Source organism: Watersipora subatra, chromosome 3 (assembly GCF_963576615.1).
Source record: "Watersipora subatra chromosome 3, tzWatSuba1.1, whole genome shotgun sequence".
Classification (NCBI taxonomy): Eukaryota; Metazoa; Bryozoa; class Gymnolaemata; order Cheilostomatida; family Watersiporidae; genus Watersipora; species Watersipora subatra.
In genome coordinates, this window is record NC_088710.1 from 61,448,206 (window position 1) to 61,592,384 (window position 144,179).

The window sequence follows — 144,179 nt, forward strand, 5'->3', positions numbered from 1 at the left end:
TTTAAAATGTCATAATTCTGCACTGCAACAAATACAAAGCCTAATATTTCTTCAACACAATTTTTACAATCACGTTTGATACTGTTTCAGCTACTATTCTACATACATTCTGTGTGTAGAATGGGATTGTATACTAATTGTAGCATGGTTATATTAAATACGAGCCCTGTGCAGGCTCTTTAGTTTTACCTTCAGTGAAAAACTCATTTTAGTTCAACCTGCAAGCATACCTACTTCTATTTACAATGTTGGCACCCCAAATTCAATGTCTACTCTACAACCCAAATACAGGTCTACTCTTCACCAGGAATCTGTTTCTACTTTTGCATGAAGAGCTGAAAAGTATCCATCATCTTCTGGTGGAAAGTGTATTTTGTCTACACCATTCGTAAATTCCATGTTCAGGATGGATGTATCAGGCGTATCTGCTGGTTTTCCTGCAAAAATGAATCGTATCACACAATCAATAAAATTTTGGTCTCTGTGTCTACGTAGAACTATTCTGACTGTGAAAATAACTGCGCTGACCTTGAGCGGATAGTTATCTAGGTTTACTAGGTAATATAAACAATAAAGGATTTGCTTTGCGTAAAAAACCAATTATGTTAAACTGTAGAAGAAAGTTTGATAGCAGAGAGATATCTAAAAATTAAAAATTTAGCTTCAACCTTTTAAGAAATCCAAGCAAATATTTGATAATTATCTTCAAACATGAATTTAACTAATTAATTAGTTTAAAAATTGAACATCTGGTCAGTTATTTATTTGGCTTTATGTGGTATAATAATTTTGAGAGTCTAACTCACCCTCGGTATTTATATAGAAAAGCTATAAATGTTAGGAATAAGTGCATTTTTGGCTTTCCATATTCACCCTCAAAAACGTCTCAGAAATGGTGTCGCTCAAAATCAATAAATATAAAAGTGTTGACATTTTCTGTCATGAATAGAAACTAAATATTTATACAAGGATGTGTTGAAACTATAAATATTAAGTATAATTCTTATTTCTTATACCTTGATGTTTGTTGGTACAATATGACATAAATTAGCAATAAGATTGAGTGCATCACATGTTGACTTCAAAATAGATTAACCCCGCAGTGGATTTTGGGTACCTAACAAATGAAACATATCGGTAGTATATGAAAAAGTTATACAACCATTGAGTGTATTGAATCCAATAGTTTTAGTAAAACAAGGTAAATTAATATACCTTGAGGTAGGAGAACAGACACTGCTCTAAACACAAATGAAGATGGTAACAAACAACATGGTATTGTTTGTAACTTACACATGATTCGACATACAGTTTTTTTTTAAATAGATAATTTATATTATAATGAATTTAGCCAAAAGTTTGAGTGAACACGAGTTCTATAAATGAATTGACAATAACTAAATCAGGAGTAACGCTGTCTAAAAAATATAATGGAAGCACGTTTTGGTCTTGTATGGAAGATACGCTTTGTATCGACAAATCTATTTTGATAAACAAAACCATATTTTGCCATTATAAAATAATTTTTAGTTCCTTCTGGTTTGTCAATAATAACACTTCTAACAATCCCATAGTTTTTTAGGATTATTAACTAAGTTAAAATCGTTTAATGGCAACTTCAAAGTAGTTATTATTTTCATCAACTCGAAGTGTGTTACCAACTTGCTGCATATTACGTGCTACAACACCATTGGTATTGCTATCATAACATTTGCAACTTAGCAACCACAAATATTTTATCATCTTATTTTTCAGCCCTTCGAGTTGTTAACATAACAGATTGGATCAATACTAAAGAACTTGGCAGCCCCGTGAGAGATTGTAGTGCGTCATCAATGTATGCATAATTTATTTGTGAAGCAGCAACAAATTAATTATTCATACAATCATGAAAATACTACATTTTCCACGTATTCTTAATGTCGTCAATGCCGAGTTCTATATGCTATCATTAGAAGTTATAACACGATAGAAGTTTGTAGCCTCGGCCTCAAATGGTTGAGTAGAAAAGTCTTACGGTAGTTGGCCATTATTTTTTAGATTATACCCAATAGTACTTTCAGCAAACAGCCCATGTGCAAGCATGAAAATATTATCAGCCACTTTTGGTATTGTTTATTCGAATATTACAAATCAGTGACTTGGAAAAAGTTGGCAAACCAGTATTTTTATTTCAAATGGTCAAAAAAATTGATTACACTGAGGAGGGATGCGTTAAAATATTACGGTGGGCTGTTTTGTGTTTTTGCCTTTTTTGTACTTTATATGAAATTGCTAGAAGCTATAGTCTATTAGCCTTCTTGTAGTTTCTCCGTATGTGTGTTTTAAGAAGAAATATATGGCAGATGAAGCTGATCTAGAAAATGGGAGGCAGTATGTTATGTATCTAATCAACCTCATCACATGCTCTTACCCCTTGCTACATCGTTGTCAGTATAAATTACATGTGTTTCTGACGTGCTGATGATCTTACAACCAAAGGGTTCCTTGTGTATAAAACTCTGGCAATGAAATTCAGTTTGTCATTCTGTGGCGCAATTAATTGATGGTCGTCAGAGGGCTGGTGTTTTTACCAGGAGCCTGTTTTTCAAAATGGTTGTTCTTTGATGCTTTACTTCACATGCAAAACTAATCAGAGCCATGCAGCAACACATGAACACTAAACAACCTACAATGTCTACTGCAATAGGACACACTATTATGCTATAATGCAAAATGATATCATGAAGGAAAATATTCTGCAATAAAATATAATGCAATGTATTATAATGCAATAGTGTAAAATAATGTGTACAATGTTAGAATTGATAATATATACAAATACTAGCTGTGCTTCCCGGTATTGCCCAAGAATTAAAACTTGGCTTATAAACAAAGAAAAGAAATGATTATTGCCTGCCACTTGCCAGTAGTCTAGCGCATTGCCAATGGAAAATTTAATATGCTTACAAATGGGAGCTATTCCCATCAGTGAGATCATGCAATAACACTGTGTATTGCGCAAAGTCATTGGGTATTTGCTGCCATATAGATACATTTATCGGCTAGAAAATTTGGGTAAAAAAATTAATTGAGAGCCCAAATTAATTGGTCTCTCAATTTGGGCTATATAGATTTTTAGCATGAGCTATTGTCTGATGATTGTACTCTGTACATGAAACTATTAGTAATAAAAACTCATTTGTAGTCTTCTCTTACTTCTTTTATATATATATATACATATATATATGTATGTATATATATATATATATATATATATATACATATATATGTATATATATACATATATATGTATATATATACATATATATGTATATATACATGTACATATATATCTCTCTTATACCAAAGTATGACTGTTAAAAGAATTTCAGCTGTCGTTTGCTTATCGCCATACTGTGTGAAGTCCTGTGACTGCATATAGTTAGTGTGGAGGTCTTTGTCTCCCTGTATTCAAACATCATTTTCAACAAAGCCTTATTCATTTAAGTTGAGCAGCTGGATAAATTCAAAAAATTTGAAATTTAGTAGCAATTAGTAAATCATAGCAACTAGAAATAAGAAACAAGTTGATTATTCATATTTGCTAATATGTACAAATTGGTTTAGCTTGTAAACTTTGAAAATCATGTAGTCCTGAAAATATGCACCTATGAAGGCTTAATTCTCAATTGTATGCACATCAGTACAAAAAATTGATATGTTCATTGTTTAGAATCTATATATAAACATCTTAGCAAAAATCACGGCGTTACATGGATATTGAAAAACAGCTTACGAACATTGGCAGGTAATGTGTGTAGTTGCCTGCAACTTGCCACTATCTTGGCATGCTGCCATAGACTAATTTAAGTAGGCTACTATCCAAATTACCAAACCTACTAATATGAGCAGAGAAAGCAAGCTTTAGTCTTTGCTTTCTAATTCAATAGAAAGCTCATAATGCCTCGGATTTCAAAGTGTCTCTGTGATTTAATCGGTATGCAATTTGCCTGGTGAACATTCCATTCCAAGGTCAAATCCAGCATAAAGCCGATATTTAATTCCAACATTTTAATAGCTACAGTTGAAAGCGCCAAAGAACAAACAAACCCCTAATTTTTTAAGATTTGTATGTATATAATAAGAGTAAGCTGCGCTTTACTCGTTTCTATAGTTTTTAGTTAGATATCCTGCAGCATGGATTTAAATTTTTGATACAGCTAAAGTTTCCATGACAACATTTTCATGAACGTGTTCACAGTGTTAAGCATGTTGAACGTTGTAATCGGAATGTAGCTGATTATAATCTTGAACATTCTGCCAGCTAGATCACCTCAAGGATTAAAAACAAATAGAAATTCTAATAAACTACTGTAACATTCTGACAGAGTCTACAAAAATTTTATGTAACTTCATATTAACGAATATAAAAAACACTAACCATTAAACCGACTATGGCAGTCTTCTACAAATCTGTAATTTATATTGTTGTTCTCAAGATCAACAGGGCCAAAAAGTGGCTGACATATAATAGTGCTTATTTCATCTGCCAATAAATCTCTCACAACGATCACTTGTGGTATTGGTCAACAAACTTTAATAAAGTCCTTTAAATAATATATATTTATATATAAATATATATAACTTCTTTATACCACCTGAATAATATCAAAGTAATATTGAAACAGAAAAAAATGAAAGGAAACTGTCAAATGATAGTTGTAGTCTGAAACACTAGTAGCCTTGTATGTAAACCTGATAATACAAACAAACACTAGTAAACAAACAAGTATTCAGTGATCTGGACTGAATCTATAAATGACCTACAGAATGAGTTCATGTGATGTAGACGTTTTAAATTTATTTACATAGTTCTGATATCTGTAGTAGGCCTATCAGTTTTTAGACATCAGGCGTATCTATACAATAGATATCACTGTTTAAATTGACAGCAACAAGGTTTGACACAATATGAGCATATTGTGTCAGAGAATATTCAACTTAATTTTTCTAAATAATATTATATTTTTATAAAACTTAAAGTTTGTTTTTAAACATTTGGTGATAGCACAGTTTTATGCACACCAGCCAGAAATATGTAATGCAGCATTTCAATTGCTGGTTTATTTTATCACATTTAAAAATATATATTAATTTGGTTACTAAAAGTACATGTACAACACCTATTTTTAAATTTTTGTAACATCTTTTTTCACAATGGACTCACCACAAATTAAACAAAACAAGTTTAAAAAGGAGTACTAGGTGACCTGCTGTTGAACTTATGGTTAGTGGAATGACATACAGTGTCATCTAAAGAATCCTGGAAAAATTGCTGTGTTTGTTTGCAAGTTTCATTATATATACTTAAGAGAGTTTACTTTCATGAAACCTCAAGCAAACGTTCACAACATGTGAACGTTAAGTAACGCAACACTTTTCTTGTTAAACTAATTTAATGCAACAAGTTCTTTGAGTGTTGCAAGTACTACACATAGTTGAAGATGTTGATAACCATATTAGTTAGTGATGTCATTGCATAGTTTTTACAAAGTAGTGTACACTTCAACCTCATAAAAGTTCATCATATTTGTTATCATGAATTGAATTTGAACGATCTGACCATTAATTGGTGACATGCATTTAATCACGGTGTAATATCGATCTAGTTGCCCATTTTGGCGGCCGCAGAAGTTTGCTGCATTTTCTGAAGTGTAGAATACATTTGTGGTATCATCAGCAACCGTGACTGTAGCATTCGCTAAGCGGGCATACGCTTTGAAGCCTGAAATAACAAAAGAAAGCAGAAGTTGAGCAGAATGTTAAAGTTAGTTCGTTTTTGTGCTGCCTCCCAAGTCACATACGGTAAATGAGTGCATATTTTTATAAAACTGTCAGATTTACTTAAAGGTTGACTTGCAACACAATTCAAATTACAGTTATTTGGTATCAAAAGATTCATTATGTTTTACTTTGCTGCATTGTAGGTGCAAGATAAGTGTAGATGTGATTACAAGCTTTGAAAAGCTAAAAAACTAACAGATAATCACAGCCACACAAAACTGCCTTAGTTTGGAATCTCGTTCCAAATCGACTCGAATGGGATGCCGTTGTAAAAAGCGGCTTTTGTTTACCTTTTCACACAACCTCATTCGTTGAAATATTTTCACAAATATACTTCATGCATTCAATAAAACCATGTCTATTGTTCTTACACGTTTATTTTATTGCCCTTGTAATGCTGTCACTTTGAGCACTGATATCCTATAACCTATGGGAAAAATTTGTTTAAATTTTCAACCTTAGCTCAAAGGTGTACTTATCATTGTCTAATAAACATGATGAGCCTGTAGGTCACCTGTGATAATGGAAAAATGCTGCAGAAATTATTCGTGAAGTATGGGTCACACAATCAGATTTCGACTAGACAAATTGACCAAGCCAAAACAAAACTGTAAAGTAGCAAGCATCTATATTCGATACGGGGTCTTTGGTAAAACCGGAAGTGTTGGTCATAAACCAGCGCTATGAGAAGTTTTATATTGAGCCTTTTATTGGCCTTTCAATTCACATGAGAACATAACATGTGGAAAACAATAACCAAATGTAATGACTACGTCAGAGACATAAACCGATTCCAATCTAAGGCGGCTTTTTGGTTTTTGAGTTTTAAGTGCTTGAAATCAGATTTTCACACATTTTGCACTTACAACACAGCAGAGTAAGACATGGTGACTTTTTGGATACCAAATAACTGAAACGTGAATTTTGTTGCAAGCCAACCTTTTGAGGTTTGGTTGAAAGTTTGCCAATAAGAAGCCTTAGTATGTTTAGTTTCATGAATTGTTGTTGTAAAACTAGTGTAGTAATTGTGTTGAAAGTCTATGCAAATGCTGCTGAATATCTGATAGAAATTTTAAAAGATTATCTACATTGTCACGCCAAATGCAAGGGTTATATGCATTTCTCTGATACTTATCAATTATTAGTAAATAATCAACAGTTGATATGACATAGAACTTCTAAAATGCTACTACTTATCAGCTTAGTGTAAATGGTACATGGCTCAAAGGTGAAATTATTTAAACCACAAGTTTTTTGCTACAAAAACCACCTAAAAATGTCAGTCTTGAACTTCAACAAATCTATAGCCTAATCTTTCTTCAACACTATTTTTGCAGTCTTATTGATTACTGTGTCAGCTACTATTCTACATTCTATTTGTAGAACACTATTGTTACATATAAAATTGTATAATATTTGTAAGACCGTTCAATGTGGCACGAGCCCTGAGTAGGGTTTCTTAAGTTTAGGTTCAGTTAACAGTCATTGTAGTTCAGCCTGCAAGCTTACTTCTATTAAGAATGTTGACACCCCAAATGCAGTATTTCTCCAGCAAATCTACTCGCCACCAGGGATTTGTTTCTGTACTTGTAAAAACAAATGAAAGAAACTCATCATTTTCTGGTGGGAAGTATATTCCATCTACAGCATTCTCAGCTCCCAAGTTCTTGCTGCTTGTGCTAATCATTTCTGCTGGTTTTCCTGCAAAAACGATTTTCTCACACAAATCTTATTTCTTAAACATTTTGTTTGTGCTGGCACAATATAGCATAAATTATCTATACAATTGATGGTAGTATACAATTTGGTGAGTATAAAATGAATCATCTTGCTGTGGATGTACATGCATGCTACCTAAATTACATATCTTGTGCTTAAGAATTGAAACATATTAGTAGTATATGAAAAAGTTATATAACTATTCATTATTTTAAATCCAATAATGCTAGGAAAATAAAGTAATATATCTCACAATGGGAAAAAATCTGTTGTTCTAAACATAAACAAAGATGGTACCAAACACAACAGTATTATTCATAAATTCACACAAATCGTGATGCAGTTTTCGTACAATATATAACTTATGTATACATGAATTTAGACCAAATTCATGTATACATAAGTTCTCCCAATGAACTGACAAGAAGAAATTGGGAGTAAATTGGCATTCAGTAAAAATAAAATGGTTCAGTGGTAAAGATTGTGGATGGAGAACCTTTGAACGCATTATCCTTGAATTCAAATTCATCAGAACTCAGAGTTTTACTTTCAAAATTTTAATAGCTATAGCTGGACATTCCGAAAAACAGACAGACTACAGACAATAATCTTTGAGAAATATATATATAAAATGGTAATAAACAAATTGTGAGTAAAACTGTCTAAAAAGTATAATAGAAGAACCGAATGAAGGTTTATTGTTTAGCTTAATATGAAAGATACACTTTGTACCCACGAACTTAAATAGGTAAACAAAACTGTTTTCCGCTGTCACACGAAAAGTGCTAGTCACTTTTTTTTGCAAATGATAACTTTTCTACCAAGAAAGAGCTTTTTTTGAATTCTAAACTTGGTAACAATATTTTAATAACAATCTTGAAGTAGTGGTTTTTTCATCAACTCAAAGTGTGTTACCGCTTTGCTATACATTTCACATTACAGCACTAACTGTATTGCTATTGCGACATTTAATATTTGGGAACCGCAAATATTTTATCATCTTATTTCACAACCTGTCAAATTAATAAAATAAATTTTTTGATCAATACTAGTAGAAATGGCAGCCCCATGAGAGATTTTAATGAGTAATTGCTAGATGCATATGAAAATTAAGTATTAAAATAATTATGAAAATATGACGTTGCATCATATTCCTTGGGGTTATTAGCACTGAGTTCTATCTGCTGCCATTTTTAAAGCGATCAACACAATATAATGTACCCTTGACTATAACTGCTACAGTCATTATTATAAATGTGAGTAAGGGAAGACAACTCAATGAGCCCAAGAAAGGTGTCAAAAATAATGTTGCGTATGCATCTATGACTAGACAGATGAGCTTAGTATATGAAACTTCAAAAGTCTTACTATGTTGGTGTAATTCATGTCAAAATCGCTAGGAAATTCCAATGACATGCTTTCACAGGTGTCTGTGTAACAACTAATGGGTCAAATATTATTGGAACATCATAAAAATGTTCATTAGTTTTTAGTTATCTTTTTTCTGAATACTTCAGTACCAACTTCACCTTCTTCTGTACGTAGGCTCATTTTATGCCAAATGGCTTGGCTGATGAATTAGCCAATGAGGTTATAGCATTTTTATCCTAACCATTGACACGGTTAGGCCGAGACTTTTCACTGCTATCAAAAACAATTTATTTCTTTACAGGCAAAACACTTTACCACAATCAGCTTATACATAGGCATCAAAAGAGTTTTAGCTACTTTTAGTATCAATTGTTTAAAAATAACAAGCTAGTTCGTTGCTAATGAAGTTGACAAGTAAATATTTACATTTTGCTTCATCACTGACTTTTATCAGATCAAAAAAGAACGTGTTAAAATTATCCATAGTATTGTTTTGTGATTTTGGCACTTATTTGTACTTAATATGAAATGGATAATAATTTTAGTCTGTAAAGTTTCATATTGTTTCTTCCAATGAATGTAATAATAAAGCAAATATGGCAAATGAAACTAATTCAAGAAAAGGAAAGGTGGCATGCTTTTTAAACAACGACATGATCTTACCTCGTGCTACACTGTTGTCAAGATAAATCACATATGCTTTAGTTGATTCGATGCCTTCCGCTTCTGCCAAAAATCCTCTCTCTGACGCACTGATAAAGTGACAACCCAAAGAATCCTTGTGTACAAAACCCTGGCAATGCGAAACGGCTTGACACTCATTAGCGCAATCAATTGATCGTCTAATAGCTGGTATCTCTTCCATCGTAGTATTTTTCAAGATGGCTGTTTTTTGGTATCTCACTTCACATGCTGAACTAATCAATGTGACGCAACAACACATCAACACTAAATGCCCTACAAATGATGCTTTAATATGACATACTGAAAGTATAATACATGTAAGGCAATATAATATCACACATGATAATATTCTGCAATTTATTATAATGCAATGCTTTATTATGCAACTCTATAAAACATGTATAAATTAATACATTTTATTATATACAAATATACCTAATTTAGTCTTGAACACAAATCTGTCATTAATTGAGATTATGTTGCGTGCATGGTGAATAGGTCTTCCTGGCTTATCTCACAATATAAGATATGGTTAAGAGCACAATAAACTAATGTATATTGCAATAAAATACAATATATATAATATAATAAAACAATATATAAAATAAAACATCAAATTATAATAAGATAAAATATGTCTATGGAATGAAATAATAGCAAGGAATCTTAAGCTAAAGAGGTGCCATGCACCAATCTTTCTTTGTTTTTTGGAGTTTGCTTTTCATGATTTGCTTGTTCTAGTGCCTTCGAATACCGACACACTTTTAAACCATTAATGATGCAATGTTTTAAGATGATGTGTTCATTTTCTAAGGTTTAGTTAGTAAATTGTTTTCTCAGACTTGTAAGTGCAGTTGCATTGCACTGGCAAACTATTGTGAATGTACTGAATGACTCATTTATACATATCGTGTGGTCCGTGCATCCAGCTAGAATAAACTGTCATGTAGTTTGGTATATCTACTATAAAGTTCTTAGCTTTCTTACCAAACATGGGCATATAAAACTATTGATTCTATACCATCAAAGTTGAACCGAATTGAAATATAAAGTAAGTACATAGACTCATTACTATATCTTGTTTGTTTAGCTAAGGAACAATACAATATTCAATTAGTACATAAAAGTTTATTTTATAGCATTTTTAACTAATTATTAGCAGCAAAGAATCATATGCAAAACAGAAGTAGAGATCCTATCACATTTACTCAAACTAATAATTCGTTGCTATAATCCACTTTTGCAAACAAGTAAATAGACTTTTAAAAGTTCTATTGAAAAGTGAGACTACACTTGCTGATGTGATATTGGTACACTGATGCAAGTTGCTTACACCGATTTAGTTGGATTTTGTATGCCAAGTGTAGATGTTATAAAGAGTGAATAGTTTACAAATCTTTTAATTGTAAACTCACCTCATCGAAGGCAAACATTCATCAGTGACATCTTTGTATAAAAAAGCTTTATGTCAAACTCACAGCATGCAGTTTTAGATTGTTTTATCTTTTGCGTTGAATCATAAATGCTTTTGACCAATATTTCCAGTTCTCATTGTATAGGGGATTTACAATATTTAGGCTGCTGATTTTAATAAAAGTTTAATTGAAATTTGTTTTAAATCATGTTCATCTTTCCAAAAAATATTCCAATTTGCCAATTTAAATCATCATAAAATTATGTTTAGGCAGTATGTAAAGTTTCACTTTTTTCTATGTTATTTCATGCACTTTCTTTAAAAAAGTACACACATTTAAACTTATATCACCATTAAAAAACAAGCATTGTCAAATCTACAAACAAATGTGCAAAATAAACATCTTCTTTAACTTATCAGATCATTTGACACTACAATAATGTTAATATGTTGTAAGCTGATGAGTTTACTGGCAATAAAAACATTAGAGGTTGTTAGGCGGGTAACCAATAAACAACATTGATATGCGTGTTTTATTGTGAGCTAGCCCAAATAAAAAGGTTATATAGAATGAATGACAATTCACAAAAGCAAGTTTAAAGGCAGAGCTAAAGAGCTATAAGTTAAAAGATATTAAAATCACCTTGTAAAACAGCTGTTGTAGGCTGAAGCAGCATTTTCCATGCATAAACTTGAAGCGATATACCATTTAAAATAGTCAGTCTCTATTATTACTTGTTCAACTGATTGAACTCGGCTGTAATCTCCAACTGATTAAATTGAAAGCAATTATTCCTACACTGAAGGTTGTTTGTGTTGCTAGGATTTTATTAATGAATTGCACTCCAAAGGACGTACAGTCATACATTAACAAATGAGCCTAATGCGTTCTGGGGCTGAGCTCGTATGTCAAGGTGCTCGTATCCTATATATATATATATATATATATATATATATATATATATATATATATATATATATATATATATATATATATATATATATATATATACATATATATACATATATATATATAGTATATGTGGTTTACACTGTAAAGTAAAGTGCTCAATAATCGAGTCAATTAGAGCTGTGTACGAAGTTTATTAAAAACTACAGGTTAAAATCGTTACTACTATTAGTTTCATGCAATCACGTTAAAAATCTTCAGGTAGAATGACTAAAATGTATAATGTACAAGCTATAAAATTACTTTATAAAGCTGAGGGCTCAATACTATGGTGTGATATATATAGCATACAGCAAATATGTAGTCAAATTATGTTATTGAGCTAATTAGGTGTTTTCTAGCATGACGGCATGTGGATATCAGCTCACTTCTAGTGTTAAGGCTGGCTAACGTCGGTTCGAATATGATGAAGTACTTTTCCCATAGACACAACTGGCAAGATTTTGTTGATGTGTTGTATAGCCGTGCTCTTTTGATGATCTTCCAGGTTATGTTATAGCAAATTTTCTTGTCTTTTAAGTCCCATATGTATTTACTCAATTCTGTTTGTAGCCTTTTAGTAGGATATTTAAAAATGTTTTGTGGTTGGCTAATATTGTTTTGAAAGTTGTTTCAGTGAGGCCTACATACGTTTGTGTCTCTTGCGCATCGCGCTCTCCAGACTGGACGGTTGCCTGATATACTATGCAGCTCGAAAGGCATTCTCCATTTAGAGGGCAATTTTCCCAATTTTGGCAGTTGCACTTCCTGTCGATGTTGGGTGGTTGCAATAGTGCTAATTGCTAAATTGCTCATTATGTGGTTGATGTTTGAAGTACAGCTATAACTTAGTTTTGCGGAGTTTTTGTTGAAGATTTTGCGTAATTTGTGTTCTGGTGGAAATTCACTCTCCAGGATCTTGAAAAATTGTTTACCGATCTTGGTGTTAACAGCTTTGTTGTATGGGGGGGTTGTACCATATTGTTTGGCATCCCCTGTTTCTGTGTTGATTGGTTTCTTTCTTGGGGTTGTTGTTCTGGTATTTAAAAGAGAAGTTGTATATACTGTTAGAAAGTGCATTTTGAAATGGGGCTTTTGTTTCCTCAAAGAGTTGCTTGTTTGATAAAATGTTGGTGAGTCTTTTGTTGATGGATTCAGGTATGTTTCTTATAATTGATGGTGGATGATTTGAGTCTTTGTGTACATATGTGGTTGTGTTGTTGGATTTACTATACGGTTTGAAGCTGTTGTTGTTGAGGTTCAAAGTTACGCCTAAGAAGTTTACTACTTTCTTATTTGCTTCGATGGTGGTACGTAAGCTGTGTTTACGGAAGATTTAACATAGTTCTTTCTTAGTGCGCTCAATGTTTTGTGCAGTATCTTTCAGTAGTCCTAGGCCATCGTCCCGGTATAAGCTAAAGGTTTTGCCAAGCTTCTCAGTGATAAGGTGTAGCATGAAAATTCCGACAAGTTGGCAGCTTACTGCTCCGTCATAAGAGCCAATTGTTACGTCATACAAGTTTGCAGTTGATCTCTTACCCCATGGTTCATTATCGCTGTAGAATATAAGTTTTTCTGCGTGGTGTATTATACACTTGTCCAAGTCAGATATATTTATGTTAAGTTATTCTTTGTTAAGTAGATCTTCCGTTATCGAGGGATAAAATTCAACAGCATCAAATACAATGAAAGAGTGCTGGGATTTGTTAGTGATGTTTTTAAACCATGTTAGTACCGATGTTGTGTTTTTCCACATATTTAAGTTCAGCTGGTTGAGTATTTCCCGGTTGATGCGATCCGTGATTTGTTTACTGATTATGCCTATCTCCGATTTGCTAACCATATATATATATATATATATATATATATATATATATATATATATATATATATATATATATACATATATATAAATTAAATAAATACCTACGCACTGCCAGTAATAAGATATCCAACAGGCATAATAAAGTGTACTGAGGAAGCCATCAAGGAAACAGATATAGCAACGCGTAAACTGCTGACCATGCATGGAGCACTCCACTCCAAATCTGATACTACTAGGTTGTATCTCGATAGGAAAGATGGCGGTAGGGGACTCAAAAGTGTACAGCAGTCAGTGAAAGCGGAAGGGCAAAGCATCAAAGCCTATGCAGCTTCCATGACCACTTCAGATAAGTTGCTATCTGAATTTCAATCGGCTGCTCTTACAATGGACCTTCGCCCTGATGATGAGGAAATTGACTGGCATACGAAACCTCTTCATGGTGCTTACCACCGACAAATATCTAAGGTTGGCGATCTTCACCAGACATATATGTGGCTGAACAAAGGAAGCCTAAAGGCCAATACAGAGTCGCTAATCATGGCAGCCCAGGAGCAAGTGCTCCCAACAAGGCAACTCCAGACAAAAATCTATCACACTAGAGATGATCCTAGATGCAGACTGTGCAAAAATGCACCTGAGGCCATCCAACACATCATCAGTGGATGCAAGCAGCTAGCGGGAAGCGCATACACTGAGCGGCATAATCATGTCGCAGGTGCTGTGTATAGAAGTCTATGTGATGAGTATGGCCCTAATAAACCGCCACACTGGTGGGAAGCTCCTGGTAAGGTCAGTGAAAATGACCACGCTAAGATTCTCTGGGATTTCTACATCCAAACTGACAAGCATGTCCTAGCAAACCGACCAGATATAGTGGTGGTGGACAAAGAGAACAAGAGAGCTACTATAATAGATATAGCAGTACCCAATGACTACAATATAGCCCGCAAAAAAAAAGAAAAGGTAGAGAAATATCTCCCTCTTGGAGAAGAGATTGAAAAATGCTGGGATGTAAGAACAACTGTTATCCCAGTAGTCATTGGTGCACTGGGTGCAATAACACCGGCACAGAAAATGTCGCTTGCCCAAATACCAACAGCAATCAACTCAGGTGAGTTGCAGAAAAATGTGCTATTGGGAACAGCTAAGATCTTGAGGCGAGTGCTCAAACTTCCAGGTCTCTGGTAGGAGGCCCGAGTTAGAGCAGAAACTACCACCCCTACGGATTAACCGGGTTGAGGAAACAATTTATATATAGATATATATACCGAAACGGAAGTTTAAAACATAGAGAATAGAGAAAGCATAATATTATTATGCTTTATTAGTTATCTCGAGGTGTTGACTGATGTTTTAAAAAAAGAATGAAATAGATTGACCCACTAGAAGCTGAGATATAGCCGGCCAAACACAGGTCTACCTAATAAAGAATCAGAGGAAACCCCTTCGAAAATCCCGAAAACTGTGACGTATAAAATCGACTTAATGTTCATGTGCCGGAGATGTGCACCCTTACCGCCGTTACGTATAATGATTGTTTTGGCTACAAGATGTGAAACGCTTCTCGCGCTAGTAAATAATTTACAGACTAGCTCTGGTTTCTCAGGAAAATCAAGCAAACATTGTGTGGTAAAGGCATTTGCCCACAACCCCTCGCCATGATTTTTCAAAACAGAAGAGCAGATTTTGACTATTGTCCTTTAAATTTTAACTCGATCTCCACGGATATGCTCCGAAGATCCACTGTTCAACGACCGGCGCGTGTATAGTCTATATGCGACATCCGCGATTGCAGTTCGTTTAGAATAAGAAATGAGAATTTTTGTTCATTCATCATTTTTCTATTGTGTGTCTACTGCAACATTTAGTTGATTTTCATGATTATCGTCACTATTAACAGACTGTAAGTTCACTACAGCCATAATCTTAAAAAGAATAACTTGACCGTGCTGCTCTTGCTGTAAGAAAAGAAAACGATAACTTTTGATTTTATTTTTCTATTGATCTATTATCTTATCTATGATTATTTTTATGATTAATATAATAATCATAATGCATATTACACAAAATAATAATATAACTGCGTATAGAATAAATGATGTGAATAATATAATTTGTAGAAAGTGATTGCAGAATGTTGCGAAATAATAGATGCATGTAATTATTTTATTTTAAAACTAATCTACACGTCAGAGGGACTGGTTCGGAATTCTCAGAGCAATGATTGTTAGGCCTAATTTGATCGTTCTATACTTCCAGGGATTAAACCAATTAAAACGCCGTGATTGTTATAGGAGAGCGCATTAGTTGGCTTAATTGACCAATGGCACACAAGTCGATTTCATACGTCATATATTGATGACTACCAAAACACTTATGTTTTTTGGTAGACCTGTGTTTGGCTGGCTATATCTCAGCTTCTGGTTGGTCAATCTCCTTGATTCTTTTTTTAGAACATCAGTCAACACCTCAAGATAAATAATAAAACATAAAAATATTATGCTTTCTCTATTCTTTAAAGCACCTTTTTTACTAATAGTTTCATGTTCTGAAGATTCAACCATCTGATAGAATATGTCAATCAACTACAGGTGTTAATATAATAGAGGTGAAGTAGCTAACAGATTGAATTTTTTAGCAACATAGAGTCCACGGTCTCACTACAGCTTATGTCTTGAGGTTGCATAACAAGAATTTGTCTACATGCCTGCATGTAGATGACAGTTCATTTTGCCTGTTTAATGTAGCCAACTCAGGCATTCAAATTATGTAAAACTTTTCCCAAAAGCACAAATTACATGTCTTAGTTGAACAGTTAAAGGATGTTGCCTTTCTAACAATTCTCCATCTTATAATTACATCAATGTTGTTCTCCTTCAAGCTTCATACGTATTTACTCAATTCAGTGCTAGATCGCCTTTGCACATGTCGAAATGTTGGCTTGTGGTTTGTGCAGCATGTGTTAAAAGTATTATCAGTAAGTCCAACATAGTGCTGGTCCGGCTACATGCAGACATGTAGACAAATTCTTGTTATGCAACAACAAGATATAAGCTGTAGTAAGACCATGGACTCTATGTAGTTAAGAGTTTCAATCTGTTAGCTACTTCACTTCTGTTATATAAACACCTGCCGTCGATTGACATATTTTGTCAGATGATTGCTCCTTCAGAGCATGAAACTATTAGTAATGAAAGTGTTTTAACCAGCAGTTTTAAACTTCCGCTTCTGTATAACAGGCTCTATTTTATAATATCGATCACTCTGTGTGGAAATTTTAATCGAAGTTATATATATATATATATATATATATATATATATATATAACTATATATATATATATATAACTATATATATAGTTATATATATATAACTATATATATATATATATATAATTTTATATATACTGATATATATATATACTGATATATATATATATATATTTTTACGGCTTGCGGTACCTGCCTCGGCCATGTTTGCAAACTCACAAAATGCAATGTGACGGTGTGGTATGGTCGTCAATTTGATATACTGTGGTTATGTAGATATTTTTCATATTTTTTGATAATAAGAAATTGTGATCACCTTTTAACTAGCTTTACCCGCAGCAATCATGGTTTCATGCATTGTATAACTGCATCTATAAATCTGTAACTCTTGGTAACTAGTTATTCCAGCAGAATACCTGGCCTACTTGTTTAACATTCTGCTTGCATAACTAGTTTAATGAGATTATTGAGGATTACTCATCACTCTGATCATTCTAAACAGATATGAACATTCTTTGTCTTGTAATACATGTAAAACATGTCTGATGAGAATATTAGCTCAGTCGATTGAAAACTCTGGAGCAGCTAGCAAAGATACTAAAATTTGGTACAGTAACTAGTTTTACCAGCAGAGGGCAGTATTATTAATATTCAAGCATGCACACTTTCCTTTTTGTCCAAACTACACTGAAATCACATGCAGACCCTACAGGGTGAATTTATTCGCAGAGTCAAGTTTCGCGCAAATTGCCTTTTCTATGCATAATCGCGGACTAGTTTATTTGCGGGTGATCACAATCACTATTTAATAAGAGTTACCTCTATTGTGGCTAGCAATAGAGCTAACAATTATAGACCATAATGTCTAGAACAGGAGCAATATCATCATCTCCTTTGGCATTAGAAATTGATGGAGTTAATTTCAATTTAAAAAGACTGTAGGAGCGATTTTTGCGATGACAACGCCATACCGAATAACTTGCGAAAACCTTGAATAATTTTGTAAAGGAGTGTGATGCATTGACAATGGGGTTAATTCGAAGCTCCAGCGATGATTTTAAAAAAGTTGTGTAACTCGGTTACATTTAGTATTTCTGCCTACAGGCTAGTTTTTAATTTGAGGCAGCAGTTATTATCCCTTGCGTCTAAAAATAGAACTAATTATTTGCTGAATTTAATAATTCGCGGAATTGACTGTTCACGAAATCGCGAATTTCTATATTCATTGACTATTTTCATTCTGTAGGGTAAAAACACTAACATCGATTGCCACTTTAACATTAACATTTAAGTCCACATCCACAATTACGCTTAAGTTCAATTCAACATCAATGTGGACATCCACTTCTGCATTTAAATCAACATCTATATGCACACCCACATCTATTTCCGTATTCATTTTTTTTCTACATATAATATATGTACATATAAATACATAAATATAAATAAATATAAATATATATATGTATGTATATATACATACACAAATTATGTGTATGTGTATATTTGCATTTACATTTACATTCATGTCTTTATTCATAACTGCTTTCATGTCCAAGATGTGACGTATAGTTAGTTGTTAGTAATTTTATTATCAAATTTTTTTGTTATCAGTGGGATTTTATTACAGCAAAATTCCCGAATACTAACATAATAAGAAATCGTGAATAACAACAATAACACACACTAACATGAGATGAATTTGTATCAAAGCAGTTTGCTGTAAACTGGAGCGTCGCCTTGCAACAATTCACTTTTGTTAATTGCTCAGTAAAGATTCTACGGATAAGTTTGAAAAAGAAAACTACAATTTAAAATGTAATAAAGTGATCTAGCTTTATGTATTTTTAGTCAATAAAAATATTGTGTTCTGTTGTGATGATTTCATGTCAAAACTCAGCAGCAGCGGCCAACTGCAATGTGCATGCAAGTTTTCTCTCTGAAATGATACAGTAGTTGTGAGAAAAGAAGCACATATATTTACAGTAATCTCCCTGCAACTTGATAAATTCATCTTTTGTGGTTTCAGTACTTTACGGACGGACAAAAAATTAAAAAAAAAACTTTATTAATAATAAAAACAAAATACATAAAATATATATGATTCTTTCTCATATCCTGGCCCATTCAATCCTTCCACAAACACCATTGTGATTGTAGTTGCCCTGGTATACTGTGTTTTGTTGTGCTGTGTAAAATGAAAAAGTTCAGCATGCTTCTGACACCCTTCAAAATACGTCTTAAACGCCATCCGCTCCCAAAATTGTCTAATTTACCTAAAGATAAGAGGTGAACAATTACAATTATCAAAGATGTGACTTTATTGGATATGGGTTCCTTAATTTTAATTTCACAAATTTTCACATAGAGCGAGGGTGCTAGTCCTTCAGTCCTTTAGAGTGAAGATAAACTGTAAAGGGATTACTGTAGATATTCACTGAGCTGTATATGTTGACCTAGTTGACCACTAAATCAACTCTGTAGTATAATAGCAGTGCATGTTTGTAGTAAACCTTTCAATTTGTATTTTGTTGTTACTGTCGTTTCTGCTGGTCTAAAATTAGGGGTACTGTACATTTTTTAGTTCATAAATATTTAGGCTATAGCTTATAAGCACAAACTGCTTGAATATACTCTGACATTAGGAATGAGTGCTTTTGTTTGTAAGCTATGCTATCATTACCTGGCTACGATGAAATGAATTAATAATTCATAAATGTCATGGAAACTTGAAATTATTTTTTGCTAAATGTTTTATAGAGCTCTAACTTTTTCAAGTATATTTTTTAATTTTCAGGCTAGGTCAATTGAATGTAAAATAATGGCTTTTGTAGGTGTGTATAATGAAAATGTGCAATGATAGCATTTTTAATAGGTTTAACCTTTAGTTGAAAACATGAAATTGAAATATGATGTAATCAGTTTTAGGATAAAATGACAAAATAATAAAAGGTTTTGCTTCATTTTAGCAATTTTTTAATGTAATATATTACGATACAGTATGATGAATTATAATAGATTTCAATGCAATATTTCATGAATAATAATAAATAATGATGACGATAAATACAAAATAATAATGTAATATAGCATTACAAAACAGAATTAAAATATATTATATCATACTATAGTATAAAGTACCATAATTTAACATAACATAACATTCTGTAATACTATGACACTAACTTGGGTCAAATAAGCTGTAAAGCTTAAGGAAGATTGGTTAAAACATAAAATTGCATTATTCAAGCTTCCTAAAAAACCTTCTTTTCATAATGTACATGTGTTACTCAACCATAGAGCTTGACCTCATTTAGCTGTAGTGTTAGGTTCAAACTTTACTACAGATAAAACAATTATATGACTAGCAAAATAATTATCATGTTGATGTGAACCATCGATTGTTGAAATCTACTGCAGTAGCTTTGGAATCAATATGAAGTTAAGGATGTTACATTAATTTTCTAGTTTACCTTTTCAATTTTTCAATCATATAATTTGCAATTTGTGTACTGTTTGATCATTGTGGATGGTTAGAGCCTGTAGTTGTCTAATGCAACTCTAGTCTGTTGAATGGAGATGAATAAAAGCAGAAGCACCTCTTATTACATTGTTTATATATGTGGTCTTCACCACTTCATTGAAAATAACATTAGGATTTGTCTACCCTGGTTCTATTACTTACCCTGTTGTTTACTGTATATCAATAGTACCAGGTTGTGCCATAGTACCGGTGAGAAAAAATTTATAATTATAATTTTCTACTTTTTTGTTAGTTGTATCAAATGTTTTTGTTGCCATCAGGCATATCAAACTGACCATTTAAAGCTTTTATAGAGCAGTTTGAGTGTTTATGATTTTACCAATCTTTACAGTAATAATCTTAGTATTTGGGCATATGCTCGAAGCCGTATACCTGAAGTCAGGGTTGGAGGTTGAAAGAAGATATCGCATCAGTAAATGTAGATTTAAATTTGTGACAGTCAGCTAAGCAGCCTACCACGCTATCATCTGCGCTACAACTACGCTATTGGCTGCACTACCAGCCTGCTGTTGCCCGCGCTACCACTATGCTATCCCCTGTGTCATTGCATTGCAGTAACCAGTCTATGAGCTAACTATGTTGTATAGCTCTCGGAACCAAGGAACTTAAGTAACATGCTGGTGTCTGTATATTTGTCAGCTGGCACAGGAAAAGAAATATTGGTCTATACGATGCTTTATAATATTTCAGACATCTGCTAAATTTAAGCAGAAACTGTGAAAATGCTGCAGATAAAACCTGATGATATCGAGAGAAAAGATTCACTATCCACACCATCAAATTGATGGTGATAATATGGTGATAGTCATCATGATCAGAGTGTGTAAATATACATATGCCACTATATACACTGCAAATATGTATATAAATATGCAACTCTCATAATCAGGAAGTACACTCCAAATATTTATATTCAGAGTTGCTCAATTTTGGTTAGAGGCTGAAATAAATGATTACACCACACAGAATATGAACTCACGAAATTTAGCTTTGCAGTCAAACAGGCTAATACTAGTCATCCATTATCAAACCTTTTAAAATATTTCTAAAAAAATCATTCATGAGAAAAATTTTAACAACAGTAAGAGCTTCTTGTGTTCCTTTGTCCAGAGCCTCAGTTAAAAGTTGGGATGAAAGGTTATACTTCATACAGCGTATATTCATGACACTCTAGCAGTCTAGCACCTGCACCAATCATAATTTCTAGTAACACTTCCCTCCACATAACATTGACCAAAAAAATATATTTATTGTGAACAAGTTTAGCCATAACACACCGAATTTGTATTTCATGTTGTTAGCCTGAGAGTCATTATATCACTTATAGACTAGTGTGTATCTGTTGACCATGTATTTTACAACTGCTAGATAGTCATTTAGTAATATAGAACCTAACTTTTATAAAAAAAAAAGGTTTAGCTTCACTTTCTACCTAAACTGCAGAAATAATAAAATCAGTACTAATGTTGAACTAACCATACTATTGTTGAAGTAGGAACATCTGCTCACAAGCTATATGGTTTGGATACTCGCTGTGATAAAGCTCTTTTGGTTTGCTTTACATCCTGTTACAAATTCATTCTCTTTTTCAAAAGAGATTCATCATCTTTGGTGCGGAGTCTAACCAGCTTTTTACCTTTCCATATATCTTCTTCTGGAGTGACAAATTATCTTTGGCTACTTTTACCGGCAGCTCCGCTCTCTTCAAACTCAGCATTTTCTTATCCTTCACTGGCTGTTTACGGGCAGTGATTTCAAGTTTACTTTTCTTCATTACGTTAATGATACATAGACTCATGTCTATGACTGCCCTGGATATAAAGTTTTGGTTGATCAGTATCACAACTGTACCCATAATTAATTTCTGTTGCTTAAGGCACACTTGATGATCTCTCACATTAAACCAGATCACCACTTATACATAATATTTAAAAGCCTTCTCACTGAATTCCAGGTGACCATCTCTACCAGACTAAAAGCGAACATCCAGGAAAGCAAGATTGGTAAATATCAATGCTGAATGATTGTGAGCTCTCACATTAAATACCGGTGTATTATGTGAATTCATTACAGTAACTACTGTATAATTTTCCTATGTTAGTGAAGACTCTGAAGGAACAACCAGTATTGTCACAAGATAACCAAAATTAAAAAAATTAATTTTAAGTTTGCAATTTTATGGAAAGTAGGTTATAAACAAATTTCATTATACTCATTCTAAAATCAATAGTACCATTTGTTATAAGTCCAATTTTGGTATTTCAGCAATTTTCTGCGTACTCAAGCCAATTCATCAGTTTTAGTCTGTAAAACAAAACCTGCTTTTTGATTTTGCTTAAATTTAAAAACAAATTCAAGTTTCAATTCAAAGTAAAACAATTATGTTTTAGTAGTGCAATATTTATGTAATTTAAAAAAAAATGAAACAAAAAACAATAGTTAAAGTTATAAGTATAAGAGCCTGTAAGCAGTAGAAAGATATAGTCATCAACTAATGTAAAAGTTAAGTCTAACACCTTTGTGACGTTTAGCTCTGGAGGAAAGTACATCTTCCTAGACTTATATGTACATGTAATTTAGTGAAAAGTGTGACTTGCAGCCTTTAAATGAGCTGATTTGTTTTACTACTGTGTCAAGTGACTGCACACTTAACTTTCAAAGATGGTTGGTAAGTTTGCCTTTTTTATGTGTGGAGCCTAAATACAAAAGTCAGCACTGCACAATTAAACAACAATCATTTGCTGTGCAGCTAACTTTGACTAAGAACAAAGTGTTTGTTATTATTTGTTTAATTAAACAATACTTTGGGATATGAATGTATATAATACATTAAAAAAATACCATACAATTAACCTATAGAAACCATCAAAAAGAAAAACCCAGACAAGGTCAGGTTAGGTCATTTTGATGATTGAAACATTTTAATTTAACAGTATAGTGATACCTTTGAGTACAAAGATTTTAAATCTTGATATCTCTGACATGTCACGAGTGTGAGCTTATAATCACAACATACCACTTTTGAACCATTATAGTAATAGTTTTAGACTGACAGTTGTAAAAAAATTTTTTTAACAATTCACAAGTTTTTTACATACCTGTATTTAAGATTGCAGCTCTAATGATCTCAAACTTCTGTTTTGTGATATTAAATAATGTAATATAGCGTTACAATACATTTTAATGTGATATAATATAACACTAAAGCATAATGCAAGATAAACTAACATAAAATACTATGATATAATATGCTGTAGGAGTATAATATAAATACATTTTAATACATAGTATAAATATTTTACTATCATGTAATGGAATATAACTGATAATGGTCAAATAATCTTTAAAATAAAAAAATTGTTTAAAAGAAGAAATGTATCAATAAAGCTTTATGAGAAAACCTACTTTGCGTTATGTTCTTAACTCTTTCGCTGCCAACTTCATATCTAGCTCAGCTCAAATTTGTTTTTTAATTCCGCAAATATCGACAAGACAACACGAATATTGTTATATCTTGAGAAATAATTCAGATATCCACTTAATTTAAAAAGCAAGTTGTTTTGAAAATGAGAAATGTACTTTATCACAAAATAAATGAAAAAATTAAATTACCTTTAAAAAACGACAAAGAGTTTACAAATTTTATCAACAAAGTTTTGTCAGCAATTGTGATCGACATATTTTGACTGTCGCCATAACATTCGGTTACTATTACAGTTTGTCACAGGAAATACATGCACTAAAAAGTCAGAAACACTCGATATAGAGTAACTGGATTCCTAATGGCTAAAAATGTTAAAAGCGTTTACAGCTGTACACGTTTGCGGTATTCCTTTTTTGTCCGTGCTTTTTCCGCTGTAAACGTTCTGTTCGATAAGCGGTGAGCTGCTAGTAAAAAGCCTGATAATCAATTTATATCGTTAGAAACAGGCTTTTTTTCATAGAGACCAAGTAATATTAGTTTATTTGAAGCCAAAGCTGAGTAATTATAAATCACTTATTGTGCTAACTAAAAGCCGATGTATCAGCTTCAGACTAAAATGAGAAAGTAACCCGAGCCAATACATCGGATTGCGGTAGTGAAAGAGTTATGTAATCTAGCCAATCATGAAGTTTGACTTGATTCAACTAGGGTGTTCTGTTCAAGCTTTACTACAGAAAAAAATGCAAAGACAGAAATGTTTTACAAATGATTTTTGTTTTTTACAAAAATTCTTTTAAAATTTTTCTTTAAATTCATTCATGTTCATTCTTGTAACCCTATTACAATAGATTTGGGACCAGTATAAGGTTAATAACAGTATGATATCAATGTGGTTTGCTTTTTTTGATTCGCTGATTATTTGATTTGCACTTTTCATACTGTTCAACCAAAAGGATTACCTTGGCATGTACATGTAGATGTCTAATGCAAATCTAGTGTGATAATCTAGGATATAGGCTGGAGTAGTAACACTTCTTATTTCATTCTTTACGTTTGTGGTGTTCACTACGTCACTGAAAACAAGAATAGAATTTTTTCCCCTACTTCTATTACTTACGATGGTGTTTACTATATAATAATGGTACTACATAGATGGTGCGATGTTGTCACTCATCGATATAAATGTTTTGTCTTAAAATATGATTTGATAGTTACATCATCCGTTGTTGTATACGTTGTCACACTTATATAGGCTGACTGTGCAAAGCTTATATCAATGAGATTTAAGAAGTTGCATCTGTCAGTACATACAAAACCTCTAGTTGACGCCACCTTTATTTGACCATCACATTTAATGGACTGCCACTTTGACGTTTTTTGACCGTTTCAAACCCATAGAGAAAAGTTATCAAGAGAAAAGTGTATGCAAAATGGTCCTAACAATGACTCGGTTGTGTCATTACAGTTAATTATTTTGTTGTTTCAGTTTGCACCAAAATCCATTTTCCTACTCTAAATCTTTATAGTTTTTTCATTAAAACTTTGAAAGTAACACCATTGAGATAGAAAAAAACTATATCAAGCTGATAGTAGTTTCTTGTTTAACACAGTTTTGATATTTCGTAGAAATAAAAACCAGTATACTTATACGATGGTGCATGAATGACTGACTAGTTTAGATAAAAGTTTTGGTTAAAGTGCATGCAGCTACAGGTTTATATTTGTTAGGGCAAAATACAAGGTATACCAATTTGGCGTGTCTAAAAAGATATTTGAATTCTAATATCAACTAGTTCAGCAGTGCAGAAAGGAGTTGAGGGAGAAAACATTGTTGAAGGCATTGAACTGTAAACAAAGATGTTAGTTTTATCAAAAGCAACAATCCAATCAAAATGCAACTGGCCTAGCAAACGATGCAAATATTTTTGTTTCAAATTCTCAATTCATGTTTCTACATGTATTATAAGTATAATACACCTGCTTGGTTTATTCTCAAACATATATTTGTAGATTAGCATATTTGATAGCTTATTTTTATTATGATTATATCACCTATAAAATTTTTAACATATTATCTGATAGCATATTTACGCTTATCTTAACTTGGCTTACAATGGATCAATCTGCATAACTCCTCTTGTAATGCATATAAAAGCCAGTTTTTGATGCAAACTGGAACAAACATATTAATTTATGAAACTTTTTATATTTTAGTTATGACAAGGAAAATTTGTTATATGTATTCGTTTTTTCTTCTGTTTGTAATTATATGAAATGATATATTTGATTAGTTAGTTTTGTAATAATAATATTAATATAAAATGTTAAAATGTATGTTTTTTGTGTTTCCTATGAGTAAAATACTACAATGGTTCTATAGTTCTACTCATAATGGCTAGCCTCTGACCCTTGAGTTAAAGTTCTCCCAAGACAAATTTCGATCATACACAAAGTGGCACACTTGCCCCATCAAAGTCAGACAGGTGTTATAAAGCAAAATTTAGCCAACAAATCAATCAATTGAGATGGACACTACTATAAATTTTCTTGATATTGTTTTGACAGTATCGCACTGTTGTCAATAATGAGTCCACGTATCAATGTTCACAACAAGTATCGTTAGACTTTGTGAGGTCTACATCTGTCTGCAGGTAATTATTTTATAATGGAAAACGACGTGTCAGTTGTTTATTTCCAAGTGTCTGTGAACTGTAATTTCTTCAAATGGCCAAAATAACAATTGTTCTGTCAAGACTCACTAGCTCAAGCAGAAATAACAATACGTTTGGATATTTATCCCTATTTGTTATGTTTCTTTTATAGATTTAATGAGTATGTGTCTGCTAGGTGAGTAGTAGCAGCCCTTTCTGTTAGAAGGGATGGGGTGAATAAACTCTCTTATTTTAGGGCTTTATGGATTTCTGGTTTGCCACCTCTTTGGGTGAATCATGTTTGCTGCGTATATCATTCTAGATTGGTGATCCTTGGCTATCTTTAGATTCTGTTAGTTTTCTCCTGTCTTGACTTTTGTTTTTGTGCCTCCCTCTGCACTTGTTTTGCTGTCTCGCTACCAGTTCCTTCCTGCATTCCCGTTGATTTTGCCCCTCATTTATACTTGTCCTGGAGTCATTGTCAAATCTCATTGGTTGGTTGTGTTTTACTTTTAGTTTTTACATCATTGTTTGCGTAATATATATTTCACAACTACTGTGGTGAGCTAACATTTCTTACTGATGTTGGAATCCTATGACGGCAAGCGAAAAACTTTGCAAATCCAGTAAAAAATGTAAAAAAAACTGGCCATAACTCAAAAACTAATAGTAGTAATATTATGAAATAGATTTTGCAGTAATTCTCATCATAAGACCCTACTAGCTAGCTAATTTATATGAAGTAAGAAAAAATATTCGCACTTTATGCCATTCTTTTTGCTTACAATACAATATCCTAGCTCATGAATAATTGTGCTATATTTTTCTACTGCTATACAATACAACATTGGCTAGAATAAAATGATGTTATAAACTATATCTATATATACTAAACAAAGTGTTGCAAGTATTTGTCTCACTGATGACTGGTTGCTAATCTGATGTATGCTGCTTGCTACAATGTTTTAACAAGTCATAGATCTGGCTGGCTCCTGTAATATGACGATATACATCTACTTGTGCCTGGCACTCTGTAAAGTTCTTTGCTTCACTGAATATTCATTAATAATTGTTTTAGCCAGTAAGTCTCTTTTATATTAAGTGATGTTGATTAAGAATAATCAAGCTTTAGTTACATTGTTATCTTCATTTTCATTCCTAAACTTTTTATTATAACGATTAGACAACTCCTAATTTAACTAATGTCCCATATATTCACATCGCAGCAGCTGTGATGGTTGGACATCGACCATGCTTGATATTTCCAGCAGCATAGCATTAGCCCTAGATTGTTCAAGTTTGCTTGTTGATGCATCGCGATGCTTGCTGCAATGTTGCAGCAATTGAGGTATTATGTAATCCCACAATTTAATATTTTCTTTGCTTATTGGTCATCTATCGGTTCAAACCTTGATAATTATAAAATAAAATACGCTTTCAAATTCAGAATAAAATGAAAGATATAACTTCTAACAACTTTTGCAGCAGATATTGTATCATCGTAGGTTGATTGCAAGCAATATATACTGATCGATAGATATATTTTTCGAAGTATCAATGCAAATTTATTTGGAAATTCACAACAAGTTAGAGTTAAGTTAGCAGATTTAATGCATCCAAAAAGTCATTGTAGAAAACACATTGTAAACTATGACTATTGCTTATCACAAGAAATATTGCTCATACCGTATATGTACATGTATGTACATCCAAAAAAATTAATGTAACTCAGCCTGAAGGAGACTGTAAAATATAGGCAACATTCGCCTCACTCGTAAAAGGGTTAAATTTATTTTCTTAAAACTCTGACAAGATGTTTAAACTATTTTACTAAGCTTCAAATTTGTTATCACTAAAATTCTATTCCCCATCAGTTGGCGGTTTTGCTTTCACTCTAATTTTAGCCGACTTCATTAAAGCTTTTTCTAACCTTTTTGACTATTTAATGAATATCTAATAAAAAATGAAGTTTTAATACTGTACCTTTGGAGTGACGTGACTTGAGCTGGTACATGTAAATAATAGAGCGGAGAAGAAGCAAAAACGTATCAAGGCTAATTATGTTACTGTACACTTGAAAATAAGTTTGATATGTAATGAAGCGAATTTGTGTTTGCAGGCTAAGACAATTGTTTGATTCCCGACCCTCTGTTGAAAGGAATTGCAACTCCAAATTTGCTACTGGTTTTAAAGGGAATATAATTATTGTTCCTTTTGACTCAAGGAATGCTGAGCTAAGAAAAATCAATCATACATATTTGATGTTTTCAGTTCCAACATTATTTTATTAGTGAGACTATTCATTGGTTTTTTTAGTTAGACTAGTTTTTTCTGTTCTTTTTTGTACAATGCTTTTTAATTAGTTTACTTGCTGTGGTACCTTGTGAAAAACATAGTTCAAATCATGAGTATTGATTACCACAATAAAAATTGTTCATATATAATCATTGTATCCCTTTCAGATGTTCTGAGAGGCTGTTCGGCAAACAGTATATTGGCATTTTTGTTATTTCGGTAGGGTGATAAGCACATCAACTGCCAATTTTGAATTCAAAGCAAATGTTTTTGTTGATTTTATATGGCAAAATATAACTTGTATGACAAGGACCCAAATCATTGTGTTTGAGTTAGTATGGTTTAAGGTGTACCTCAACCCCAGCTTCATCTGAATTGTGATCATGTCTAACTCCTTATTTTAAAATGATATGGGAGCTAGAGCGCAAGTTTGTGAACTTGCCAAAAATGCATGTAGTATTTCTGTTCAGTAAATATATTTATGAAGCCAAACGTGTCAGTTGCTCTACAGTTTTCATCTATATATAAAAATCTCAAAGTTTGTCGTCTGTCTGTTCAGATGTCTGTCTGTCCAGTTATAACCAATAAAATCTTGAAATGAAAAACTGGATGCCCTCGATTTGAACTCACGGTGATTGCAACCACAAGTTTTAACCATGCATCTAACAACTGAGCTGCACAGTCCTTAAAATCTTTTTCACCTACTGTGTATGCTTTTGTCGATTGCGCATGCTTGATGATGAATTAATTGACCAATTGCGCCCACCGGTTACAATACATGTTATAAAATATTTTTGCCTAAATCCGTGAAACACGAAGCTTTTTTGTTAATTTTTTCGCTATGGCAAATTTGTTTTTCTTCACCCAATGTCAACAAAAATTTCGTTTGAAGTTACAACTGAACAGTCGGTGTAATGATTATTGACAAAATTGTCGATGTTCTACTCGCTGAAATCTCTCTTAAAATGCATGAAAATATATTCAGCGTTAAGAGGTGTAAGTTATAGTGAAATCGAATACGAAAACGTATACATGTGGTTGATAAAACTTTAGTGAATGAAAAACTTTTAGTTTACTTTAATAAAATACATACTTCTACAATCATTAGATACAAGCAAAGTATGTAACTTTTTTTTATTTACGGCTTTCACACTATTTATTTCAACTGAAATTAAATATTTAATCAGAACTATTTGAAACATATTTGTTTGTATAAATATTGCGTATTTTAATTTTATGTTATTTTTAATATGAAGATAGGATATCGCCATACGTAATTTCCTTCTCTCAATAGACTAATATAAAATTTGTTACACATGAGTTTAACAAAATTTCATTACAGTGGTCGCTTTGCGTATCAGCCTACACATCTTTCGTTGGAGTTTAACGACTTTCTGAGTCGTAATTGATTTCACATTTCAGAACAAACATGGATATGCTACTGTTTTACTATATTATTGTGTAAAGTTATAATTATCAGTTATTCCTCTCTTTCTATTATTTAATAACTTATTATTATATCTATAAAGTTTTTTTTAATTTATAAGTGTACATTGTTGCATATATTTATTTACATTTATAAAGTTTGTTTTAATATATAAGATGATAATAGATTTGTGTATTAGCTTACACATTTTTATTCCAACTCAACAAATTAGTAATTCGTCATTGGTTTCACATTTTACAACAAACATAGTTACATTATTACTTTATCGTACTACCATGTTTGATTATAAGAATCAGCTATTTCTCACTTCTCATATTCAATAAATAATTATTACATTTATAAAGTTTTTATACTATTACAAGTTTACAAACTAATTTTATAAAGTTTGTTTTATTATTGTTATTTAAAAATTGCGTTTTTTAAACGTAAACTGAATACAATTTTTTAAGTTTAACTCATTTGCTATCCAATTTATTTCTAGCTCTGACCGAATTATTTTTCCTATTCACACAAATGTTGACATAACGTAATTAATTTTGTGATAATTTAACAAAAATGAAGATGTCCACTTAATTGGAAAAACAAAAAGACAAGAAGATACTTCATTAGAAAATTGATAAAAATCTTAAAGATTGACTTGCAACAAAATTCAAATTACAGTTATTTAGTATCATAAGATTCAACATGTCTTACTCTGTTGTGTTGTAGATGCAAAATATATGGGAATGTGATTACAAGCTCTAAAAAGCTAAAAACGAACAGTTAATTGCAGCCACACGGGACCACCGTAGTTTGGATTCGCTTTCCAAAACGGCTCAAATGGGGCGTAGTTGTTACAGGATGGTTACTGTTTACACTTTCATGCAATCTCATTCGTCGAAATATTTTCACAAATATACTTCACGCATTCAATAAAACCATGTCTATTGTTCTTACCCGTCTATTTTATCGTCATTGTAATGCTGTCACTTTTAGCACTGATATCTTTTAACTTACCGAAAAATTCGTTAAACTTTCTAACCTTAGCTCGAAGGAGTACATATTATTGTCTGATAATTATGACGAGCCTGTTGGTTAACTGTGATAATCTAAAAGTGCTGCAAAAATTATTTTCGAAGTATTGGGTCACATGATCAGATTACAACTTGGCAATTAGTCCAAGCCGAAACAAAACCGTAAAGTAGAGAGCACCTATATTTGATACGGGGTTTTCGGTAAAACCCGAAGTGTTTGTCATAAACTAGTGCTACGATAAGTTTATAATGAGCTTTTTATTGGCCTTTCAATTTACGTGAAAACATCACGTGACAAGACGATAACAAACTTTAATGAATACGTCAGATAAATAAAGAGATTCCAATCTACGGCAGCAGTTCGTTTTTGAGCTTTTAAGAGCTTGTAATCAATTTGGCACCTACAACACAACAGAGTAAGACATGGTGAATTTTTTGATACCAAATAACTGTAATGTGAATTTTTTTGCAAGTCAACTTTTAAATTAACTTCATTAAAAAGAACAAACATTTTACAAACTTCATTAACAAAATTTTGCTAGCGATTTTGATAGTCATATTCTGACTGTCGCCATAATATTCAGTTACTATTACAGTTTTTCACATGAAATACGTGCACTGGAAAATCCAGAACCACTGATATAGAGTTACTAGGGGCTCAATGGCTAAAGATGTTAAACGCATTTACAGCAGTAAACTGCATTTACTGCTGTAAACAATCGCAATATTCTTTTTGTCCACTCATATCTGTGGTGAGCTTTCTGTTTAATAATCAGTTGGCGGCTAGTGAGAGGCCTGCTGATTAGTTTATATTGTTAGCAACCAGCTTTTATTCATGAAAACCAGCTCTTACTGGTCTTTGTGAAATGAAAGCTGAGGAATTATAAATAAGCCAACGCACTGTTTCAAATTCGATGTAACAGCTTCCGGCTACAATGAGAAGATAACCCGAACCGGTACTGTTGTGGAATGTGATCCACTGAGACCTGAGCCTGGGGCTGAGCTAAACCGAGCTGGGCTGTGCTCAGTCAGGCAGAATGACGAGTTCAGAGTTTAGCCAAGCCATGCCAAAGCCAAGCCAAGCCAAGCCAAGCCAAGCCAAGCCAAGCCAAGCCAAGCCAGAGCCGTGCCGAGTCAAGAACGAGCTGAGCCGGGCCGAGCCGGGTCCAGCCAAGTAGAACGGAGGAGGAGCTTACTAGCTATATAAGCTCGAACATTTGTGTAGAAGAGTAGAGCTGTTCTGGGCCTGTTCATTGCCTGTTACTTGATCATTATTGTACAACTTATGAACTAAGCAGAACATATATGTATAAACTCATGCACTGAGTCTTATACTAGCGGAGGAAAGTGAAGGTTGCTCAAAACCTTTACAGTACATCGGCTTGTGGTAGTGAAAGAGTTTGGTACTGCTAATTTTCCTATCATTTTTATTCCCATTTGGTTGGTTTCCAATCTTCCTTTATTAATAATATTAATTCATCATCTAACCATTTTTTTCAGACAAGTTCTAATAAAATTTTATTACAAAATACTTCCGTAATCAGTTATAGATTTTATTTTAAATTTATCTGCTAAATATAGGTATTCTAAAAAGTTACACCTAATCTATTGCTTCTAAATGGTACCAGTTATTATTCCCTTTTTGGGTAGTTTGATAATGTCCAAATATACAAATATACAAATATTTAGATCTATAACTAAACAGCTTCATATAAAAGCAAAGACACTTAATGTTGAATATGTTAAATAAAATTAATTTTCTGTTCAAAAGCTTGTCTGTTAAGTGGGCAACGACGGGCATTTAGCTAATTCCATACTAATGCAGAGTTGCAGTACACATGCAGTTTCAAGTTGTAAAAATGTAAAGTTATGAGTTTGCCTGAATTTCTGCGCTTCAGGTAATGCAACATGTAAGTAAAACCGATGTTGTAGTTGTTGTAGTAGAAAAGGTCTATTTCCCCTTATGAAGATGTAATGCTTTGTAAAAGTATTGCGTACTGAACTGGAATAATAGTGCAGTTTTAATGCATCACAACTTTAAGGCATTTGCACGAAACACAGTCTGATAGTGTTACATTTGCCTGCAAGATTTAACTTTAAAATCTTGGTCAAAGTGGTTTAGTCTTATACACTGTAAAAAAAATCTATGCAGTATTCAATCACCTCAGATGGTCATTTTTCAATGCACCTGAAAAACTACACACTCGAAAATTATGCAATGTCCATGCGCTATTCATTCAATAAAAACACACTTCTATTCATCGTTTTATGCGATGTGCAACTAAAAATTAACGCACTGCTGATGGTCATTTTTCAAGGCAATTTCTATTCACACTGTGCATTAATCATAAAACCAAAATATGTACGCACTTAGCGTTTAAAAATTGCAGTTTTTAAACATTGACTGAGTTTTCTATACGAAGACGATTTTCACACGCTGAGTGCATTTAGCATTGCAACCTGGTTTTACACGCTTGGCGCATTATATTTTAGGGTCAAATTTGAACGCAGCAAGTGTTTACAAGTTTAATCACTTTACAAACAGCTCTGCGTTTTTTTCAGCCAAGGATATTTTTAAACAGCGAGTATATATAATTTATTATTAACATTTAATAAAAGCACTAAATAACTCGAAAAACACACACAGCATTTAATAAAAGCACTAAATAACTCGAAAAACACACAGCATCTGTTTGATCAAGATCGATTTAGAATAATAATTAAAAAAAACTATCTACAATAATATAAAAGAGAGCACGATTCCATAAAATCCATTGAGTAAGCCCAAACCCCAAATCACGTAAATAATTCGCTCTAAAAGTGGTGTCACTTTGGCATACTGGATTGGAAAGGTTACTATTTCGTGTGAATTGTGTTCTATGAATTTTGTTGTTATGTTTTAGACTTATAGCGTTCCAGGCTTTGCCGGCACTTGCTTTTCTTCGCCTACTCATCGTCGGCTCGGCTTTCCTGCAAAAGAGAAAAAAAATGTTTCTATGATTTATGATAATTCCAACATGAAAAATAAACGTTAAAAATAAGACTAGGAAGACGGCAAAAAGCTCGACCAATGAGTTTAGGATATGAGTGTTCTCGGAAATTTTAGTTTCAATGATTTTACAACTGGTTGAAATCGTTTTTTGCGCCAAAAGTTACATTTTGGAGTTCTCTTCTCATGAATTATATGATAAATTGCTACCATAGAAATTCATTCGAATCCTACTTAGTTTTTCGACAGATATAAAACTAGCATAGCTGAGTCATTAGGTACTCACCCGCTTCATTTTTTCCATAAATTTGTCGACAGACAAATACTTGCTTCCCTTTCTCACGGTGCTGGAGCCCAAGAAGGTAAACTCCAGCAGCTGGCCAAACTTCTTGGCGTCGCCAAACTCGATGTCCCCAATGTAAAATACTGCCAGAAGTTTTAGCAGGACGAGAGGGTCCTCACTAACGCTTAACTTTTCCCCATCCACACAGAGTTTCCCAAATTTGAGGTGGGGAAGAGAATGGCTTACCTAAAACAGTAAAAAGTAAGTCAGATTGGAGCCGAAACCAGTCCAGCCAATTTATGACGTCAACAACATGCCTATAGAAACATCCTAATAACCTCTAACACGCTGAGTTGGAGTTGCGAACCCATAGCCGGGCTAATGTATGACGTCAACAACATTCCTATAGAAACATCCTAATAACCTCTAACACGCTGAGTTGGAGTTGCGAACCCATAGACGGGCTAATGTATGACGTTAACAACATTCCTATAGAAACATCCTAATAACCTCTAACACGCTAAGTTGGAGTTGCGAACCAATAGACGGGCTAATGTATGACGTTAACAACATTCCTATAGAAACATCCTAATAACCTCTAACACGCTAAGTTGGAGTTGCGAACCAATAGACGGGCTAATGTATGACGTTAACAACATTCCTATAGAAACATCCTAATAACCTCTAACACGCTGAGTTGGAGTTGCGAACCAATAGTCAGCCTAATTTATGACGTTAACAACATTCCTGTATAAACATCCTAATAACCTCTAACACGCTGAGTTGGAGTTGCGAACCAATAGTCAGCCTAATTTATGACGTTAACAACATTCCTGTATAAACATCCTAATAACCTCTAACACGCTAAGTTGGAGTTGCGAACCAATAGTCAGCCTAATGTATGACGTTAATAAGTTACCGAACTAAGAAATCCACTCACTTTGTGTTCGGGTGTTTCGGCCAGCATCTTTTTGTCTCCAAGGCGCTTTCCAATCACGATCACCAGTTTCTCAAATCCATAATCATTCGCTGCAAACAAAGTATTTTTGTTATATTTAAACTTTTTTTGACTACACACTACCAGGTAAGACCTCCAACAATAGAGACTAGTTCTTGTTTAAGCTGCTGCACATGTAAAGCATTGGAATGGAAAATAGGGTGAGACAAACTCCGTAGATTACTATTATCGTGAGGTAAAAAGCCAGTAATACTGACTAAAATCATGGGCACCCGACTCCGACTTATATCATTTTGGCGGTTGATATTATTTTGATAATTGAGCCGTTGCTAGCGCATAAAGTAACATATTGTTCTGCAAAGAAAGTACGTAAATTTGAAGATAATAAATACACTTACGATTAGTCTCTTTTGGACATGCAGCCATGAACAAATCCTCTGCTCGCTTTCCCAACGCGTCCAAATCCAAGTCCCGATTCAGAAGGAGCTCAAGCTCAGGTATAAGCTAACAAGCAATAAAAAAATAAGCAACTTCAAAATATCGACGCTAATTTGAAAGAAGAAGACATTTTAGCAAGCGAGAAATAAAGTACAAACATTTATCTTCAATATTCTTCCTGTAGCAAATCTATAGAATTCAAGAAATATCGACATTCAGTCGACTTGCCCGTAAATAAAAACTAGTTATGACCCTCAATGAACCACTTTACTGCTCTTACATGAAGTAATTCTAAGCCCTCAACGATATAGACCTTTAACAAACTTAATACGAGTTGACAATATTATTTATATAATCAAAAAACTTGAACCAAAGAAGTGGAACCCTAAAAGCCGTGACACTGACACTCCATGCCTCATTATAATATTATTCGAAACGCGACTGTCAGTGAATGCTGCCATTAGAAATATAAGCAAATCTTTAATTTAGAAGCGATTTTGGCGGCGACAAAGTGGAGCCCGATCATTAGCAACAATGATGTATAACAAGAATGGTAATACCACAACAAAAATTACTTGAAACATTTAGCGGATGAAACAAAAGGCGCTCGAAAGGCTGTTGCATAATCAAGACTCCCTCATATATTTTAAAAACACAATAAAGCAAGCTGCACACACCTAAGAGATCTACTGAAAGCAACACAAGATGTTGGTTATAAATTAGTACCACTAGCCTAGATCAAATTTGTGATCCTCATTGTCTGCGTTGGAGTTGCACCCACTATAAGCGGCTACTTCGATCTTATTTTATAGTGGGGGTAACTCCAACGCAGACAATGAGGATCACAAATTTTTATCTACCGCTAGCCCCTGATACTCTTATTGAGTAAACTATGCTACCTTACCTGTGGAATTGTGTCAAGATTTTGAACCCGCAAATTCCTCTTTTCCTTGCTCGGAGAAACCACTAGTGCCTCTGCCCTCACCACTATATCCCTGTAAGAAATTAAAAGATGAAAATTATGGCTACAGAAGACAAAGTGTTTGTCGCATTTTTATGAGTTATATGAGTAGAAATCTTATGAAACATTGAGATGTCTATTTGTCCTTGCAAAGGGAGGGGGATGTGCGGATAATAGATTACAATGATTCACTTCAAACAAAGATCAAAAGCATAACATACATAAAAAACATATTATAATGCTTATAACATACATAAACATACAATATTATAATGCTTATCATCAAAACCTAAGACGTCAATATAAATTGCGATTCTGATTGACTATTCATCTCAAACGGTAAATTTTAAATTATTTTTATGACGTCAACAATAAAGAGGAGAATTAACAAGTAAAATACGAACCCGGTGACCGAAGCAGCAGGTTCTTGATCGAGTTTTTGTTTTTTCGCATAGTAGCTTCTTTTGTTTCTTACGCTGCAAGATAACTGTCTTTTGAAAACCTTCTACAAGCAAAGAATGTAGATCCTGATAAACTATAGATGCGCAAAAAAATAGTATGATTACAAAACTAAAAAGGGAGTATAAAAATATCATATGTGTATAGATTAGCTAGCATGAAAACCAGAGAGAGTTGCTCAGTTCTAGTCCATCAGACAGAATATTTTCCAATCATCTTGAAACAAATTTAAAGTTTACCCAGCTTTGGACTCTTGCAATGGTGGTTATGCAAATCAACGCTAGATTACACTGGCTCATAGCGTTTACTATGATAGTAAAAAAATAAAGCTAACCCTTCATTCCTAATATAAAGCTGAAATGAAGCTATGCCTCCCCAAACAACAATTAGAAGCTCAATCATTTCAGTTTCAGTTGCATAAATATCAACGGAAGGGCTTACATTTTCTGGATCACTTATTACACTTCTCATAATAAATATGAAAATATCACTCAATAGCCCATATTAACATTCATAGTGAATGCATGAAAATAAATGACAGAGTAGACAACTCCGACAGGTATTTAACAAGCATTAGGTATCTCTCTCCCTCCCTGAGAGGGTCAAATGCTTAGAAAATTTCTACATACACGAAATAACCCTTGATGGATAACGGATATGATGTAAGTTTCTGTATAATAAATTGTGGAAAGCTGCACGCCAATGCCAAGTATTGCTAAATGAATCTGCAGGACAGTAGGCTACATGCCCGGTAGTAAGTAGACCTATTCACGATTATAAAAAAAACTCACGTAGCAATCCTTATCTTCGGTATAGCTAGCGTCTTTGAAGATGTCACTCTTATCTGGAAATTGCCTCAGGACTTTTAGTACCACACTATCGTAGTTGGGTCTGCTGTGACTATGGGACCAATTAGCTTCCCCAATCGCCTGTACAACCATTTTCCTGGTCTCTCGTCCAGTAAATTGAGGTACATTGAGCTCCTATAAAACAATAAAACTGAGTTCTTACTTACTATAGGGAAAAGCCATAGTGTATATTAACTTTTAAGGCAAATTACTTAATTAATTGCCTAAGGCGGAGTTTTTCTCATAGACAGAAAATACTGCAGTGTAAAATGCATAGTGTCTGCTCGAACGATAAAGTGTGACTACCAAGAGTTGCCCATTACAAGCGCTTTCAATCAAGGCTAACCTACTAAGATTCAACAATTCAAACAGCACCATACTTAGCAGGTCTAATGTACGTAAAAATTTACATTACAAATTTAAGTTGTGCAATCAATTCAACATTATCGACAGCCAAAGAACAGCCAACGAATTTAGACAGGTCGACAGGATTTATTTTCTCTAGCTAACCTCAATAAATATTAACAACAGCAACAACAACAACATAATTTACAGTATATTGCTGTTACTCACTCGCATAAACAATGGAGAGCTAGAGGGTGTTGAAACAGTCGCCTCAGCAGTGGCAGAAGCTGAAGCAATAGGTTCGGCGGCAGGTGATCCTGAAATAGCGGAAACAGCAGAGGAAGGTGTTGAAACCGCAGGTCTAGGTGTGGTAACCACAGGTCTAGGTGTGGTAACCACAGGTCTAGGTGTGGCCGGCATGGAAGCAGGTGGTGATGCGACCGCAGCGCCGAGTGTTGAAGCAGTTTCATTAGGTGTTGGTAGTGTAAGCGCAACAGAGGGGGCAGCACTTGGTAAGTTATTCTGAAAATGCAAAGACCAATAATAGAGGCGCCTCCGATATAAATGATATGCATAAAACTATTATACTCAACAATAATCAAGCTAAATTTTGCTAAAAGAAGAACGTAAAATTTACCTTTTGAACACTTTTGACAAGCTCTTTGAGTCTTCGTAGGTATTTCATACATTTCCCCAGAGAGCTATAAGGAAAGTTCACATACTTAACATAATGCCATAGTAATACTTACTAGTAAAGTTTACAGCATAGGTAAATGTAAATCCAAAACTGGCCATTTCAGAATGTCTTTTTGGATCCACATAAAAACGTAACGCAATGCAATCATAAGCAATTCTTAGCCAATTCTTAATTCTTCCTGTCATACAAGTTAAAATGGCGAACAAAAATGATTGACATTGCTAAAGCCTAAAACAAATTGCAAACCCTAGCTATCAACTAATCCATTTGGGGAGGTAATGTAGTTGATCTTTGTTCTTCGCCTAGACAGTATTTTTGTACTCCTTGGCAATAAGAACTCCTTGGCAAAAAGAAGCTGAGTTGCAAGTAGGCCTAATTTCTATTTGAACCACAGGCCGGCCAAGGTGTTTGGTAGCGCTCGGACGGTGGTGCTCGCCCGAGCACCACCGCCCGAGCGCTACCGAACACGTTGGCCGGCCTGTGATTTGAACAACCAACTGGCGGAGGTTATAACATAGACATGAATACCATGATCGCGTAGTCTATCAGACCAAACAAAGACAACTCACCCAACACCAAGCTGCTGAAGCTGCTCTGGTTGCAAGTCAGGTATCACTTCTTCATCAAGGATATCATTATCTAAAATGAATTCATAAAAAAATCAAACCATACCAGTCTTGTTGGAGGAAAATAATTCCTAGTGAGTTAACTTATATCCTTAATTAGAGAGAGCAGTAGCAGCAGCCCCCACAGACTCACAGAGTTAGAGTTGAATTCAAAGTTACAAAAAAATAGTGACAACCTAATCATTCCAACTTAATTCTAAATCATTGATTTGGGCACCAATGTTGAAGAACCTTTGAATACTCATTGTGGCTTCAATTAGCTCGTTAGAATATTCTTAGCCAATAGCGTATCTGGTAACAAATCTATGCTCATACAGTGAGTCAAGTATTTCATTTATTTGTATAACTTGACAACCATACAACCATACAACCATAAAGTGACACTAATGAGTAACTGAAGGTGCAACTTTTTTGTGATTACAGCTGTCAGAATTTAGTTGCCTTAGTTGGAGTAAAAGTTAAAAGTTAATGAAAGAAAATATTGAAATATAATTCCGACTTAGCAGCCTAGTACTACTAGGCTACTAAGTCTTAATTATATTTCAATCTTTTCTAGGCTAGTAGTAGTACCACAGCCACCCAGGCACAAATGGATGGTGGGGTGGGTGGCTGTGGCTGTGGCTAGTACTAGTAGTCAACAAGATAGTGTAAAAATTAATTATTCAAATGCTGGCTGGCTGCACCAAGGAGTTGGCTACACAAATGTATTTAAGGGTAAGAACACAAGATTTGAAACGAATGATGTTGGAAGTGTGGTGATTGTAAAGATTACTTCTTTCTTTGGCCTTCTTTCTATTCTCTGTTTAGTAGGCTTACATAGGCATTGTGTTTTATACCTTTGAAATTTTAACTACTCTATGGCCTAAACAAGAAATTTTAATTACTCTATAACCCAGGCTTGAATTGTGTCGGCAGTAATCTTTTCTCAATTGAAAACCTCTGAATGTTCTTACAAACAAAATTTCCTTCATGACTTCTATCAAAGACTAAAGAGTTGTATGTGGGATACATACAACTCCTTGCTCCTATCAATATGTCTGTTGCGTTGCATAGGCCTGCATCAAGAACTCCCTGCATGCATATAGCTATCTATTTAATTATGATAAATAATATTCATTCATTGCATATAAATAGGTACGCTTTAGATCTTCTACTGTTCGGGTGACTGCTCTCAAACATACTACTTTATGTAGCGATTAGGCCTCTCTCACAAAAGTAAAAAATATTATTGTTTCATGTTTTCTATAAAAAGGGATTGTAAATTAAAAGAAAGTTGAAACTTGACTTAATAAAGCGAAGAGCCTTTTAATTTAGGTTGATTTCAAGGTCTTGATTTCAATTCAGAAACTTAGGCCTACACCTTTCATTTGTCTAATCCTAGATAGTTGTGATTTTGATTCTGATGATGATTACCCGTTGGGTATGAAACTACTAGTAATAAAATGTTTTAAACGAATTCTATTTTAATATATTTTACGCTTTGTTCAACATTGGGCACTTTAGTAGATGCCTACTTCCAAAGTATATAAAATAAAAATTATCTCGTTGAATTTTAGTGATCAAGTCAAACTATAAATGTAGCGTATACTCACCAAGTAATATTTCGTATGCCGCTGTATCGCCTATCTCTTCAAAAAGGGTTTTGAATTGTTCCATTATTGCAGAAAGTTTGTAATGGCTATTGCTAAAAATCTTAGCCCAACGGATTCAAACGCCAAAGTACTGTAGGTTCAACGGTTACGATACAGTATTCTGACTTGAAATGAACCAACTACACCAAAATTATAGTATTCTCTCTTCATAGCCAAGCCTACTATATTTTATTGGACAAGCTTTCAGCCTAAACAATGACTGCATTGCTATTGGTCTATTGCAACCAATCACATTGTTATTGTCTTGCCTATGATAACCCTTGATAATAAGTTTTATCTGAGTTTATAGATTAGTCCATAAAAAATGGTAGATTGCTTTTGCAATTTTAAAACTTGTTTTAGGACATGTTGTTGACGATACTGCTGTTGAATATATTTCTGCGAACCCGAATCCTGGATCTTGTGGAGGCCCAGTGGACTTTCACTTCAAACTGCCCTATCTTGTACCGAATTCCGACTTAGGCAAGAAATTGTATAGGATATATGTTGGATTTTTGTAATAAGTGTTCTAATATGCCAATTTTCTTTCTGAACAGATCAGACTATAGGGATATTTTGATATTATTTTGTTATTTCAACAAAGTGTCCTCTGAAATGTTAGTAACACTTGCTCTCATTGAGCCATTGGTATTTTGAATAATTGTTAATATTCCAATTTTAGGAAATGCTTTATAGCTGTTCCATATGTGGATTTTCTCACAATTCAAATAAAGTCTTCACTCTCCATGTCATCCGAGTTCATAAACATGATCCAAGGTTTCGGATAACATGTTTCTGCGGCATGAGTTACGGAAGGTATGATATGAAGTTGGCCCTAAAGTCCTATTTGGTATTTTTAAATCTGGCTAATAAATGTCATGTCATATGATAAGGGTTCTGTTTTGAAATTGAGCTAACCATAATGTAAAAGCCCCATTGGAATCAATTTGCCTGATAGGTTGTCAATTTAAAATACACTGAATGGTAGTTGCTTGTTTTACAGCTATCTCAGTTATAGAAGGCACGTTCGTAGGAAACACAAGGACACTGAAACTCATATTGAATCAATGCCTTTAGAACCAGTTGTAGAGCCAGTTTTAGACCCAGATCCGCAATCTCCTCATCATCGTAACAGTAAGTATAAACTCATTATCAGGAAATTCAGACACTATTGGCACATTCTTCCTAAAATTATATTTTTCTCAAAATGGACATGCCAGTCAACAATAAAACGCAATCTTATTCTTGTTAATTGTTTCAGATGAGCAAACTGTTAGACCTCCTTCACTGGAGAAGAACTGTGCCAAATTTATGCTAAGTCTTGCAACAAGTAATATTCCCAATGTACACATTGAAAAGATTGGTTCCACTGTCACTGAGCTGTTGAATGAACAGAAACGATTGTTAACGGATACAGTGCAAAAAGAACATGGAATAGATGTTGGCGGTTTATTCCCCTGTCATGGATTCACGCGTCTAGCCACTCAACACACTAGAATGCGATACTTTAAAGAGAAGTTCAACCTAATTGTGAGTTCTTAATGTGTTTGTACTAAAAAAAGTCAAATTTTAGTTGACACACTGAATCAAAAAAATTATCTAGCTGTTTGCTGCCTATAATCTAAGAATACAAAGCAAATTCGGAAAAGATGCTGATCAAATCCTTAATATTTTTAAACTAAAGAGTATAATATAGGCCTATAATTCTTCTTGCGTTAACTCTTGGGAGTTTTTAAAAGATTACGATCACTCAGTGTTTCATTTTAGTTAACCCTTTCAGCCCTAATTATTTTCCAGTTGAGTGCCCCCCTGGCCTAATTAATTTTTCACACTCAATATTTAATAAAGTGAGGTGTGTTAGATTGAGCATAAATAAAGCTGCGTTCAAGATAAATGAAAATAGTTTTTTGTAACTTGTTGGTAACATTCTTAGCTACATTTTGATACTAACATATACACATTAGGTTAATCTATATAGGATGTTATTGATAAGATTCAAATCAATACATTTTTTGGAAATCGAAAAGTCTAAGTTTGGCTGCTACTACAAGTCAGCTTTTTGGTTGATAACACTTCAGTAACATATTAGGATAACAAGAAAAGGTGTTATCATCAAGTTGCAAAAAAAAATTTGGAGTTCTAACCAATAGAACTGAAATTATGAGCCTATACGCAATATTATGGCATAATGTAGTTTCCGTTCCATTGTTCAATCAATTGGTATATAAGGTCTATATATCATATTTACATTCTATAAGGACAACATTTATTGCAGTTATGATAATAAACACGAGATGCAAACAACTGGAGTACAAAACTAATATAATGTATCGTTTTTATCAACTAAAATTGTGAAAAGATTTGTCAAATAAAATTTTTTTATTCGAAAAATTTAAAAGTTATAACTATTTAGTAATTTTGATGTTGTGCAATTGAAACCCACTTTGTGCTACTAATAAACGGTCATAGTGTTGTTGTAGATCACTGTCACTGCTAAATTCTTCACCTGAACTAATTATTACGTTAGATTGTAAGATTTAGCCGTTGTCTTTCGGCAAACGCATTCAATATGGCGACCTCCAGAGTTGAAGTTTGAAATCTATCACAGGATTTGCCTAGTAAAATGCTTTTATCCAACCACATTTCTGGTATCAAAACAATCCTCAGACTGTTATCTTTCGAAATAAAGCTATAAAAAAACGATAAACACAAAAGGAGTATCAATAAAGTTACTCAGAAAGTGTCCCGAAAGTGTTGGCTTCAGGCCCAAGTGTGAACAACTTCTCCCGAAATAGTTGGCATCAGGGGTGAGAGGGTTAATGCTTTAGTGTCACAGAGTCCATGGACGTATATTAGCATCCATGAGTTACGAGTTTTCGTGTTGAAATCTCTAGTGTGATAATTGTAATGTAAACAAAAGAACAATGCTGTGACTGTGAATCATAATCATAGTAATAAAGGGTTATCTATGCAGTGAATTTAAAAATTAGCATGATATTTATGCCATAATATATATTAATTATGGCAAAATAGTGAGAATAAGGGCTCATTCTTGATCAATCTTTTCAAACTAGTGTGTTGAAAATTGCTGAATATAGCCCCTGTCACGGAGTGATAGCAAATATGTAATATAAAAAGTCAATGCAGTCCTGGGGCATATTAAAAAATATATTTGACCCACTAGTTATCCTGAATGATTGAGGCCGCGCAGCGGCTGAGGGAGCGCGCTGGCGGAGAGGGTCCGGGAGGGGCGCCCGAGCGCCCTTCCAGTGGGGGGTCCGGGGGTCACACCCGGAAAATTTTTTTCTAAAATGGTGAACATTTACAGCATTTCAGAGCGTTTTGCAAGATTCTACTGAGTCCACAAATAACCAAAATTCGAACATAATATATAATATAAAACAGTCAAAAGTTAAAAGCGAGTACGTATAAAACTACAAATGTATTTCGTATGGTCAAAAACTAGATTTTATATCAAGTTTTTAACCATACAAAACAGATTTGTAGTTGTATATGTACTCGCTTTTAACTTTTGACGATTTTATATTATTTTAGCTCCCAATACCTATATACTATATATCTATATGTCAGTGTATTATGATGGCGCTAGAGATTTAAACAAAACTAACTAATGTCGATTGGCTCAATGACAGCAACATGTTATCTCATAATCTCCTTTGTGATCTTTACTAGATTTAATCATGTTAAGGCAATACAAAGAGGTACTGTTATGTTATGCAATAATACATGATCTCACTAATGAGTTTTGGTTATTTGACCCACTAGTGAAATTTTCACTCACGAAAACTCGTAACTCGTGCCCTGTCAAATACGCCCCTGAATTGCAGTCAATTGACAATATTCACATTAGATCACTTGCCTTGGAACCATTGGGGTGTTTAGAGAAATAAAGATATGATAAAAGCCTGTTTGGAAATAAGCCTCTTTCGTTTGAATTTTCCTTAAAGTGTACACCAACCAATTAATTGTATCCTAACCTAAATGTCGTGTTGTGGCTTGTAGGAATCGACTCCAATTCGCTACAACAACACCGCTAGAAGACCATTTTACTATGTATCCGTACTATCAACTCTCCAGGTAAATACTTGTGCGCTTAATAACTGCAAACATGCAAGATAACTTCTGAGAGAAAATATATGAAAAAGGTTGTCAAATGTGCTGCGCTTGTCATAGTTCTGCGATTTCAATAAGAATTGATTCCTGCTAATTACCGTTAGTGAACTGGCTATGGACAAGTAATTTTTTCAGGATTAGCTCTTTAAATTTTTTTCAGTGACACAGCTAAGTTAGTGTAACAAGTTAGGTTCCCTAGGTTGATAGTTGGTCTACAGTTAGTGAGTTTATTTATAGTGACTTATTTTGCTAATTGGCTTGGCCATGTTCCCATTGTACTGAACATATCTTTATTTCAGACCATTTGTAAACCTAATTTGCTAATGATTATGTAAACAAAGAGCGCCTTAGCTGTTCCCATCAACAATATAGCAATGAACAATAAAGCACTTGTCACCCTGAAGAGTTGCTCTAATTTATCAGACAAATATAAACATCACACAATAGGGTTCCATGAGGAAATTGAGTCATCTTTGACTAGAAACACAACAATGTCGACCAACTATCATCACCTCATGGAACCTAACTAAATGCTAAAAGTACAACCAACATTTTGCTTTCAAAATTATGCAAAAAAGCTTTAGTCTATGTTCTCATGTATTCATTCATCTGTTTGCAGATAATGTTAGATAGTCCAGAAATCCGGAATGTAGTACAGTTTCCAATATTCTCTCCAGATGGGGCAATCAAAGACTGCATAGATGCTGATTATGCACAGAATTCTGACTTTTTTGCTGACGGGCAAAAGATAATGGTAGCAGCCTATTATGATGATATTGAAGTGGTATGTCAGCTCAAATAAAAGTGTGTTGATTTAAGGATCATAAAGCCCTTCAACTATGCTACACAACTACATCCCCTACTACATAGTGAAGTGAGTTCTCAGGCAAAAACTCTATAATTTTATCAGGCCAGTATAAATATATATAGCATGATTCATGTCATTCCAATTTAATGGCAAGCGGTCCGCTGGCTGCGGTATGTCGGTTGGTTCAGCATCCCACTTTACAGTGATGTTTTTTTTAAAAGTATGTCTCAATCTCAAGCATTATTTTACTATGTAATTATCAGTTGTCACATAAAAACTTTAAACTTCATGTAACTTTATGTAACTGTTTACCAGATTTGGTCTTCCAAGAGGAACCTGGTGCTTAAGGATGGAGGCTAAACATGCGTTCTTCAAATCATTACGCATGAGAAACTTTAAGAATGTGCCGCTAAGTCTAAGTAACAGACACCAACTCGAGTTTTGCCATGATTGGGCAGATGCCAATGTGCATGGCGTATTGCATCACAACAATGCCAAAACCAAGGGCGCACGTAAGTATTGCAGTGGCTGATATCTCAATAGTGTTCGAGTAACGGAGTTGGTGCGTGCATGGAAATATGTTAGTTTACTGAACATTTCTAGAAATTGGGGTACTCTTTTGAGGTATTGTCTGAAGACTTTGGAGTCATTTTGTTATCAGAGTACTCCTCTATCGGAGTACTGGCTTTTCGGTCACCATGTGCAGTGGTCATAGGCTTTCCTGATAGTTCTCATGCATCGAGTTTTGAAATCGCTGCTTTACAGTAACGTGTTCTGAGGAATCATCCACTTGGTTTTTGTCACCTGAGACAGATAGCTGTTGTTAAATGCTATGGCTAATTTCTGCTCTAACTTATCGAACAGGCTTTGAGTAAGATAATTTTTTCTTGATAGGCACCGCTGAAGACAGTCCTGAACCACCTGAGCACATCCAGGAGAGTTTGGGAGATTGCACACAATGCTGCAACACCATCACAATATCTGGTAAGTAATGGGATACGCTGTAAGTAAGCTCTATTGAACTGTTATTGTTATTCAATCACTTATTTATAAACAAATCTTCAAAACACAAAGATTATTCTACACTGTCTTGCTTTGTAGGTTTTAGATATAGCATTGGGGACGCCTTTCGTCTAGCTAGCGATACCTATGGAGTAATTCTGCAAATAGTGGCTAACAATGACTATATTACAGCCTTTCTACTAGAAGAATATAAAGCAGAATGGTTTGAAGCTCGGCTCTTCGCTCACAAATTGCAATGTACCGGAAATTTTGTTTGGCGGCTGGTATCTAGTCTACCCCACCACCATCCATTATATGTATATAAACTGCCGCCATTTCAACCCGCTTGTTATATTCAGCCAAGGTATTTTTCTGATCCTGAATTTGTTGATACCGTATGATCCGGTTTTGAGCGCCCCTTTTCCTGTAGAGACGGATAATACTTTGAGCTGTGGTAAATTGTCTTGTTGAATGCTTTTAAGTTTTTATACATTTTGATTAGTGTTATAAAAATCTTTTGTAATTAATTTCCGTCGATTCTGGTAGGGAGGCCTACTGTTTTAAAGCCAGATGTCGTAGCTTTATATTTTTATTTTACCTAGTGGGCATGAGAGTATTGTCTAGGTTTTGGTTCAGCTTGAAATATATTATATTGACCTTGTCATTCACTTTACTTCCCAGAGATTTTCATGTTTCTATGTTGAAAGGTTCAGTTCAACGTACGGAAAACTTGTATGCCTACCCCATTCTGATACTTATTGTCAAAGAAAGACGCTCTCACCATGCTTGAGGAAACATGTTGAAGCGAAAAATACTGACCACAAAAGATCTAACAAAAGACCAGCTCAAACACTACATATTTTCAGACCCTGTTTTAACAATCTTGAGGCATCTTTAAAAGTAACTATCTAGGGTACATGATTGGGCAGTGCAAGTAGGCTGAATGTAGTGTGTGCACCTCATAACAGGACAGGGTATTTGAATTTCTAACAATGAACACAATAAGTTCCAAAATTCCCATTGTGGGAGAACAAAGGAACCCTCTTTGTTTAGTAGGCAAGGCAAGGGCAAGGCATATTTCTCCCTTAGGTCTTAGCCAATGTTGCCTAATGCCCTCTAAAATACATTTTGCCCTTTACTTTTCAGCTTGCTATTGAGTTCACAAAACTTTTGGCGCTCTTTTTTTCTAAACATCCTGAATCAAATTCGGTACACTTACTCTGCTGTAGCGGGCCGCAGTTGTTTTATATTAGCAGAGGATTGAAGATTTTAAGAAAGGTTCTTTAAATTGGGCTGTGGTGTGGCTAAAATTTGCATGGTCATTTCGTAGATAATGGGTAAGACCCCTTTCTGTGGGATACCCATGTCACAAGTATTTATGCCGACTTAGTGAACATTCTGGCCCATTGTGAAATCACACACTCTCACTTCACAACCAAGCGATTCGAAATGAGTCATTTTTATTTTTCTCCCCCCCCCCCACCCACCCCTTCTGTGCAACTTATTGTATTCACTGTCAACAAATCAAGTTTGCTTCATACTATAGCCTATCCTACTAACACCCTAGCTGTGTGACTTTTCCATCATCCGTACTGCTGTGCTAATAACAACCCATCATATAGAGTAGTCGATTACGACCTGATGGTTGATTCACAGCACAGCCTGCTTTAGATTCCTATTTTCATGGGCGACTTCTTGTCCATATTTGAATGATACTTTTTGTATTATGACCCATGGCCTAAAAGGTATCTAAGAAATAGCCGATGGTCTAGCTATATTGCGATTGTGTCAAAGCTATGTAGAAAATGTCCGCAATGGAAAATGTCAGCAGCGGCTGCTGTGAGTGAAGGAAATTCTATGACCAAGATTGAACTGTTTTGGTTTAACATAATTTTATGGTCTTTTATATATACCTTTAGAAAGGGTTATGACTGAGTGGTTAATAGTTTAATCAGCAGGGTTAGGCATGAGGCAATACACAGCAATACACAGCAACATCAATACCCCGAGATATTTTCAAAGGAGATAAACTCGGCATAGGTGCATTCCCTGGCCCTGATTTGTAATCAGTTATTTGTGTTGTTCCTTTTTGTTGCTATTAGATCTTTCACAAAACATTTTACGACAAAGAGATCTGGATCATACAGTGATGTTTTCTATCTATTTTTATTGATATACATGTACAGTTCATTATTTTGCTGAAAAATTCTTGTAAAAATTGTAATTTGAGCTTTTTTGTACGCGTGTCGAAGTGGATTTTCCCACAGTGTTGGACGTGTACCCCTCCGCCTCGCAGTGTTTCCCCAAAAAAGTAAATCTGTTTCTAACACTGGTTATAATTATATTTATCACTGATGTATTCCAATCTTGATTATTTAAATTTAAGTCGTTTTTGGATGACATTCATCAACTACTATTTGGTTGAAAATATCTTTTCCAGCAAAGCAATGCCTTACAGACTAGCGGCTTTTTAGCTAACTCAAAATCCTATTCAATATGTTTCCCAGTCATTGTTAGCCTGGGTAGGCTCTTCAACAGAAGAGCCTACCCAGGCTAAGTCATTGTAGTTTAACTTTAAGTGACATAAGCTGTTGGCACTTGGTGGTAGTGGCATTCCATTATCAACCACCCACCCAATGGAATGCCACTACAGCCAACTGCCAACAGTTTATGTCACTTAAACTACAGCCATTGGAGAGTTTATAATTTCTCTCAACTGTTATTATTATATCTATTGTTAACCTAGCTAGGCCATAAACAAATTATTAGTTGGTTAATACAGGCTAAGTGTTTTGTGGACCATTTATTCAGCAAAACCGTGCCGAAATACTTTCCATGTCTCTCGCCTTTAAGAAAGCTTCGTCAATAACTCCAACCTTGGCTTCAAATAAAGTTATGTCTCAGAAGTTCTCGAATACCCGACAACGCGAATAACTCATAAATAACTCACTTTAAATGTGGTGCCAGGTTAGCCATAATGATAATCCTATTACTCACTCTAAATTTTGTTGCCACTCAATATGGCTAGTATAATAGAAGAGATGGAGGTATAGAGCTCTACCTTAGCTTAGGACAATTAAAATAATCCTTTGAATGAAGACTTATGAATAGGATTTTTAATTGAATAAAATAACTTTGAAAGTTGTGACATCAGTTGTGCATGCCAATGCTGCACCGTTTTGTTTGAGAGGCTAACCCAGCACCTTGAAGTTCGAGCAAAGGTTTAAATTTCACAGGTTACACAAAAACTAAGTAGCCTATTTATGCTTTACTTGAATTTTATTTTTAATAGGTCTGATTACGCATGTAATTATAGTCAATTTACCAATTGGTAGACACATTTTACTGATAACCACAAATGGCTCTCCGAAAGCTCAAAGTCTAATAGACCTACTCCAGTCTCAGTGCTTTTATGAAGGCTACCGTGAAAAATACAAAAATATTTCCCAATAATCAAGTGGGGCATTATGTAAACAGCTTTTTGCTATTAATAATTGTTTCGACAAAATATTACTTTAGAATTTTCCTCAAAGTGGATGGTGAGGAATGAAAAGCGAAAAATGAAATTTGTCGCACCCATCACTTTGCTCGTTTCCTCAACGAATCTCCGTAGACTCATCAAGGAAGCTGCTCTACAATCTTGCATCGAAGAGAATATGAGGCTCATTATGAGGCGGGATTAAACCACTAATTAATAGTCCTAATCATGCATCTAATTCTAAATTATGCCAATTGGTAATCCACATAGCAGCTTTTTTATATTACGGGAAAAGTGTTGGGAGCAGTTTTAATGATTATAATCTATCCCAACTTTGGTTACTCAGTTTTGGACTTTGGTTGGCGCCATAGCTGCCAAGTCTCCCTTTTTGAGAAGGATATTTCTGATATTTTGGGTAAATTTTCCTCTCCACACGCGATTAGCTATTTTTTTATTCAATAATATTAACAGAGTGTCATACACTATCAGAAAGAGGGCATGAGAGAAGTCCTTAGACACACATTCAAAGTTTTACAGGGTGTAGGGTATGAACCTCAGTCGTTTAAATCCAAAAAAGCTAAAAACCTCACTTTTTCAAATCACGGTTACTTGGCACCTATGGTTGGCGCTCATTCCTATTTTGTTGACAATATCTTTACTGACACTGTAAGGTCATTCATTCAATGTGCGTTTCCCACAGTTTCCCAGCCATTTGTGAGTTTATGATTTCCCTCAACTGTTATTATATCTATTGTTACCCTAGCTTGGCCATAAAAGGATTATGAGTTGGTTAATATAAGCCTTGGTGGGATCTATGAGTTGAAATCTCCTCAGACCACTGTTATTCAGCAAAACGGCACCAAACCATTTCATTATATAAAATCCATTAAGAAAGCTTCGTTCATAAAGCCAACCTTGGCGTCAAATAAAGTTAAATCTCAGAAGTTCTCGAATACCCGACGACGCGAATAACTCACTTTGAAAGTGGTTGATTGTCAAAGAAGCATTAAAATTTTCATCGGTAAAAGCCAGTTTGATGTCAGAAGGAGTGTTCTTTAAACATCGTCATTCCAAAGAGAAAATTAAAAATCAGACTTGGCGACCATTAAAACCCTCCACTTTTGGCTAATCGTGTCTCACTAAAATTTATTTTATTATACCAAAACACCTTATTTTTTCTTTTTATTTAATGGCCTTCAATAATCTCTGCAACTGCTGTATATAACCGAAATTCAAATGACATTTTTCTAAAAAGTAATACTCCAAAATCCAAATATTAAGTAATTTTAAAAATCTAATCTGAACTGCTTTCCCCTGCGGCTGTAATAAAGGCTAAATAATCTTGAGACATCAAAAATACAGGTTTTATAACTTTTTCAGTGAACCATCAGAGAGCAAATTTATGATCAATGGGCAAATAACACCTGTCTATGACATCGTAAGCCTACAGAGTTTTACAAGAACCCTAAAGAGTCAATGGAGCCGAAGAGCGAAAGGGTCTATTTGTAACGGTATGACTTGTCCCTTCTTAACAAACGTATTAGCTTGTTTTACACCAATAGTCAGGGCCAGTAAGATTATAGGTGTCTGTACTATTGAATAAGCAACACAGTGTAGGCTAGGAGGTATGATGGATCCAAAAAACTTTGACAAACCTTTTGTGTTAGCCTACACGCCCGTTGCAGTTAACCGGTTATTCTTCATGGGATAGCAATTCTGTTATTAATTATTTATATTATAAACCATATTATATCCCTCTAAACAGAGTTACCTAGCTATTTTTGGAGCAAGCAGTTAGGAGTACCTCCTAAATTTACCACTCGATATTTTTGTCCAGGCTAATTAATTCCAAATGACTTGCATTACCAACAGTGTTGCAGTTTGGGTAGGTAAGCCGACAGCTGATTGCCATTGAGAATATGGGAATGTTGCGGTGCTGACAGTATCAGAAAAAATATCGCATGCCAACATCAGAGATATAAGGCTGCAATATGTAATGTGTTTTCACCAGACTGACTTGCCACCGTCAGTTTTGGCTCCATTTGGATCTTACAAGCTAGAAAGTAATGTGGTTGTGCTGACAACTCCTTGATACTTTCAGTATTATACAAATTTCTATGCAGGTTGATTTCACTAAGGATAAAGCTATATACCATTGCGTCTCTTAGTTTGTGAACAGCACCGCTTTATTATTATAATTTTATGATTTTTATAATTTAAATATTTTGTTGAGAAAGCTATGCAATAAATTTAGCCTTAGTGGCAAAAAGCTGTCAACATCCAATCCAACGCCAAACTGCACAAATATAATAACCCTCTCTAAGATGCTCTGCGACAACCGTTTAGAATTATTTGCTGTTTCCAAACGAATAATGACTAAAAATTTTCTATCTTTCTGAAGAACATGAAAAAACACAGTGTTCACTTGAAGTTCCGATGAGATTAACCCTGTACTATATGTATACTAGTTAAAGCCACATTGTATGAGACGTGATATTTTTTCAGATTTCGCCAGGAAATGTGTGGCAGATAAGCTAAGTGGAGGATCAAGGATACCAACAGAAAACCTGTGATGCCGACAGTAAGCGCTTAGATAATCCTATTTTTTTTAACTCAAGAACATAGATTTATTATCTTTAGGCCTACATTGATATTTTTATGTAACTGAAACGACTTGAGCTTCTAACTGTGGTTTGGGAAGACATAGCTTTATTTTAGCTTTATATTAGGATTTGACTTTGAGGCTTATCAATCGTTATTGTAATATCATAGTACTCAATGACGCTCACGATTCAATGAGAGTTGCATGAAAACTCTGAGCTATCTTTACTCACATCAAATATATATTTTTAAATTAAAAAAAAACATTTCCACAGCAGTCAATGTTCTTCAATCCAATCATGAGCATGGGTCATTATTGTTGGTAATTCTTATACATTTACTTTGCTAGTGATAAATGCAATAAATGGCATACCGGTATGAATTTTCATGACATATTTTAAAATTAAAAATAACAATATTTTTGGTTAGGCAGACCACTCCCATTGCAATATCCTAGTTGTGATTAAAAACTTTAAAAAAAACTTAATTTTTATTAGATATTCTTGTATCTTACCCCTTTTTACAAGGGTAGATAATATTGAACCTCCAATTCTGTGCAAGGAGGCCGCATTTTCGTTGCCCGTAAATATATCAATTGACGCCAGTTATGGAAATTTTGTTCATGATATGACAGGTCACCGCTTGGATTCCCAACCCCGTGTGTTCGGATCAGCATGGTAATCATAACAAGGAAATAGAGATATACCAGAAGTTATCTTGGCATGTCGGTAGCGGTAGCAGGGCAGTATTTATAATATAATATCTACATCTACTCTGCACTTTGAATTAACCCACTTTATAGAATGTATCCGGCAGTTTGATGGTTAATAAGACTTGTGTGGTGAAAGTGTAGCATAGGCTAAATAAGTCAATTAAATCAACATATTATTTGTATTTTCAGACAGTAGACGCGTTCTCGGTTGTGTCAAGTTGATGTCAGAAATAGACTACAAGAAGAACTCCTCATACGCCAAAAAAATTTCACTCTCAGGTGAGCACAACTATAAAACTTAGTTCTGTAGATGGCAAACCTTTGGAGCAAGCCATCCTTTTTGCAGAATACGTAGGTCCACTAATGATCGCCACTAATCGAGAGATAATTGCACTTTCACATTAGTTCTACTAGTAGATAGGCTCAAAAATCTTAGGACATCTTAATGCAGAGCAGTATGCCTGTTGTTCACATTGTTTCAAAAGAATTGAAGCGGGTTTACGATGCTTCAAAGAAAAAAAGATACATGGGCTGGTGAAGTCACAATGGTCCTGGTCTGCACTGCACTGCCGACTTGTCGATTATCACAATTGCATATTTTCCGAGCCATTGTCGATAAAATGAAAAATGAGATTTTAATTGTGAAATTAAGTTAAAATGAACGATCCACACTAGCTAAATTAGTAGCAATAGCGAGAGAGGACAATTCCACCAATTATCAATAGCTGCACTCTATGTTAGTGGTGTGAAATTTCCAACTCTAAAATGCTATAACACTTATTACCAGCTGGTTTACTGTTTTGCGGTCTATTGAAAACTATGAGTATGTAATTTTCTTGCAATTCACATTATTGAATAGAAGAAGATAATTTTTTGCGAGAAAGTTGAAGTTAGGGTAAAATGCACTATTCTCTGCGAAGTGGGAATAGTTTGGGTATACGCAGGGTGTTAATGGTAATAATAATATACTAACAGATGGTGATGGGCAAGCTAAGCTGCTTGGGAGTTGGCCAACTTTGTTTGCAGTGGCCAATGATATTAAACATGCTGTCGCTAAACTAGTATCAAAAGCGAGAGAGGACAATTCCGCCAAAGCAGGAGAACAATATTTTTGTTCAATTATCAATAGTTGCATACTATATTTAGGTTGCAGAAAATTTGCGGCTCTAAAATAATAATAGCAGTGACAATTTATAATTACCAACTGTTTAACGTAGCAGACATAAAACACTTGTGAGGGGCGTGTGAGTCGGGGCATTTATTTATAGTAGTTCGCTCACAGCTCACATCTTTGAATTAAATAAAAGTTTTTCAAGAATGGTGGAGCTATGGTGAAAATACCAAATTGATTTTCATAGTGAAGAAGTATACACAGGGTAATGGTAGTAATACTAGTAGGTGGTGATAACAGAGCTCACCTGCCAAAGGGTTAACAACTCCCGATGGAGGAAGTTAAACTCGAAAGGCGAGAGGGGGCAACTCCCCCAAAACATTACATGATCGGTTTTATTATTCAACCAATCGGTTCGCTTTATGAGTTAGGGAAATGAAAAACTTTGTCGCCTTAAAAAACTAATAATAGTTGGAGGAATTACTAACCCGTTTTATTAACTTCCAATTCAATTGGAATATTCCAATTATGTCTACCGCTCTCCACATCCCTATCAACCGTATCACTTTTCTGTAGAAATTGTCAAGTCTTATTTTGTAAAGTTGAATATACCTTGGTTTTTTTTTTGGGAAATAGTTAATTTTCTTTTGCGGAAAAAATTTCAAGGGTTTGGTTTGTCGCAAACGGAATCACATATGCAGAGTTCACCTCAAATATTGGTGTTGTTTTCCATGTCTCAAACTACTCCATGTTGGATGTAATTCAGCTGGAAATGTTGCCTGCCCTTGACCATCTCGCAAAATGACCAACTCTTAAAGCCATTGAGATTATACACACGAGATATAATCACTTACTATAATAACACAGACCTGTAGATCAGAGGATGGCCATATTAAAAGTTTAACCACTTGGTGTCTGCTTGTCAAGGTCTTCCTTTGACATGTTGAAAACCGGTAATTATGAAAACAAAGTTTGGTAATCCTTTAGATGTAGACCTATGCTCATCAGATATTACCAGCAAACAGCAATTGAAAAAAGGTAGGATTCCGCAATAGAATTGTCCCCACTCGAAATGGTCACGTGACCATTTCAAATTGGGACAACTCCAATTCAGATAAAGTGATTAGGGCCTGAGCTAGTGCAGACCTAATGAATTGATCGCATTGTAAATTAAGATGAGCTATTACATTGACAGGTCAGAATTTGAACATCTGGTAATCTGTTGAGGTTTAGTGTAAATAATACATTCAGCTCATAGGCTTTCAAAACAAACGACGCTGACTACCTTGATATATACTTAAACTAGTCAATGCATTAATATTCTCAACTATACACGCCTATTGAGTTCAAGTACAAAATCACACAACCATTGCATAAATGTGGAAATTTAATGCGCTGACTGTTTACTGTATCTTATTTATTTGTCAACTATTAAGCATGTAGTGAGTTTTTTTTGTAAACAATTCAACCAGTGCATAAATTTTTGCTAATAATGCAATGGCTGTGTTGCAAGTTTAATGCAGCTGACGCATTACTGTTCAAAATTTTAATCGCTTATCAAGTTTTTATTTAGTTAACACAAGCAGTGCATAAATGCCTGAAGCCTACACCCTCACCGCATAAAAATTATAAACAGTTAATGCATAATTATCAATGCTCTCTATGCACTCATTGTGTTTATCTTAATTTAATTCACTCGGCGCTGTTAAGCGGATCACAAACGCATCATACGCATTAGCTTTATATACAAAGTGCAATGTTTAAGCATTAAGCGCATTGTAATATACTGATAGGTAATGGCAAAATACACACTGAATGCGATTTCATTGCATTGCCTGAGAATTTAATTCAATATTTAGTTCATCACAGTGCGTTTTAAAGAAGGGGATATTTTAACAAAGTGCATTGTTTTTCGGACTGCAGAAAAATATTCATCCAATGCCTAATATTATGCATTATTCAAGCAGTCACTGCACTGAATCACTCACTTTTCACACGCACTAAGTCTGACAGTTTTTACAGTGTATCTAAGAGTATGAGTATACACCACAACTATAACGTTCTGCATTTAATCAAAATTTATTAAAACTAATTGATGCAGATTGATAACATAAATAATAAGCAACATTTCATTTGTTAGAATTTCTTTGAACTGTTCGTACCATATGAGAGGATCAGAGGATCCATATGATTTTAGCAAAACGAGATTATCCAGGCAATTATATGAATTCAACTAGTTTCTTTAAACTTTCACATTAGTAGTGATATTGCTAATTGTGGTTTTCTATCATTTTAAAATATTATAAAAATAATGTAGCCCAGTTGTGCACTTAGAAGACAAACTAGAAAACTTTTTTTTAAATCAAATCTATGAGACCGGTAAAGTTCAGGAACATAATAATTGTTTGAGAGCATTGTTTGTAGCGAAGCTATTGCTATCGCTAAAGTTTGTCAACTTGATGCACTCTGTGGTGTTTCATACTCTTCTACCTCAGTCAGCTATATATTTTCCAAGAGCTCTAAGAATAGAAATTGTGCCAACAAAAGATAGAGTACTCGTGAAACAAAATGACATCATATTGCAGAAAGCAACTGGACAACAAATGATTTTTCTCTTATATATGTTGAACAACAAGGAGTGTGCTCTCGCATACGGGAAGCGGATTAATTTGTCATTAGGTTAACACAAAAATCTTGCATACTTGGAAAACAATAATGCTATATAGTACTTAATTTTTTGTAGCAGAGTCGCGTGTATGGCATGGGTTATTTGTATTTATTGAAGTATTTTTTATAAACAGATTGAAACGAAGATCATCTAAAAAGTTATGCAACTGATATTTACTGTTTCGTTATTAGGATGCACACCTAATATCAGTGTTTTATTTGGCAAAGATTTTCATGTAAATTTCTTCCAGCAAACCTTTTTAAAAGATCTATAGTAAATCAATTATAAATAATTTTGAAATATTTGATCAGAAAGTATAAATAATTTTTTAACTGATAAAGTTTTGTTGGTTGTTTCAAGTGGTTGTTATAGTCATTGCATGTTGTAATCAAGGCGAAGAACTTTATTTTATATATTTTCATTACCAACAGTGCTAAAGTCATTATCGTGTATAGTTATAGTCTATGATCTTGTCATCTACTATATAAACAACAAGCTGGGTGTGTAGATGTTTGTCCACCCTATAGAGCAGTCTTTCCTTTTTTTCGTTGTGCGATTTTCAGTCGTACGAAGCGAACTGAATTAATATGATCACCGTATTTTTCGGACTATTAGCCGCTACTTTTTTCTGATGGTTTGAGCCATGCAGCTTATATAAGGGTGCGACTATTCTGGGGTTTTTGTTTTACCGCTAGGGCGCATTAACCGGAATCTCTGGTTAGTGCACCTCTATACATTACCTATTCATCGTTTTCCCATTTTCACACAAAAATGACGTAATAATTACAATGAATTTTTCAGTTCTATGACATGCGATGCTTTTTTGTTCTCGCCGTATTAGAGCTAATTGGTTTTTGGCAAACGATATCGACAATAGACTCTTTCAATATTAGTATTTGGCAATTAAATTATATTAACTCTATGAAAGACGATGCCTTTTTTGCTTTTTTGTGAACTTCTACATATATTTCCGGCTTTTCTTAAAAATCAATTGCTAAATCGCCGTAAAGGTTAATACTTCTCATGCAGATAATTGTATTATCTTGAGTAGAAATAGCCTCTAGAATCTAGATTCTCTCTTTTTCGATCAAAGACACTGTAATATCTAATTTTGACATATCGTCGTCCAAGTATCATCGTATTCAGAGTTTGATAGATAGCTGCTAGTGGCACAGTAACTTTTATACATACACTTCTATGCAAGAATTGTTATTATTAATTTAACATATTCAGAATATTTATTTTGTTTTCTCAGTTTGTGTTAATTGTAACATTACCGAATCATCTCTTATTGTAATCGTAGTAAAAGAAACTCAATTTAGCTATTACTTGCCAATTATTTCACTTTCACATCTAAACCCTTTTATAGTTATATTATTTTATTATTTTATTTGACATTCACAAAACATTTTTCTCATGATATAAAGTTTAAAATTTGTTTGACAAAAATTGAAAACCGTTACAGTTGTAGTGATGTAAAATGGCAAATGTTGTTATATGTTTAATACTAACCAATTTTCTGTCCACAGACTCTTTTATTACCCAAGCAACGCCGGGTACTACAGGTAGGTGTATTAGCTCACACATCTTCTCTTGTAAACCTAACCAATTAGTTTTTTCATAATCAATTTCACATTTTACGACAAACATTTGTAAGATTACTGTAAGATTTATTGTGTAAGATTACAAGTATCAGTGATTCCTCACTCTCTTATATTTACACACATTTACATACTTTGAGAAATATACATGTATATATATATACAAATTTACATTCTCTTATTACATTTATAAGCTTCCTATAACTTTTGAAGTTTATTATACAATTCTTTTTTAAGTTTGCTCATTGTCGTTACTATTTCACCTTGCACTCTTTTAAACGAAATCTGAGTATAGTGTTTAAAGTTTAAACATTATTCATTTTCCTATCAATGTTATTATTACTTGATTAGTTTCGAATGTTTAGTATTATTATTATTTTTTATTCAACAATTTTTGGCAGACAATGTTCTAATAAAATTTTACCTACAAAATACTATCATATTCTGTTTTATTTTTTGGTACCATCTTAGTCAAAGAATTGATTTATAGCTTCCGGTAGAACAGTAACCTTTTTATACCCACACACTTTTATGCAAGTGTTGCTATTATCAATTCAACATTTTGAGGAGTTTCATTTTGTTTTCTCAGTTTGTATTAATTGTATCATTACCGAATCATCTTTTATTGTAATCATAGCAAAATTGACTTAATTTAGCTCTTACTTGCTAATTATTTCACATTTACATCTAATCCCTTTTACAACTGTTTTATTTTTTTTAATCTATTTGATGGCATAAATAGATTTTCTGTGTAAACACTTTTTTATTAGCTGGGTACAAGTACAGCTTATGGTGTAAAATGTTGAAAAAATACTTTACCAAAGTTGTGTTCTTGCCTTGAAGCGGATTAAAATTTACATTATTTTATTTCAATGGGAAAAATTGTTTCAGATCTCAAACTTCTGGAACTTATTATGTTTGAGAACTAAGGTTCCACTATACGTTATCAAAAAATAGGTCGCTGAAAGTTATGAAATTTTAAATTTACATTGGTTTGAAAACCTTTACAGTTGTTTTATTTATTTTTAAATCAGTTGCCCTGCACAAAACCTTTTCCTCATGATATCAAGTTTGAAAGTTACAGTTGTTTAACAAAGTTTAAAAACCTTTACGGTTTTTTTATTTTCTCTCTTAAGTTATTTCAACTACACAAAACACTTCTCTCATGATATGTAGTTTGAAAGTTAGAATGGAAAATGTTGTTATATGTTAGTTATAAATCAATTTTCTGTCCAAAGACAGCACAGTTTGAGTCCAAAGTTGCACAGCTAGTTATCTTATATAGCTAAAACTATCTAGTGTCAAGCTGTGGTTTAATCAGTCAAACGTATACAAGTACTCATCCTGAACTCTCTCCTTTATCGTATACAAGCATAAAGCTGTTTGATTGGTTGGCTTGTTGAAAGCTTGTTATCACATTTTACATTACCACTTAAACATATTATGTTTATTCATTTAAACATAACATTCAAACACAGACTTTTATTTAAAGACAGATATTTACTGCACAACATTGGTTTTTGCAATTTATTGATGCCCTAAACAATTCTGCTGTGCCAAAACTACATGTACATGTAGGAAGCAATAACTCAACAAAACTTAAAATGTAACAACGCTCATTATGTGTATATTATATATATTGACTAGCTCTACTACCCAGCGTTGCCCAGGTAGTAAAAAAGTCTATGGACAGAAAATTGATTTGTATTTAACATATAACATCATTTGCCATTTTAACTTGCTAACTACATATCATGAAAGAAGTGTTTTGTGTAGTTGAAATAAATTAAGAGAGAAAATAAAACAACTGTAAAGGTTTTCAAACAACAATAGCTTTCAAACTTCATATCGTGAAGTTTATCCTTCATATCATATAAGGTTTTGTGCAGGCCAACTGATTTAAAGATAAATAAAACAGCTGTAAAGTTTTTCAAACCAATGTAAATTAAAAGTTTTATAGCTTTCAGTGACCTATATATTTTAATAACGTTTAGTGGAACCTCGGTTCTCGAACATACAGAAGGTTGTTCGAAAACCGAGTTGTTCGAAATCCGAAACAATTTTTTGCAATAAAATTATGTAAATTTTAATCCACTTCAAGGTGAGAAAACATCTTTGGTAAAGTACTTTCAACATTTTACACCATAAGCTGGACTTGTACAGCTTATGGTGTACAGCTAATTGTGAGTGTCAGTAGGAAATACGTATGTTTTGGAGCTGCTATGTATTGCAAGTAGTATGAGAAGCAGAGTACACAAATGAACTTGCCTAACTTTTTACCATATACTTGAGCTACTAATTAGAGCTAGTAATTAGTGTTTGTTACGCAAATATTCAATAGAGTAACGTGATGATTGAGTTAAATTAGTGATTGTGATATTAGTGTATTGTTACTTTGATGGAATGTCACAAGTGTCATGTGTCATGTGTCAAAGTGTTACATGTCTATTTTTGTGAAGATCTAATAAAGAATAGTTTTTGCCCCTTCAGGCAAATTTAATTAGGCCAGTTATTGAAATTAGGATAGCTGATGAATTGATAACAGAACTGGGGTGTTTTGCGCTTAAACGCCTAATTAAATTCAGTTTTACACATTTTATGTTTTAAAATATTTTGGATTTGAAATATTATTTAGGAAAATTAAATTGTGAAAATTTTGAAGTCTCATGATGGTCTTTACCAACTTTCTAACAAGCATCTCATCTTAATGCAGTAGTTAGAAACCATGGGCAATTATTAGGTGCATCCTGTTCACATTAGTAAATTTTTCTAGTCATTAAATATACATGCACACTATTGATATATAAATTTGCATATATGCATAAATATATTGTGGCCAATAACTATGACAATTTTTTATTGCAGTTGCAGTGGGTTTTGACAGAGACATAAGCTTTCATCATGGAATAAAAAGTGTTGGTAGCAAATTGTTTTTTGGGATTGGTGTGGTAACAAATTTTTTTGAATCATAGTTGCTAGTTTACTAACCATGTATTTTGTGACATAATAACATAAGTTTAGCACAATAATCAAGGGAAATATGCAGGATAGAAATAATAGGATAAAAATTTTCTAAAACTGTGTAATATGTTTGTTCTTATAATAATGATATTCTCTTGACATCTCTTGTTGAGCCCTTGTAACGATAGGATAATTCAGCACTTAAGTGAAGCTCGTTGTTGACTGAATCACAAAGTTGTTTAACTGCGAATGATATGACCATGGCTAGTTTGACAAATTTTGAACTTTTGAAACATTGCGGTTTATATATGCACATATAACAGAGCTGACTGGTAATATAGGCAAGCCTTTCCTGTGTTTGTAAGTCAATCATAATATATCTCGTGGTTGGACTTCGTCCTGAGGTTTTAACGTTTTTCTCCATTTTAAAAATACTGTTATCCTTGTCATCTATCACGTTTCCTTTGTGAAAGTATCCAAGCAACTTGTCTTCATGTGTATAAACCGCGAGAATGTCTTCACCTGGTAGAACAACACCTTTGAATATGGTTCTTTCATATGAGTCTTTAGCATGGAACTGAGCAAAACCTTGAAATCCATGAATCGGAGTACACTCTAAGATTAGCAAGGTTGGACTTGAATCTTTAGAAAATATATGTAAGTTGACATATAAAAGGTTCTTAACACTACTGTGGCCCGCAACAGACAACGCTAACTGGTCTATTGTATTAATACGATCAATACTCATAATCAATTGATGCCTTGAGTCAGCTTGTTGAGGCTGCTGACAAGTTGAGCAATTACAACTTAAGGTAAAGTGTGGTTTGCTCTCCCTGTATCAGTACACCTATACACTGTTGGTACACATGTATACATGTGGCTGGAGGCTCCAGTACATGTGTATACACATGCTATACAGGGGAATACATCTTGGTACATGTGGATACACAGGTTTAGTACACACATGTATACACAATAGGTGTATACAGTGGCCAGCCACTGTCATGCCAGTGTATGATGAGTATACATGTGTAGCATAAGGCTGAGCAATGGACTCATTCATATGTACCAGTACAGGTTTCGGACACGTGTCCAAAAAGTGTCAGGACAGTGTACCAGATGTGTATGGGTTCAGAGTGGGTAATACCTGCTTTTGCCTGGGTCGCTTCAGCCCTGCATAAGTACACATACTCACAGATCTATACATGGCCGTTTTTTTATTATAATCACAATCAAATTGTACCTCTGCCAGGTAAACCCGCTGTTCAGATGTTCCTTTCATCTCTAATTGTAGTCCAAACTTAAGAATCATTGTGTGGTCTGAGCGTTGCATAGGTACACACATTCAAGATTACATTAAACATGTTATTGAAATCAAATCCAACCTCCGGGCCGGGTAAACCTACAGATCGTTATGTCAGAAGAGGTTGCTTCCACCTGTTTGGCATAAATTTGCTTACAGCAAGTACCTCTACTATCAAGTTTAAAAAACAATCATATTGATCTTCACAATGAGTAAAGTCATACTATAGGCAAGTTTGGCTGGTAGGGGAGATTGACATGTTCCTGTTTGATGAGAGCAATAAGGGTAATCAATTAAAGTATTTTTGATCTTTATTTCACAATTATACATTGACAGCAAATACTACTATATACTATACACTATATCAAACTTTGTAAATCTTAGAAATGTCATATATTATTCGTAATGAGCTTCCTCCTGGGTAAGGTCTCCCCAACCAAAGGTTCCACATGTAAACATGTAGCTGTTCCTGAAGTTTTACCTCATCAAATGCACCATTAGGGCATCTTAACTTCACAAACTTCTTGGCATGGCGCCACTGAGTTTCAATCCCATTAGTGTGTGCACCTGCAAAAATGATAATAATTACATGTATATAATCACTATTTCTACCAACCACACGTTACAAATCATCTAGATTCAATTCTCATTGAGCGCTACTTTGTATTTACATAACATCGCACAGTGTCTATGATGTGTCTAGTTTTTTTAACATTATTTTCATCTAGCATCACTGGGCTTTAGGATTTCACAAACCTATCAAATGAATCAAGACCAATGGCTGTGTTTCACATTTTTCGAATAGTGCAACTACCTGTCACTGGATCCACAAAGTTGATGCTGTGGTTCACGCGGTGATGAATATAGATCAAGTTCAGTCCATTGTATGCCCGCCATCCATCAGTGGTCACTGTGGAGCCCGGGGAGACATGATTCATTATAACTGCTCTCAATGTCCTATGGGTTCTGTCAGGTACTACTTGGAATATTGCTCTGTTAGTATACTCATCTAGGATTCCTACCACCCATCTTTCTTTGATAAGCCTGCCAATTCCTGCCTAAAAATTTACCATTTTCAACAAAGGCTTTCATAATAGGTATGGAATGCAATGAATTAATGAATTTGGTACACATGACTGATAGAAGTCAGCTCTCATTATATTCATATCAATATGTGTTATACATGTACTTGTATATGTGGTTATAATAGCGCAGGTCAAGGACCCTCTACAGACTAAATGTAGCTTACCTTTCTTTTCACAAACAAGCTCTCATCAACTTGAAAGCGGAAGTTTATGCCTCCAAGAATGCCAGGTGAATTTCTGTGGAATGAATCAATGGCAATGCTATCAAGCTCTTTCCCTAACCTCCGGTATGAAGCTATGTCTCTTTGCTGTATAGTTACTCTTATGTTCTTATATGCATGGTTGTTTAACGCCCAGGCCAAGATGTACCTAGAGAAGAGGAACAACAACCTTGATCAAATATGACCCATCCTTTTGTAGAGTTGTCTGTCCACGCACGTGACTGCCCACGTTAGTGAGCCAACCACCGGCTCCTTGGTCAATACTGTCTGCATTTTAACAAAAGCATAGTTACTGGGCATTTTCATTAATTAGACCACAATAATGACCTGCTTGTCAAAACTCACCTTAGAATAACCTTTAGATCAAAATCTGAGAAGAGGGCAAAGAAAGATTTGTCTCTTAGAGATACCTGTGACCTACAGCGTGGACAGTCCCTGAAAACATGGAAATGGATAGAACAGAAAAGTCATCATCAAATTTTCTTGGACTACCCATTTATTATTATCATGTCACACATTAATCCCCATAATTATGCTATGAAAAAATTACATACCAGTAGTGTAACTGTAAGTGGAAAGGGGGTGTGCAACAGTACAGTCAGTGACAATGTGAGTGAAAGTTTTAATAAATTGATCATGGCTCGACTGTGTTCAACTGCCCTGCATAACAATCACCAAAAATCACACATTTACCTGGACCTTTACTTATTCTGCTGTCGATTATGGAGTTTATTTTGGTTAATGAGGTGATAACTAAGAGCACTTACCATACATATAAGTCTTTACGGTTGGTCCGGCAGTGCAGCCTCATCGGGACTGGATCTACACAGTTTTCACAAGATTTGGTGCTGCTCAGTAACTTAACAGACATCAACCAAGCCACAAATTCTTTATGAGGGAGGCTCAACTCAGTTGTAAATGAATACATCGTTTCACCCATGCCCTAATCCTTAGAGTGAACTGAACCAAGAAGCCGGAAATAGCATAAACCTCATAAAATTATTATTTAAATTATAAAACAAACTGAAAAAAACCAAGAAAGACGGAGCAGCACGGATCGAGACGCAAAACTCTACAGGAAACACAGTCGGTGTCCACACACTTGGCGGTACAATCTATGCTCATAGTGTTTATTACTCATAGATCAAGCCACGCGACCACCTTCATTAAGTATCTTTGGTCACTCAATACATTACTCATAGTGGCAGTGCGCCAAAAAAATGCTTCGTGATATTTTGTGCTTACATGTTGACAAGCAGCATACCATTGGTATCCAATTTTTTAATAAAGATGGATGATACATTAGGTTATACTTTTCTTAGAAAGAATTTAATTAAAACGTAAAAACTGCACATCTTTAGAAAGACTATCGTTAGCGCGGCAAGATAACGGCGGCTACTAGCAGTCGGCAGTAGAAAAAGCAAAGATGGCCAAGGGGAGGAAAGCCTGCGTTATCATCTGCTGCAAAAAATGCAAAATGCCGCATGTTAAGGGGAGGGGGAAATGTCCCCCTGTTGACCCAAAACCAGAAGAGGAAAAAGGATCACCAAAGCAAAGAAGGTTAGATCAACTAAACATTTTATTCTTATAATTATTATATTTCAAATATCTAGAGTCAAACTCGGATAGGTTTTAAAGGTTTTGCAAAAAATAAAATTTTACAAACATCCGCTTAGCAATGGTTCTTCGAAGATAAGGAAAAGCGTGGTAACCTTTGGATAAACTTAAAGAAAAATCGGCAAAATTGATCTTGGTTAAAACGCTCAAAAGAAAAAGATGTATTTTCTTCTGGGCATTTTAACAGCGATCAAGTTTTGCCAATTTTAATCTGAAAACGTCTTGGCAGTCACATCACCTAAAACAACAAACAAATCTCAAGTGATAGAAAAATCTCTAATATTCTGAAAAAAAAATTTTAAACTTTACATTAGAAGCATTTAATTTGAAACAAGCCATTTATGCTTTTGATTTATATATAGTTTGTGTATGTACATGTATCTACTAATAAATACATGGACTTGTGACAGTGCTCTGATAGCGTGAACGCTCTGATAACTCGAACACTTTTGCTCGATCCAGTGAAGTTTGAGTTATTCATGTTTGACTGTACATACAAATTATGTATATGATATGAATTATTTTATCATATAAAATAATTATAATTGTTATTTAAATAGCATAATTAATATATATCATCATCCAATTGTATATGAATGATATTATTGTATGAACACAGACAAAAAACTCATTGATTATTTATTCTAATCTATTCTAATTCTGGTAGTGCCCAGGCCTGCCAACCCAAGAGTGGGTCAATGCTTGAGATTTGGTTTTGGGGCAATTGATGTATCAATGATAGTATATATAAAATTGTGGAAATTGGATCAAAAATCTCATTCATTTCTCACTCATCTTCATTTTTTCTTTGGTGTGATTGTGTGAGTCTCACTTTCAATGATTGAGTGTTGACAGGCCTGGTAGTGCCAACCAGTAGAGTAGGTAGAGTAATGTGTATGTATAAATTAATTAGTTGAACCTTTATGGTGATCACTTCATAAATGATTGAAACACAATACACCCACAGTTATTCATCGATGTCGATATGCTTCTTTGTTTTAGTCCTGAGAAGACAAGAAAGAGATGTGCCAGTGCAAGTGACAGTGATGAGTGTGGAGATTTAACAAAACCCCCGGTCGGCGATCAACTGATTGCTCGCATTAGATGCAAAGCCAGGCGTCTAGAGAAACTTGACTTGATCACCGATAAAAGGTAAGGCGCATTAGACACCATCAAAAAACGCATAGTTCTCATCCGAATGTTAATTCCTTCGTCTCAAAGCTGTGGTGTGTATGAAAAAATGTCTTACTTTTAATAGCACATGTGCTAAAGAACATAGAGAAGATGAACCAGATGGCATGCAGGAAGAGGAAAGAAAAGCTGAAGGTGATTTTACCAGGTGAGTTTTTTGTTATCAAATCATTATGTAGGAGAGTACACCCGAGCCTTGACAACAATTGTTCAGGTTGACGAGTCCCCTAGATGAGAGATTGACTTGCAACCTTTCAATAAATTTCTTATCCAGTGCACTGTCCCTTATGCTTTAGAGATAATATGAACCACAAAGGTTTCATGCGTATGATACACAGGTTTCATGTGTATGGTACACATGGTTCATGTGTATGGTACACAGGTTTCACATGTACCATACACATAAACTGATTTTGATACATGTGTACCAATACACATTATATGTGTATGGTACACACAGGTATCAAAGACAGATAATATGCATGCTGCACATGTAATTAACTTGTTTGGGTTATCAAGAGTCATTGCTATGGAATCTACTACCGGTTACACTGCGTAAAATTGTAAATGCTAATTCTTTCAAAAATGAACTGAAGCGCTACCTCAGACAACCAGATTAGACTAAACCAACTAAACAGACTTCTGCTGACTCTACTTTCAGGTTCCGCGTCTTGATTAGCCTTGCTATTGCGCACAGGGACCTCATCATCACCTTCCTTGTAGTGACATTTTTTCTATTTTTCTTGTCCTTTTATACTGTGAGAAACACTCTTGATATTATTTTTTTGTAGTTATATTATAAATAAAAATAAACAAACAAACATGAAACCTGCAGATAATTGAGGCGTTGATATCACACAATATCTATCTGGATCAAAACAATTTTGATATTCTACCACCAAGTTCTCTGGAAAACAAGTAAATTGAGGAAAGCCCATGTTAGCATTACATACTTAGTTCCGATATTTAAGAGTCATACCATACACATGCCTGTCAATCATGCATACCTACCATAGTTGAAAGCTAATCAAACAGATAACCATAAATGTACAATTTCTTGTTGAAGTGAAGAAGAAGGTGGTGGAAAAGATGAAGATGCGTGGTGGAAGAACAGTGGAAGGTATGTAGTAAAACTTAGTTTCTGCTGGACAGTGTATGCATTAATTGGAAAGCCAATGTAATTTTAGGTGACAATTTCCATTATGAATTGTAGCTGGAATCAAATATTGTTTGTGTTGTCCGCACACCTCCCACCCTATTCCACACTTCGGAATAGGGTAAAGTAAGAACAATGTATTTTTCTGTCGTTTGCATTTTTTATGTTATAATGTAACAAAATGATATAACACACAGGAACAAACAGTCCAGACGGAACATCCATTGGCTTTTGTCGGCAATTTATCAAGATGCAAACTATATGTTGTTGTTCTAACCCTACTCTCCTATTTTGCCTAAGCGGTGAGACAGTGTGGAGAACAGATGCATGGTGGAATCTATATATGCTAAGTTCCAATAGATGCTATGATCGGAACTCGTTGTTCTCAAATCCCAGACAAGGTTAAACGTTGCTGCCATCTGCATTTATGTTATAGAGTCCTAGATAAAGAAGAGCAGCAGAGGACCACTAAGCATCTCATCATATCTAATACACGTCCGCCCAAACCAGTACCTGCATTAGTATTTCCAAAACTTGATTCACCAAAACCAGATCACCAGCAACAACCTGGACCTCTTAATCCCACACAACCATATAATCACCTATACATGCAGCCATACCCACAACCATATCCACAACCATACCCACAACCGTATCCACAACCGTACCCACAACCATATCCACAACCGTACCCACAACCCTATCCATACCATCCGCAATCGTACCAGCGACCACAGCCATACCATCAACTGCATCAACCATATCCACAACCATACATACAACCATATCCAGGTTATCCCTATCAGCCGTTTACTTACCAGCCCCCTTACCATGTGACCAATACGAACAAACCACGGACAACAACTCCCCCTAGTGCATCACCTGTACCTGGGAATACAAGATGTAAGTTAAGCTATTATTTATTAGTGGTCATACAAAAAGTCATGTTTTATTATTAGCTATTATTACTTATTATTTTCCCTCAAGTGATTCATTTTGTAGTTAGTGTTTTCATGAAACTAAGAGATACTGCATACTACTTTTTAGTGACCAGCGTAGAGGAGATTGAGGAGTTTTATGAGTTTCTGTTACAACAAGTCAAGAGTGGCGCCACAAAGAGCGAGGCTCTGAAAAAATGTAATAAAGATTTTACCTCACTGAGAAGGGTGGCGCCAATAATTCAACTAAAGGTTACACGGCCCGACAAGTTCCGTGAGGTTAGTTTATTCATTGACTATCTTTTAAGCATTGCCTAATATCAATTCTTATTAATGCAACCGTTTGGTAATTGTCAGCTACAAGCTATGCACCTGACCTAACCACCATGGCACCAAATAGGCCATGAGTCTTATCTGTATTACAACTGCAATGTGATTTTTAGATATTCATGGCTACGTAAAACTGTAAATTAGTATCAAACAGCAATCAATTTTTTTTTGCATTTTTGTTAGTTGATATTTTGTGGAATATTTTGACAGATAATCAATGAATGGGATGGGAGGAGCCTAGGGGATCTAGGATTGAGATGCAGGCCCCACATAATCGAAGCTCTGAAAGAAGAAGCTAAGAATGCGGGAAAGCTGCTGGAGTGAATGGTTGGAAACAAAAGAGTCAAGTAACTGTCAAGAAATTAGCTTTGTCTAGAAATATCATTCAACATTTTTAAGGCGATGTTTTTTTTTGCATTTATACATAACACTAAGTACATAAAGTATGTTTCAACATAGATTTACTAAACAGTTAGTAAAAACGTTTTGTTATTTTATTCAACGTTCTACATGGATAAGTGTATTGACTGCAACCTTTCATTTGTACTTTGCCGCATTTCATTTGTGCTTTTTATACATACAGCATAAAGTATTACATTATGTTTTGATATAAATTTGTTCTTTGTAAAATAAAAGCTGGTTATAAGTATCTATTTGATGGCAAACATTTATTAGATGGATAATACTGCTTCATTGTCGCCCATCACATAGCCATAATTTATAGTTTATTGTAGTTTTGTGACATCCCTCCTTGATTGTCCCACTATCAAAATGACTATATACAGCAAGGGTAATGCATGTAGCCTAGGCGGTTCAGATACATGTATATGACATAAGTACGATGAATACGAGAGTGGCAAATTCTACCTGTAAAGGAAGTTCCAAACAAAACAGCAGGTCAATAACCCTTCTGTTTCTCCTTCATATCATTCCAGTGCATGATATTTCATACACCAGTACAGCACAGTGTTCTGACACTGTCATGACACTGTATCAGCTGCTTATTAGCTCTAGAAAAGGTTGATTTAGTGAAAGATTAGTACTTCATGTATCCATGTTGAAACATCTGGATACACACTCGGTACACACACATACATCTGTAATACACACCGATACACATGAAAGCTGAATATCCATGTGTATACTGATTTGAGACACATGTATACACAATGTGTAACCACATGTACCGATACACATGTATACATATGTATTTTTGTGCATGACTTGTGTATGAACATGTACAAAATAGCAGTACATGTGGTTAAGGGTGTATACACATGTGTATACATGTGTCTGACACCTGTCGAACACCTGAATACACATGTCTGTACAGGGAGAGCAAACCACTGTTTACCCAACTTAACACTGTAAGCATCATGTTGGCTGAATATTGTGAAACTGTCAGTATGTTATATATAATGGCAGAAAAATAAGCTGATACAAGTTTCTTTTGATTTTTGTCAGATTCTTTAATGCAAACTCGAAGGATATTGGATCTGATCTTTTGTAATTTACCAGCTCTAATCTAGCAGAATCTACCATTTTACCTTTTTCATGGTCCCCATTAACATTGATTACGCGATTTGGTGGTGAACTATAAGTTATTAAACTGGCGGGACTGTTTCTACCAGGGTCTATTTTTCCAATAATAACTGAATCAGAAGATACTATTAAGTTTGTTCTGTTAGTTGTGTCTTTAGCAGTTGTGTATTGTTGCTCTCCAACCATATTTGAAGCACTCATTGTACCAGTCCTTACTGTGATAGTCAGTAATATATTGTGTCTTTCTGAGTTGTCCATAAGAAACAGTGTAAACATGCTAGTACCACTTTGCTGACCTCCCATTTTCAATTGATATGTCTGATTGTTTCCTTCATCAGTAAATATCATTGTGACAGTTTGTTTGTTTTGCTTTGGAGTGATTGAAGAATTTGAGACATCAATTTTACTTTCTAAACCAATAGGAAGAGATTTCTGTAAAAAGTCATAAGCTAAAGCCTCCTGTATTGCCAAAGCAATGACCATAGCTTTCATTTCAACGGCTGCTTTCGAATTAAGAGTGATTTCAGTGTGAGTACAAAATGTTTCAAAAGTATTGCCAGCCACGCTAATCTTATTTGCACTAACAGTTATTGCTTCCACATCAGTTGATGCACGCTGCTTGAGTTTGCAATCTTTTACTTCTCCAATTACATTACCTTCCGTATAATATACAGAAATAGCGTGATTTTTTATTTCTGCACCACCTATGCAAAACTTACGGTTTCCTGCAAGATCTTTGATGACTAAGTCATGGGAGCTCTGAGCTCTCCAACATATTGTCCGTAAATCACGCCACACTATTTTTAGTAGCTTATCCTTATTTGCGATGTAAGCTCTGATTTCTACAGACTCAACAGCAGAAAGGTACTGCAGAGAATCCTGAGCAGTCATCTTGAAGAAAACCTTAGAGGTCAGTATAAGGATCAAAATTTTTGGTTGAACAGCCGGCTGTCTTGTTGGAGATATTCAATTTATTTATGATATGTTGCAACAATACACCACACAAATATTTGGATGGCAATAATTTAAAAAAAATGGTAACTCTTCAATAACCATTATGAGAACATCAGCAAATTATAGATTAATTTCAACTATAGCCTACCTATCATTGCAGTCAATAAAAAAACTCTATTAAAGTTGAAACTTCAGTCTGTCTTAAAAAAAATTATAACTATTTAAAGGACACAAATTTTAAAATTGAAGCAATTTATCTGGTTGGTAAAGTATATTTTTAAAATTTTATTTTTCAGTTTGAGGTAATTTAGCTTCTAACTCATATTTATCTACTTTTGTATTTTTAAGGCCAAAGGTACATGTATTTTCAACACCTATTCTGTGGTTTTGGATTTTGCCGATTTGTATGTAGAACTTTAATGTAGTATTCTAGATTGTGACTAGAGAATTCTTAACAAATGTTCAATGGCATTCTTCCAGTGTATGTTATGTAACAATATTAAAAAACATGCTCTGCAAAACATGCAACTTTTCAAACTGTGATGCTTGATCTGAATTTATATTTGCCTTTGGCAGCCATCAATATTGCTAGAAGAAACTATAAACATTATTGCTTACATAATGCCATCGTTGAATAAAATCCTGAGGATGCTCAATGCTTTACCTTCATTTGAGCTATAGTTATTTTTACAGCAATTTTTACTGATTACTTCACTGTTACTCTACCTGCCAGCAGTGAGTCTGCTCGCATTTTATCAAGTAGAGTATCTTCTGAAAAAGTTGAACACATTTTTCAAACGCTTTTATAATTAACTCAACTATAGTCTTACAAAACTAAATTAGAATGATCATTTTTATACCAGACTATTTTATCTGCAAATTATGTTGCTGGACATTTGGTTTGATGATAAGTAAAGAAGGAGCAGCCAATAAAGACAAGCTGTGTTGAAGACTATAATGTTGGTTACATAACAGTTTCTGTGTGATTTTTCTAGATGTACCTTTGAACTTTACATAATTGTGTGCTTTTCTCTTAAATCTGTTGCATAGCTATTATAATGCTATATTTTAGGCTATAGCCAGGCAGGTTCAGTTTCAGTAATAAACATGGCAATCCAGCTATCAACTTCAACAGTTAATGAGGCTCAGCAGTGTTTCTTTTATTTAAAAAAAACTTTGCCTAAATCATAGATAACAATAGCTAGAGCATCGAGAATTTGAACAATGGCAATTATTTTATGTGGAAATTCAAACTAAAACTGTTTTTGGTTGCTAAAGAATAATTAATAATAATAATAATTTATAACTAAAAGCAAATGATTTGCTTTATCATTGTTGAGTTTAAAAGAGATGAATCTCTTTCAAAGATGCTTCGCTTGCCTCTGGTGCTTGGCGCAGCCCTGAACAAAAATTATTGTCTGGTTGGTGAGCCCATGCTTATCCTCTTTAGCTGCCGCCGCTCTACCGTATGCTTATGGAGTCAGCAAAGAGCTGTTAGAAAATGATACACAGCTTCATCTCCAGCTGTAGGCCCAAATCTGTTCTTCAAAATGTTTGAAGGATGGAAAAAGTTTTAAAGCAGAGATAAAAAATTATAAACCAAATTACATGTAAATAAATGCGCATTGAGTAGATATATCTACACATCATGGACCATAAAATCTTTGAATGAATGCCGAAGTGCTTTATTTTTCAACCCTTCCTTTTTGGTGGTCGTTAATTAAAGGTGGCGTTTAAATAGAGGCTTTTGTTGTATTTTTCAAAGGAATCGCCAGAATTTTGGGAAGATAAGTCTAGCCTTTTACAGGCGAAGCAAATGTGGCCTATATTTTACCCCCTTTTTCTGGTGGACCATTAGCAATTTTATATGCAATAAATCTGATAACTTACCTCTAACTTTTCAAAGATCTTTAACTAAATTATTTATTGGAAGCCTGATAAATATCTCTACCAGTTGTGTTCTTTGGCTTGCAAATCATATGTAACAATGTTATAGCCGATGACTTGATTTGAAATTTTTCAAAACTTTAAATTTTTCATTTCATTTTAAACTTGAAGGCTTATTTCTATTTTATATTTTTATTTACCAATGTTTAATAAAAGTTTTTTGCGCTCAGTGGTACCTTCGCTGTCATTTTCAAACAAAACTAGCTTACTATCGGCAACAGAAAAGGAGTTATGATTGTTGATCCAAGGTAAGTCATGGTAAAATAACCACAATGATATTATTAAATAATATGCTATAAATCTGCAAATTTATTAGTTTTACAATGATAATCAATCAAATGCTACAAATAGGGGTAATCGGGGCACCTTTGACCACATTTCACTCTGGTGTTTTCTCAGTCATAATAAACAGGAAATAATGTAATGAACCAGCCATTGTGATTTTGGAGCCACATGTGAATTATTGTGAAAGTTGTATGTACATCATTATTTTAGTGAGCCAAAGTATATTTGAAGGATTTTAGTTAGAAGTTTTTTTTCTGCCTAAGTACAGATAGTAGAACAGCTTGCTTACTAGGTAAAATATAGACATTAGTTGCTAATTCAATTTCGTAGTCAAAACTTATATTCAATCACTAAGTAATTTATGAAAGAGTGTTGTGTCAATTATGAGCCGATGGGACAGCTTTGGTCACAGAGTTCGGAGCACATTTTGCCACGGCCAAATGTGCCCCGATACAATTTAATGTACTTGTAGGATATTGTTTAACTCTAAAAATTAAGTTTTACCTGAGATATTAATGTATTATATAACTTATATTTCTACATTAATATGGTATTTCAAAAGATAGGATTTACTGTTATTTTAAGGATATTTAGGAGTGTGACACTATGGTTCGACCGTATACCAGCAAAAGACCAGCAAGGACACCTGAGAATGTAATGTTCACTGGATCTCTAGAAGTAAACAAGATGGTAGGTTGTTTAGTGAACATTTCTTTTTTAAAATCAAACACATAGAATGCCACACTAGTAAAGCAAATTAGGTGCCTACTAAGTACATCAAGACTCAAAACGTTGAGTTTAGCATCTTGTTAAAATTTAAAAAATGTGTCCGACCTATTTTGTTGTATCCCTAAATTATTTTTTGTTCTGTTGGTGATCAAAAACAAATAATCTTATAGACAAATTGTTAGGTCCAACAATCAATAGTAAAATCATTGACAAGTGGATAAACAAAGAAATTAGTTTCATGGTGACATTATTGATAATTTTACCTGAAGTCAGAGATGTTTGAGGAATCAAAGAAAGTCTGAGTTTCCCTCCATTTTTCTTTGTTCACACAGGAATTACTTACTGATTGGCCTTACTTGACAGCAGCATGGCAATAATGCAACCAATCACTGATATTATTTAATGTTATGTCATCAAACAGGACAATCACTCATGTGGGATAACTCAAAATGCCAGGTACACCATTTGTGCGCTGACTTAATTATCAATGCTTTTCTAGATACAACAAATGTATTTTTGATAACAGAAAACTGTTGTGAATAAAAAAACCAGACAACACCATCAGATTCCCCACCCTTGAAAACCCTAAAAAACAAAATATCTCTGACTTTTTTGGACTAGCCAGATAAACCATTTGTGCTTTGGACCAGCAAATTTTACTTATTAGTACATGTAGATGTGCTCATGACTACTAAAGCTATTAGGCTATCGTTAGTTTAAAATATATGCAAAGAATACTCATAGTTAAAGATAAATTTACCTCAAGTCTTTTATCTTTATCTGCAGCATAACACTGTTGACGCCTGTCAGCTCTAACCATAACCTGTCTGCCCCAATCTTTGATCAACTGACGCTCAAAAAACTTTGAGTCACCTTCGCATTGTTACAATTCTGTTGTTTGTCAATCAAACGTGTTCGTGCGGTAATTTAGTAAATTAACGATGTCAATTAACTATCGATGTCAATGCACGTAGCTAGTGTAGCTAGTAGAATCTACTAATAGTCAATGCGAGTGACTAACTAGTAATAAAGTAAGATCCCTAATAACCAGAACCTTCAAAATTGCATACCACCCGCTCTACTAGCAAAAATATTTATAATGACCTATATAAAAATGTTGTGCTGATGATTGGCTAATGAAGAGATCTTATATTTATTGCTTGTGGACTCTTTACGGATGTATCACTCGTTACGTCACTAATGAAGCATCCGCTCGAATCTGAGCTGTTTAAAAAATGGCCTCATTCAAACGCATAAATCTATGAACAAGGTTAGTCTACAAAGAAAAAAGTGACATCAAATTGTAGCTGATGTTTTAGCCTTTTATTGGTCTTAATTTCATTAAATCGACTTTTTGGTGCAACCACGTATTTGATGCCAACATCTTCGAACAGTGGCTTCAGCACTTCATCAAGCATACTTGATGCTCAAGAGAGTGATCGCCCTATTATTACTTGACAACCACGACAGCCACTTATACATCCAGCAATTGATTTGGCTAAGCAGAATAGTTTGGGAATGTGAACCTTCCCTCACCCATGTAGCCACAAACTCCAACCACTTGATATAGTGGTTTATGGCTTTCTAAAATTCTATTTAATCTAGAATTTCTTCTGTCATACATCCATCAACCAAAGTGATATTAGAAAAAAGAAAGGGTACTGCTGGTTGAGAAATGCAATATTGTGAAATGGCACTGCAGTGCAATAGAAGAATTACAACAGTAGCTGCAATGGTAGCTGTAATGTACTACGTGTTATTATTTACAACAAACAGCAATAATGAAAGGAAAAAAAATTATATGTTTATATCTCTCCCCTCCAATAGGAGAAGTGCAATATTATAAGTAAAATGGCAAGCTGCTGTGTAATATACACAGTTTGAAAGTTGGTTGTGTTGAATGTAGAATAGTTTTGACAGTGATCTGTAACACAAAGCAAACATTAGCATTAACATGTGTCTGGAAGTTTTTTGCAAACTGGAGCAAAATGAAAAAATGGGTCATGATCACAGAAACCATGGTTTAGTCGAGTGTGTAAAATTTAGAGTTATCTACACTGGCAGAAGGAAAAATTTCTCTGTTACTTTGCAAAAAAAAAATTGATTCCAGCTTAATTACAGCAGATTTTATGGTCAAAAAACTGAATGCATGTTGAAAACATAGTTCTTAGAAAACTGGTGTTAAAGTTTGAAAAACAAAAACCAATGAAATGTAAACAATTTTGTTTACATTTCAAATCGTCATAGCAACCAATATCATGAAGTTGTGATACTTATCAAGATTTCTGAATTTATATTGAAAAGTTATGCTAAATTTGAAAATCTAAACTAAAATCTAAACAGATTTTAGTTGGTGTTCATAGACATAGCTGTATATCTAAAAGAAAATGTAGGCCTATTACTTAATTTTGCAGATATTACAAACGGCTTGGCAGTACCGCAATATTAGGCACAGCCGTAATATCATTAACAAAACCTTTAGAAAAATAATGACAGTAACATATTGCACACCTTTGGTCACTATATACTTCGATCTTGTAAAATCGAATGACTTTTTTTATATTTAGGTCTTATAATAATCTTATATAAAATCGAATAATTAAATCGAATAATAAAATTGGCAAAAACAAAACGATTACCTTTCAGTACTTCTACGTTAATTACAGAAAACTTTGGCAATCGGACAATGCTATAGACTGGTGCAATTTGCACGTTTTTTCTCATGAAATGTGCACAACCTAATAGTTTTACTCTCTATTGCACCGCTTTATTAGCGTTAAATTGGCCAGTCTTAAATTTGATTAAACAAAGGCATGTCAAGTTTTAATGGCAATTTTAGGCCAAATTAATCTGTCTATTTATGTATAATCCGATCAGATGGGTAAGGTTTAGGATGTTGTCTACAAATAATAAAGACTTAGTAACATATTTAAACAGGTTAAGGTGTGTTTTGTATCGCTATTATGCTTAAACGACTTCATAGAAAAATGGTTAAATTTGTTGATGAGATTTCGGCACAAGGGTTTGGGACGGCCGTTCACAAATAATTTTTGTGAGTTGGTTGCACATATGCATTTATCATGAAACTCCCAAACAATCACTTCGCTCGTGTTTGGTCGTGGGATGATGCTGTAAACTAAAGGCACTTGAATTATGGAGGACAGGCTGTCACCATATATGATGTTGCCAGCCTACTAAGAAAAGTATTCCTGCTAGCAATGACTAGCTCACATATCACATCAGGGTCAGACGTCCAAGAATTTCATTGCTCGACAGACACACTTTTGCTGACGAAGAGTTTCTAGGCGCCTATGTTACTTATCATCCAAACCTAGATGCAGCATCATGTTAAGTCCGATCTTCGGAACAGACAGCACCATCAGATCAATCTACTTGCTCATACTGTAAGAGTGTGGTTGCTACAAGTGACACTGCTACGTTTATTTGTCGAGGTTGGTTCACAGAAAACCAATGGTGGAAGGAATAGAACAAAGACAGCAATCCTAACAGGCACACCTACGAAGAAGCAGCTAGAAAAAACAAAACTAGGACTAGGCATGTGAGAAAGGAGAGAAACAACAAAGAAAAGCTAGGCAATAACATTGGACCAATTGTGGGCAATCAGAGACTTGCGACGATTATGTTCTAACAGAAAGTTGCTGAAAACTAGTTTTGTCTAAACTCAAAATCTGCTACTTTTTTGTCTTTAGTTCAAAGACTAAAAATGTTGGGTAATTCACTAATTGTAAATTGAAATAGAATCTAGCAGTGAAGATAAGCAAATTCCAGTTACTTTCTCTGACAGGTATGAGCCAGTAAGTGGAGCAGAGCTACCTCCTAGTTCAACAATCATCTTGAGTAGCGACTTGGTTGTTTCAAACTACAAATGTATGTGGTGGTTCCGGTACATGGCAAGAAAAGTGTTAAAAAGTTTGCAACGTCAATTTTAGATGTTGATGCTGATGAAGATAGAGCCACTGTTTTCTTCTTGGTGAGACACGGCAGTAATTTCATAGCGCCAGATCCAGCTGCTACAGTAGACGTTAAGGACATTGATATGCTGCTACCTGAGCGAACTATGGAGAGTGGCACAGCCAGATCTTGCAACCAGATTTTGTTTGATATTGACATCAAGTTGTTTCTAATTACTGGTAAGAAGTGACAGCGCTTTGTAGACTATTAGCCAGCCGTTTACATTATTACTTTATTTTATTATAAAAATGTCATATTTTAGTTAAAAATAGCATTATATTGTGTTTTAAAGTCAATAATTAGTTTCCTTGATATGTTTGAATAGTCAGTAAATACAAATATGCAACAGTAGTTAAAAATTCTGAACAGTTAATGGAGCGGCCATTTGTGCCCCAATGGCCCAAGCTGGTCCGGAAACTGTGCAGCTTTGGCCATTAGCCAAGTACTTTTGTAATCTGTTTTTTCAGAAGACATAAGCAGCATTAAGTTCTTAAAAACATGTGTTTAATGCATGAAATATGTGAATTGCCTGTCCAATTTTCAGAAAGTTGTAATTACTATCACACAAGTTACGGTAAAATGAGGGAATTTTGGCCAACGGTACCCCGGTTACCCTTACATATATATTTATATATTCATTAACAATTGGGACACAAACGAGCCATACTTATATTACATGCAAAAACATAAATTAAAGTTTTTTAAAAGAATATTTGCCTTTATTGTTTGGATAGCTGCGTTTTTATTGGTGCTTTCGATGGAAAAAGTTTCTTTTGGTCGTCTAATACCTACAACAATGTCTTTTGATCTCATCTCGTCTTCTGCACTGCTCAACTAGTTGATATTGACATTCAAACATCTTTTGACATAGAAAATCTTTTACACACTGCATTTAGAACAACTGCAATGCGTAAAAGTTTTTCTCACCAAGCACAACCTTGACCTTAACACTAGCCATTAGTCCATAATGGTAAATGCACTTCAAAGTATTAAGAGCGCATTAAACAAGGAACTACTATTAGCATAAGACAGTTGCTAATTGTTTTATGGTGTTGCGCTCAAAGTATTAACAAAAAACCGAAAAGCTTTGAAGTTGGACCACAAAAACATTAATTGTTATTGGTATAAATGATTTATTAATAATACAATTTTGATGAAATTTTTCTACTGACCAATTAATATTAAGGGTTTATAAGTATTAAATAATGTTAAAGTTGCAGTCAAATTGAGGTGGTGTTCAATTAAAGAGTGGCGCTCTATTTTTCAATCTCCTCTCAGGATGACGGTCAATTGGAGGTGGCGTTGAAATAAAGTTGGCATTCAATTAGAGATTTTATGGTATATGAATAAAATATATAGTGCATAAATACATTTTTAAAGTAAAACTCCTAGTTAAGGTTTTATCACATTACTTTTATGAGTTGTGATGTTACATTTACAACTGAGCAAGCTTCATTACAATTACAACCTGGTATTTTGTCATTGTAGTTAGAAAACAAAGCAAGTTTGTTTTATAGGCATAACCAGAATAACTAACTAGCGAAAGAAAAAAACAAAATCTAGATTAGCTTAGAAAGAAAAATGACAAATCCTGTTTTTGCATTGTCGCATAAAACTGTGGTAACTTTGTTGTTTGTATTGTTTAGGTCGGTACAGCTTTACTAGTGTTGAATAATTTTCAGGCCACAGTTGTACTCTTAAGCATATTTTTACATTTACAACATCGTGGGGTACATCAGCAAACATACTGCCATTTAAATGCAATAATATTTTTAGTTAATAAGTCATTAAATATGTTTATAAACTCACTCTCTCCCTGACCTGGATAGCTTTAAAAAGGATAGTAGTGAAATAAAAACCAGCTCGAGCTCAACAATCTCAGTCTTTTCCAACAAGTTTTAGTTTGTTTTTGTTGCGGTAAAGAGAAGCCTGAGAAGCTCAACTATCACCAACATTTTGGTTGAAGACAAAAGCGATGTCAACAAAAGCTTTTTCAGCCAAAATAAAAAAACATATTAGTGGCGGATGACAAAAATGTTTAAAGGAAGATCAGCAACTTTTAACTTTAAAGCTGCGGTCCTAATTCAGTTTGATGAGCTGTTTTTCCATGACTACTGGGATGTAAAAAACAGCTTACAAACAGCTTACTATACATCTTAAAGTAGCAACACTCTAACCAAGTGTGCTAATCTACAAGCTCTAGTATATTCAGAGCAATTGTACTGATGGTTATTTACAATAAGAGCCGTGGCTGTTCATCTATGGAAAGTCACACATAGAGGCTAGGAAAATTGATTTGGGAATTGAGCTCTGGTACTTAGCTTAGCAGTCAGGCATAATACCAACCGATGTACTCATGCATTACTATTTAACACTGTTGAAACACTCAAAATAAAAACCTCTGCTCAGACCTGCCAAAACATTAACAAACCTGCATGTTTGTAAGTAAATATATTGTCTCATCAGCATTGGTCATTCTGAAGTTCACACAGCATTTAGTGGAAAACATTGGGAAAAATTCCAACTAACCTATCTTTAAATAATTTGAAAGGTATATATTAAAGTATCTGTGGCTATATTAGATGTTTCATTTCAATAATTGAAAGCAAATACAAAATAAAATATGGGTCTGTAAAAATGGATAACCCTGCAACTTTGTCTCAATAGCTGATTGCAGCACAAGAGGGCAAAACAGTAAATGGGACTATTGACTTAGTTTTGTTGAAGTCTTTGTCTTTTGAACATTATAATTGCACTTGAGTTTTGTCAAAATTTATTCTGACAAAAAACATCCTGACACTCAGAACAACAAAAGCATCAAACAAGACATCAATCAGTAGCAAAACATCTGTACTTTCTGATAAAAAATTTTAAAACTCAACACGAGCAACCCTATACAAATATTGGCTTGAAAAAATGTATAGCAAATTTTGTTAAATAAATCAGTATTAGTGTTACATCCTACTCAATGAATATCAGGCAAGGGTTGCTTGACTTTTTAGATGATATCAGTATTTCAGTCTATTTGTGAAAAGGTTTGGATAAATAAAAATAATTGATGCCAGACACAAAACTATGCTACAAAAAATTAAATGCTATAAAAATTTAATTGTTTTTAAGGTCTATAAAGTATTTTTGATTAACTGTTTCACAACTCTTCTTTTTTCATGCATGTAAGAGCACATTACAGATTTTTCAACATAGATAAAAAAAAACTAAAGGCTGCTCATTTGCTTTTAGAACATAATTACATCTTGTAACCCAAGTATACTGCCTTTCTGCTGACAGAATTTTTCTTGCCAATGTCATTGCAAAATATAAAGCTGAGCTTGATATTTGAAAGCACGACAATGTGCAACAATTTGATACACTTCGACAATAGCAATTAGCTTTGCTACAAACCAAGCTCTCAAATATTAATTAAGTTGCTACTTTTTAAGGATTTTGCTGCTTTGAATTCACGGATAAGTTTTCTAGTTGCCTAACCTAGTGCAAAACTAGGCTACATTATCTAGCTAATGAATTGCACTGTTATGCATCCAAATACAAAATTGAACCAATTCTTACATGGTCAATGGTAAAAAAATTAGGAACTAAATTGTTATTTTATAGAAAAATTAAGTTAAATTCAGTAAATTTTAAAGCATTTTGAAGATCTAAAATAAATTTTTATAAGCATAACACCTCAATGCAGACATACCAAACATATAAGCATAACACCTCAATGCGGACCTACGAAACTTTGGGCACTAGACACAGGTTAATCCCATTGGTTAATTTTTCCGGTCTTTTGATATACATAATTCATAGATACATTTACATGCATGAATAGATATATTGTAGTTGTTAGCTTACAAAATTATTCTCATTTCAGTTCCAGCCTAATTTTATGCATGCATATACCTAAATAATGGGATATAAAAAGCTTGCAACTAATATAGCAATCTTCCACCTAATATCAGTTCTTTTAACAAAGAAAGGCATATTAAACAATATTTGTTGAACTATTAATTTGATTTCCGTGGCTAACTGCTGCCCTTTTTTGTTTGATTATTGTTGTATGGTAAATCTTCTATATTTGAAATAAGATTATTCGCAATCAAGGAATATATTTATGTATATACATATATATCACTCTATTGCTAAAGGTTTCATAATTTCAGCTTGCTATGATATATGTTTACATGTATTATAGCAAGCTGTTTTTTTGAAATTTTATTTGGTGGCAATTAATTTTTTGGGATATAGTTGTAAGTTTATTACCAATGTATTATAAGAATTGACAGAAAAGGTTCAGCCCAATGACCAAAAACCATTGGCAGCATAAAAAAGTAGGATAAAACTTCCTTTAAAACTTTGAATGTTTACATTCTTACATTAATGCTATTTGCTTGGCATCTTTAGTTGAGCCCTTGTAGCGATATGATATTTCAGCACTTGCCTGAAAGTCATACTTAAACGTATCACAATATTTCTTAACAGCAAATGATATGAGCATAGCTAGTCTGAAATACTTTAATCTGGTAAAATTACAAGGTTTATATATGGAAATATTATAGAGCTGGCCGGTAATAGTTGCAAATCTGTTTCTTGATTGTAAGTCCATCATAATATATTTTGCCGCTGTAGATCCTTTGTGCGTTTGACCGATTTTCTTCATTTTAAAATTATCAACACCGGTTTCATCTACCATATAATCATTGTAAAAATATCCAAGCAGTTTATCCCCATGTGTATAAACTGCTAGGATATCTTCTTCTGGCAAAACAACAGCTTTGAATATTGTTCTTCCATATTGGTCTTTTGCATTTAGCTGAGCGAAACCTTGAAATCCTTTTATTGGAGTACACTCCAAGGTAAGATAAGTTGAGCTTGGCTCTTTAGTATTTACATGCAAGTTGAAATATACAAGGTTCTTGTCACTACTGTGGCCTACGACAGACAACGCTAAATTGTCTATCGTACTTAATAGATCAATACTTGTCATCAAGTCATGCGTTTCATCTGCTCGTTCAGGTTGCTGGCAAATTGAGCAGTTACAACTTAGCATTGTAACCATCATTTTAGGTGAGAAGTGAGAAACCGTCAGTACTTTATAGATAACTGTAGAAAAATAAGCTGAAACAAGTTTTTTTTGATTATTTGTCAGTTTTTTTAATGTAAACTCAAAGGATATTGGTCCTGATTTTTTGTAGGTGACCATTTCTAATCCAGCGGAGTCTACTATTTTACCTTTTTCATGGTTCCCGTTGACATGCATTGTGCTGTTTGATGGTTCAATATAAGTTGTTAAACTACCACGACTTTTTGCACCAGGGTCGATTTTTCCAATTGTAGTCGAATCTGAAGACACAGCAAAATTGGCTCTGGAAGACATATCTCTGGCAGTTGTGTACTGTCGCTCTCCGACCATATTTGACGCACTCATTCTATCATCCGTCACTGTGATAGTCAGTATTATATTGTGTCTTTCTGAGTTTTCCATCAAAAACAGTGTGAACATGTTAGTATCGCCTTGTCGACCACCCATTGTCAATTGATATGTTTGATCGTTTCCTTCTTCAGTAAATATCTTCGTAACGATATCTTTTGTTGGTTTCGGAGTTATCGAAAAATTTGAGACACCGCTTTCACTTTCTGAACCTATAGGAAGGCTCCTGTGTAAAAAGTCATAAGCTAGAGCCTCTTGCGTGGCCAAAGCAATGACCATAGCTTTCATTTCAACAGTAGCTTCAGAACTGAAAGTGATAGTGATGTGGGTATGAAATTTTTCGACAGTGTTGCCAGTCACAGTAGTTTTGTTTGGACTCACGGTTATCTTTTCATTCCTAGCTGATGTCGAGTTCTTAATTTTGTCATCTTTTATCTCTCCAATTGTATCACCTTCCGTATAATATACATGAATAGGATGATTTTTTATTTCTGCGCCACCGATGCAAAACTTACTGTTTCCTGCAAGATCCTTGATGACTAAATCATTGGAACCTGGAGCTCTCCAACATATTGTCCAAGAGTCATTGCCCACCATTTGTAGTAGCTCATCACCATTTGCAGTATAGGCTCTGATTTTTATAGACTCAATTTCAGAAAGGTACTGGAGAGAATTGTTAGCAGACATCGTGAATGAATAGTTAGAAAAGTCAGTGTAAAGATCCAACCTTTGTTTGAACAGCCAGCTGTCTGTTGACAAATATTCAATGAATCTTTGGCATGTTGCAACAATGAAGCACAGAAATGTTTGCAGAACCATGGCTGTTGAAGCTTTTTTAACAATTATTAAAGTACGATTATGAGAATAGATTTAATATCAGCTATAAAGTTATTAGTTTCAACTTGTCTGCTTTGCATATTGGTCAAACGTAAACATCTGGCAGCATTGCCATTTATTGTAGTATATTTAAATTATTTCATATATATAGGTAAGACATGTGTTTTAAAATTCCAAGCCACTTTATTTGGTCAGTATAATTTATTTTCTTTATTTTAGCTTTCAGTTTATTGTTATTTGTCTTTTTAGGCTCATTTGTATACTTTCTTATGTAGTAGACCTAAAGTAGTCTCAACCTATATACTCTAGTTTTTGGTTTTTGTAAATGTCGTTGCAAAATTCTTAAAGCAGTTGTTTAATCATATCACAATCAGTTACCGTGTGATAAGTGTTTCAGTGAACATTCGCACAACAGATTGAAACATTGGATTCATTCAAAAGAGATAAATACTTGTATTCCAGATCTCATTTGGAACTGTACCAATTAGAATAAGGTTGCGTGTGATATGAAACATGTGGATGTTTAAAATGGAAAAACTTGCATGGCATTTTCTTGCGCATCATTCGAAAGTACCATTTTTGTCCTTTACAAGCATGAAACATTCGATAAAATTTTGCAAGTAGCAAAGCTCGCTTGTTCTGCCGATTTTTGCTGTTTTTATAATTTGAATGAAGTAAACTTGCAGATTAATCACATCATAAAAATATAGGGCGCTATGATGTTGCTTACAACGTGTCATCTTTTAACAGAATAATGATGATGTTCAAAACTTTTGCTTTATTAGAACTATTTTTTGGTTTTTCACAGACGTTTCCACTAATTACTTAACAAGTCTGTTTTTATTTCATCAAGTAGATACTTTGGGAAAAAATAGAAAGGTTTATTATTCTAGATTTTGACTAGTAAATTCATAACAAGTGTTAAATAACTCTCTTCCATTGTATTCTGCGTATAGTAAAAAGTAAAATATTAAAGAATATGTTTACAAAAACAAACAAATTTTCAAAGTGTGACATTTGAAGTGAGTTAACAGTTTTCCTTTTGCATTCATTGGTGTTGTTGTGTGATATTGGTTACAACATATTATCTTTCAATAGAATAATGATGCTGTTCAAAGCTTTAGCTTTAACAAAGCTATTTTTGTTTTTCACAGCAATTTCCACTAACTACTTTACTGTTACGCAACTAGCCAGCAGTGATTGTGCTCTCACATTATCAAGTAGAAAATTTTGAAAAAAATAACAAACCTATAGCCCACTTGCTTTTGAATCATATTAATCTTTTAAAATACAGATAGTATACTGGGTTTTTGTACCGCACAATTGTATTTCCAAGTTATGGTGTTGATTGTGTGCAAACTTGTTGGCTAACTTGAAGCAATAATTTCAAAAGCGTCAACAAAATTAAATAATGATGGACTGACCGTATCTTTATTCAACTACAAGCTAACACTCATTGTAAGATTTTACCAAGTAGAAAAGATCAATGATAGCAAACAGAGAGACATGCTATTTCAAACTAAGAAATTGCTCCGAAGCAAACAGTTACTCAACTATGAATTTATTTTATGACGAATGGTATGCAAGTGACACTTAATACCTAACTTTTGCTCATGGCCCACAAATATCCTAAACCTAATTTACTCTCATATACTACAATAGAAACAGGTCATGCCTGGACCATTTGCTTTTGCTCCAGTTTGATCCTATTCATGGAATAGTGAAAGTAAGCGAAGGACAACCATGTATCAAAATGAAGAGGCAGTCCAGTGTTCACTAGATAAGTAAATCAGGCGGTTTTAGTTATTACATTTGCTGGGTAACTATTTAATGTTATTTATCATTTATTGTGTGATCATAAAACTATATAACAAAATTGCAAAATTTTGGTTAAAAAATGCAAAATTTTGCAAAATTTTTGGAAAAGTTGCAAAGGTTGCAAAGGTTGCAATTTTTGCAATAATGAACTTCTATAACAACAGAATTATATTAGATATATTAACAGACCATTATAGCGGTAGAAAATAGATATAAATGGAAACAAATAACGATCATTTTGTAACGAGTCAGGAAATGTTGTACCACTCTAAAACATAGAAAGTTACATAATCTGAAGCAATTTGATCAACAGCTTTTTAGACTATATTGTAGACTGCAAATCCTGAATACCATTTAATATTGGTTTGGCTGCCCTTTTCCTAACAACACAATATTTTTTATATAATAAAAACGCAGGTTTAACATTTTGATTATTAGTCATGCTTCATAGTTTTTATGTGCATGTTAGTTCAAATATTGTATATTCTAACGGTTTTAGAACTGAATGTATATTTATATTTTAGCAAGAAACTGCTAGTGGTATAGCCAACAGGACGGGATCATATCACGCTTTCACTAGTACAATTCATATATCAGGCATTTTCTTTGTTGCTTTCCAGTATAAAAGCAAAAATGAGATTTTTGTTCTCTTATTACATGTAATTCGCTAGACTAGCGCTGATAGAGAAAGCACAGTGAGCTTGGGTGCTGAATCACAGACCGGCATAGCAATGTTTATCAAATTCAACAAATTCATAACACACTATCTCAAATTCTTGAATACATGTATATGTCAGGATAATAAGTTTGTAAAGAAATTATACAAAATATTACTAAATAGTGCAAAAATACCATGCTTAGCTAGAAACAAAACAGCAAAAAAAAGCAGCAGAAACACTGTAGTTTAGAAAATAGTGTTTAAAGCTGTTATTTTTGTTTGAATGCACATTTTTTCCAAACAGCTGCAAACTGAACTGTACCATAATTGGCATCTGCTACTCTATAATTTACATGTAGAATGACCTAAATTGTTTGAGTTGTTGTGATACATGTAGATGAAAATCAAGTACCTCCACTCTTTAAGTTTGCTTGCAAAGAAAGAAGATTATTTTTTTATGAAAATTACTTGGTGCAATAATGAAAACCACAGAGAGAATGGTATTGGCAAAAAAAAATAGAAATTGGTTGGCAATGAAATAACTGCACACTAATGCTTCAAATCTTTCTGAATCTTTTGGAGAAATTTATTCTTACTCTACAAGAATGCTGATGAATCGATGTGATGAAATGCTTAAACAAATCGTTGATCCAAGTACATGTCGGTTGATCATCAAAATTATCATCAAGAAGACATAACATCAAGCAATTGATAGAATGACATACACCAACCCAAATCGGGAAATATGCAGCTACCTTGCTACATAATGGGATAGCTGTTCATATAGTCGTTACACATCGTGATCACATATGGGACACGAGACTACTAGCATAATAGTGATAACTATTAATAGCATATTGAAAGCTTAAAAATTATCCTAATGATGAGATGTACTTTTGTGAGACAGTCAGTAAATAGAAAAAAAGGATTGCAATTATTTCATCGCCAACCAATTTCTATTTTTTTTGCCAATACCATTCTCTCTGTGGTCTTCATTATTGCACCAAGTAATTTTCATAAAAAAATAATCTTCTTTCTTTCAACTCAAACAGTTTAGGTCATTCTACATGTAAATTATAGAGTACCAGATGCCAATTATGGTACAGTTCAGTTTGCAGCTATTTGGAAAAAATGTGCATTCAAACAAAAATAACAGCTTTAAACACTATTTTCTGAACTACAGTGTTTCTCCTGCTTTTTTTGCAGTCAATTTTCTCATCAGCAGCTAGCAGGGAACGCATACACTGAGCGACATAATCATGTCGCAGGTGTTGTGTATAGAAGTCTATGTGATGAGTATGGCCTTAATAAACCACAACACTGGTGGGAGGCTCCTAGTAAGGTCAATGAAAATGACCGGGCTAAGATCCTCTGGGACTTCTACATCCAAACTGACAAGCATGTCCTAGCAAACCAACCAGATATAGTGGTGGTAGACAAGGAGAACAAGAGGGCTACTATAATAGATGTAGCAGTACCCAATGACTACAATATAGCCAGCAAAAAAAAAGAAAAGGTAGAAAAATATCTCCCTCTTGGAGAAGAAATTGAAAAATGCTGGAATGTGAGAACAACTGTAATCCCAGTAGTCATTGGGGCACTGGGCGCAATAACACGGGCGCATAAAATGTGGCTTGCCCAAATACCAACAGCAATCAACTCAGGTGAGTTGCAGAAAAGTGCGCTATTTGAAACAGCTAAGATCTTGAGGCGAGTGCTCAAACTCCCAGGTCTCTGATAGGAGACCCGAGTTAGAGCAGAATTTACCACCCATACGGGGTATCCGGGGTGAGGAAACAATTTATATATATATATATATATATATTTATGTATATATATATGTATATATATATATATATATGTATATATATATACAGTATATATATACTGCTAGATTGTATCTCTATAGGAAAGATGGCGGTAGGGGACTCAATAGTGTACAGCAGACAGTAAAAGAGGAGGAGCAGAGCATCAAAGCATATGCAGCCTCCATGGCCATCTCAGATAAGTTGCTAGCTGAATTTCAATCGGCTGCTCTTACAATAGACCTACGCCCTGATGATGAAGAAACTGACTAGCACACAAAACCCCTTCATGGTGCTTACCATCGCCAAATATCTAAAGTTGGAGATTTTCACCAGACCTATAGGTGGCTGAACAAAGGAAACTTAACGGCCAATACAGAGTCGCTAATCATGGCAGCCCAGGAGCTAGTGCTCCCAACAAGGCAACTCCAAACAAAAATCCATCACATTAGAGACGATCCTAGATGCAGACTGTGCAAAGATGCACCTGAGACCATCCAACACATTATCAGTGGATGCAAGCAGCTAGCAGGAAACGCATACACTGAGCGGCATAATCATGTCGCAGCTGTTGTGTATAGAAGTCTGTGTGATGAGTATGGCCTTAATAAACCACAACACTGGTGGGAAGCTCCTGGTAAGGTCAATGAAAATGACCGCGCTAAGATCCTCTGGGACTTTTCCATCTGAACTGACAAGCATGTCCTAGCAAACCAACCAGATATAGTGGTGGTGGACAAGGAGAACAAGAGGGCTACTATAATAGATATAGCAGTACCCAATGACTACAATATAGCCAGCAAAGAAAAAGAAAAGGTAGAGAAATATCTCCCTCTTGGAGAAGAGATTGAAAAATGCTGGAATGTAAAAACAACTGTAATCCCAGTAGTCATTGGGGCACTGGGCGCAATAACACTGGCGCATAAAATGTGGCTTGCCCAAATACCAACAAAAATCAACTCATGTGAGTTGCAAAAAAGTGCGCTATTGGGAACAGCTAAAATCTTGAGGCGAGTTCTCAAACTCCCAGGTCTCTGGTAGGAGACCCAAGTTTGAGCAGAATTTACCACCCATACGGGGTATCCGGGCTGAGAAAACAATTTTTTTTATGCATATATATATATATTTATATAAATTTCAGGTATGTAGCCATGTTGTAGTTTCTCAAAATATTTTTCAAAATATTTTATTTATGATAACTTTTTAATGAAAATACAGTAGATACTAAAAAAATAATTTGTGCTTTCCTAGAGCACCTGAAACTCATACTTTTTATAACACTTTAAACAATGTACTAATATAAGGAGTGTGTCTAACAAACAGCATACATGTAGATATGACCTAATAAAAAAACTGCATCGTACCGAATTTGATTCAAAGCTGACAGCAAAACCGCTACAAATTCGTAGAACATGCAAATGCAGCAATATCGGTATATTGAAATAAAAATTACTCGATTGCAAAAAATAGCATCAACCACTTAACTGCAAACAAAAATTAAATTTTAATACATCAAAAGAGTTTTTAGCTGTTTACAAAAAAAACGTGATATCTGATTTTCTGTATGTAGTACTAGCTTGATGAGTTATCAAAAGGCAAGACCACACACAATCTCAACAAAGGTATTATACAAGAAGTTGTCTAGGCAAAAAAACACTTGTTTGATAAACACGTAAAATGAGATTTTTGTGGCCGGCTTCTTAGCGATGTATCAGCAGCAGGTCATCAGCAGTGTTGTGTTAAAACAAAGATTTTGGATTACATATGTAAAGATAAACCTGATGTAATTGTAATTGGGTAAAATAGTTGATTTTAACCAATATGATTTTGATTCTAATTTACTTATTTCCAATGGAAGCTAGCCAGCTCTAAGATTAAAATTTGACTGACAACCACATCAAATCTGCAGAAACTACTTTGACATACTTTAATAAAAATATGTAGGTGTAGCTAGTATCTGACATATTCTTGCCTAAACACTAACTGTTTATAAGCCCTTCAACAAAATTACCAAAAAACTGTTAAAATTATGATTTTTATGTCATGTGTGAAAACAACATTAGTGCTCAAATATGTTGAATGTTAGCATTTAATGTTATATGCTGATGTTACATGAACTATATGAGTAAGAGCAGCAGTGCCATTCAGCTTGTTTGCAACTAAAGTTTGACAGAAGTTGTTATTTAAGTACTTTACTGTTTGACCATTTAAGGAGATAGTGTTATGACGGGATTTGGGTGTTTTCAGATACTCGAGTTAACAAGAGGGAGTGAGGAGATTAATAACACGAGCGACAAGCCACACAATCCCGTATAACAATGATTATTATATTTGCATTCGCTTGGAGCAAGAGTTCTAATTGTTTATTATCTTATTTCCTAAAACAATATTAATATTAGTGTTAATAGAAGAGACACGTAAATGAATGATTATTACATGTTTTAAGTTATTATCAAAAACTTAGTAAAACGGAAGTATACAGGGATTCAGCATACCTGATTTGAAGAGAGAGCGCACGGCGAGATAGTCACTCTTTTTGGGATGTACGCAACCCACCATGACAAGCGTGGATTTTTGGTTTTGATATCGTCAGCAGCAGGATCTCACATCTATTCACCAGGGGTGTGGAGAGAGAAGACCGGGCACGCCGCGTAAATAGCGAAATCTGATTTCTCTAAACTCTGGGAAGTGTAGACAGGATCCCTTGCTTTTCCCAGTAAAGGGAGGAGCGGTATCGGAAAATTATCCCACTACAAGAGAACTTGGGTTATAATTTGTGTACAGACCTGCCAGTACGAATCTATTGGCTAAGGAAAAATTGCATCATTCTTAGGTTAATCCAAATATCAATCGCAATGTGAGACGAATAGGTACCAGTACGGCAACACAGCGCGAGCGACGCAAAATAACCTGGTGACTGCACATTGCTCTATGAGCTATCCAAAGCAAGAGACAACTCCAAGTTCCAAGAGTTAATCGAAAACTACCAAATAAGATATAACAATAGCTATGACTATGTTCAATATTAAGTCAATATTATTAACCAAACGAAAATAAGTGATGTGTAATTTAGTTGTATAATCGAATTGTTCTAACTGAGCAGATTACAACTTCTTTTGAAACTATTCCAATTTAAAATCCTAAATCAGATTCATTTAATATTTGCTTTAAAGCCCTTACAAGCTCGTTATAAATGAAAGATACATCAGGCCCGTATTCCCTGAGGCGGCTGGCTGAGCCGTCCCATCTTTCGAAGAACTTTTTGCGGCTAAGTACAGTCAAACTCGGATAATTTGCCCTTGGATAAAATGTAGGTAACATTTCATCTCGAATAAGATGATTTGTTTGGTTTGTTCCCGCGCAATGATAAATTGCTTTAGATAACTTGACCTCAACATCATTTACTCGAACATTTATTTTCCCAAGGCTATGGAGACGATTTTTATTGCTTTAGAATATCAATTTATTCCAAGCCATAGAGACAAACATGAACTTTTATTAGTTCTTAGGCGTCATTATTACCATCATCGGCGGCGAAATATTCTTGTTAACAACTTTTATAAAGGTTTGCAACAGGTCAAGTTTCACCAAATATCCGCTTGGCCATGTCCCATCAAAAACGTGAAAACCTCCTGATAAACTTAAAATAAAATTGGCAAAATTGATCTTTGTTAAAACGCTAAAAAAATATGTCTTTTTTTAGCGTTTTAACTGCGGTCAATTTTTGCCTAATTTAATCTAAAAATGTCCCGGCTGTCACATCACCTAAAACAAAACAAATCTCAAGAATTGAAAAATTTTGATACTTTTCGATAAAAATTTTTAAAATTTCATATGAGAGGCTTGGCTGAGGCCCTACATGAGAGAAACCTGTTAGGGAGGCTTATACCACCTCCTCCACATCTCTGATGTGTTTATAACTAGTCGCCTAACATTAGCCGCCCCAATTTGTAACTAGTGAATACAGGCCTGAGATACATGTACACGTAAATAAAAAGAACAATAAGTAATACATATATACATGTAGGTATATCAACAAAATATATTAATAAATAACATTTGTTGGAACAATCTCAAATTTTCAAAAATGATTAAGCACACATAGAATACATGTATATTTTAAGCTTTTTATTCCTGTGTTACGATTGCAGATGGTTAAGAAGTATGTACATCTAACGGGCAAAAACAATTTTTCCTAAATAATGATATTCATTCTAATAGGCTGCTCCAGCTATTAAGATTAACATTTAACTTTCGAATCTGCATAATGACTGGTAAAAAAATGCTGCTTTAGATTTGGTTCATACATATATCTTTCAGCTTATTGGACTGACACTGTAATTAACTGAGTCAATCAGTAACCGTCTAAACCCTAAGAATCTTTGCGCCAACATTTAATTTTTGTGATTCATTTTACAATAAAAACAGTCAAATGGGAAATGCCGAGTAATAATACGGAACTCAATAATGAATAATAGTAAAAAAACTTCATGACTGATCCACCATTTAGGGTACTTTTGATAGGTTGATTTTTTGGTCAGAATATAGCTTACTTTAGTAGAACTAGTGGGTAGTGAACGCGTATGTTTTGGAGTGGCTTTACACTTATCGGTTGATTTATTTGTCAGATTATAGCTTACTTTAGTAGAACTAGTGGGTAGTGAACGTATGTGTTTTGGAGTGGCTTTACACTTATCGGATGATTTATTTGTCAGAATATAGCTTACTTTAGTAGAACTAGTGGGGTAGTGAACGCATATGTTTCGGAGTTGCTTTACACTTATCGGTTGATTTATTTGTCAGAATATAGCTTACTTTAGTAGAACTAGTGGGGTAGTGAACGCGTATGTTTTGGAGTGGCTTTACACTTATCGGTTGATTTATTTGTCAGAATATAGCTTACTTTAGTAGAACTAGTGGGTAGTGAACGCGTATGTTTTGGAGTGGCTTTACACTTATCGGTTGATTTATTTGTCAGAATATAGCTTACTTTAGTAGAACTAGTGGGGTAGTGAACGCATATGTTTTGGAGGTGTGCTACAATTCATTGATATATAGACCAAAGATGTAATCTGTCTTCATTAGTATATACATGTAAGTAGAGAACACAAACAAACTAGGCTGATTTCTTACCATACACAGCACTTGAACAATACTGAATTGTCAATAATAATTACTTCTCATTTACCCCTAGAAAACCCTCTCAATGCACTTCTTTGAAAACCTCTCAACGCACCTCTATGATACCCTCTCAATGCACCCCTTTGAAACCATGGACAATAAATGCCGTCTATTCACAATTGTCAATATTTTCAGTCTTTTCATATACACAAATATTATGTAAATTAACAAACATAGTATATATTTTAGTTATTAGACATGACAACTTTATCTTGATTTTAATTGAAACAGGAAGTTACACAGGCAGTATTGTAAACAATGCAATCAAAAATTTTTGCAACAATGCAGCGGTTTCATTTCTCAGTTTTGAAGTAACAACATTTTCTTGCTTTTTGTTGCAAATTTATTAGCCATGTAATATAAAAAAATTGCATGAAAGGTTTAATCTAAAGGTCAAACTGCAACTGTAGCATACAAATATAGTAAGATGAAATTCGCTAACAGCGTTGAATTTTTATATATTTATATTAATGCTATTCGCGTAGCATCTGCGGTTGAGCCTTTGTAACGGTATGATATTTCAGGACTTGGATGAAGGTCAAAGTGATATGTATCACAACATTGCTTAGCAGCAAATGATATGAGCGTGGCAAGTTGGAAAAAGCTCAATTTTGCAATTTTTCGACGTTTATGTATGTAAACATAAAAATTCTGGCCTTTAATAGTTGCAATTAATTGTTTTGTTCGCAAGTCAATCATATCATATAACGTTGTCACATACTTCCTGTATGTTTTTTGATACTCCCTTATTTTTAAAATAGTGTTATCTTCGTCATCGATAATTGTGTTTTTGTAGCAATATCCAAGCAACTTGTCCTCAGACGTATAAACTGCCAAAATGTCTTCGTCTGGTAAAACGACACCTTTGAATATTGTCCTTTCAAATAAGTCTTTAGCATGAAACTGAGCAAGACCTTGAAATTCTTGAATTGGGGTACACTCTAAGGTTAGTCGAGTTGGACTTGACTCTTCAGAATAAAGGTGTAAGTTTAAATATACGAGGTTCCTGTCACTACTGTGGCCTGCGACAGACAAGGCTAATGAGTGTGTTGCGTTTAGTTGGTCAAAACTTATCATCAATTGCTGCCTGCTATCAGTGTTTGGAGATCGCCGACAAGTTGAGCAGTTGCAACTTAACATTGTAATCATATTATTGGCGGACATCTTTGCACTTGTCAATACGTTGGTGATAATAATAGAGAAATAAGCGAAAACCAACTTCTTCTGATTTTTTGTCAGACTTTGTACTATAATCTCAAAGGATATAGGACCTGATCTTTTGTAAGTTATTATCTTTAATCCAGCAGAGTCTACTATTTTACCTTTTTCCATATCTCCATTAACAAAATATGTGGTGTTGGTTGTTGAACTATAAGTTGTTAAACTGCAAGGATTGGTTTTATCATAATATATTTTTCCGATTATAGTTGAATCAGAAAATAGCATAAAAGTTGTTGGATTTGAGGTTTCTTTAACAGCTGTGTATTGTTGCTCTCCAATCATGTTTGAGGCACTCAATTTACCAGCAAAGGCTGTGGTAGTCAGTAATATATTGTGTCTTATTGAGTTGTCCATCAGAAACAGTATAAACATGCTAGTCCCACTCGATCGACCTCCCATTTTCATATGATACGTCTGATTGTTTCCTTCATCAGTAAATATCGTTGTAACAGTTGGTTTCGTTTGCTTCGGAGTGATTGAAGTATTTGAAACAACATTTTTACTTTCCAAACCAATAGGAATAGATTTTTGTAAAGGGTTGTGAGCCAGAGCATTTTGTGTCGCCAAAGCAATGACCATAGCTTTCATTTCAACAGCAGTTTCTGAATCAAAAGTGATTGCAGTGTGGGTATGAAACTTTTCACAAATATTGCCAGCGACGGTAATCTTATTTCTACTCATATTTATTGTTTCATTACCAGCTGATGCAGAAAGTTTGAGTTTGTCATTTTTTACTTCACCAATTGTATTACCTTCCGAATAGTATACTGAAAGAGGGTGATTTTTCATTTCTGCGCCAGCTATACAAAACTTGTTGTTTCCTGCAAGATCTCTGAGGACTAAATCATGGGAGCCTCGAGCCTTCCAACATATTGTCCTGGAGTCATCACCTGCAATCTCTAGTAGCTTATTGGCATTTGCAGTATAGGCTCTGATTTCCATAGATTTAATTGCAGAAAGGTACTGGAGAGAATCGCTAGCAGCCATCTTAAATGAAACATTAAAACAGTGAGTGAAAAATCAAACCACTTACTTAAACAGCCAGCTGCTATTTTGAAAGTATTCTATTTATTTTTTGTATGTGGCAGCAATGCACCAAAGAATGTACATCCGGAAAACTTGTAGAACAATGTCTCAGAGTTCTGTTAACCACTGAAATAGCATTATTGGAATAGATTCAATATCAGCAATTAAATTATCAGTTTAAACTTGTCTAATTAGAATTTATGCTTGAAGCAGAAATCTATTCGTTGCATTGACATAGTCAAAATAAAATATTTCTTTCTATTTGAATGCACCGTTTGATTTTTAATATTTGCCAGAGATGGTATGATTGTAAATTGGATAAATATTGTATGAGATTGCTGCTCTAAAAGCTACCAAATAAACATAATAATAATAACAGAGTTGTTCTTAAATCATCTATGTTGATCATGCTTAGACTGTGAGTCTAAAAACATACTGAATGTCAAACATAGAAAACAACTATTTAATAAGTATGCGATTTCCAACACCAGAACTTTAATTTTGAGCATACATTCGGTTCTGGTATTCATGTGTTCAGTTTGTTGGCCGGTTTACAATTTACATGACATGAATGTCTTTGTTAGATATTCTCAGTCTATAGTACATTTCTTCTTTAAATTACATGTATATTCACTCTCTCTGTCTATATCCTTTCTCTCGTTTTTTATTTTTATTCATACCCTAATCGAATGGCTAGTGTTACTTGGTTAATACAATTTTTGCCCAAAAAACTTATTTTATCTAAGATATAATAGCAGTTGTCATACTAACATATCATTTCAAACTTTTTATTATAGGAAAAGTGCTATGTGCAGTTTAAATAAATTTTTGAAAAATAAAAACACTTAAAGCTTTTCAAAATTTGTCAAACAACTGTAGCTTTCAAACTTCATGGTATGAGGAAAATGTTTTGTGCAGGTCAAGTAAATTAGGAAACAAAATAAAACAATTATAAAAATGTGTAAATGTAAAATAAAGATATTAGCAAGTAATAGCTAAACTAAGTTTGTTTCCTAACAAATACTGTAAAAGATGATTTGATAAAGATATAATTAATAAGGACTAAGAAAACAAAATAAAAATCCTGAATAAGTAAAACTACTAATAACAATTTGTTGAATAGAAATGTGTGTGTAGATGAAAAAGGTTTCTATTCCAGCAGATTATACCCATCTAAATTTTGAATTCAATAATACTGGTTCATCTCCATACTAGTAAAAATGACCTATCAAACTGTCTTTAATTGACCAAAGAGAGAGAAAATATAGCGGCTACCCTTACTCCAAATAATAAAGTCTCCTCATGAAAAGTCAGGGCATTTCCCAATTTAGAAATTGAACCTCACCAAATACCGGAAATAGAAGTTTTTGAAAAGTGAAAGAAGCATTGTGATTCATAGGGTTTTCAACAAAAACTCTATGACACTGTTGTGTTTGATAGTGTTCATAGTTTCAATTGTTACATCATTTAGTGTGTGAAATTGGGGAAATGGTGTATAAAGTATGTAGTGAGCGCTATGGATTGTAAGATCATCCGTGGGCTCATGAATAGACAACAAGATTCCAAACTCGAGGTTGCAATTGCTGATAATTCCAATCCAACATGATGCCAGATTTTAATACCATTATTTTATTAGCAATGGACAAATGTTCGAGCAAAGACTGACAGACAAAAGACTTTGAGGAATATATATCTAAATACAGATAAAAATAAAGTGCAAAATCTGATCAGAGTGCTCAATAATAAAATCAGAGCAAGTTTAAACTGGTAAAACAAACAATTACTTTAGATAAAGCACTTAATCACTAAGGGTGTCAAGCTTGCTGAGAACGATCTTCAGATATAATGTTTGTATCAGTTTTGGTTAGTACCGGTTTGGCTAACTTATAGTTAGCTATAAAATAACCAAAACTTGTAAAAATGTATTTGGATCAGCTCTATCTTTCAATATGTTTCCTTAAATATAGTCTATCATATTTATATATGCCAATGGAAATGCTATATAGTTTGCTGAGGTGTGCTAATTCTCCAGCAGCATGTCTTTGCTCCTTTCAAGCTGCTGATTTTTGTGTCAAAATAGTTAGTAAACGCCTTTTGGTTTATGGTTTATTATTTTGAAAGCGGAGTGAATTTAAGGTGTGTTTTAGTCTTTTATCATAACCGAGGTTGGGGCAACTGGACACAAATTATAAAGCTTGCTCAAGTCTCTGTTTAATGATAGATGGAACAAATTCAATTACATCAAAGCAAATATATTAGAGTTGCCTATTGTTGTTACTTTATAAAGCTATTTTAAAACTGAAGAAGTTTTTCATAACGTATCTGTGTTGATTTTGTTAACTTTGGCATTTATTTATTTGAACAGAATGTCTTTATTTATATGGCTATTTTTCAACTTAGCGGGATAGAACAAAAAATGTTGAAACTTACTTTTTAAAAACAATATATACATGTATATATGTAAATTGGAAAATTGAAAAGTTAACCTATCTTTTTTCCAGCTACTGACAGTTTCTTGCTAGTGCAATCTTCAGGCTGTAGACTTCAACTGGCTTAGGATGGTGACTTTTCAAACATCCCACTTATTCACCTGATTGGTGGATTTTGTCGCACTCTGATTAACTCGTTATTAAAATTGCAGAGAAGATAACTCTTAGAGTGAGAATAGGACGAGGCATTTTCTGTTCTTTAATAAAGTGTTGACATGTCAGGTTTTCTAATAATGTAATATTTTTCAGAAATACATAAATTGCACCTTTTACTTAAGTTACTGTAGGATTTAGCATGTTTTACAGTAGTATAGTTCAGTCAAGTTTGAAGTTATTGTCTTGGTCATGTAGTGCCCATATGTGTTTGCTCAGTTCTGCAGCAATTCTTTTTGAGCTATTATTTATACTGCTTTATGGTTTCAGTATCTAGTTTTAAAGTCGTTTTGACAAAGTCTCACGTAGGTCTCAAAAGTGTCGCTGTCTAGTCTTGTCACTTCTGCTTTGTACACTACGCTCTTCTGAAGGCAGTTTTGGTTAAGCGGATAGTCTGATTTCATTCAGCGGTTGCATTTCTTGATTTTGTTTGTTGGTGGATTTGAAATAAGTTTTTTGTTATGGTATTCTATTTTGTTTTGATGTTAGGCATAATAAAATAGCTCAATTTTAAGGTATTCTTGTTAAATATTTTATGTAGAAGATTTCTCTTTTGGAAGCACTTGTTTATCAAAGTCAGAAATCATTTTCCTATGTTATTTTTACACTTGAATTAAATGGTGGGTTATACCAAGTTATGGTTCGTTGTTTGCATTGTCTTTTTCTTTTGTTAGCTGAAGTTGTATTTTCAAATGTAAGTACATGTATATGGTTGTCAGAGCTGTCAGAGTTTGATTTTTCAGAGCTGTCTGGTATGGTTGTACCGCCTTGTCAAAAATATGTTTGCTAGAAGAAAGTCTGTTCAGTCTTTTATGAATGCTAAGTGGTAAGTTTTAAATGATGCAAGGGGGGGATTGCTCAGTCTATGGACATATAAAATAGTGCGGTTAAGATTAGTTTATGGACTTATGAGCCTTAGCCTATGGCTAAGTCAAGAGTCACAGCTAAAAAGTTGACAATTTTCATAATAGCTTTGATTGTTATTTTTAAATTGTTTGCTTTAAATATTTTGCAAAATGGCTTTTTAATGTTTTTGACATATTTAGGTGTGTCGCTGCATATTGTCAGTCCACCATCACGGTAAAGTTCAGTATGACTTTTTAGTTTGTTTGGGGGTCAAATAAGATGTAAGTTTCCACGAGTTCACAACTCTTGGCTCATCAAAACTACTCACCGTCAGGTTGAACATGTTGGCAGAGACTTTTTTAATTCAGGTGACATTGTTATGGCTGAAATAAGAATTTTTGTGTGCATTATTATATTGTAAAGGATCTGACTCCGGTAGCTGAGTCAGCTTTACTTCCTAACAAGGGAGTCGCAACCTGGGCTACTGGCCGGCCTTGTCCGAGGCCTGATTGACCTGCCCGTGGCGGTCAAGTCAGTCCAAGACAAGAACCTAGTAGTCAGGCTTGCTCCGAAACCAAACCCCCGGCCTGCCTCTGGATCTCTATCTCAGGCTAGTCTGGATCCACTAATGGCTGGTCTTAAGACTGGATCTCTAGTGCCATGGCACACCCGATCGAGTCTAGACAAGGCCGTGGATCGCCTCCTAGCCTTCTTAGAGTCACCCTGGCAGTTCCGTCTGATGGTTGCACTGAGCCTGCTTGTACAATCGGTGAGCCAACCAGGCAGGCGTCAATAGAATCAGTTCGTATGAGTATATAGCAGTTTATTAACGATATCTTCAATACAAGTATGCACAAGTATGAGTGGAATCAAGCACACCCTGCCTGTCTACCGCGCTGGCTTATATAGCCAGCGCCTATAGTTTAAATCCGCCTACCGATCTATTTATATCACAAAGGATATGCCAGATATAACAGGATGGTTATGTAACAAAAAGGCAGTTCAGTAATACAGTTATATAATAATAAAAAGGCAGTTCAAGTATGCAATAAAGGAAGTTCGAGAGGTTCGGTTAAATGATAGTGTGGATATATATATGAGTGCAGTAAATAGTACACAGGTATGTCCCGATCCTCCACAATATGTTGCTCATCACTGCTGACTTTGGCGTATTTATATTTATGGCATATATATCTATAAATATATATATATACATGGATATATATATGTATATATATATATATATATATGTATATATATATATAAAATTGTTTTCTCACCGCGGATAGCCCGCATGGATGGTAAATTCTGCTCTAACTCGGGTCTCCTACCAGAGACCTGGGAGTTTGAGCACTCGCCTCAAGATCTTAGCATTTCCCAATAGCGCACTTTTCTGCAACTCACCTGAGTTGATTGTTGTTGGTATTTGGGCAAGCCACATTTTATGCGCCGGTGTTATTTCGCCCAGTGCCCCAATGACTACTGGGATTACAGTTGTTCCTACACTCCAGCAATTTTCAATTTCTTCTCCAAAAGGGAGATATTTCTCTACCTTTTCTTTTTCTTTGCTGGCTATATTGTAGTCATTGGGTACTGCAATATCTATTATAGTAGCCCTCTTTTTCTCCTTGTCCACCACCACTATATCTGGTTGGTTTGCTAGGACACGCTTGTCAGTCCGGATGTAGAAGTCCCAGAAGATCTTAGCGCGGTCATTTTCATTGACTTTACCAGGAGCTTCCCACCAGTGTGGTTTATTGAGACCATACTCATCACATAGATTTCTATACACAACACCTGCAACATGATTATGCCGCTCAGTGTATGCGTTCTCTGATAGCTGCTTGCATCCACTGATGATGTTTTGGATGGTCTCAGGTGCACCTTTGCACAGTCTGCATCTAGGATCGTCTTTAGTGTGATAGATTTTTGTTTGGAGTTGCCTTGTTGGGAGCACTTACTTCTGGGCTGCCATGATTAGCGACTCTGTATTGGCCGTTAGGTTTCCTTTGTTCAGCCACATATATGTCTGGTGAAGATCACCAACCTTAGATATTTGTTGGTGGTAAGCACCATGAAGAGGTTTTGTGTGCCAGTCAATTTCCTCATCATCATGGTGTAGGTCCGTTGTAAGAGCAGCCGATTGAAATTCAGCTAGCAACTTATCTGAGATAGCCATGAAGGCTGCATATGCTTTGATGCTTTGCTCCTCCTCTTTCACTGTCTGCTGTACACTTTTGAGTCCCCTACCGCCATCTTTCGTATCAAGATACAATCTAGTAGTATCAGATTTTGGGTGGAGTGCTTCATGCATGGTCAGCAGTTTACGAGTTGCTATATCTGTTTCTTTGATGGCTTCCTCAGTCCACTTTATTATGCCTGCTGGATATCTTATTACTGGCAGTACGTAGGTATTTATTGCCATGACTTGGTTCTTGGCATTGAGCTGGCTCCGTAAGACCTGCCGAAGGCGTTTCTTGTATTCGGTAATGGCTTTGTGACGTACCTCGGCTTCGTGGTTGATGTTGCTTTGCATAATCCCCAAGTACTTGTACCCTTCTTCTACATCTTTGATGGTACCATTTGGCATTCTTAGGCCATCTGTGAGCATAGAATGACCTTTCTTAAGAATTAGCCTTCCACATTTCTCTATACCGAAGGTCATTCCGATTTCCTTGCTGTATACCTGAGTGAGGTGTATTAGCGAATCAATGTCGCTTTTTTTGTTAGCGTACAGCTTGATGTCATCCATGTAGAAGAGGTGGTTTATCTTGGTGCCACTCTTAAACTGGTACCCATATTTAAGTCTCCTCCAGCATATTGCTTAGAGGGTTTAGGCATATGCAGAAGAGCAGCGGTGATAAGGAGTCACCTTGATAGATGCCTCGCTTAATTTTTACACTCACCAGCTTTTTGCCATTAGCCTCCAGTTCCGTCTTCCATTTGGTCATTGACATATTGATGAATGTCAGAAGAGCAGGGTGAACATTGTACATACTGAGGCACTCAAGTATCCAACTATGGCGAATTAAATCATAGGCCTTTTTGTAGTCAACCCAAGCCATGGCAAGATTGGTTTGCGTTCTCCTGCTGTCTTGAGAGACCGTCCGATCCACCAGTAACTGATGTTTAGCTCCTCGGATGTTGCGCCCAATTCCTTTCTGAGCACTGGTCATATAGTGACTCATGTGCTCTTCCAGTTTGTCTGCAACTATTCCTGAGAGCAGTTTCCAAGTGGTGGGCAAGCACGTTATTGGTCGATAGTTTTTGCGAATCAGTTTTTTGTGAAAGATAAGTTTTTTGGGAAGTGCAGTTCGTCCTTTGGTCAGCCATTCTGGACGGTCACCTTGTTCTATTAGGCATTCCATCTGCTTAGCCATTCTAGTGTGAAGTGATGTCAATTTTTTTAACTAGAAGGCTTGAATCATGTCATGGCCAGGTGCTGCCCAGTTCTTCATACACTGCACTCTGCACTTGATGTCCTCTTTGCTGATGGTGAGTCCTTGCTGACCCACAGTGTGTTGATGGCTCTCTTTAAGCCTCTTCAGCCAATTTGAAGTGGTGTTGTGAGTAGTCTCTTTCTCCCAGATGTCCTTTCAGAACTTTGAAGTGCTAGATCGGGGAGGCTCAGACATTGGCCTCTGCAGTTCACCTTTGAACTGGGAATACACTCTAGATGGATTATTGATGAACAGTTTGTTCATTCTTTTGTTATCCCGCTCTTTGGTGTTCCGCTCCATTTGTGCCGAGAGTGCTACTAGCTGCTGTTTGGCAGATTCTAGAGCTTCTATTGTGGCTTCCCTTTTTGTACGCTCCAAACTGTGGTTGGATCTCTCATTGACCTTACTAACTTTCTTGCACAAGTCCTTGATCTTATTTTGTAGCCTCAACTGCCAGGAAGGAGTGGCTTGAAGCCTTGTTGGCATTGGCTTAATATCCATTTCCTCCAAGATGACGGTTGCTCTACTGTAGATTAAGGCATTAGTCTCACTGATTGATCCAGTTGAGTTCGACTCTAGTGCCATGTTAATGTCTTGTAACAGCTTCTTAAGTATGGCCTTGCTAACTCTTTGTAGTGGTACCCTGCTTCCATAATCATTAGCAGCTGACATCTTGTTGAGGATATTTTCCGCAAGCTCTCTCACCCTTGGGTCAAGGTCCAAGTGCATGTCTTCTTCAACCCGTGAGTCAACATATAATCGTGTATGCGTGATAGTGTGTGTTGATATGCACTCCTCGTTGGTTGAGGTTACTTGGGTGAACTGTTCCCTAATTTCATCTACCTCAATTTCCTATATGAGGTGCCGCTTGATTATGTTACTCCTCTGAGCTACAAGTTGCTTAGCGGTTAGCGGCAATTCAGGGCGCATGTTTATCCACAGTTGCCGCATCCTTCCCATATAGCTCAACTTTTGATGTTCACTCATAAAGTAGCACTGCATGAGGTCCATGTTATCAGTCCAAGTCCATTTCATCCGTTTTGAACCAGTAGCCCATTTTTCACTGCCTTGTCCTGGTTCAGCTACAGGCTGCGTGGACCTTGTTTGACGGGGCGACGTCCGAGCTAGCATGGCTTTGGCTATTGCACTCATCATAGTGGTTGTAGACGTTATACAAGCAAGGGTCTTGTTCAAGGACCACCAGAAAAGTGCAGTTGTTGGGGTTTGAACCGGGGACCTAATGATCACAGTCCCGATACCTTACCAACTGCACTATCTGTCCTGTTATATATATAGATATATATATATATATATAATGGTTTCCTCATCCCGGATTTCTCGTATGGGTGGTAAATTCTGCTCTAACTCGGGTCTCCTACCAGACACCTGGGAGTTTGAGCACTCGCCTCAAGATCTTAGCTGTTTCCAATAGCGCACTTTTCTGCAACTCACCCGAGTTGATTGCTGTTGGTATTTGGGCAAGTCACATTTTATGAGCCGGTGTTATTGCGCCCAGTGCCCCAATGACTACTGGGATTACAGTTGTTCTTACATTCCAGCATTTTTCAATTTCTTTTCCAAGAGAGAAATATTTCTCTACCTTTTCTTTTTCTTTGCTGGCTATATTGTAGTCATTGGGTACTGCTATATCTTTTATAGTAGCCCTTTTGTTCTCCTTGTCTACCACCACTATATCTGGTTGGTTTGCCAGGACACGCTTGTCAGTTTGCATGTAGAAGTCCCAGAGGATCTTAGCCTGGTCATTGTCATTGACCTTACCAGGAGCTTCCCACCAGTGTTTTGGGAGCTTTCCACCAGTGTTGTTATATATATATATATATATATATATATATATATATATCACGCTAGAGACGATCCTAGATGCAGTCTGTGCAAAGATGCACCTGAGACCATCCAACACATCATCAGTGGATGCAAGCAGCTAGCAGGAAACGCATACACTGAGCGGCATAATCATGTCGCAGGTGTTGTGTATAGAAGTCTATGTGATGAGCATGGCCTTGATAAACCACAACACTGGTGGGAAGCTCCTGGTAAGGTCAATGAAAATGACCGCGCTAAGATCCTCTGGGACTTCTACATCCAAACTGGCAAGCATGTCCTAGCAAACCAACCAGATATAGTGGTGGTACACAAGGAGAACAAGAGGGCTACTATAATAGATATAGCAGTACCCAATGACTACAATATAGCCAGCAAAGAAAAAGAAAAGGTAGAAAAATATCTCCCTCTTGGAGAAGAGATTGAAAAATGCTGGAATGTAAGAACAACTGTAATCCCAGTAGTCATTGGGGCACTGGGCGCAATAACACCGGCACATAAAATGTGGCTTGCCCAAATACCAACAACAATCAACTCAGGTGAGTTGCAGAAAAGTGCGCTACTGGGAACAGCTACATGTAAGATCTTGAGGCGAGTGCTCAAACTCCCAGGTCTCTGGTAGGAGACCCGAGTTAGAGCAGAATTTACCACCCATACAGGGTATCCGGGGTGAGGAAACCATTATATATATATATATATATATTTATATTATATGTATATATATATATGTATATATATATATATGTATATATATGGAAATTTATCCTACTTAGAACTAAAATCAGAGTGCTCAACATAAGAAGGAGCAGCACAAATTGGAAAATTAAATAGTTCACTTCTCTTTTCAGCCAATGACAGTTTCCTGCTGTTGCACTCTTCAGGCTGAAAACTTCAACTTGATGTTTACAGCCTGAAGAATGCAACAGCAGGAAACTATCAGTGGCTGAAGAGATAAGTGAACTATTTAATTTTTCAATTTATATATATAGATATATAAGGATTTATATATATAATGAGGTCATCTTGTCCTCATTCTGAGAGTTATGTTCTCTGCAATTTTAGTAACAAGTTAATCAGAGCGCGACAAAATTCACCAATCACGTGAAAGAGTGGGATGTTTGAAAAGTGACCATCTTGTTCCAGTTGAATTTTACAGCCTGAAGAAGGCAACAGCAGGGAACTGTCAGTAGCTGAAAAGATAAGTGAACTATTTAATTTTCCAATATATATATATATATTATCTATAATTATATTAATATATATATATATGTATATGCAAAATTGTTTCTTCACCCTGGTTAACTCATATGGGTGGTAAATTCTGCTCTAACTCGAGTCTCTCACCAGAGACCTTCGAGTTTGAGCACTCGCCTCAAGATCTTAGCTGTTTCCAATAGCGCATTTTTCTGCAACTCCTCTGAGTTGATTGCTGTTGGTATGTAGGCAAGCCACATTTTATGCGGCGGTGTTATTGTGCCCAAGGCCCCAATGACTAGTGGAATTACAGTTGTTCTTACATCCCAACATTTTTCAATTTCTTTCCCAAAATGGAGATAATTCTCTACCTTTTCTTTTTCTTTGCTGGCTATATTGTAGTCATTGGGTACTGCTATATCTATTATAGTAGCCCTCTTGTTCTCCTTGTCCCCCACCACTATATCTGGTTGGTTTGCTAGGACATGCTTGTCAGTCCGGATGTAGAAGTCCCAGAAGATCTTAGCGCGGTCATTTTCATTAACCTTACCAGGAGCTTCCCACCAGTTGTGTGGTTTGTTAAGGCCATACTTATCACATAGACTTCTATACACAACACCAGCAAGATGATTATGCCGCTCCAGTGTATGCGTTTCCTGCTAGCTGGTTGCATTTATTGATGATGTGTTGGATGGTCTCAGTTGCATCTTTGCACGGTCCGCATCTAAGATTGTCTCTAGTGTGATAGATTTTTGTTTGGAGTTGCCTTGTTGGGAGCACTTGCTTCTGGGCTGCCATGATTAGTGACTCCATATTGGCCGTTAGGTTTCCTTTGTTCAGCCACACATATATCTGGTGAAGATAGCCAACTTTACATATTTGTCGGTGGTAGGCACCATAAAGAAGTTTCATGTGCCAGTCAGTTTCCTCATCATCACTGCAAAGCTCCATTGTCAGAGCAGCCGATTGAATATATATATATAGATATATATATACATATATATATATATATATATATATATATATATATATATATATATATATATATACATACAGGACAGATAGCGCAGTTGGTAAGGTACATATATGGACAGTGATCATTAGGTCCTAAGTTTAAACCCCAACTACTGCACCCTTCTGGCGGTCCTTAAACAAACCCTTGCTTGTATAACGTCTACAACTTCTATGATGAGTGCAATAACCAAAGCCCTGCCGGCTCGGATGTCGCCCGGTCAAACAAAGTCCGCGCTGCCTGTAGCTGAACCAAGACAAGGCAGCGAAAAATGGGCTACTAGTTCAAAACGAATGAAATGTGTCTTGAACAATATTAGAGTGGTGTACATGGTATAACAAGTGTATTGTTGCTCAGTGTAATATCAACTGACCAAGTCAATAAAGAGTCAACACAGGTATACATAAAATATGTTGCAATGCTGATGCAATACAAGGATGTGATGAATACAACAGGAAGTGTAAGTAAGGGCAGGTAATTACTAAGTGTAACATACATTGTGCACCTAACTTCAATACATCTCTCTTTCTTCTACAAAACCAAAACGATGAAATCCAATTCTAATTGTAATAATCAAACTAGCAACATACATAGCTATCATAAAGTTATCACTACTGTCTACTACAATTGTACATATTGTAGTCGTCAAACCGGAATGGTTGTGCTCTAACCCGAGGAAGTCGAGGCGGTGTGGCAGCAGGTTCTGGACAAACAGGTACATTATTAGCATTAGGTTGATTATTTTGATTAGCTCTGTGTATAGTGTCTGGCTGAATGTCTCTAAACTCAATGTCGTCAGGTAAGTCTATACAGGTCTTGCTTTCGGCATGTATGTTGTCTGGCTGAATGCCTCTAAGCTCAATGTCGTCAGGTAAGTCTATACAGGTCTTGCTTTCGGCATCTTTTTTAATCTGTCTCCTGTTACGTCAATATAGTACATCAGTAGCCAAGTCCTTTACCAAGTAGCTTTTACCAATTGTCTTCATGATGATTCCTGGCAGCTATAAATTGCTAGTACAGTTGCGTAATCTTACTTTATCTCAATCTTGTAAAGGTGTACGATCTCTAGCATTACTGTCATAGAATTTCTTTTGCTTTGCTTTAGCTGCTCGAAGGTCATCATATGTGTCGAGTGAATGCTGACCTGGCTCCATAGCTGATTTTGTAGAGGGCTGTAGTGTTCTGGTTCTTCTGCCAAACAATCTCATTGCTGGTGATGGTATGCCATCTCCTCTAGGAGTGTTCCTGTAATTCAGTAGAGCTAAGTATAGGCCATAAAATTTTGTTAGCAGTCCTTTAAGTATTCCTACAAAGCGTTCTGCAAGTCCATTAGATTGAGCATACCGTGGGCTTGATGTACGGTGTTCAAATTTCCATGTTCTTGCAAATTCCCTGAACAGACTGCTAGAAAACTCTGGCCCATTGTCACTTATAACCTTTTCTGGTGGTATTCCGTGTCTGGCAAAAATGGATATAACATGAGTTATTACAGATGAACTAGTAGTACTGCTGAGTTTTGAGTATTCAATGAAACCGCTAAAATAGTCTGCTACTATAAGAAAGTGTTGGTTGCCATGCTGAAAGAAATCCATTCCTGCAGTCTACATTGGCAACTCTGGAGTATCTACAAGCTGAAGCGATTCTTTTTGTTGATTTCTCTGATGTTGGCAGCATTTGTCACAGGTTTGAACCGTATCTATGATCTCAGATGACATTCCTGGCCAATATACAAATTCTTTAGCTCTTTTGATGCTTAAAGTCTGTCCCAAGTGAGGTTGGTGTATTGTGTTCAACATATGCTGTCTCAGAGCTCTAGGAATGACAAACTGCTGATCTTTAAATACTAAACCACTAATTTCAGTGAGTGAATGCTGCACAGTCCAAAATGGCCTAAGGTCTTTGTCTAACTTTTTTCTGCTATCAGGTCAACCATCACTGATCACTTTGCAGAGTTTTTGTAGTTGGGTATCCTTAGATGTAGCATCTTTAAGTTCAGCTTGTTGATATTCTGTAGAATGTAGAACAGGAAGGCAGTTGAGACTTGAGATTTCATCAGTTATGGTCCGTTCACTATCTTTGTAAGTGGCTCTGCTCAGTGTATCAGCTATGTATAACTCCTCTCCTCATTTGTAGTTCAGTGTAGCATCGCAAGACATCAATTTCCAAACTAGGTTGAGTAATCTTGGCGGTATCTTGTTGATAGGTTTACTTATACTATTGATACGTGGCTTGTGATCAGTCTCAAGAGTGATATTTACCATATATGTATCTGTGAAAGTGTTCTGCTGCAAACACAACAGCTCGCATCTCTTTCTCAATTTGTGACCACCTCTGCTCTGTATTTGTAAGAGCTTTGGAAACATAGGGGATTATTTCTCTATATTGTAATAGAACTGCACCAATGGCCGATTTAGAAGAGTCAACAGATAAGAGAACTGGTTTGCTGACATCATAGTATTTTAAAAGAGGAGCTGATGAAATTTTGCTTTTCAGATTTTTGAAATTTTCATCTTGTTGCTGTGTCCAAACAAACTCAGAACTTTTCTCAGTCATTTTGCGAAGCTCACTTAGATGCTCGGACAGGTTCGACACAAACTTTGTGAGGTAGTTGACCATACCTATGATTCTTCGTACACCAGTTTTTTTCAACTGGAGGTTCTAGGTTGTGAATTGCAGAAACTTTGCTGGGGTCAGGCTTCACTCCATCAGCTGAAAGAACATGGCCTATGTACTTTACTTGAAATACTGCAATCTGAGACTTCTTTCTGTTCAACTTCAGTCCTTGCTGTCTACAACGTTCTAATACTGCCTTTAGTCTATTGTTATGTTCTTGAAGAGTAATAGCATGCACTAATAATTATGTCATCCATAATTACTGCCACACCATCTAGACCTTCAAAGAGCTTTCCCATCGCAGCCTGAAATACCTCAGGAGCACTCTTAATTTCAAAAGGTAATCTAGTAAAAGCAAATCTACCTAAAGAACTATTAAAAGTTGTTAAAAGACTACTACATTTGTCTAGTTCCAATTGCCAAAAACCCTTATATGCATCTAATACACTAAAAAATTTAGCTTCAGGCATTCTAGCTGTAACAGATTCAATAGTAGGTAAAGGATAATGTGCCCTTTTAACAGCTTTGTTTAGGTTCGTTGGATCAATACAAATCCTAATACTACCATCAGGTTTTTTTACTGGTACAAGACTATTTACCCATCAGTTGGCTCAGTTAACTTAACTATAATACCTAATGATTCCATTGTTTTCAACTCCTTTACCACCTGATCTCTAACTGGTTCAGGTATAACTCGTGGAGGATGTACAACAGGAGTATATGCAGGATCTAACTCTATAGAATTTTCACCTTCTATGCAGCCGAGCCAATCAAATACATCTGAATAACTATCAAGGTTGAAAGTGTTACCAATAGTTTTACCTGGAGATTGTATTTGGTTTAGCTTTGCCAACAGTCCTAGAGTAGCACATGCTTTGCCACCTAACACTGCTCTCCTATCTTTAGGTACTACCATAAATGTCAGTGGCAAGCTCTTCCCATTTGTGTGAGCAGTAGCTGTTACTTGGCCAAATGGTACAAGCTGATGTCCGGAATAAGAGTATAGTGTAGTAGCGCACTTTTGTACTGGCAGGTTCATCTGGTTCACTAGCTGTACAGGAAGTGTGTTGCATTCAGCACCAGTATCTAACAGCACGGAAACTGTAGTATCGTTGATACTAATGTTAGTAGTGAAGTCTGCAGGATTAGTTGTAGAACTTTTAATGCATCCAACATAAAGAGCGTTACATTGGCTACGAGCTTTAGGCTTTGGTGTATAGCACCATTTCTCAAAGTGGTTAAGCTTTTTGCAGTTTCTACAAATTTTTCCTTTTGCTTAGCATGAGTCAATGAAATGTCTGAGCGAAGTTCCACACCTACTACATGTACTTGGCTGGTGTGTTTTAGGCTTTTCAATCCTATGATAAGCGTTGTTACGTACTGCAGCAATAGAGACAGATTCTTCTTTTTGTTCGCATTTAGCAGCTTCCTCAAGTCATATGAGCATTTTTACAACATTATCTAGCTCAACATTTTTCATTTGCTTAATCTTAGCTACTGTTTTTGCATTATCTAAGCCGATAACCATTGTGTGAAGTATTAACGTTTCAGTCTGTTCACCAAACTCGCAGTAACGTGCTCATTTCCTCAACTCAGTCAGATATTCATCAACGCTTGTGTGATTCTGCTTGCAGTTGAAAAAATGGTCTCTCGAGTTGAACAGGTTATGCCTCAGCTTACAAAAGTTGTCAAAGTTTTCTATAATATTGTTATACACATCCTTACTTTTGCTAGTGGCATATGTAAAAGTTTTGTAGATATCTTTGCCTCTCTCACTAACAGTTCGTAAAAATAGAGCTATCTTTACCTTATCATCGGCTCCGTCTTTATCAATAGCTTCCAGAAAATGTGTAAAGTCTCCATTGTAAACTTCCCATTCTGCTGGTAAATCAACTCTTGCCAATGACTTAGGAGCCAAGAACTGATATTCACTAGCCATCGCAGTAGTAAGCAAAGCCAATGTACACAATGTAATATAAATAGTTGTATTATATTAATCCATGTAAAATCTCTTTAGTCCAAGTTTAAACTGACACTATGTCTTGAACATTAATAGAGTGGTGTACATGGTATAACAAGTGTATTGTTGCTCAGTGTAATATCAACTGACCAAGTCAATAAAGAGTCAACACAGATATACATAAAATATGTTGCAATGCTGATGCAATACAAGGATGTGACGAATACAACAGGAAGTTTAAGTAAGGGCAGGTAATTACTAAGTGCAACATACATTGTGCACATAACTTCAGTACAAAATTTACTTAGACTTATAACACGGACCTCATGCAGGGCTACTTTATGAGTGAACCTCAAAAATGGGGCTATATGGGAAAGATGCGTCAACTGTGGATAAACATGCACCCTGAATTGCCACTAACCGCAAAGCAACTTGTAGCTCAGAGAAGTAACATAATCAAGTGGTACCTTATACCAGAACTTGAGGTAGTGTAGATAAAATTAGGGATCAGTTCACCCAAGTAACCTCGACCGACGAGTAGTGCATACCAACACACACCGTCACACATACACATTCTTGTGTTGACTCACAAGTTGAAGAAGACATGCACTTTGACCTTGACCCAAGCGTGAAGGAGCTTGTGGAAAATATCATCAACAAGATGCTAGCTGTTAATGATTATGGAAGCAGGGTACCACTACGGAGAGTTAGCAAGACCATCAGCAATCAACTCAGGTGAGTTGCAGAAAAGTGCGCTATAGGGAATGACTAAGATCTTGAGGTGAGTGCTAAAACTCCCAGGTCTCTGGCAGAAAACCAGTGTTAGAGCAGAAATTACCACACATACGGGGTATCCGGGGAGAGGAAACAATTTTTTATAGTATATGCTCCCTCACTTCGGTTTGGTTGAGCACTCTGTGAGAGATGCGGCACCTTTAGCCTTTGTGCAAAGCTCATCACTTTTGTGATTTGAGCACTATGGTGTCAGCACATTGACTTTTTTAAAGCCTGTGAGGCAGCCTAGTTGTTTCATGGCTGGAAGTCAACTCTCATTGGTAATGGGATTTGTTTCTCTTGCCTAAGCTCTGAGCTGCATTGATGAGGCTTCAGTAGCCGAAATAGTCCTGTCTCTAGCATGAGTAAATACATATATATATATATATATATATATATATATATATATATATATATATATATATATTAGCATGAGTAAATACATATATATATATATATATATATATATATATATATGTATATTTGTAGATATGTATACATATATATATATATATATATACATAAATATACATATATATATATAACTCGGACTGATAACACAGACCTCATGCAGTGCTACTTTATGAGTAAACCTCAAAAGTGGGGCTATATGGAGAGGATGCGTCAACTGTGGATAAACATGCGCCCTGAATTGCCACTAACCGCTAAGCAACTTGTAGCTCAGAGGAGTAAAATAATCAAACAGCACCTCATATCGGAACTTGAGGTAGATGAAATTAGGGAGCAGTTCACCCAAGTAACCTCAACCAACGAGGAGTGCATATCATCACACACTGTCACACATACACGATCATGTGTTGACTCACGGGTTGAAGAAGACATGCACTTGGACCTTGACCAAAGGGTGAGAGAGCTTGCGGAAAACATCATCAACAAGATGTCAGCTGCTAATGATTATAGAAGCAGGGAACCGCTACGAAGAGTTAACAAGGCTATACCTAAGAAGCTGTTACAAGACATTAACTTGGCACTGGAGTCGATCTCAACTGGATCAATCAGTGAGACTAATGCCTTAATCTACAGTACAGCAACCGTCATCTTGGAGAAAATGGATGTTAAGCCAATGCCAACAAGGCTTCAAGCCATTCCATCCTGGCAGCTGAGGCTACAAAATAAGATCAAGGACTTGCGTAAGAAAGTTAGTAGGCTCAGTGAGAAATCTAACCACAGTTTGGAGCGTCCAAAAAGGGAAGCCACAATAGAAGCTCTGGAATCTGCCAAACAGCAGCTAGTAGCTCTCTCGGCACGACTGAAGCGGTACACCAAAAAGCGGAATAACAAGAGAATGAACAAACTAACTGTTCATTAATAATACATCTAGAGTGTATTTCCAGTTCAAAGGTGAACTGCAGAGGCCAATTTCTGAGCCTCCCCGATCTAGCACTTCAAAGTTCTGGAAGGACATCTGGGAGAAAGAGACTACTCATAACACCACTGCAAGTTGGCTGAAGAGGCTTAAAGAGAGCCATCAACACACTGTGGCCCAGCAAGGACTCACCATAAGCAAAGAGGACATCAAGTGCAAAGTGCAGCATATGAAGAACTGGGCAGCACCTGGCCATGACATGATTCAAGCCTTCTGGTTAAAGAAATTGACATCACTTCACACTAGAATGGCTAAGCAGATGGAATGCCTAATGGAACAAGGTGACCATCCAAAATGGCTGACCAAAGAACGAACTGTACTTCTGATAAAAGATCCAAAGCAGGGGCTGATTCCTAAAAACTATCGACCAATAACGTGCTTGCCCACCACATGGAAACTGCTCTCAGGAATAGTTGCAGACAAACTGAAAGAGCACATGAGTCACTATATGACCAGTGCTCAGAAAGGATTTGGGCACAACACCCGAGGAGCTAAACATCAGTTACTGGTGGATCGGACAGTCTGTCAAGACAGCAGGAAAAGGCAAACCAATCTTGCGATGGCTTGGATTGCTTACAAAAAGGCCTATGACTCAATTCCCCATAGTTGTATACTTGAGTGCCTCAGTATGTACAATGTTCACCCTGCTCTTGTGGCATTCATCAAGATGTCAATGACCAAATGGAAGACAGAACTAGAGGCTGATGGTAAAAAGCTGGCGAGTGTACAAATTAAGCGAGGCATCTATCAAGGTGACTCCTTATCACCGCTGCTCTTTTGCATATGCCTAAACCCTCCTCTGAGCAATATGCTGGAGGAGACTCAATATGGGTACCAGTTTAAGAGTGGCACCAAGACAAACCAACTTTTCTATATGGATGACATCAAGCTGTACGCTAACAAAGAAAGCGACATTGATTCGCTAATACACCTCACTCAGGTATACAGCAAGGACATCGGAATGATCTTCGGTATTGAGAAATGTGGAAGGCTAATTCTTAAGAAAGGCCATTCTATGCTCACAGATGGCCTAAGAATGCCAAATGGTACCATCAAAGATATAAAAGAAGGGTACAAGTACTTGGGGATTATGCAAAGCAACATCAACCACGAAGCCGAGGTACGTCACAAAGCCATTACCGAATACAAGAAACGCCTTCAGCAGGTCTTACGGAGCAAGCTCAATGCCAAGAACCAAGTCATAGCAATAAATATCTACGCACTGCCAGTAATAAGATATCCAGCAGGCATAATAAAGTGGACAGAGAAAGCCATCAAAGAAACGGATATAGCAACTCGTAAACTGCTGACCATGCATGAAGCACTCCACCCAAAATCTGAAACTACTAGATTGTATCTTGGTAGGAAAGATGGCGGTAGGGAACTCAAAAGTGTACAGCAGACAGTGAAAAAGGAGGAGCAAAGCATCAAAGCATATGCAGCCTCCATGGCCATCTCAGATAAGTTGCTAGCTGAATTTCAGTCGGCTGCTCTTACAACGGACCTACGCCCTGATGATGAGGAAATTGACTGGCACGCGAAACCGCTTCATAGTGCTTACCACCAACAAATATCTAAGGTTGGCGATCTCCACCAGACATATATGTGACTGAACAAAGGAAACCTAACGGCCAATACAGAGTCGCTAATTATGGCAGCCCAGAAGCAAGTGCTCCCAACAAGACAACTCCAAACGAAAGTCTATCACACTAGAGACGATCCTAGATGCAGACTGTGCAAAGATGCACCTGAGACTATCCAACACATCATCAGTGGATGCAAGCAGCTAGCAGGGAATGCATACACTGAGCGGCATAATCATGTTGCAGGTGTTGTGTATAGAAATCTGTGTGATGAGTATGGCCCTAATAAACCACAACACTGGTGGGAAGCTTCTGGTAAGGTCAATGAAAATGACCGGGCTAAGATCCTCTGGGACTTCTACATTCATACTGACAAGCATGTCCTAGCAAACCAACCAGATATAGTGGTGGTAGACAAGGAGAACAAGAGGGCTACTATAATAGATATAGCAGTACCCAATGACTACAATATAGCCAGCAAAGAAAAAAAAAAGGTAGAGAAATATCGCCCTCTTGGAGAAGATATTGAAAAATGCTGGAATGTAAGAACAACTGTAATCCCAGTAGTCATTGGGGCACTGGGCGCAATAACACCGGCGCATAAAATGTGGCTTACCCAAATACCAACAGCAATCAACTCAGGTGAGTTGCAGAAAAGTTCGCTATTGGGAACAGCTAAGATCTTGAGGCGAGTGCTCAAACTCCCAGGTCTCTGGTAGGAGATCCGAGTTAGAGCAGAATTTACCACCCATACGGGGTATCCGGGGTGAGGAAACAATTTTTTATATATATGTATATATATATATATATAAAGATATATATTTATATGTATATATATATATATATCTATATATATATATATATATATATATTTGTACATATCTATATGTATATATACATAGATATATATATAAATATATATATACATATATATACATATATATATAAATATATATTTATATATAGTTATATATATATGTATATATGTGTATATATATATTTATATATATATATATCCATGTATATATACATATATATGTACATATATGTGAATATATACATAGATATATATATATAAATATATATATACACATATATATACATATTTAAATAAATATATATACATATATATATTTATATATATATATATATATATATAGCTTTATTCCAGCCTTCTGGTTGAAGAAATTGACATCACTTCACACTAGAATGGCTAAGCAGGTGGAATGCCTAATAGAACAAGGTGACCATCGAGAATGGCTGACCAAAGGACGAACTGTACTTCTGATAAAAGATCCAAAGCAGGGGCCGATTCCCAAAAACTATCGACCAATAACGTGCTTGCCCACCACTTGGAAACTGCTCTCAGGAATAGTTGCAGACAAACTGGAAGAGCACATGAGTCACTATATGACCAGTCCTCAGAAAGAAATTCGGCGCAACACCCGAGGAGCTAAACATCAGTTACTGGTGGATCGGACGGTCTGTCAAGACAGCAGGAGAAGGCAAACCAATCTTGCCATGGCTTGGATCGCCATGGCAAGATCTTGGTCAGTCAGTCAAAACCTTGGTCAGTCTATCCAAGGTTTGCCTTTGTGCAAAGCTCATCACTTTTGTGATTTGAGCACTCTGGTGCCAGCACATTGACTTTCTTAAAGTCTGTGAGGCAACCTAGTTGTATCATGGCAGGAAGTCAACTCTCATTGGTAATGGGATTTGTTTCCCTTGCCTAAGCTCTGAGCTGCACTGATGAGGCTTCAATAGCCGAAACAGTACTGTCTGTAGCATGAGTATATGCTCCCTCACTTCGGTTTGGTTGAGCACTCTGTGAGAGGTGCGGCACTATTTGTGAGAAGTGCGGCACTATAAATATATATATATATATATATATATATCAAAAAAATTGTTTCCTCACCCGGATACCCCGTATGGGTGGTAAATTCTGCTCTAACTCGGGTCTCCTACCAGAGACCTGGGAGTTTGAGCACTCGCCTCAAGATCTTAGCTGTTCCCAATAGCGAACTTTTCTGCAACTCACCTGAGTTGATTGCTGTTGGTATTTGGGCAAGCCACATTTTATGCACCGGTGTTATTGCGCCCAGTGCCCCAATGACTACTGGGATTACAGTTGTTTTTACATTCCAGCATTTTTCAATTTCTTATCCAAGAGGGAGATATTTCTCTACCTTTTCTTTTTCTTTGCTGGCTATATTGTAGTCATTGGGTACTGCTATATCTATTATAGTAGCCCTCTTGTTCTCCTTGTCTACCACCACTATATCTGGTTGGTTTGCTAGGACATGCTTGTCAGTTTGAATGTAGAAGTCCCAGAGGATCTTAGCCCGATCATTTTCATTGACCTTACCAGGAGCTTCCCACCAGTGTTGTGGTTTATTAAGGCCATACTCATCACATAGACTTCTATACACAACACCTGCGACATGATTATGCCGCTCAGTGTATGCGTTTCCTGCTAGCTGCTTGCATCCACTGATGATGTGTTGGATGGTCTCAGGTGCATCTTTGCACAGTCTGCATCTAGGATCGTCTCTAGTGTGATAGATTTTCGTTTGGAGTTGCCTTGTTGGGAGCACTTGCTCCTGGGCTGCCATGATTAGCGACTCTGTATTGGCCGTTAGGTTTCCTTTTTTCAGCCACATATATGTCTGGTGAAGATCGCCAACCTTAGATATTTGTTGGTGGTAAGCACCATGAAGTGGTTTCGTGTGCCAGTCAATTTCTTCATCATCAGGGCGTAGGTCCGTTGTAAGAGCAGCCGATTGAAATTCAGCTAGCAACTTATCTGAGATGGCCATGGAGGCTGCATATGCTTTGATGCTTTGCTCCTCTTCTTTCACTGTCTGCTGTGCACTTTTGAGTCTCTTACCGCCATCTTTCCTATCAAGATACAATCTAGTAGTATCAGATTTTGGGTAGAGTGCTCCATGCATGGTCAGCAGTTTACGAGTTGCTATATCCGTTTCTTTGATGGCTTCCTCAGTCCACTTTATTATGCCTGCTGGATATCTTATTACTGGCAGTGCGTAGGTATTTATTGCCATGACTTGGTTCTTGGCATTGAGCTTGCTCCGTAAGACCTGCTGAAGGCGTTTCTTGTATTCGGTAATGGCTTTGTGACGTACCTCGGCTTCGTGGTTGATGTTGCTTTGCATAATCCCCAAGTACTTGTACCCTTCTTCTATATCTTTGATGGTACCATTTGGCATTTTAGGCCATCTGTGAGCATAGAATGGCCTTTCTTAAGAATTAGCCTTCCACATTTCTCAATACCGAAGGTCATTCCGATGTCCTTGCTGTATACCTGAGTGAGGTGTATTAGCGAATCAATGTCCCTTACTTTGTTAGCGTACAGCTCGATTTCATCCATGTAGAAGAGGGGTTTATCTTAGTGCCACTTTTAAACTGGTACCCATATTGAGTCTCCTCCAGCATATTGCTTCGAGGGTTTAGGCATATGCAGAAGAGCAGCGGTGATAAGGAGTCACCTTGATAGATGCATCGCTTAATTTGTACACTTGCCAGCTTTTTGCCATTAACCTCCAGTTCTGTCTTCCATTTGGTCATTGACATCTTGATGAATGCCACAAGAGCAGGGTGAACATTGTACATACTGAGGCACTCAACTATCCAACTATAGGGAATTGAGTCATAGGCCTTTTTGTAGTCAATTCAAGCCATGGCAAGATTGGTTTGCCTTCTCCTGCTATCTTGACAGACCGTCCGATCCACCAGTCACTGATGTTTAGCTCCTCGGGTGTTGCGCCCAATTCCTTTCTGAGCACTGGTCATATAGTGACTCATGTGCTCTTCCAGTTTGTCTGCAACTATTCCTGAGAGCAGTTTCCAAGTGGTGGGCAAGCACATTATTGGTCGATAGTTTTTAGGACTCGGCCCCTGCTTTGGATCCTTTATCAGAAGTACAGTTCGTCCTTTGGTCAGCCATTCTGGATAGTCACCTTGTTCTATTAGGCATTCCATCTGCTTAGCCATTCTAGTGTGAAGTGATGTCAATTTCTTTAACCAGAAGGCTTGAATCATGTCATGGCCAGGTGCTGCCCAGTTCTTCATATGCTGCACTTTGCACTTGATGTCCTCTTTGCTTATGGTGAGTCCTTGCTGGGCCACAGTGTGTTGATGGCTCTCTTTAAGCCTCTTCAGCCAACTTGCAGTGGTGTTATGAGTAGAATCTTTCTCTCAGATGTCCTTCCAAAACTTTGAAGTGCTAGATCGGGAGGCTCAGACATTGGTCTCTGCAGTTCACTTTTGAACTCGGAATACACTCTAGATGGATTATTGATGAAAACTTTGTTCATTCTCTTGTTATTCCGCTCTTTGGTGTACCGCTTCAGTCGTGCCGAGAGTGCTACTATCTGCTGTTTGGCAGATTCTAGAGCTTCTAATGTGGCTTCCCTTTTTGGACACTCCAAACTGTGGTTAGATCTCTCACTGAGCCTACTAACTTTCCTGCGCAAGTCCTTTATCTTATTTTGTAGCCTCAGCTGCCAGGATGGAATGGCTTGAAGCCTTGTTGGCATTGGCTTAATATCCATCTCCTCCAAGATGACGGTTGCTGTACTGTAGATTAAGGCATTAGTCTCACTGATTGATCCAGTTGAAATTGACTCCAGTGCCATGTTAATGTTTTCTAACAGCTTCTTAGGTATGGCCTTGCTAACTCTTTGTAGTGGTATCCTGCTTCCATAATAATTAGCAGCTGACATCGTGTTGATGATGTTTTCCGCAAGCTCTCTCACCCTTGGTTGAAGGTCCAAGTGCATGTCTTCTTCAACCCGTGAGTCAACACTTGATCGTGTATGTGTGACAGTGTGTGATGATATGCACTCCTCGTTGGTTGAGGTTACTTGGGTGAACTGTTCCCTAATTTCATCTACCTCAAGTTCCGATATGAGGTGCCGCTTGATTAAAGCGGCACCTCATATCATATACCTCATGCACCTCATACCGCTATATATATATATATATATACATCTTGGAGAAGATGGCTATTAAGCCACTGTCAACAAGGCTTCAAGTCATTCCATCTTGGCAGCTGAAGCTACAAAATAAGATCAAAGATTTGCACAAGAAAGTTAGTGGGCTCAGTGAAAGATCTAACCACAGTTTGCAGCGTCCAAAAAGGGAAGCCACAATAAAAGCTCTAGAAGCTCAGCGGCTAGTAGCACTCTCGGCACGACTGAAGCGGTACACCAAAGAGCGGAAAAACAAGAGAATGAACAAACTGTTCATCAATAATCCATCTAAAGTGTATTGTCAGTTCAAAAGTGAACTGCAACGGCCAATGTCAGATCCTCCCTGATCCAGCACCTCAACGTTCTGGAAGGACATCTGGGAGAAAGAGACTACTCATAACACCACTGCAAATTGGTTGAAGAGGCTTAAAGAGAGCCACCAACACACTGTGGTTCAACAAGGACTTGCCATCAGCGAAGTGGACATCATGTGCAGAGTGCAGTGGATGAAGAACTGGGCAGCACCTGGTCATGATATGATTCAAGCCTTCCGGTTGAAGAAATTGACATCACTTCACACTAGAATGGCTAAGCAGATGGAATGCTTTATAAAAGAAGGCAACCATCCGGAATGGCTGACCAAAAGGACAAACTGTACTTCTGATAAAACATCCAAAGCAGTGGCCGATTCCCAAAAACTATCAACCAATTATGTGCTTGCCCATCACCTGGAAACTGCTCTCAGGAATAGTTGCAAACAAACTGGAATAGCACATGAGTCACTATATGACCAGTGTTCAGAAAGGAAGTGGGCGCAACACCCGAGGAGCCAAACATCAGTGACTGGGGGATTGGACGGTCTGTCAAAACAGCAGGAGAAAGCATACCAATCTAGTCATGGCTTGCATCGACTACAAAAAGGCCTATGACTTGATTCCTCATAGTTGGATACTTGAGTGTCTCAGTATGTACAATTTTCACCTTGCTGTTGTGGCATTCATCAAGATGTCAATGACCAAATGGAAGACGGAACTGGAGGCTAATGGCAAAAAGCTGGCGGGTGTGAAAATTAAGCGAGGCATCTATCAAGGTGACGTCTTATCACCGCTGCTCTTCTGCATATACCTAAACCTTCTACGCAATATGCTGGAGAAGACTCGATATGGGCACCAGTTTAAAAGGGGCACCAAGATAAACCACCTCTTCTACATAGATGACATCAAGCTGTACGCTAACAAAGAAAGTGACATTGATTTGCTAATACACCTCACTCAGGTATACAGCAAGGACATTGGAGCAACCTTCAGTATTGAAAACTGTGGAAAGCTAGTTTTTAAGAAAGACTATTCTATGCTCACAGGTGGCCTAAGAATGCCAAATGGTACCATCAAAGATATAGAAGAAGGGTACAAGTACTTGGGGATTATGTAAAGCAACATCAACCACGAAGCCGAGGTACGTCACAAAGCTATTACTAAATACAAGAAACCCCTTCGGCAGGTCCTACGGAGCCAGCTCAATACCAAGAACCAAGTCATGGCAATTAATACCTACGCACTGCCAGTAATAAGATATCCAGCAGGCATAATAAAGTGGACTGAGGAAGCCATCAAGGAAACAGATATAGCATCTCGTAAACTGCTGACCATGCATGGAGCACTCCACCCAAAATCTGATACTACTAGATTGTATCTTGATAGGAAAGATGGTGGTAGGGGACTCAAACGTGTACAGCAGACAGTAAAAGCGGAAGAGCAAAGCATCAAAGCCTATGCAGCCTCCATGGCCACTTCAGATAATTTGCTAGCTGAATTTCAATCAGCTGCTCTTACAATGGAGCTTTGCCCTGATGATGAGGAAATTGACTGGCACACGAAACCGCTTCATGGTGCTTACCACCAACAAATATCTAAGGTTGGCGATTTCACCAGACATATATGTGGCTGAACAAAGGAAACCTAACGGCCAATACAGAGTCGCTAATCATGGCAGCCCAGAAGCAAGTGCTCCCAACAAGGCAACTCCAAACAAAAATCTATCACACTAGAGATGATCCTAGATGCAGACTGTGCAAAGATGCGCCTGAGACTATCCAACACATCATCAGTGGATGCAAGCAGGTAGCAGGAAACGCATACCCTGAGCAGCATAATCATGTTGCAGGTGTTGTGTATAGAAGTCCATGTGACGAGTATGGCCTTAATAAACCACAACACTGGTGGGCAGCTCCTGGTAAGGTCAATGAAAATGACTGCGCTAAGATCCTCTGGGACTTCTACATCCGGACTGACAAGCATGTCCTGGCAAACCAACCAGATATAGTGGTGGTGGACAAGGAGAACAAGAGAGCTATTATAATAGATATGGCAGAGCTCATTGATTACAATATAGTCAGCAAAAAAAGGAGAAGGTAGAGAAATATTTTTCTCTTGGACAAGAGATTGAACATGCTGGTATGTAAGAACAACTGTAATCCCAGTAGTCATTGGGGCACTGGGTGCAATAACACCAAATACCAACACCAATCAACTCAGCTGTGTTGCAGAAAAGTGCGCTATTGGGAACAGCTAAGATCTTGAGGCGAGTGCTCAAACTCCCAGGTCTCTGGTAGGTGACCCGAGTTAGAGCAGATACTACCACCCATACGGGTTAACCGGGGTGAGGAAACAATTTTTAGATATTTATTCATATGCGGGTATACATATTTCTCAAAGTGTGTCAATCGTCTGTTGTGTTTTGCTCATACCTTTTATGTGGACACTTCTGTTATCTTGAGTCGGAGTAGTGCTATATTCTTTCTCTGCTCGATCGGACGGAGACAGTCCAATATCTCAATTGTACCACTATCTAGAGGTACTAGTATCGTCGTATTCAAAGTTTTCATTGATTGCTTCTGCTGGAACAACAACCCTTTTATATACACACACTTTTATTTCAGAAATTGTTATTATTATTAGTTCAACATATTCAGAGTTTTAACTTTTTCTTTCAAGTTCATTCTAATTGTATCACTACCAATTCATTTTTTATTGTAATAGTAGCAAAACAGAATCAGTATAGCTATTACTCGCTAACTATTTCATATTTACATTTAACCACTTTTATAGTTGTTTTATTTTGTTTCCTAATTAATTGAACCTGCACAATTCATTTTTCCCATAATACAAAGTTTGAAAGTTACAATGGTTTGACAAAGTTTGAAAACCTTTACAGTTGTTTTATATTTTCTCTAAATTTGTTTAAACTGCAAAAAACACTTTTCTCATGATATGAAGTTTGAAAGTTAGAATGATAACTGCTGCTATATATTAAATAAAAAGAAGTATTTTATAGGAAAACTTTTATTGCCCGAGCAACGCCAAGCTTTCACCTAGTATCTATATAAAACTAGGAAAATGATAGAAAGTATATAGTAAAAGATCTTGGATATAATCAATAGAAGAAATGTAATATAGGTTGAGAACAAAACAGAAAAATCTTTCAACAAAGAAAATCGGGCTGTGCAAGTTTTAAACCAGCCAAAAGCTAAACACATAAAAACCAAAACATAATGAATATTTAATATAAACTTTGTGGTGGTGGCAATTGCATGTTTAATCAGTAGCTGCTGTCTCTGTTTTACATCTAGCGTGTCAACATAAAGGATTTAACATTTTCTCTTATTATCATTATGACTATTTGGTAGCTTGTAGAGCAGCGGTTTCATGCAATAGATTTTACTTTTTCTTTGCGACAATATTATGCAAAGACAGTAGGCCTATGCTAGTTTGTGTCTGCGCAAAATGGGAAAAAGAGAAATGAAAAAGAATAGCTAGCAAAGCAAATGTTATGATAGAATAGTTTACTTTGGTTATTTAGTATTCTGAGATTAGTGAGGATAGAAATTCATTGGGTCTTTTTGGATTTCTCCTTTAGAAATTTTCTACTTAATAAAACGAAAGGAGACTCACCGCTGGCTGATAAAATAACAGAAATCTGTGAAATTTGCTGTGGAAAATAAACATTCTTCTAATAAAGTCAAACCTTTCCACTTCTTTATCCGTTTAAAAAGAAAAACGCATGCTGTGAGCAAAATCACACTGCAAAGCATCGCAGAGGGAAACTACAAACTGTCTTCTAATGTCCCAATGCAGAAGATTTATGTTACTTAAAAACATATGTTGTTTAACTTTGATACTAAAATACATTAAGATAAAAACCATTTGAAAGTTGAAAAAAAATTTATTATTCAACCTGAAATACTAGCAAACGTAACTTAGTTAAATTATTAGTTTAAGAATTATGCAACTAGATTCATCAAAATCAATAACCAAAATGTGAACGATCCGATTAGATTTGATCTGTAAAATCAGAAGATTATATGAATAGCTAAAAACCATAAACAGCCATCAACTTAAAACTGAAATAGAAATAAATATATTTGACTGACCAAAATAACTGGAAACAATTTTGATTCAAATCGTGCAAACCAATAAAAAAATAATTTATATTGACTATGTCGATGCAACGAACGAATGCTAGTTAGGCAAGTTGAAACTAATAATCTATATACTGATATTGAACTTTTTCTTCATTGATGCAACATACCAAAGATACATTGAATACTTACAAAATTGCAGCTGGCTGTTCAAACAAGGAGTTCGATCTTTTCACCAACTCTTCCAACGTTTCATTCAATATGGCTGCTAACAATTCTCTCCAGTACCTTTCTGAGGTTAAATCTATGGAAGTCAGAGCTTATACTGCAAATGCCAATAAGCTACTAGAAATTGCTGGTGATGACTCCAGGACAGTATGTTGGAAAGCTCGAGACTCCCATGATTTAGTCCTCAAAGATCTCGCAGGAAACAACAAGTTTTGCATCGGTGGCGCAGAAATAAAAAATCATCCTCTTTCAGTATATTACTCAGAAGGTAACATAATTGGTGAAATAAAGGATGACAAACTCAGGCACTTTGCATCAGCTAGAGATGAAACTATAAATGTGAGTGCAAATAAAATTACTGTGGCTGGCAATATTTGCAAATCGTTTCATACCCGCATCACCATCACTTTTAATTCTGATGCTGCTGTAGAAATAAAAGCTATGGTCATTGCTTTGGCGACACAAAGAGCTCTAGCTTACGATCTTTTACAAAAAACTCTTCCCGCTGGTTTGGAAAGTAAAAACAATGTTTCAAATAATTCAATCATCCCAAAGCAAACAAAACCAACTATTACAAATATATTTACTGATGAGGGAAACAATCAGACGTATCAAATGAAAATGGGAGGCCGATCAAGTGGTGCTAAAATGTTTACACTGTTTCTGATGGACAACTCAAAGAGACACAATATTTTACTGGCTACCACTGGTTGTGGGTCTAATATGAGTGCATCAAATATGATTGGAGAGCAACAGTACAAAGCTGTTAAAGATAACTCAAATCCAAAACAATTTATTGTATCTTGTGACTCGACCATAATCGGAAATATAAACTATTGTGTTAAAACGACAATAATCAGGAAAATTGACAATGCTAGTTTAACAACTTACAGGTCACCACCAAACACCACATTGTATGTAAATGGAGACATAGAAAAAGGTAAAATAGTCGACTCTGCTGGAGTAGAGATGGTAACCTACAAAATATCAGGTCCTATATCCTTTGAGATTACATTGAACAGTCTGACAAAAAATCAGAAGAAGTTGGTGTTCGTTTATTTCACGAATGTTATCAACAACGTTTTGAAAAGTTCAAAAATGTCTGCCAGCAATATGGTTACTATGTTAAGTTGCAACTGCTCAACTTGTCAGCGATCTTCATACGCTGATTGCAGGCAGCAATTGATGACGAGTATTTACAAACTAAGCAGAGAAGAATCACTAGCATTGTCTGTGGCAGGCCACAGTAGTGTCAAGAACCTAGTGTATTTAAACTTACATTTACATTCTGAAAAGTCAAGTCTAACTCGACTAACCTTAGAGTGTACCCCAATTCAAGAATTTCAAGGTCTTGCTCAGTTTCATGCTAAGGACTTGGTTGAAAGGACAATATTCAAAGGTGTCGTTTTGCCAGATGAAGACATTCTGGCAGTTTATACGCGCGAGGACAAATTGCTTGGATATTGCTACAAGGAAACAATTATAGATGACAAGCATAATGCTATTTTAAAAATGAGGGAATATCAAAGAACATACAGGAACTATGTGACAACTTTATATGATATGATTGACTTACGATCAAAACAATTACTTGCAACTATGAAAGGCCAGCATTTTTATGTTTACATACATAAACATCCCACAATGGCAGAATTGAGCTTTTTTCAACTTGCCATGCTCATATCATTTGCTGCTAAACAATATTGTGATACATATCACTATGACCTTCATCCAAGTCCAGAAATATCGTATCGTTACAAAGGTTCAACCGCAGACGCTACACGAATAGCGTTAATATAAATATATAAAAATTCAAAGCTATTAATCGATCTGACCTTATCATTTTGCATGCTAAAGTAACAGCTTTACCGTTAGATTAAAATATTTATGTGTATTTTCAAAATACTTGATTAATAAATTTGAAACAGCAAACGAAAAATGTTTTTACTATGAAAAAAACTCGCTACATTGTCGCAAACTTTTTTTATCACATTGTATTTTATAATATGGCTTGCGTAACTTCCTGTTTCATCTGAAATGTAAATAAAGTGGTCATGCCTGAAAACCAAAATATAAATGTTGCATGTAAATTCATATATTATTCATGTATACGAAAAGACTGGAAATAATGACAAGTGTGAATCGTATGCATGTATTGTCCATGGCTTACCAGAGGTGCATTGAAATGTGATTATTCTTAACAATTTAGTAAAGTTCAAGTATATGGTAAAAGGCAGCCTAACCTTTTGCTGTTCTATATTTATATACTACTGGAGGGAGCTTAAATTGTTGGTCTATACATTGGTGAAGTGTACGGCATAAAGTAAAGCCACTCCACTTGAAAGTTTAAAGCCACTCCGAAACATACATACACGTTCACTACCCCACTAGTTCTACTAACTAAGCTATTTTCTGACAAATAAATCAACCAATGAAAAATATCCTCAATGGTGGATCAGTCATGATGTCTTTTTATTATTTTTCATTATTGAGTTCCGTATTATTACTCGGAATTTTCCATTTGACTGTTTTTGGTAAAACGAATCATAAAGATTAAATGTTGCCGTAAAGATTTAAATGGTTTGGAAGGTTGCTGATTGGCTCAGCTGGTTAAACTGTCAGTCCAATGAGCTGAAAGATGTAGGTATGAACCTAATCCAGGGCAAGATTTTTCCCTGGCTAGCTTTTTGCTTGAAACTGAAAGCTAGATGTTACTCTCAATGACTGTAGCAGCTTAAAATGATGAATATCATTGGTTCACGCGTCACTTTTACCCGTTAGCATAAAAATATAATATACATGTAATAACATGTGATACAATATGATATAATAAAGTAGCATTTAATACATTATATGAAGTAGTTTTAATAGTCAGGATGATTGTTTATGCAATTAGGATGCATCCATAATGTATAAATAAACTTTTGCTTTTTTAAAATTAATATTACAGGGCACACTCAAGATATGCTTTTAATACGATTTTGAAAAATTATATATCGTGATATACATAGAAACCATAGTAATCATATAGTGCAAACATCCCTGGTAAAAATCTTCAAAATGTATATAAATGCAAGTGCTGTACATATTAAAATTTATTAATAAAATAATATGTTAACCTTAGTCACTATAGTTACCTACAGTAAATTTATTGTATTTGGTGGGTAAAATCTGCAATACAATTTAACATTACAATGTATAATGTGCACGTGCAGTAGCAGCAGCATTTGCCGTCAAGAGTTCTTACCTTCAAGACAGACAAACGCATAACATAAACTCTGAATTTACCTCAAATAAGCTTAGTTTACTAAACACACACTTGAAGCTAAGTTTTAGTATGTAATTCTAACTATTTTACTGAATTTCAACATTTTGATCACTAAAGTTTTATCACTTATTAGTTTCTGTCTTCGATTTCACAATAACCTATAGCAGACATGTTTAAAACCTTTTATTAACCTGACTCAGCAATAAAACCTTATTTACAGGTATGTTTTATTTGTAGTGAAGTGGATTTTTGTTAGCAGGTTAAGATAAGTTGTCTTACCATTGAAAGTCTGTTCAAAGGGATCGCAACTTAAACTTTGCTACTGGTTTTAAAAGGAAAATATTACTGTTTTCCAAACGAGAATTGCTTAGCTGAAAACAAATGGTCATTGTGTCTCTTTCAAGTGTTGTGAAAATATTTTTGGTGAGCATCATTTCGGCGTTTTTGTTATTTTGTCGCCCGTAATGAGCATACCGGCTGCCTTACTTGAACCAGGATGAAAATTTTGTTGAACTTGTATGGTAAAATAAGAAGCGCATGCTGAGGTGATTTCAAGCACCTTGCATTTAGACCCGGCTAACAACTTAGAGAAAAGTACCATTTCAACAGAGGAGATTTTCAGCTGCGCTTGGTTTGCATAAGGCTGTTTATTACTTAAAGTTATGTATCAAGCGCCACTTTTCTTTCTTACGTAGATAAATTACGTGGTAAGGTGATTTACTTGTCTGATGATTGATAGAACAGTAAAAATGTTTTTATACATGAATCCAACCTGAGCTATTTAACCAGTCTATGAAAACCGTTTGAAAAGCAAATACAGCAGATGCTCCTACAACATAAATATCCTGTTCCGAGGATGTTTAAGTTAAAGAAAGCTTATGTTATAAGAACAGCAAAATATGAGTAAATTTTCTAAATTGTTTTAAGATCTTTCCAAACTCACTCCTTTGATCTGGCGAAAACCAAACTTGACTTTACTCTGTTAATTTGTGGGCTGTATTGAAACTGCAGTCTTTTGGTTTGGCATCGACAACTTTTCTCGTTTTTTGGATCAGTCTCACTGACTTTATTAACCAATATTGCGGTAGTTTTTACAATAAGTTGATGGATCGCGCAAAGTTTCGACATTCATCTACAGCGATTCGCTTTTTTTCTTTAAACAGTAGTTTATTATGCAAAGTAAAACCAATAAAACATATTTTATATGTCCACTATAAAGCAAAACAATGAATTTATTTTGCCATTAAAAACGGTACTACTTTGTTTTTCGTCTATCTGTATCTAAGAATTAAGGTGAGAATAAAAAGGATATTTCAATGACACCTCAACTCGTCACATTCGAATTGATAAACAGACGCGGTTTCACCTTCACCGATTGATAGCCTTTGTATTTATGAGCAGCTACGCAGCTATCATGTTCTCTGTTTTGTCGACCGATCTATCACTACACACTAAATTGTCGTGAAGTCTGCATATATAGGCCTATTAGATCTAGATATGTGGCAAGTACTGCGAGATCGATTAACTTGTAAAATGAATATGAAAAGTCGCCCGACTTGATACTTTACGTTATATGGAAATTTTTTACACAACACAATACGAAGCCAAAGCTGCAGATAAATATTTTGCGTTATCTAGAGATTAAGTTATAAGATGCATATTTTATAGGACCATCTACTGTATTCACATTTTAAAACAATCATTTGAGGTTAAATAGTCTAAACAGTTATTTCGGTTAATAAAACCATAACTGTTTTTCTAGCACGTGCATTATTTCACATTTCTACAAAAATATGTACTTAAAAAAACAAAATAATATCTAATGTATACTAAATTATAAATAATTACTCTGTTAATACCGCATTACTATCTTATGATAAGTTTTTATCAAAGTTAGTTTCATTGAATTTTTCTTAAATTCAAGCTTGCTGATTTTAAATTGAATAAAATGACCCTCTTAATAGAGGAGATCATCAGCTGCACAGTGGGTGCGGAAGACTGTTTATTATCTAACGGAGTGTTGCAAGCACCACTCTTTGTTCTTGCGTAGATTTGTTAGCTGATAAGGCAATTAAGTTGCTTAATGGTTGGTAAAACATTTAGAAACATTTGACTACTTGGATCTAACCAGAGCTATTTAATCAGTCCAATCACAAAAACTGTTTGAAAAGTCAGATTAAAAAAAAATTATTATAGTTTATATATGATAAATCATTATTTTACATATTACAATTAGAAGCCCTTATCACTATCAAAAACCATCACTAGAACTATTGAAACTATTACTACAAAAACCATCTCTATTGTCACTCCTTAGATAAGAGCAAAAATGTTTTTTTAATGATTTCACTCAAAATTTGTGGAAAAAAACCTCACAGGTTATTTTTGACTGTACAAAAGGTATTGCTACATACACAAGCATTATTTCTTCCAAAAGTTTAGAGACTTAGTCTTCGCAACAGCTTAAAATGCCACAACATCTCTAAACTCTGTAAATGATATTCTGTAGTATTTAATGCACTCAAAAACACTATGGTTATCCTGTTCAAAATGAAACAAACATACAACAAGTAGTTGGACTAGACCTGCCAAATAGTATGCCATAAACTACATTGTAGATAAATTCACTTTTATTTATCAGATGTACCGGAGAAAAGGTGGTAGTATGTCTAAACCTGCTCCTGACTCATGGGATTATATATATGTACTGCCAAGAAAGGGACCCTAGAAGTGCAAACGCTAGTATTACTTGATTGATAGCATTTGCAAGCAATTTTATTGAAATAGCACAAGTCAATAATAATTAAATCAGCATGAACATCCCTTGGCCTAAAAAGGTGCAGCTCCCACTTGACCTCTATTGAAAATCAACTAAGAAGAAATCAGAAGAGTGAAAAGTTTATCTTGAATATTGCAAATGTTTGAAATGACACTTTTTGATTGATATCACTCATATCGACGCAAATAACAGACTTTAGGGGTGACAGAAGAACTTCAAAAATACCTGGTCTATATCACAGCATTCCACAAGATCTATCTGATGCTTTCAAAAAGTTTAGTGAACAGTGGCTACACATTTTAGTAGGGTGGGAAAAAAGGGCATAAAGCTAAAAACTCAGGATCTGACTTCACAATCAGAAATGACATAGTTCTGAAAAAGGAACAAGATCATGACTTCAACATGGCCATTATAGATAATTGCATACCTGTCTATCATAGGCATCTATGCTCTCATTATGAAAAATTCTGACACAGCCCAAAAGGACTTTTACAATCAGTTTAAATGTACCATGAAGACACCTCTAACACAGATAAGCTGCTCAAAGCAAGTGACTTCACCACAAGGCTTGGAAGTGATTACCAAAAATGGCAGGGAAATAATGGATATCAAAGTGGAAGTGATCATCAGAGTTGGCAAGGAGTTATTCGATATAAAATTAGAAGAGATCATCAGAGTGGGCCAGGGGTTATTGGATATCAAAGTGGAAGGGATAATCAGAGTTGACAGGGAGTTACTGGATATCAAAGGTTAAGAAGATTTGATGTAACTCTAGTGATGAAATTAAACTTGCTTCCTAATCAGAGCATAGTCTCATCATCACCGACACTATCTTCAAACACAAGGACCATCAAAGGACAACAAACATGTAGATGAATCCAAGGTTCATGCATTGCCATCTACTAAACTAAACATTTACAGAAAAGGTGTGCCAAAGATGTATTTTGGACACCCTTGTATACATTTCTATTTAAAATACCTTTGTTTACGAGAGTGAAAACTGGTGTAAAAACCACAACATGATATGTTCTACGATACCAGTAAAAATACAAAAAGACACATGAGAAAACCTATCCGACCCCAATAAAGAAGTTCACTGTTGGAAAAATTAAATACGTCAATATTTGAGAAAACTTAGGAAATAAAATAAACTAAAAGTTAGGTGAGAAAGTAATAGGGAAAATCACTGAATGATGAAATACTTTAAAAAGCTTGACTTTTAATGCAGCACATGAGATGTTGGACAAACCATCCAGAGAATTCCAGATCAGTTCACAGAGGATTATGTAAATGTAACCTAGCTGCCTAAACAGATAAATGTTGCACAAAATCAGTATCTTGCATGTTGCGCCAGAACAAACAAACAAAAATCAAAAAAAGAAAAAAGAACTAGAGCAATACGTGATAGAACTGAAGTCACATAAGTTAAAAAAAGAGCAAAGAGTTTACAGCCGGCAGATTGATGAAATGTGAAGGAAGTTTATGATGGTCTCACAAAACTATTTGGCTCACAGAGGGAGGACCAATCCAACTAAAAACACTTGATGAGAAACAGCCCTATAGAACATAAGAATCTGATTCCTGATTGCCTAGAAGCTTTATAGGTTATGTTTGAGCGTATCTACCATCTTCCAAATGTCTCTGGAATGATAAAAAAGTTTACTCTAGGCTGTGTATTGCAAAGATCCACCATGGGCTGTCTAAATGAAACACGTTACAAAGAGAGTCGTTATAACAAACGGAAATTATGCCTCTGGACAATGTGAGATGCCAGCCGAGGTATGGAAATATGATGGTTGGCAGTTAGTGAAAGCACTATTTAAAATTTATGGAAGATATGTTACATAATTGGAAAGATGCTAACATCACACCTCTAATTAAAAAATGATTTTGTAAGGTTTATGGAAACTATAATTGATGCATATCTCTTATATCAATTTCTGTAAAGATTATGAACTTTGTATTACTCAACAGCCACAGAAAATGATGTTACTAAATGTACTATCTAATACACAGTGTAGATAGCGCAGTTGGTAAGGTATCGGGGCAGTGATTATTAGGTCCTACATGTAGGTTCAAACTTCAACAACTGCACCCTTCTGGCGGTCCTTAGACAAGACCCTTGTTTGTATAACCTCTATGATGAGTGTAATAACCAAAGCCATGCCGGCTCGGACGTCGCCCGGTCAACCAAGGTCCACGCTGCCTGTAGCTTAACCAGGACAAAGCAGTGAAAAATTGGCTACTGGTTCAAAATGGATGAAATGGACTCGAACTGATAACACGGACCTCATGCAATGTTACTTTATCAGTGAACCTCAAAAGTGGGGCTACATGGGAAGGATGCGTCAACTGTGGATAAACATGCGCCCTGAATTGCCACTAACTGCTAAGCAACTTGTAGCTCAGAGGAGTAACATAATAAAGCGGCACCTCATACCGGAACTTGAGGTAGATGAAATTAAGGAACAGTTCACCCAAATGTCCTCGACGAACGAAGAGTGAAAATTAACACAAACAGTCAAACCTACACAATCTTGTGTTGACTCACGGGTTGAACAAGACATGCACGTTGACCTTGACCCAAGGGTGAAAGAGCTTGCGGAAAATATCATCAACAAAGTGCCAGCTGCTGATGATTTTGGAAGCAGGGTACCACTACGGAGAGTTAGCAAGGCCATACCTAAGAAGCTTTTAGAAGACATTAACTTGGCACTGGAGTCGAACTCAACTAACTCGATCAGTGAGATTAATGCCCTAATTTACAGTACGGCAACCGTCGTCTTGGAGGAGATGGGTATTAAGCCGCTGTCAACAAGGCTTTAAGCCATTCCATCGTGGCAGCTGAGACTACAAAATAAGATCAAGGACTTGCGCAAGAAAGTTAGTAGGCACAGTGAGAGATCTAACCACAGTTTGGAGTGTCCAAAAAGGGAAGCCACAATAGAAGCTCTAGAATCTGCCAAACAGCAGCTAGTAGCACTCTCGGCACGACTGAAGCGGTACACCAAGAGCGGGATAACAAGAGAATGAACCAACTGTTCATCAATAATCCATCTAGAATGTATTCCCAGTTCAAAGGTGAACTGTGGAGGCCAATGTCAGATCCTCCCCGATCCAGCACTTCAAAGTTCTGGAAGGACATCTAGGAGAAAGAGGCTACTCATAACTTTATTGCAAATTGGCTGAAGAGGCTTAACGAGAGCCACCAACACACTGTGGTTCAGCAAGGACTCACCATCAGCAAAGTGGACATCAAGTGCAGAGTGCAGCGTACGAAGAACTGGGCAGCACCTGGCCATGACATGTTTCAAGCCTTCTGCTTGAAGAAATTAACATCACTTCACACTAGAATGGCTAAGCAGATGGAATGCCTAATAGAAGAAGGTGACCATTCGGAATGGCTGACCAAAGGAGGAACTGTACTTCTGATAAAAGATCCAAAGCTGTGGCCGATTCCCAAGAACTATCAACCAATAACGTCCTTGCCGGTGCTGAGAATATATGATATATGACTGTTCATATACAATATTTGACCAGTGCTCAGAAAGGAATTGGGAATATATATATACATATATATATACATATATATATATATATATATATAAAATTGTTTCCTCACCCCGGATACCCCGTATGGGTGGTAAATTCTGCTCTAACTCGGGTCTCCTACCAGAGACCTGGGAGTTTGAGCACTCGTCTCAAGATCTTAGCTGTTCCCAATAGCGCACTTTTCTGCAACTCATCTGAGTTGATTGCTGTTGATATAGTTGATTGCTGTTGATATATATATATATTTATATATATATATATATATATATATATATATATATATATATATATGTATATATATATATATCTAGATTGTCTGTAGTTTAATAGATCTTTGTTTTGAGTTGTCTTGTTAGAAACATTTGCTCCTTGGCTGCCATGAGTAGCGACTCTGTATTGGATGTTAATGTTTTTTTTGTTCAGCCACATATATCTCTGGTGGCGATTGCCAGCTTTAGATATTTGTCGGTGGTAAGCGCCATTAAGAGGCTTCATGTACCAGTCAAGTTCCTCGTCATCAATGCGAAGCTCTATTGTTGGAGCAGCCGACTGAGATTCAGCTAGCACTTTATCTGTTAAAGCCATAGAGGCTGCGTTGGCTTTAATGCTTTGTTTTTCCTCTTTCACTGCCTAATGCACAATTTTGAGTCTCTTGCCTCTATCATCGAGATACAATTTAGTAGTATCAGAATTTTGATGGAGCGCGTCATGTATCTTAGGCAGTTTACGAGTTGCTACAATGTATATCTGTTTTCTTGATGGCTTCCTCAGTCCACTTTGTTATGCCTGCTGGGTATCTTACGACTAATGGTGCGTAGGTATTTATTGCCACGACTTGATTATTTGCTTTGAGATGGCTTCGTAGGACCTGCTGAAAGCATTTCTTGTAATCAGTAATGGCTTTGTGATGTACTTCGGTTTCATGGTTGATGTTGCTACGCATGATCAGCAAGTACTTGTACCTTTTTCTGCCTTTATCTATGTATCTATATATAAATATATGATTATATATATTACTATATTTATATATACATTTATATATATGTTTATCATTGTTGGTGTGTCCGTATGTGTATACGTATTTATGTGTGTCTCTATGGCTCTAGCTATAGTGCACACGGATTACGCGTCACGATGCCCCTGTTAAGAAATATTTTTCGTAAGGTTTAATTACTATATCTGGCATCAAGGCCAATTCTGCTCATGCTGACAATTATATTGAAACATTTTTAAAACTAAGTATATGCAACATGATGCTTCTTCATCTTTTTTTTCGTTACAACAAATTCGTTCGGCCCACGAAACCAACACTAATTTATCTCGAAATTGAACTTTTTTGGATAATGTACAGCTTATATAATTTATTAAAAAATACCTGTCACTGAACTCATCACGGCGGGCTATACGTATCCGTTATCCGGTATATCTGGCATCCGTTATAACAAACACGATTCGCTACCGTAAATGATAAAAGTTATGTTAGAAGTTGGAAGTTTACTAAAATGCATACTAAAACTTCCTTTAAAGGTTGACTTGCAACAAAATTCACATTACAGTTATTTGGTATCAAAAAATTCACCATGTCTTACTCTGTTGTGTAGTAGGTGCCAAATATGTGGGAATGTGGTTAAAAGCTCTTAAAAGCTCAAAAACGAACAGAAAATCGCAGCGAAACGAGACCGCCTTAGTTTGGATTCGTTTTCCAAAACGGCTAAAATGTGACGTATGTGTGCCAGATGGTTTATCTTTACACTTTCATGCATCCTTATTCGTCGAACTATTTTCACAAATATACTTCACGCGTGCGATAAAAACCATGTCTATTGTTCTTACGCGTCTATTTTATCGGCATCGTAATGCTGCAACTTTGAGCACTGATATCTCAAAACATAGCATAAAAATATGTTTAATTTTTTAAACTTAGCTTGAACGATTGCATATCATCCTCTGATAAAAATGATGAGCCTTTTGGTCCGCTATGATGGTCGAAAAATGCTGTAGAAGTTGCTTGCGCCATATGGCGGGAATTGTAAGTCACATGATCAGATAACGTTAGTTTCAGTTCAAGTTTGATCTATCGCAAATAACAGATAAGCTTTCTCGTATTAAACTTGTTAATTTCAATTCGTCATAATCTCTAACGCGCCACATCGTGTTTGTGCAGCTGGCAAGCTGAGAAGCACCTTGTTTCTTAGCCAAGAGAAGAGAAAAGACCAGACCTTCACCGGGCGTGGAGCAACTGGGTGAAGCTGGATGTGACAAACTTTATTTATTCGCCTGCTTACTCTTACCTTTGTTTTCGCCATTTCAAAGACGACATGTTTTCTAACCTGTTTGCATACTCTACATTCCACCAAAGCACGTGAGTAATTTGTTTTATGAACCACTTGCATTAGTAGTAGTAACTCGGGTTATTTTCTAGTATTCTCCTAATACTACTGTATTAATCTATATTTAATATTACAATATTAATGTCATTTAATTGTAATATGATATTATTAGTATTTTATCTTTTTAATTACGTGTATTATTCTCATTATAATAACAAAATTAATTCATACTGCATATCTATCTGTAAAACGTAATATATTAATCTATAATTGATAAAATAATGTTATAAGTTTCACGATTAATTTCGCCAAATTTCTTAACCCCACTCACTTATAGATATGTTATATGAAATATTTATTGTCATTTTCTGGTATCATCGTTAATAGCATATTAGTATTATTAGATGATTATTATTAGTATCAGATTATGAAGAGTTTGTGCCAACCACTGAAGACTGGGAAGAGTTTGAGTGCTATGTTGGCCAGCGTCAAACACTCTCCAATTACATGTAAGATAGAGCTGAACTTAACTAAACTTGACAAAATATAAAGAATATCCATAGAGTTATTACTCACATTGTTATGTTTACAATATCATGGATTCTGATAAAGTTTTGTAAAATCTGTGTCATGATTGCATGGCTATATATTTATTCTTTTTCTGATCAAGCAAATATGATATAATAACAGGAAATGATGTTGTACAAATCTCATTGCAAGTCAGCTATTGTGTTGTGATTTCAGACCCGAATCCTTCAAAGAGGAGAAAATAATAGTAAGTGTGACAGCACTCCAGCGACTATTTCACTGTCACGCCTGCTCCCTCCCCTGCTCATTCACGATGGTGCGAGAAGGCGGATAGGTAGAGTTCAAGGTTACATGTGCCTCCTGTCACCAATCGTACACTTGGGAAACAACTGCCAGGGTGAACAGAGTTCACGTCATCATCCCCCTGCTGGCAGCTGCATCACTCTTTTCTGGCGGATGCCTTACGCAGAACCTCCGTTTTCTGTCACTCCTGAACATCGCGATACCAAGCCACAGCATTTGCCTCTACCAACAAAGAGAATACTTACATGGTGTGAGTGTTAATATTTAATCATAAACTTGGAAAATGTGAGTAAAAGCTAGGCACACTAACTGAATAACGACATTTAGAAACAATTTTTTTCTTGAAATGAAAATATGTCATCCTTCAAGCGAAATATATTATAATTTGAAAATCTGATTCTTCATCATAATATAACACAAAAAGGGGGAAGAGGATTCTACATTCTTAGACTAATGATAATGATACAAATTAATCTTGTATAATGAAGCTTTACAATATTTTACAGTGTATTGCTGAGCAGTACACCCTGCATAACGAGAGACTGATGGCAGCAATCGATTGGGAGCTTGATTTGGCAGGTGACAGTAGATGTGATAGTCCGGGGCATTGCGCACTATACGGGGCCTACACTATGATGGATCAGAGCTGCGGTTTAATAGTCAGCAGCCATCTTGTCAAGGTAAAACTTTGACAGTCTTTATTTCACAGCCTGACAAAAACCCGAATTTTCTAGTAGTTATTAATACATAAACATGAAGTTGCTGATCTAGCTAAATAATTCATTCAAATAATGTGAAAGTGATTGTTGGTCGTAACTTTTTTACTTTGCAGTCAACGGAGACCACCAGCTCTAACGCCATGGAGCTGGAAGGCTTCAAGCGATGCCAGTCCAATCTAATTTTCCACAGCCTGAGAGTGAGGTCCATTACAACTGATGTTGTTACAAAGGTTGTGTGCATACCGCAAGCTTGTGTTTTGGCATATGCCGCAAATTCGTCGCGGTGAGCGACGGCCTCTACCTGCCTGCTTGGTGTCTAAGATTCGGGCTCTTTTCCCACCGACAGATGATGAAGAAGAGTTTGCAGACTTGCAAACAAGATTTGCGGCATAAACCAAAACACAAAATTTCGGTATGCACACAACCTTTTTCGAGCATTTGGCGATGGCTCTCCAAATGGGAATAGATTATCTACCAAAACAATTATTAAAAAACAATAATTGCTGATCATCAAAATAATCTCATCTTTATAGAATAAAATCGTAAAACTAATACACTCTCTACTGTAGTAAGTGTACAAGCCAAATATAACAATTCTCCTTGTGTTCCACTAGTTCAGAATATGTGTGTTCAACCGATGCATTAAATGTGTAACACAAGAATTGTAGATAATGCATGACACATTAGCATAGCTTTGGTGTTATTGGCATTAAATGAAAATCCAACTCACTATGATATCGTAAATAATTATTCCACCCCAACTCAAGAGGTGGGCGCCACAAGTTCGTCCACATCAGGATGCATACACAGGCATTCATGCTCCCCGCGGTCATGGAGACGATGCGCAAACTCAGCATCATGACAGCACAAACATTCAGGAAGAGATGGCATGTCTTGACAGCGCTTGCAGACACACCACTCTGTAGCCGGTGGTATTAGCTCCTAAAGAAATGAACAGATATGTCTATGCAACCATAGCTAATATATCAGATCGATGTTATCCAACAGTATATCAGTGCAGCACTAGATTTAAATATTAAAATTGTTAATGTTGTCATTCGAGAAAAATCTGTAATTATTTTTTCGCAATATTGAAGCGATAATTATCATCATTAAAATCATATATATATAATTATATTCGTTCTATCACTCTCAAGCTAAAACTATTACTACTAGCTAGCTTGGCACATAAGAGCTGGCTAGTGGCGGTGCTTACTTGCTGAGAGGTTTGATTCTGTTGAGTATCTTCTTCAGATAGAGCGTCAGGCTACAAACGCCAGGGTCTTAACTCTTCAGAATTTGACATTTTTTATGATCGCAACTCAGACATGAATTGTCGAACGGAATGGCCAAGCCGAAACTGTAAAGTAGCGAGCATCTATATTTGATACGGGGTCTTCAGTAAAACCCGAAGTGTCTGTCATAAACTATTGCTACGATAAGTTTGATATTGAGCTTTTTATTGGCCTTTCAATTCATGCGAGAACATCACGTGACAAGACAATAACCAAACGGCACAGATACGTCATCGAAATCAAGAGATTCCAATCTACGGCGGCTTTTTGTTTTTGAGCTTTTAAGAGCTTTTAATCACATTCCCACATATTTGGCACCTACCACACAACAGAGTAAGACATGGCGAATCTTTTGATACCAAATAACTGTAATGTGAATTTTGTTGCAAGTCAACCTTTAAGTATATGTTTAGTAAGGAAAATTCATTCAAGTTAAATTCAGCATTTATGTTGCACACCTGTCTCAAAAGTAAGAACTCTTTAGGTAATACATTTTAATATTACATTTTGCATATCATAACCCCAAAATGCACTAATGTCATTGTAGGTACCTATAGTTACTGAAGTTAACATAGTATTTTGGTGCCATTTTTAATTATGAGAATTATTACCAGGAGGTGATTGTATTAGATAATGACTATGGGTTTCTATACCACTTTATGTACATCTATAGGCTACACTAATTTCGCAACCGAACTTTTGCATATTAACACTGCAATGAACTGAAATCATATAAATGTATACAACATAATTTTGTATTGTAATCGTAGCGAAATAAACTATATTTAGTCATTACTCTTTAATGAGTTCATATTTACATTTAAACAGCTTTAAATTTTCATTTTTCTTTCTAATTTATTTCTACAAAACACTTCTTTCAAGTTATGAAGTTTTAAACTTAAAGTTGTTTGAAAACCTTCACAGTTGTTTGAAAACATTTGCAGTTGTTTTATTTTTTTCAATTTAATTATTCTGCACAAAACCTTTTCCTCATTACATAAAGTTAAAAAGTTACAGTTGCTTGACAAAGTTTGATTACCTTTTCAGTTGCTTTTATTCTCTTTCAATTTATTGCAATTATACAAAACACTTTCTTCTTGATATGTACAATAGTTTGAAAGGTAGAATGTCATATGTTGTTATATGTTAAATACAAATCAATCTTTTGACCAAGGACCTTTATATTACCCGGGCGAATGCTGGGTAGCACAGCTAGTAGTTATGTGTATTGAAAAACTTACATATAAAAGCTTTTCAAGGTGCTGAAATAAATCGAACAATATTTAAGGTTGGTAATTTCCACCAGACATACATGTGGCTGAACAAAGGGAACCTAACAGCCAATACTGAGTCGCTACTGATGGGAGCCCGGTAGCAAGTGTTTCGAGCAAAGCAACTCCAAACAGTGATCTACCTCACTAAAAATAATCCTACATGCAGGCTTTGCAAAGACGTACCTGAGACCGTCCCCCATATCATCAGTGGATGCAAGCAGCTAGCCGGAAGCGCATACACAGAGTGGCATAATCATGATGCAGGTGTTGTGTACAGAAGTCTATGTGATGAGTATGGCTTTATTAAACTACAACTCAAAATTCCCCTGTCATACAGCCCACGACCAAAGTGATATTGGAAAAAAGAAAGGGTACTGATGGTTGAGAAATACAGTATTAGCAGTCAAATGGCACTGCAGTGCAATAGGATAACTGCAATGGTAGCTGTAATGCACTGGGTGTGGGTGTTATTGTGTACAACAAACAGCAATAATGAAAGGAAAAGATTATATGTTGTGGTGGATTATATCTCTCCCCTGCAATATGAGAAATGCAATATTGGCCAATATTAGAAGTAAAATGCACTGATATTATTAGAATAATCAATATTATTAATATAGTAATAATAGAAAACCAATGCACAATTTTGTTTACATTTCAAAACGTCATAGCTAACAATATCAAGAAGTTGTGATATTGATATAGATTTTTAGAAAATCTATTTAAAAAAGTGTTTGGTCATGACAAACAAATGTTAGAAGAATGCAAAATATTATTTCCTTTACTTTCACTGCTTTGGACATCAGTTAGAATACCAAAGTACTCAAAAGATTCCAAAATGTCAGTTACTTGGAAATCGGCAAAAAAGAAATGATTTCAGTACTTCTGCGTTAATTACAGAAACTTTCGGCAATTTGCCAATGCTATAGACTGGTGAAATGTGCACGTTATTCCTTCGTGAAATGCGCACAACTTAATGGTTCTATTCTCGGTAGTAGTATGTAGAGAGCAGATCTACACAAAAAAGTGACGGATCCAGCGGGGGATAGAAAAAGGGGGTTGCGAATTAAATTGGCTAGGGGTGTAGATTGAATTGCGTGGAGTTGAATGAGATGTTGGGGTTTGGGGGGAAATTGTGGTGTAGAGTAGGGGGTTGAATTCGAGGGAGTATGGATCCGCTCCCGGCGTAATCGGCGGATTATCTGTGGATGAG

General features: G+C 35.5%; 5 protein-coding genes and 1 long non-coding RNA gene across 6 annotated transcripts; 4 read left to right on the plus strand and 2 right to left on the minus strand.

Annotated features, from left to right (window-relative positions):
* Window positions 1-33,591: 33,591 nt before the first annotated feature.
* Window positions 33,592-36,209, minus strand: LOC137391471 (uncharacterized). The gene is made up of 4 exons (XM_068077956.1): window positions 36,060-36,209; window positions 35,644-35,732; window positions 34,707-34,949; window positions 33,592-34,401 (listed from the first exon to the last, which is right to left on the minus strand). The coding sequence occupies exons 1-4, from the start codon at window positions 36,085-36,087 to the stop codon at window positions 34,378-34,380; spliced, it is 384 nt and encodes a 127-aa protein (XP_067934057.1). The 5' UTR covers window positions 36,088-36,209; the 3' UTR covers window positions 33,592-34,377.
* Window positions 36,210-36,994: 785 nt separating this feature from the next.
* On the minus strand, window positions 36,995-41,691 carry LOC137390825 (uncharacterized). Its single transcript, XM_068077141.1, has 7 exons — window positions 41,628-41,691; window positions 39,979-40,048; window positions 39,350-39,413; window positions 38,941-39,234; window positions 38,311-38,502; window positions 37,465-37,565; window positions 36,995-37,094 (listed from the first exon to the last, which is right to left on the minus strand). The coding sequence occupies exons 1-7, from the start codon at window positions 41,689-41,691 to the stop codon at window positions 36,995-36,997; spliced, it is 885 nt and encodes a 294-aa protein (XP_067933242.1).
* Window positions 41,692-41,742: 51 nt separating this feature from the next.
* Window positions 41,743-46,602, plus strand: LOC137390826 (uncharacterized). Its single transcript, XM_068077142.1, has 5 exons — window positions 41,743-42,482; window positions 42,670-42,800; window positions 42,928-43,196; window positions 45,690-45,764; window positions 46,420-46,602. The coding sequence occupies exons 1-5, from the start codon at window positions 42,352-42,354 to the stop codon at window positions 46,600-46,602; spliced, it is 789 nt and encodes a 262-aa protein (XP_067933243.1). The 5' UTR covers window positions 41,743-42,351.
* Window positions 46,603-46,639: 37 nt separating this feature from the next.
* Window positions 46,640-48,274, plus strand: LOC137390827 (uncharacterized). Its single transcript, XM_068077143.1, has 4 exons — window positions 46,640-46,674; window positions 46,924-47,120; window positions 47,503-47,592; window positions 47,710-48,274. The coding sequence occupies exons 1-4, from the start codon at window positions 46,640-46,642 to the stop codon at window positions 48,009-48,011; spliced, it is 624 nt and encodes a 207-aa protein (XP_067933244.1). The 3' UTR covers window positions 48,012-48,274.
* A 4,191-nt stretch (window positions 48,275-52,465) lies between these two features.
* On the plus strand, window positions 52,466-54,788 carry LOC137391807 (uncharacterized). The gene is made up of 3 exons (XR_010978177.1): window positions 52,466-52,599; window positions 53,594-53,669; window positions 54,324-54,788. It is a non-coding gene; the product is annotated as an uncharacterized lncRNA (long non-coding RNA).
* Window positions 54,789-66,791: 12,003 nt separating this feature from the next.
* Window positions 66,792-71,017, plus strand: LOC137391700 (uncharacterized). The gene is made up of 7 exons (XM_068078227.1): window positions 66,792-66,911; window positions 67,981-68,120; window positions 68,227-68,307; window positions 69,226-69,279; window positions 69,752-70,218; window positions 70,363-70,532; window positions 70,794-71,017. Exons 3-7 carry the CDS (start codon window positions 68,267-68,269, stop codon window positions 70,905-70,907), a joined length of 846 nt encoding a protein of 281 aa, XP_067934328.1. The 5' UTR covers window positions 66,792-66,911; window positions 67,981-68,120; window positions 68,227-68,266; the 3' UTR covers window positions 70,908-71,017.
* The last annotated feature ends 73,162 nt before the right edge of the window (window positions 71,018-144,179 follow it).

Excerpts from the sequence above, each read along its gene's own strand:
- LOC137391700 (XM_068078227.1), top strand. The coding sequence starts at position 68,267 with ATGCAGGAAGAGGAAAGAAAAGCTGAAGGTGATTTTACCAG. Across the intron at positions 68,308-69,225 it reads GCTGAAGGTGATTTTACCAG|TGAAGAAGAAGGTGGTGGAA; the intron begins GTGAGTTTTTTG and ends TTCTTGTTGAAG. Across the intron at positions 70,219-70,362 it reads TGTACCTGGGAATACAAGAT|TGACCAGCGTAGAGGAGATT; the intron begins GTAAGTTAAGCT and ends ACTACTTTTTAG.
- LOC137390827 (XM_068077143.1), top strand. The coding sequence starts at position 46,640 with ATGCTACACAACTACATCCCCTACTACATAGTGAA. Across the intron at positions 47,121-47,502 it reads TGCCAAAACCAAGGGCGCAC|GCACCGCTGAAGACAGTCCT; the intron begins GTAAGTATTGCA and ends TTTTCTTGATAG. Across the intron at positions 47,593-47,709 it reads CAACACCATCACAATATCTG|GTTTTAGATATAGCATTGGG; the intron begins GTAAGTAATGGG and ends CTTGCTTTGTAG.
- LOC137391471 (XM_068077956.1), bottom strand. The coding sequence starts at position 36,087 with ATGGCTGCATGTCCAAAAGAGACTAATC. Across the intron at positions 35,733-36,059 it reads ATGTCCAAAAGAGACTAATC|CGAATGATTATGGATTTGAG; the intron begins GTAAGTGTATTT and ends CTTTGTTTGCAG. Across the intron at positions 34,402-34,706 it reads TTATGGAAAAAATGAAGCGG|GAAAGCCGAGCCGACGATGA; the intron begins GTGAGTACCTAA and ends TCTCTTTTGCAG.
- LOC137390825 (XM_068077141.1), bottom strand. The coding sequence starts at position 41,691 with ATGGAACAATTCAAAACCCTTTTTGAAGAGATAGGCGATACAGCGGCA. Across the intron at positions 37,566-38,310 it reads CCGAAGATAAGGATTGCTAC|AAGGTTTTCAAAAGACAGTT; the intron begins GTGAGTTTTTTT and ends CTTTGCTTGTAG. Across the intron at positions 37,095-37,464 it reads CCTGCTGCTTCGGTCACCGG|GGATATAGTGGTGAGGGCAG; the intron begins GTTCGTATTTTA and ends AATTTCTTACAG.
- LOC137390826 (XM_068077142.1), top strand. The coding sequence starts at position 42,352 with ATGCTTTATAGCTGTTCCATATGTGGATTTTCTCACAATTCAAATAAA. Across the intron at positions 43,197-45,689 it reads AAGAGAAGTTCAACCTAATT|GAATCGACTCCAATTCGCTA; the intron begins GTGAGTTCTTAA and ends TGTGGCTTGTAG. Across the intron at positions 45,765-46,419 it reads CCGTACTATCAACTCTCCAG|ATAATGTTAGATAGTCCAGA; the intron begins GTAAATACTTGT and ends ATCTGTTTGCAG.